The sequence below is a fragment of the Mobula birostris genome, chromosome 2 (genome assembly GCF_030028105.1).
Source record: "Mobula birostris isolate sMobBir1 chromosome 2, sMobBir1.hap1, whole genome shotgun sequence".
In the NCBI taxonomy this organism is placed as follows: Eukaryota; Metazoa; Chordata; class Chondrichthyes; order Myliobatiformes; family Myliobatidae; genus Mobula; species Mobula birostris.
The window spans coordinates 65,586,131-65,716,939 of record NC_092371.1 but is presented as its reverse complement, the minus strand read 5'-3'; the positions used below and the strand labels follow the sequence as shown (position 1 = coordinate 65,716,939).

Genomic DNA, 130,809 nt, shown 5'->3' with positions numbered 1-130,809 from the left:
CCAGCATCTGCAGAACCTCATGTAATTATCAGTACTTTATGGTATGCTGAACATGTCATGACCATTGAATATCCTAGAACACTAGGCTGCCAATTAGATTGCTTTTGAAGAGAAATACAACAACTGATTGGTCACAACAGGATCCTCCAGACATTATGAGATAAATTACTAAACAATTTATTTCTGATTATGTTAGTGAGCACATATGTTGGATAAGGCACTGGGAGATATACTTGCTCCCAGAATAAATCAATAGAATTTTTTTGATTTCTATCTTGAGTTGAATGTTTCATCCATCAGATGGTTCTTCAAGTAGTGCAGCAATGTACTGAAGCACATATTCAAGTATCCTGCCCATAACAATCGTGATCCCTTAACCACACTTACACCATCCTGGAGTAGATGAAAGCTTTCTGGTGCATTTATCAACTAAATTGATCCAAAGTATTCTTTCTGTAATTGTCAGTTGAAAGATGAAACCATTCTCTCAGACGCCCAACAGGGTATGTAGCTCCTATGTATTATAAATTCAAAACACGAGCCATGATTTTGCAGTGAAATATCTAGTGACAAAGGTTCAGCGGCAATTCTGTGAACTACATTGTGCATTGGTGTATGGAAACTGACAAGACAGGAAATGAGAGCCTACTGCTCAATAGGTTGAGGTTCATGAAGAGCCTGAAGGCAGAGTGCTTTTTTCACAAATGAACACCAGTGCATTAAACTGTGAGCTTACATAATCCAAACCGATGGCATGAATATCAATTTCTCCTTCTGGTTAAAAAAATCCCTCCCCCTCTCCTTTTCATCTATTCCCCACTCTAGCCTCCTATCTCTTCTCACCTCCCTGTCACCTCCCCTTGGGTCCCCTCCTCCTTCCCTTCCTCCTATAATCCACTCTCCTCTGATATCAGATTCCTTCTTCCCCAGCCCTTTACCTTTACCACACACCCGGCTTCACCTATCATCTTCTAGCTAGTTTTCCTTTTCCCCCCCCCGCCATCTTATTCTGGCATCTTCCCCCTTCCTTTCCAGCCCTGAAGAAGGGTCTGGTTCCGAAACGCCAACAGTTTATTCATTTCCATAGATGCTGCCTGACCTGCTGGGTTCGTCCAGCGTTTTGTGTGTGCAGCTTAATTAGTTATTTAGATATCTGAATTCAACAGATAGAATATTTGGAAGGTAGCTGGTGTCAAAGAAGGTGAAGACTCCAATTATCCTAACCATTACAGGCATTTATTGCCCGTTTCATGGAATTGTGGTGCTTGTCTTAATTCCTTAATGATATCAGTCTAATTTTGATGCTGTAATAAAATAGTTTACAAAAAAAGGAATGACTATAGATTCATTGTTCAACAGAACCCATGGGAACAATGAAAGTTACTTCAATTAAATTTTAACTGAGCTTAATATGGCCGTGAATCACTTATATCTATAGTTTGCTGTCAAGCAGAAATTTAGGTACATTAAAAGATGAACTAATGCAAGTGGATTCAGTTCCAAGAAAGCTATTACTGAAAATTTGTTTTGGTGAGAAAAGACCACGTATTAATAAGCAAGTAATAACAGTTTAGCTACAACAAAAAATATATCACAGACCCTCCCTGAGTTACAAACACCCAAGTTATGGACACACTCTACATACAGATGAATATTTGGGATGGGTAGGAAGGGATTTGCAGACATTTGTAGGGTTGCTGGCATCTTCTGCCAGATGAAAACAGCCCATTTCTATGTGCATTTTCTCCTCAGCTCCTTTCTGTTGAGCTGCAAATTGAGTGGCTAGGTTGAGTTGAGCCAGAGAGGTCGGCTGGCAGCCACATCTATTTATTTACTTATTTACTGGGTTACAGCATGCATACGCCACCCAATTTAATCCTACCCCAATCACAGAACAATTTACAATGACCAATTAACCTCCCACCTGTACGTCTTTGGACTATGGGTGGAAACCAGAGCACCCGGAGGAAACCCATGCGGTCACAGGGAGAACATACAAACTCCTTACAGGTAGCAACAGGAATCCCCACCCCAGCTCAATCTCCCATCATTGCTCTTCCTATTATCTTCTCGCATGCATTGTGTTTGTTTATTTCCAATTTACGGGCAGTGTGGGTCACACACTATTTCCAGGAATGGAACCCTGTCATGGCCAAGGGGGCTGCCTGTAAAATCTGTTCTCCAAAAATGATCAATATCAAGTCAATTCAAGATTAGATTACGAAGACGCGCAGTCCTCTTTTATTGTCATTTAGTAATGCATGCATTAAGAAATGATACAATATTTCCTCTGGTGTGATATCACAAAACACAGGACAGACCGAGACAGAAAAAACTGACAAAACCACATAATTATAACATATAGTTACAACAGTGCAACAATACTATAACTTGATGAAGAAGTCCATGAGCACAGTAAAAGTTCAAAGTCTCTCAAATGTCCCACATTTCACGCAGACGGGAGAAGGAAGAAAAACTCTCCCTGCCATACCTGACCACAATCCATCTCGGAGTCATCTGAAAATTTTGATCCACAGAATCAGCTCTCCAACACCGAGTACTGAGCGCCATCTCTGTCCGAACAATTCGACCTCAATCTCGGTCGCCAACAGCAGGCAAAGCTGGGGATTTTGAGGCCTACCCTCCGGAAGATTCCCGACCACGCAATAACGACAGCAGCGAACGAGCATTTCAGAAATCTCTCCAGATGTTCCTTTGTGCTTTTACGTCCCTCTCCATCAAATCAGAATTGTCCACGGCCCCTATTTAATGGATATGATATCATTTTCACCAGAGGGCTGCGCATGCGCGGTGCACTGCTCTCTCTCCTCCCGCCTGATGAGTTTGTTGTCACAAATACCTTGAGGTACATTACAATGAGAAACTGGCAGCAGCATCTCAAACATGTAGGTACAGACAGCACACAGAATATAAATTATACATAAACCTACATAAAAATTTATACCATATAGTGAAAAGGTATGTAAATATGAAAACTCTGCTGAAGGAGCTAAAGGAGTATGCATATTTATTTGCTAAATAGTATATTGGTGGTTACTTAAACATAACAAATAAACAGGCTTCAAAATATTTGCCACATTTATGAATACTGCAGCAGAGCGTCAGTGTCAAACAAAAGCTAGTAACAAAGAAAGAGATGGCTTTAACTAATGACCACCAGTTAATGGGTGGGATTAATGAACAGTCAAGACTCAATGAACACAAATCATGTTTTTGATTCAACATGATCTAAACCAGTGTAATGTGATCAAATGAAAAATTGAAAAGCAACATACACACAAAATCCTGCAGAAACTCAGCAGATCAGGCAGCATCTACGGCGGGAAATAAACTGTCGATGTTTTGGGCCGAGCATGTTCGCTGGTCCTGATGCTGCCTGACCTGCTGAGTTCCTACAACAGTTTGTGTGTGTGGCTCTGAATTTCCAGCGTGATCTGTGGAATCACTTGTGTTGATGAGGAGTTGAAAGTACTGGTTAGAGCTGTTTGGTCACAGCAGGGAATCCGACCATTGATCGTAGATAGCCTCAAGAGTAAACTCAAATGAAAGATATTGCCTCAGAGACAAACTACAATGCTACTTCTAAGATAGCTCTTCCCTTGTGGATGGAGGGAAATGTATTCGGCCACATGCCGTAATTTCTAGCTCCATACAATTGAAAATGAAATTGCCTGAGCTTTTGGGTTTTCTCAAATTTATTTATTTATTTATTGAGCTACAGCACGGAATAGACCCTTCTGGCCCTTCGTGCCACGCCACCCAACAACTCCCTAATTTAACCCTAGCCTAACCACGGGACAATTTACAATGACCAATTAGCCTACCAACTGGTACGTGTTTGGACTGTGGGAGGAACTCCTGTGGTCTCGGAGAGAATGCACAAATACCTTATGGACAGCAGCAGGAATTGAACTGGGGTTGCTGGTACTGTAAGGCAATGTACTGTAAACCACTGCACTACTGTGCTGCCCCATGACAGAATGTGAAATGGTTCCAACCAATATAATCACTCATGGCCTTATTGTCTCTACATAAAGCTATAGAGACATACACCTTGGAAATAGGTCCTTCAAGCCCAGTTTGTCTGTGTTGACCATCAACCACCCATTTATGGTAATCCTATTTTGTATTCTGCCAAACTCTACTACTCTCCTGCCAAACATACATCTTTGCGTTGTGGAACGAAGCCAATGGAAATCCACATAGTCACCCGGGGAACATGCTGACTCCACTCAGACAGCGCCAGAGGTCAGCGTTGAACCCAATTCAATGGGACTGAGACAGCAGCTGTAGCCACCGCACTGGCAAGCTGCCTGGTTAGTTTTGACTATCATCTAGCATCCAACATCAGGCAGAAATTGATTCACATTGCACCCAGTTTGATTTTACATCGAGTGCATGTGATCATATCTAGATGAAGTCATGTGGAATTGGTCTGGCTACGTCACGTTATGAAACTAACATTTCCCTGGCATCATGTTCACAGCTAATGATGTTACTAGGCAGACATTGCTCATTTCCACACAACCCCATATAAACCACAACTCAGATTTCACACTATGGTTGACAAGGGTTCGGTACAGATGCTAATTTTCTTGGCTTTTTCTTGATTTCAAGAGGCACCTGGAGATCCCCCTGGGGCATTTCCCTTTTGTACTTTGTCCAGCACTTACTATCTCAGATACTCATTCCACAGATGCCTCTGCAGTGAACATGCTGGCAGAGTTCCATTACTGGCAGCTTGGTTATAACCATGATTTGACGCACTGAAGAACTCGGGGCCAGAGGAAAAGACATTCCTGTCAGCAATGAACATACTCCCAGAAAGTCTTTACAGACATCACACTTTATATAGTTCTTCCAGAGGAATAAAATATTTGCAGGGGCTTTCTCAGGAGTCATTAGAGTCAGAATCAGGTTTAATATCACTGGCATATGTTCTGAAATTTGTTGATTGGTGACAGTAGTAAAATGCTGTTCATAATAATAAGAACAAGAAATTACAATAATAAGTATATATATATATATATATATATATATATAAAAAAGACAAAAAGCAAAAGAAGCACTGGGTAACATTCATCATGCCTGGACTGTTCTCAACATGGACAGAGATATCATTGGTTCTTAACTTTCTCACTGTAGAATCTCTTAAGTAGCCACAGCAGACCTCTTCAGTTCCTTACAATTGACTCACTGCAGTTTAAGACACTCTGTTCACAAATAAATGGTTTCTATCTGCTTTGAACTCAAAGACCTGACCCTGACAGACTCATAGAGCTTTGACCAGTGGCCAGTCCAGACACCAGAAGTGTTGAGAGGAGTGGACTTCAATCAGGTCCACTGCCTGAGGATAAAAAGCAGCAGTGGGTCACTTGAGAGTGAAAAAGTGCTTTGGCCAGCGACCCGGTAGGTGTTTGGGATTGGGTAGCAAGAGCAAGTTAAAGAAGGGCAGGGGCAAGCGCAGCAGCCATCGTCTGAGTGGACACAGGGTGGCGATCTTGAAGGTTTAACTCTTTGTGGCTTCAGCGAAGAAAGGCTTCAGTCAGAAAAAACAAAGGAAAGAAAAGTACAAGTTTTTTCGTTCTCTTCTTTACATCTGCTCAGCGAGGACAGTAAAGATGCCAGGCAGGATAGTGGAAAGCTCTTCTTTCAGAATGTGGAAAGGCAGGGAGACCTCCAGTGTCCCTGACGACTACAATGTGAAAAGTGCAACCAGCTGCAGCTTCTAATAAACCGTGCTAAGGACTTGGAGCTGGAACTGGATGAACTTCGGACTGTTCGGGAGGCTGAGGCGGTGATAGATAGAACATATAGAGAGGTAGTTACACCCAAAGTGCAGGACACAGGAAACTGGGTGACAGTCAGGAAGGGGAAATGGGTTAAGGAGCCAGTGCAGAGTACCCCTGTCCATCCCCCTCAACAAAAGGTATATCACTTTGGATACTGTCAGGGGGTGGGGGGGGCCAGGGGAAGGATGATCTAATGGAGGAAAGTCACAGTGGTCGGCTCTCTAGCACTGAGTCTGCCTCTGTGACTCAGAAGAGAAATGTTGTGATAGGAGATTCGTCAGATAGGGGAATGGACAGGAGGTTCCGTGGGTGAGAACGAGATTCCCGGATGGTACGTTGCCTCCTGGGTGCCAGGGTCCGGGATATCTCGGATTGAGTCCTCAACCTTCTCAAGTGGGAGGGTGAACAGCCAGAAGCCGTGGTCCATGTAGGTATGGGTAGGACGAGTGACAAGGTTCTGTATAAGGAGTTCAGGGAGTTAGGTGCTAAGCTAAAGGGCAGGAACCCCAAGGTTGTGATCTCAGGATTGCTAGCCGTACCACATGCTAGTGAGGCCAGAATTAGAAAGATTATCCAGTTTAATACATGGCTAAGGTGTTGGTGTAAGAGGGAGGACATGAGATTTTTGGATCATTTGGCTCTCTTCCAGGGAAGGTGGGACCTGTACAGAAAGGACAGTTTGCACCTGAACTGGAGGGAGACTAATATCCTAGTGGGAAGATTTGTTAAAGCTGCATGGTGGGATAAGACTGCTGAACGGATCTGGGCCGTACCCTCCAAATATCCGGACCTGCATCTCGGTTTTTTTGCACTACATTACTTCCCATTTTTCTATTTTCTATTTATGATTTATAATTTAAATTTTTACTATTTACTAATTTTAACTATTTTTAATATTTATAATATTTAATATTTGTAATCCAGGGAGTGTGAAGCACAGAATCAAATATCGCTGTGATGATTGTACCTTCTAGTACCAATTGTTGGCGACAATAAAGTATAAATTAGAGTTGCAGGGGGATGGGAACCAGAGTGCCAGAACAGTTAGTGAAGAGGTTGTGGAGGCAAGTGCTGGTAAGACCTCAGACAAAGTTAGGAATCGAAAGGTTGAGCATGGTGTTACTAGTGCCCTGAGCTTCCTGAATTTCAATGCAAGAAGTATTGTAGGAAGGGCGGAGAATAGTGCTGAAGATGGGGTAGCTGGTTTACAAACAGAGTCAGAAAGGACGGTTGGTAGGGCGAAATTGCAGTCAACAGGATGAGTGGCAATATAGAAGGCAGACAAAATCAGGACTGAGGGTATTGTGTTTGAATGCATGCTGTATACAGGTTAGGGTAGATGAACTTGCAGCACAGTTGCAGATTGGCAAGTATGATGTTGTAGGCATCACAGAATCATGGCCGAAGAAGATTACAGCGGGGAGGTTAATGTCCAAGGATACACATTGTATCGAAAGGACAGGTAGGAAGGCAGAGGGGGTAGCATTGCTCTCTTAGTAAAAAATAAAATCAAATTATTAGAAGGAGCTGACATATGGACAGAAGGTAGTTGTCATTGTGGATAGAGCTGAGGAAATGCAAGGGTAAAAAGACCCCGATGGGAATAAACTCACTTCAGGCTTCCAGCCAGGTACAGGTATTGATTATAACTAACTTTTCAATGATAACTCTTCCATCTTCTTCAGGGATGATACCTGGGCATGTCTAGTCCGGTGGTATTTATACCCCCATAGTCCATCCTTCCTGATTGGCTAGTTCTCATCCAATCAGGTTTCTGTTTTCCCACCCTGTTTACAATTGAATTCCAGTTCTTACTTAGAGTGAGTCTTTGTTAAAATTCTTTTCCTCTAGTTTTATTTCAATGGCTTCCTTTACTGGGCAGTCCCAAAAGCCATTGGCATAGCACAGTAGTTTTGTGTCATCAAAGTCATTGCAGATGCAGGGTTCTGCTACCACTGATTACTCTGGATAACCCAAGTAGATACACCTCCTGTGCTCCTTGGTGCGAGTTTCCACCGTGCGTCCGTCTGGCCAATATATGCTGCTCTGCATTCACAGGGTATCTGAAAAACACCGGCCAACCTGAGTCCCATGTCATCTTTGACCCGCATAAGCTGTGACTTTAGCTTCCTTGTGAATGGTATTAATCTGGTATTTCTTCAGGATCCTGGCAATCCTTCCAGAAACCGTGGAAATATAGGGGAGACGGGTGGTGGTGACAAGTTAATCCTCATTGTTAGGTTTCCTGGTTTTTCTGTCAGCCCTTTTAAGGACCCGATTGAGCACAGGAGATGTATCCATTTAGGTTACCTGAAGAAATCGATGGTAGCAGAACAATGCATTTGCAAAGGCCATGGGATTGACCTTGACAACAGAAAACTACAGCGTCACACCAATAGTTTTAGGACTGCCTGGTAAAGGAAGCCATTTAAATAAAACTCAAGGAAAAGGGTTTTAACAAAGATGAAGGTCTTGCTCCAAGTGAGAACTGGAATTTGATTGTAAACAAGGTGGGAGAACAGAAACCTGACTGAATGAGGACTAACCAACCAGGAGGGACGGACACAACAGGAATTCTGCAGATGCTGGAAATTCAAGCAACACACATCAAAGTTGCTGGTGAACGCAGCAGGCCAGGTAGCATCTCTAGGAAGAGGTACAGTTGACGTTCCAGGCCGAGACCCTTCGTCAGGACTATGGGGTTATAAATACCATTGGACGAGACATGCCCAGGCATCATCCCAGAAGAAGATGTCAGAGCTTGTCATCAAAGCATCGGTTATAATCAATACCTGTACCTGGCTGGAAGCCCGCGGTGAGTTTATTCGTCATTTATGCTGGGAAAGCACTAGATCCTTTTTCAGACCCTGATGGGAGTTGTTTGGGATGTGGCCTACAAATTACAACAGGAGACAGAAAATGTATACCAAAAGTACAATGTTACAATAGTCATGGGGGTCTTCAATATGCAGGTAGATTGGGAAAATCAGGTTGGCGCTAGATTCCAGGAGAGATTCTACGAGATAGCTTTTTAGTGTAGTTCATGATCGAGCGCACTGGAAGATCAGCTATTCTGGATTGGTTCTTATGCAATGAACCAGAATTGATTAGAAGAGACCTTAAGGTTAAAGAACTCTTAGAGGGTAAATGATCATAATATGATTGAATTCATCCTGAAATTTGACAAGGAGAAGCTGAAGTCAGATGCATCAGTATTACAGCAGAGTAAAGGAAATTACAGAGACATCTGAGAGCAGTTGGCCAGAATTGATTGGAAAAGAACATTGGCAGAGATTATGACAGGGCAGCAATGGCTGGAAATTTTGGGGGCACAGGATATACACAAACCAAAGAGGAAGAAGAATTCTAAAGAAAAAATGGCACAACCGTTGGTAACAAGAGAAGTCAAAGCCAACATAAAAGCTAAAGAGGGGGCATATATAGCAGAGAAAAAAATAGTGGAAAGTTAGAAGATTGGGAAGTATTTAAAAACCAATAGAATGCACCCAAAAAAGTAATTAAGGTAACGATGGAATACAAAAAGTAAGCTAGCCAATAATACTAAAGAGGATACCAAAAGCTTCTTCAGATACATAAAAGTGTAAAAGAGAGGTGAGAGTGGATATCGGACAGCTGGGAAACAATGCTGGAGAGATAGTAATGGAGGACAACGAAATGGCGAATGAACTGAACAAGTATTTTGCATCAGTCTTCACTGTGGAAGACATCAGCAGTATGGTGGAAGTTCCAGGTGTCAGGGGTCTTGAAGTGTGTGGAGGTACTATAAACAGAGAAAAGGTTCTTGGGAAACTGAGAGGTCTGAAGCTAGATAAGTCAGCAGGACCAGATGGTATACACCCCAGAATTCTGAAAGAAGTGGCTGAAGAGATCTTGGAGGCATTAGTAATGATCTTTAAAGAATCACTAGATTCTGGAATTGTTCCACTCTTTAAAAAGGGGGGAGGCAGAAAGAGGGAAGCTATAGGAGTCAATAGTTAGGGAAACGGACAGGAGATTCTGTGGGCGTGACCAGGACACCTGGATGGTATGTTGTCTCTCAGGTGCCAGGGTCAGTGATGTCTCAGATCGTGTCCACATCATTTTGGAGAGGGAGGGACAGCAGCCAGATGTCTTAAGTGCCACCAATGATGTAGGAAGGAAAAGCAAAGAGGCCCTGAAAAGAGAATTTAAGAAGCTTGGTAGAAAGCTGAGAAGCAGGATCTCCAGGGTAGTAATTTCTGGATTGTTGTCTGTGCCACGTGCCGATGAGGGTAGAAACAGAAAGATTTGGCAAATTAATGCGTGGTTGAGAAGCTGGTGCAGGGGGCAGGGCTTCAGGTTCTTGAATCATTGGGATCTCTACTGGGGGAGGTATGATCTATTCAAAAGTGATGGGTTGGACCTGAACATAAGGGGAACCAATATTCTTGCAGGCAGGTTTGTTAAACTGTTGGGGAGTGTTTAATCTAATTTGGCAGAGTGGTGGGAACCAGTGTGAAGGGACTCAGAATAGGACAGATGGTAAAAAACCAAAGATAGCATGCAGTCAGACTGTTAGGAAGGGCAGGCAGATGATAGGACGTAATTGCAGCCAGCAGGGTGAGTATCAGTGTATTAGGTATGCAGAATCAAAAAGGGTAGCAAATACAGTACTCACACTGTTATATCTCAATGCATGGAGTATAAGAAATAAGGGGGACGATCTTGTTGCACGATTACAGATTGTCAGGTATGATGTTATGGCCATCACTGAATCATGGGTGAAGGATGGTTGTAGTTGGGAACTGAAAGTCCAATTTCACACATTGTATTGGAGGGATAGGAAGGTAGGCAGAGTGGGTGGCATGGCTCTACTGGTAAAGAAAGGCATCAAATCAGTGGACAGATGTGACATAGGATCAGAAGAGGTTGAATCCTTGTGGGTTGAGTTAAGAAACTGCAAGGGTAAAAGAACCCTTATGGAAGTTATATACAGGCCTCCCAACAGTAGCTCGATGTGGACCACTGATTACAACAGGAGATAGAAAAGGCGTGTCAATAGGGCAATGTTATGATAGTCATGGGAGATTTCACCATGCAAGTCGATTTGCAAAAATCAGGTTGGAAATGGATCTCAAGAGAGTGAGTTTGTTTAATGCCTACAAGATTGCTTTTTAGAGCAGTTTGTCATTAAGCCTACTAGGGGATCAGCTATGCTGGATTGGGTGTTATGTAATGAACCAAAGATGATTAGGGAGCTTAAGGTAAAAGAACCTTTAGGAACCAGTGATCATAATATGATTGAGTTCAACTTGAAAATTGATATGGAGAACCTAAAGTCTGATGTAACAGTATTTCAGTGGAGTAAAGGAAATTACAGTGGTATGAGAGATGAGTTGGCTAAAGTAAATTGGAAGGAGATGCTGGCAGGGATGACAGCAGAGCAGCAATGGCATGAGTATTTAAAAAACAATAAGGAAGGTGCAGGACAGATATATTCCAAAAACAAAGAAATACTCAAATGGCAAAATGGTATAACTGTGGCTGACGAGGGAAATCAAAGCTAATGTAAAAAACAAAAGAGAGGGCATACAACAGAGCAAACATTAGTTGGAAGACAGCGGGTTGGGAAACTTTTAAAACCCTACAAAGAGCAACTAAAAGAATCATTAGGAGGGAAAAGATAAAATATGAAAGCAAGCTAGCAAACAATATCAAAGAGGATAGTAAAAGCTTTTTCAAGATAGATAGATTGACATGCTTCATTGATCCCGAGGGAAACTGGGTTTTGTTACAGTTGCAACAACCAAGAACAGAGTGCAAACATAGCAATACAAAACCACAAACAATCAAATAATATGTAAACCATGCCAGATGGAAGTAAGTCCAGGACCAGCCCATTGGCCCAGGGTGTCCAACCCTCCATGGGAGGAGCTGCAAAGTTTGATGGCCACAGGCAGGAATAACTTCCCATGACGCTCAGTGCTGTATCCCGGTGGAATGAGTCTCTGGCTGAATGTACTCCTGTGCCCAACGGTGTAAATGATGTTACACGCCGACATCGGGTTGGCAGAGGGAGGGATGTACACAACAACCACAATTGCATGTGAGATTTCCCTTGGCAAATAATATGGCCGGAGTCCAACAGCAAAAAGTTCAATATCCGGGCTACAAACACGTTCCTTGATTGTAATATGACCAGGATTGAACCATCCGTTGCTACCCAGAACAGCAAGCCCCCCTCCTTTACGCTTACCGCTCTCAGTGCACTTCCGGTCAGCCCGAACAGTCTGGAAGCCCTTTATGGAAACGTTTTGGTCGGGTATGTCCTTGCACAGCCACGTTTCCATAAAACACATAACACTGCACTCCTGAAATGTTCTCTGACTCCTGGCTAGCGCCATCAACTCGTCTATTTTATTACCCAACGATCTCACATTGCCCATAATGAGAGAGTGAAGACACGGCTTATAACTCCTCTTCTCCATAAGTCTCTGTTGTCTCGACCCAGTCCTCTTCCCTCACCTTTTTGATCCCTGTCTGTATTTACAAGTATTGTAAAAAATAAAAGAGAAATGAGAGTTGATATATGACCACTAGAAAATGAGGCCAGAGAAATAATAATGGGGGACAAGAAGATGGCAGATGAACCAAATGAGTATTTTGTGTCAGTCTTCACTGTGGAAGGCATGAGCAGTGTGCCAGATGTTGAAGTGTGTGAGAGAAAAGAGGTGAGTGCAGTTACTATTACAAGCGAGAGGGTGTTCAAAAAGCTGAAAGACCTAAGGGTAGATAAGTCACCTGGACCAGATGAAGTACACCCTGGGATTCTGAAAGAGGTAGCGGTAGAGATTGTGGAGGCATTAGGAATGATCTTTCAAAAATCATTGGACTCTGGCATGTTGCCAGAGGTGTAGAAAATTGCAAATGTTACTGCACTCTTTAAGAAAGGAGGAAGACAGCAGAAAGGAAATTATAGACCAGTTAGCCTGACCTCAGTGGTTGGGAAGATGTTGGGGTCAATTGTTATGGAGTATTTAGTGACTCAGGACAAGATAGGACAAAGACGGCATGGTTTCCTGAGGGGAAAAGCCACTCATAAGGCTACTTACCAAGTGAGGAGCCCATGATATTACAGGAAAGTTACTGGCATGGTTAAAGCATTGCTGATTGGCAGGAGGCAGCAAGTAAGAAAAAAAGGGTCCTTTACTGGTTGGCTGCCAGTGTATAGTGGTGTTCTGCAGGATCAGTGTTGGGACCGTTTCCTTTTGTTGTCGTATATTAATGATTTAGATGATGGAATACATAGCTTTGTTGCCAAGTTTGCAACTGATACAAAGATTGGTGGAGGGGCAGGTAGTGCTGAGAAAACAGGTAGTCTGTAGAAGGACTTTGACAGATTAAGAGAATAGGCAAGAGTGTGGCAAATGAAATACAATGATAGAAAATGCATGGTCATGCACATTAGTAGTAGAAATAAATGTACAGACTATTTTCTAAATGGGGAGAAAATCCAAAAATCTGAGATGCAAAGGGACTAAAGGTTAATTTGCAGGTAGAGTCAGTGACGAGGAAGGTAAATGCAAATGTTAGCCTTTATTTCAAGAGGCCTAGATTACAAGAGCAGAGATGTGATGCTGAGGCTTTATAAGGCACTGGTGTGGCCTCACCTTGAGTATTGTGAACAGTTTTGGTCTCTTCATCTAAGAAAAATAGTGCTGGCATTGGCAAGGCTTCAGAGGAGGTTCACAAGGATGATTCCAGGAATGAAAGGGTTATCACATGAGAAACGTTTGATAGCTCTGGGTCTGTACTCACTGGAATTTAGAAGGTTGCAGGGGGAATCTCATTGAACCTTTTGAATGTTGAAAGGCCTAGATAGAGTAGATGTGGAAAGGATGTTGCCCATAGTGCAGTAGTCTTGGACAAGAGAGCACTCCCTCAGGATAGATGGGTGTCCATTTAAAACAGATGTGGAGAAATTTCTTTTACCAAAGTGTGGTAAATCTGTGGAATTTATTACCACAGGTAGCTGTGGAGGCCAGGTCATTGGATGTACTTAAGGCAGAGGTTGATAGGTTTTTGATTGGGCACAGCATCAAAAGTTATGGGGAGAAGGCTGGGGAGTGGGGCTGAGGAGGGGAAAAAGGATCAGCCATATTTAAATGGCCAAGCAGACTTGACTGGCCAAATGGCCTAATTCTGCTCCTATGCCTTATGTTTACTTTTCTGGAGGAGGCAGACAGGGGTCTTGGACAGGAGGAGCATGCGAGAACACGGGAGGGTGGGGTGGAAGATGCCGTCACAGAATGTTGATGGATGCTCTGGGACAGCTGGAGCGACCGAGTCTGGGCCCCAAGATCAGCAGAAAGTGACTCCGCTATCCTGAACGCAGACTCCAGCTGGTTCTGGAATCTCATCAGCTTCACTCCCTGTTGCTCCAGAATAGCTCTCAGACAACCGGGGTCTGCTGGATCCCTTCTAGCCAGATTGTACTGTCAGGACGCTGAAGCAGGGACCCAATTGCAGACCAAGTACTGTGAACACTGTTATATTTACTGAGTAGCAAATCCAGGGGGCAACAAAGTCAGCGTCAAAGTTCAGGCAGAGATCAAAACATCCAGATAAATCCAAAAACCAGAATTGGGAAATAGGCAGAGTCAATATTCACGCGGACAGAGTACAATCCTAAGGTGCAAACAAAGTTGGTGTCAAAGTTCAGGCAGAGATCAGAAGATCCAGAAAAATCCAAAAACCAGAATCAGGAAACAGGCAGAGTCAATATTCAGATAGATAGATAGAGTACAGATACAGATGCTGGAAAGGCTCAGGAAAATTCACTAACACAATCTGCAAACAAACAGGTAAAAACACAGGACTGAAATACACTGAGCAATAAACAGAGAGGCAGATGATAGGTGGAGCACAATGAAACACAGGTGGCAGCAATACAAGTAATAATAAGAAACAGGTGAGAGACAGAGTACTCAGTAATACAGGGTCTGGGTAGAGCAGGAGTGGGGACAGGAGCACATGGCAATACAAAATTATAGACTGACAGCTAGGGGGAAACACACAAAAAGACAGAGTTCAACTGGAGGTACTGACACATATGGTCTTATAGTTAGTCTGATCTCGGTGGTTGGGAAGATGTTGGAGTCGATTATTAAAGATGAGGTTTCTGGGTACTTGGAGGAACATAGTAAAATAGGTCGTAGTCAGCAGGGTTTCTGCAAAGGAAAATCATGCCGGAAACATCTGTTGAAATTCTTTGAAGAAATAACAAGCAGGATGGACAAAGGAGAATCGGTTGATGTTGTGTACTTGGATTTTCAGAAGCCCTTTGATAAGGTACCATACATGAAGCTACTTAACAAGCTATACTATTACAGGGAAGTAATATTACAGGATATTACAGGAAAGATTCTAGAATGGATAAAGCAGTGGCTGATCAGCAGGAGGCAATGAGTAGGAATAAAGGGAGCATTTGCTGGCTGGCTGCTGGTGACTAGTGGGCTCTGTGTTGGGCCTGATTCTTTTTACGTTCTATGTCAATGATTTAGATGATAGAATTAATGGCTTTGTTGCAAATTTGCAGACGATATGAAGATAGGTGGAGGGGCCGGTAGTTTTGAGGAAGTAAAGAGGCTACAGAAGGATTTAGACAGATTAGGAGAATGGGCAAAGAGATGGCAGATGGTATATAGTGTCAGGAGTGTGGAGTCATATACTTTGGTAGAAGAAATGAAAGGGTTGATTATTTTCTAAATGGAGAGAAAATACAAAAAAAATTGCGGTGCAAAGGATCTCGGGAGTCCTTCTGTAGGATAAAGGTTAATTTGCAGGATGAGTCTGTGTTGAGGAAGGCAAATGTAATATTAGCATTCATTTCAAGAGGACCGGAATATAAAAGCAAGGATGTAATGTTAAGACTTTATAAAGGACCGGTGTTGCCCCACTTGGAGTATTGTGAGCAGTTTTGAGACCCTTATTTTAGAAAGGACATGCTGAAACTGGAGAGGGTTCAAAGGAGGTTCACCAAAATGATTCCAGGATTGACTAGCTTGTCATAGGAAGTGCATTTGATTGTTCTGGGCCTGTATTCACTGGAATTCAGAAGAATGAAGGGTGATCTCATTTAAATGGTGAAAGGTTTTGATAGAGTGGATGTGGGGAGGATGTATCCTATGTTGGGAGAATCTAACAGAGCCTCAGAATAGAGGGGCATCTTTTTAGAATGGAAATGTGGAGGAATCTCTTTATCCAGAGAGAGGTGAATCTGTGGAATTCTTTGCCACAGACTGCTGTGGGGATTGAGTCTTTACGTATATTTACGACCAGAGATTGATAAATTCTTGGTTGATCAAGGCATGAAGGGATGCAGGGAGAAACTAGGAGACTGGGGCTGAGAGGAAATTTGGAGCAGCATATTGAAATGGGGGAGCAGACTCGAAAGGCTAAATGGCTTAAATCTGCTCCTATATTATGGACTTCTAGGCCTCACCCGGAAGGACTATTTGGAGCTCAGAATGTTGGTGAAGGAGAAGGTGTAGGGGCAGCTGTAGCAGTTGTCATGGTTGCAGGGATGTGTCAAAAGGGAGATAAGTGGGGAGGGATGAGTGGACAAGGGAATGAAGTAGAGTGATCCCTGTGGAAAGCAGGGGGCAGGGGTGAGTGAAAGATAGGCCTGGTGATGGGATCGGATCCCATTGGAGATGGTGGAAGTTATGGAGAATGATGTGCTGGATATGAAGGTTTATGAGGTGGTAGGTGAGAAGGGAACCTTATCCCTGTTATGTTAGGGGGTGTGGGAAGTGGTAAATATAGACATCTGGGAAATAGAGGAAATGCAGGTGAAGGCTACACCGATAGTAGTGGAAGGGAAACCACATCTTCAGGAGGAAAAGAGGGCATCTCAGATGTTCTAGGGAAAGCTTCATCCTGAGGACAGACATGGTGGAGGTGGAGGAACTGAGAGAAGAGAATATCAGTTTTACAAGTGACAAGATAGGAAGAGGCGTATTCAACGTAACTGTGAAAGTCAGCGCATTTGTAAAATATGTCCATAGATAATCTAGAGATGGAGATAGAGAGATCAAGAAAGTGGAGAGAGGTGTCCGAGATGGACCAAGTGAAACTGGCGGCAGAGTGTAAGTTGGAGGCAAAATTGATGAGCTCAGCATGGGTGTAGGAAATAGCAACATTGCAGTCATCAATGCAGTAGAGAAAGAATTACGGAGCATTACTAGTGTATAAGTTTGGAACATGGACTGTTCCAACATATCCAACGAAAATGTAGACACAGCTGTGTATAGCTGCTGACACACCACTGTTGAACGTCACTGAAATCAGTGCAGTCCGTCATGAACCATATTGTCCCTGTTTTGGTACACCCACCAGAGAATATTTGCAGAAAGTCCCACTAATCCAAGAATAACAACCATCTAGCTTTCTTTTTAAAAGGGAGGTTTGCACAAATAACGATAACAATAACATCAGGGGATGCAGAAACACTTCTACCCTTTGATGAGATGATATTCAATATTTAATCATATATTGCAAAGGTCAGTGCAGGCAAAGATGTACTATGGTACACTACAACAATAATCGAGGGGCTTCCTCTCCCAACCCAGTCTCCCCCTCTCGAGTAGTGTAAAAAGCCTATACCATGCTCTTTCAACACGGAAACATTTTGGTGGCTGCACCAGGCTTTAGTGGGTCCCTCAGCAGGTACTCCTGCAGCCTGGAACATGCCAGTCGGCAGCATTTCTCTCTGGACATCTCAACGTGTTTGCAGACCATCTGCCAGCAGCACTTGATGATTGTGTCCATGTGTGTCCTTAGGAACAGCCATAAATCAGAGTCCTCTGCCATACAGGGGCTCAGGATGAACCGTGCCACAGACTCTTTAATCTTTCTCCACACCCTCTTCACAAACCTACAGCCCATGAAGAGGTGAGCTACCATCTCTTCCCATTACAGTTGTCCCACAGGCAGCACTTGCTGAGAGTATGCTCTGGACATGCAGGAAAGATCTGACTGGGAGGGCCCCTTTCACCAACAGCGGACTGCTGATGAGGCCGCGATGCCTGTTGGTGAGGCATTCTGCCTGATGCCCTGGACAGTCTGCTCAGGGAACCTCCCCACTGTATCCATCAAGTTCTTCTCCTACACAGACACATGAATCATATCATCCTCTTGCTCTTCCTTTAGTGGCCAAGATCAATTTGGCCTTTAGCTCAGTGTTATGAGTATTGCCACTGTCACCTTCAAAGTACCATCTTCAAAATCCATTCAGGTCATTCTGAAAAATCACAGGGTTCAGCAGCTGGTCAAAACTCTCATCTGACAGATCGATGACGAACACCATCATAATCATGGGTGGAGCAGACTTATGCTGTTGTCACAGAAATTCTATAAGACTCTGGTCTCTTCTACAGTCTCTATGCAAGCAAATGCAGCACGCTACATAATACAAGCTTTTTACTGAACCCTCCTGAGTGTACCTCTTAACAGCTTCAATTCTTTTTCTGAGCGAGCAGGCTCTAATTCAGAAGCTCCATTGACCACTGCAATTTATTGATCTGGATTTTATTATTCATTTTATTAACAGCTGCCTCATAAGATTACACGATAATGTCTTACAGCAGAGCTTCACATCGGCAGAGACAGAGAAGTCAGGGCCAACAATACCAGTATGTGCTACAGCTTTCTTGCAAGATGATAGACTATAGACAAAAAGTCCAGCTTTGAATCTCATCTGTTGGTAGCCTGCTAATTTATATTAGCTACCCAAATTGAATGTTACAAAAGAATGCTTTGCCATTCAATGTCACTCATTCCAACAGTTTATTTTATTTAAATAAGAGCATAAGTATGTGGAAAGCAAAAATATAGAATGAAATAATTACTCAATTTTCATTCATTGTCTGGTCATATTTAATTTCAGCAAAACCTGCCTTCATCTTTAACTGAATGAGGTAAAACAAATTAAAAATTCCAAAAGGATATTTTAAAATTTAATTTGGTTACTAATGGTGGACTTGATTAGTTTTGATAAATTGGAGTCTCCTAAAAAGCCCCAGATTCAATCCTTACTCATCTCTAGCAAGCCTGCTGCAATTCAGAAATGCAATACACATATTTCATGCAGATTCGTGAATCAATTTACTTACAATGAAACCTGAAAAGGAGAAAGCTATTTAATGTAATAATGCTTCAAAATTAAAAAATCTGCAGTGTATATATTTTCATAAATACACAGAGCAGATTTATTACTACTTTTATAAAATTATGAAAGTCTGAAAGTTTGTCAATGCAAAAATGGAAGCATGCTATGAGTGTCAGATTAGGACTTAGCCATAACGTATACTAAAGAATAATGGTTGAGACCCTTATAACACTAAGCTTCAATATGTACCACAAGTTTATAAAATGCAGCAAAAATAATTTTAATTCTAGCTTAACTTATACATAAAGACAACTGGTTTTCTGATTTCATCCAATCTGTGCTTGGAGCTTCGAATCCAAGGTGACTCACAGTTTGTATTTTTACACAGGTTAATGTGCATTACAGTCCACAGTTATCAATTTAAGACTGCTGGCTGCAATGTAATTGCTACTTCAAGCACCAGATCCAAATGTTCCAACTAATTGGTTTTAATTTTTATCCATAGCTATATTTGACCATTGTTGGTCATGATAAGGTACCTTTCTAGTTCTGACGAAGGGTCTCGGCCTGAAACGTCGACTGCACCTCTTCCTAGAGGTGCTGCCTGGCCTGCTACGTTCACCAGCAACTTTTATTTGTGTTGCTTTCTAGTTCTCTATTTGTATTGTGCCATTTTGTGTGCTCTATTCTGATAAATACAAAGCAAAACATCTGATTTTAACATGAAGGAAATTCCAATCATACTTAATAAAAGCAACTACTGTTGGGAAAAAAGAAGTCTCTACACTTCAAAAACATAAAAAGCATCAAGGAACTCAACCAGGTAGCAACAATATCAATAAAAGTAAAATATGTTTGACTACAATGAACACACCATTTGAGTAGAATAGGAAATAAAGTAAATCAGAAAAGAGAATAAATGTTAATGAAGACAAATTCATCATTTTATTAATTTTATTTTGAAAATGTAGAGGAAAACTTTCATGTCATTTTAAATGCATGACATCTGAATAGTTCCACGCATTTGGATATAATTTATAATTCTAATATGAACAATTGTGTTAACAACTTGTGTTGCAAAATTAATGGAAAATCTCAAATTGATTATCAATGAAAATTAAATGCACCAAGAGACAAAATAACGAGTTTATATTTTTAAATCAGCAGACAAGGGGATTTTTAAGGGGTAAAGAGGGTAAGAAATACATTTCAATCTGTTTTACTGTATATATCAAGCCAAGGTGCTCTTTCATCTAAACACATTGCTGGGCTGCTTCAGTTACATTTGGAAATTAATTTTAATACGCTTGATAATATTCATTACTGATGTGCAAGTTATAGCCAGCCAAGCAGAATATCAAGTGAGAATTTTCAATTCTCTAAGTAACAGAATCCCTTTTATTAAAAAAAAACAAACGGATCTTCCAAAGCAGAATCATACATTTATTACAGGAGACCTAGTGAGCTCTCATGTAAATGTAAGGTCTCAATGCTTTAAAGTTTCCTACCGAATAAAAATGTTAAGTCATATCTAGTGTGTCACTCCCCACAGTGACTTGATGGATGATTTAACCCTGATCACTGCAAAAGATGTAGTGTTGCTGCCCAGTGTTAAATTTATGCACTGTTTCTATTCGGCGACTATTTAAAATAAAGAATATTTTCCGTGTAGTATACAAGAATGGGGTTATGTTGAACTGCAATATAGAAGAACGTGGAGTAGTGATTCATATATTTCTAATGCAGTGACTAGCTTAAGGAGGCTGGTTACAAGCTAGTAGCTCTTTAATTCTCTAGAGGCTGCAAGAGAGACAGCATATGAAAATTACATTTTTAGGTTCAAACACTTGTGAAACTCAACAACTGTAAATAAAATGTATAAATAGTAGAGAATTAAAAAAAAACATTTCCAGGAACAATGAATACAAAATGAGAACGAAGACAGAAACAGTGTTGTTATTCCATTTCTGGTGGACTTCCTGTGATTTATCTCTTTTTCTTGCTTTCTTTCTTTGCTTTCTTTCCTGATGAAGGAGTAGTAAGCTTCTGCTTTTTATTGTTATCTGAAGGCTTCAGCTCAGATTGCTCCCACTCCTGATGAGGATAAGATAAAAAACAAAAATATTTAATTTGGTTTCGACTTCCTCATATTAGGCATGCTCTAATAAAGTATCAGCATAAACACTACTGAACAAATGAAATGACCATTTATGCAAATGCGTAGTTATTGAAAATATGAAAAATCAGATCTAAACTTTAAACTTCTAATTACATTACTAAATGATTGCTTACAACTTTAATGGCAACCACAAGGTTTGAACTGTCATCAGGTCACTAACAGAAATCAAACCTACCATTGGCCCTCCAAGCAGCAAACGTAATGAAATTGAATATGTACTTTATACACTCAGTGGCCACTTTATTAGGTGCCTCCTGTACCTAATAAAGTGGCCACTGAGTTTATTTCAATCTGCTCATGGTCTTCTTCTGCTGTAGCCCATCTACTTCAAGATTTGATGTGTTGTGTGTTCAGAGGCTCTTCTACACACCACCATTGTAACATACAATTATTTGAGTTACAATCGCCTTCCTGTCAAGCTTGAACCACTCTGGCCATTCTCCTCTGACCTCTCCCCTTAACAAGGCATTTTCGCCCACAGAACCGTCACTTACTGGATGTGTTTTTTTTTTGTTTTTTCCACCATTCTTTGTAAACTCTAGAGAATGTGGTGTGCGAAAATCCCAGGCGATCAGCAGTTTGAGATACTCAAACCATAGCCTCCGACACCAACAATCATTCCACAATCGAAGATAGTAAAGTCACATTTCTTCCCTACCCTGGTGTTTGTTCTGAACAACAACCAAACTTCTTGATCATGTCTGGATACTTTTATGCATTGAGTGGCTGTCACATGATTGGCTGATTGGATATTTGCATTAATGAGCAGATGTATCAAATAAAAGTGGCTACTGTTATACCGTATATGCTGCAACTAAGGTCTTACCAAAGTGCTATGAAGGTGCAGTATTTATATATCTTATGTAATTTATTAAACTAGCTTTAATATTAAGTTACTTTCTATAATCTTCTATGTAGTTGAACGCATCAAGTAATATTTCAGAGGATGTCAGTGGCAGCATGAACTGGAACAAGTGCAATACTCATGGTCACTGCATTTTGAACACATTGATTGATTTTGTGCTTACAAAACCTCCTGAGGAATGACTAAAAATGGTAAATATTGATTGAAAGGTTTCTCGATTACAGAAATATACAAGGAACCACTCTGGGGTTCAGTGTTATTAATAGGAAAAGCTAAAAGATAATTTTGAAATCATCACAAAAACATGTTAATTCTGGACTATAAATCATATTAGCTTTGAATCGGGGGGGGGGAATATTTCTGGTAAAATGATCGAAGTTCTATGAATGGTAATGTATTGATGCACAATTGAAATATTGACAGCATGACACCAGTACTTGGAAACCCTGATTTAGTGGTTGACCTATGTTAAATTAAGCAGTTCAAAATGAGACACTGACAAATTGCAGCAACTAACTTAAAAATCCCCAGTTACAGAGAAAGAGCTCATGCGCAGAACCTGGGCATGAAATTCATGCCTGCAAGAAAATGAAACTCAGGGTTGTACATTGTGACACATAACTGTTATGTGCTTTGATAATTAACTTACTTTGAACTTTGAAAAGGAATAGTCGGAGACAGAGTGCCAGGAGAGGGCTTTTTGTGATCGGAAGCCTGTGACTAGTGATATTCCGCAAGAACCAGTACTGGGACCCTTGAAGCTTGCAATACACGTGAGTGATTTGCATGTGACTACGGGAGGCGAGATTAGTAAATCTGTGGGTGACACGAAGATTGGCAGAGTGGTTGAAACCAGTCTCAGAGCAGGAGTTCCCACCCTGAGCTTCATGGACCCCTTGCTTAATGGTATTGGTCCATGGAATCCCTACTGTGGAGAGATATCAATGTAATGGTGAAATGAGACGAAATTTAGCAGTTGGAGTTTAATCTAGATAAATGTGCAGTGATGCATTCTGGGAGCACTAATAAGGTTAAGATATATACTACAGCAGGGATGGTCATAAGGATTATTAAAAGAACAGAGAGAACTTATCTATAGATCCTTGAAGATGGCGGTACAAGTCGATAACATGGTTAGGAAGGCATATGGGAAATTAGTCTGCATTAGTCAGGGCATCAAATACAGAAGTAGACATCTTATGCTCTAACTTTATAAACCTTCATGACACATGCCAGTGATAATAAAGCTGATTCTGATTCTGAACATTGGTCAGACCTTATGTAGAATGCTGTTCTAGTCAGTAATGTATCGGATGGTGCTGGAGAGGGTGCAGAGGAGATTCATCTGGGATGTAGTAGCTCATTTACAAGGAGAAACACCAGGAGCTATGTCTGCTCCCCCCTGGAGTGCAAGAGATTAAGTTTGGACATAACCAAGGAACATAAAGTTACGTGTGTATAGATAGGGAAGATTGCAGGGAATCTCTCCCCGTAGCAGTGATAGATAAAACCAGTGGACATAGATTTAGGGGGAAGAGGTGTAGAGGGGACATGACGGGACTCTTTTCATACGGATAGTGGTAAGCAGCCGGAATGAACTGCTTAAGACTGTGGTTGAAGCTGGGCCACTGGTTTCCAGATGAGCACTTGAGTTGCTTAGGCATAGAGACCAACCAAGTGCTGGTGAAGGAATTAATAAAATATAAAGATTAACTTTATTTATCACATATACATTGAAACATACAGTGAAGTGTGTTGTTGGCATCAATGACCAACACAGTCCAAGGAAGATCTGGGGGCAGCCCGCAAATGTCGCCAACATAGTATGGCCATTTACTTACTAATCCTTACGACTTTTGGAGTGTGGGAGGAAACCAGAGCACCCAGAGGAAACCCACACAGTTGCAGGGGGAATGTACAAATTCCTTACTGACAGTGGCAGGAATTGAACCCCTATTGCTGGCGCTAAGGAATTACACTAGCAGCTATGTTGCCGTGCATGCGTGAGTTGGGCCAGATGACATGTTTTCTAGCTGTTTAATCTTATGACACTGGGGAAAAAAGTTCCCTTTGACTTGGGAACGAAAGAGCCTGCAGACACTGGGATCTGGAGCTACACACAAAACTCAGCGGATCAGACAGCACCCATTCAGGGAAATGGACAGTTAACATTTCAGGTCGAAAGCTTCATCTGGACTCATGGGTGAGAGTGTGGTCAAGGAGCAGGAAAGCAGAAGTCAGAGGCTCCAGACGAAGGGTCTTGACCTTCAAACTCGACTCTCCGTTTCCCTCCATTGATACTGCCATTGTTTTGCCAGTATCTGACAGAACATCATTCCCCTTCACTATCACATTCTCATTTTGTAACTTGTTAGACAAGAAACAAAGCAATTTAGTTTGTCTACAATTCCAACATACCAGCAATGGTAAACACAAAATAATCTGCAGATGCTGGGGTCAAAGCAACACTCACAACACGCTGGAGGAACTCAGCAGGTCGGGCAGCATCCGTGGAAAAGATCGGTCGACATTTTGGGCCAGAACCCTTCGTCAGGACTGAAGAGGGAAGGGGCAGAGGCCCCATAAAGAAGGTGGGGGGAGGGTGGGAAGGAGAAGGCTGGTAGGTTTCAGGTGAAAAACAGTAAGGGGAAAGATAAAGGGATGGGGGAGGGGAGGCAGGAAAGGTGAAGAAAGAATAGGGGAAAACACAACAGGTAGTAGCAGGAGGCGGGGCCATGAGGGAGATGATAGGCAGCTGGGGGAGGGGGCAGAGTGACATAGGGATAGAGGAAGGGAATTACCGGAAGTTGGAGAATTCTATGTTCATACCAAGGGGCTGGAGACTACCTAGACGGTATATGAAGTGTTGCTCCTCCAACCTGAGTCTAGCCTCATCATGGCAGTAGAGGAGGCCATGTATGGACATACCTGAATGGGAGTGGGAAGCAGATTTGAAGTGGGTGGCTACTGGGAGATCCTGACTGTTTTGGCGGACGGAGCGAAGGTGCTCGACGAAGCGTTCCCCCAATCTGAGTCGGGTTTCACCGATGTAGAGGAGGCCGCACTGGGAGTACCGGATGCAATAGATGACCCCAACAGACTCACAAGTGAAGTGTTGCGTCACTTGGAAGGGCTGTTTGGGGCCCTGAATGGTGGCAAGAGAGGAGGTGTAGGGACAGGTGTAGCACTTGCGCTTACAGGGATAAGTGCCAGCAATGGACATGTTCAGTAAGCACTGGTATTAATCCATTAGTCTCCAACAAACCTTGCCAGCAGGTGAGAAAAATGCTCAACGACTTTTTTCCCGCTTCCATTCATGATACATCAACTCAGATTATACACATTGCCGAATATTTTCAGGTGTGGATCCAATTTGCAACTGAATGACTCAGTAGCATCTGCTTTCATTACACCCTCCAGGAGCCTGATCGTTACCCTTATCCCTTAATCACCGAAGATTAATTTGGAATTTCCTGCTCCCATCCCTTTTCAAGCAGAGGACGTGCCCAGTCACTTGACTGTTCTGCAGAGGAGAATTTTTTTTTAATTTAGTGATATAGCACGGTAGCAGGCCCTTATGATTAATCTCTCCCTCTCCCAGTGTAAAGTGCCCTCCTGCTTCAAAACATCTGTCGTTGTTCCTGTACCTAATAAGACCAAGGTAACATGTCTGACCAACTGCTGTCCTGTGGCACTCACCTCAATACTAAGCAAATGTTTTGAGAGGCTGATCAAGGACTACATCTGTAGCATGCTATCACCCACATTGGACCCCCTACAATTCGCCCACCAACGCAACCAACGGACAGACAACGCAATAGCCACAGGTCTAAACACTGTCCTTAAACGTCTGGAGAAGAGGGATACTTAAGTGAGAATGCAGTTCTTGGACTATAGTTCAGCATTCAACACCATAATTTCCTTCAGGCTCGACTAGATGCTCAATGACTTCGGCCTTCACCCTGCCTTGTGCAGCTGGATCCTAGACTTCCTGTCACATCACCAGCAAATGGTAAGAGTGGGCTCCCTCACCTCTGCCCCTCTGACCTTCAACACAGGTGCCCCTCAGGGCTGTATGTACTAAGCCCCCTCCTTTACTCTCTGTATACCCATGACTGTGTCCCCACCCACAGCTCTAATCTGCTAAGTAAATTTGCTGACAACACTACACTGATTGGCTTAATCTCAAATAATAATGAGGCAACATACAGAGAAGAAATCATCATCCTGACACAGTGGTGTCAAGAGAACTACCTCTCCATCAATGTCGCAAAAACAAAGGAGCTAGTTGTGGATTACAGGAGGAATGGAGAGAGGCTAACCTCTATAGACATCAATGGATTTTGGTTTGAGAGGGTGAACTGCTTTAAATTCCTTAGCATAAACATCACCAAGGACCTCAAGTAGTCTGTACATACCGGCTATGTGGTGAAAAAGGCACAGCAACGCTTCTTTCACCTCAGACTGTTGAAGAAGTTTGGGCCACACACATCAAAGTTGCTGGTGAACGCAGCAGGCCAGGCAGCATCTCTAGGAAGAGGTACAGTCGACATTTCGGGCCGAGACCTTTTGTCAGGACTCAAGAAGTTTGGTGTGGGCCCCCAAGTCCTAAGAACTTTTTACAGGGGCACAATTAAGAACATCCTGATTGGCTGCGTCACTGCCTGGTATGGGAACTGTACTTCCCTCAATCGCAGGACTCTGCAGAGAGTGGTGCGGACAGCCCAGTGCATCTGTACACGTGAACTTGCCACAATTCAGGACATTTACAAAGACAGGTGGGTAAAAAGAGCCCGAAGGACCATTAGGGACCGGAGTCACTCCAATCACAAACTGTTCCAGCTGCTACCATCCAGGAAACAGTACCGCAGCATAAAAGCCAGGACCAACAAGCTCCGGGACAGCTTCTTCCACCAGGCCATCAAACTGCTTAACTCATGCTGACACAACTGTATTTCTATATTATATTGACTATCCTGTTTTACATACTATTTATTATAAATTACTATAATTGCACATTTAGACAGAGGCGTAAAGATTTTTACTCTTTATGTATATGAAGGATGCAAGTAATAAAGTCAATTCAATTCAATTTATATAGCTTCAATCACAAAAACAAACATGTCTCCTACTACCAACCCACTCATCTGACTATTCCCCTCCAAAGATGCTTCCTGATCCACTTGACATCCACTGGAAGTTTTTTTTGCTCCAGATTCCAGCACCTGTAGTATTTTCCGTCTCCTCTATCAGATCTTAATTGCCAATGTGCCCTGGATCCCAGAGGCTCTAAACTTTTGGACCAATCCCCAATGTTTCATCCTTAAAAAGGCCTTACCAAAATCCACGTCGACTACTTTAATCACTCTCATGAATACATTTTGTTACCTTTTCAGTAAATACAATTTCCTTCTAACGAACCTATGCTTATTTGATTAATCCCTGCATTTCAAAGTGCAGATTGTGGTGTCAAAGAAAATACAACACAGAAACAGGCCCTTCAGCCCGTCTAATCCTTGCCGAACTATTTAAACTGCCTACTCCCATTGACCCACACCAGGACCAAAGCCCTTCATACTCCAACCATCCATACTGTACCTATCCAAACGTCTCTTAAATGTTGAAATCAAGTTCACATGCACCATTTGTGCTGGCAGCTGATTCTGTACTCTCACGGCCCTCTGAATGAAGTTGTTTCCACTCATATTCCCCTTAAACTTTTTACCTTTCACCCTTAAACTATGGCCTCTTGTTGAAATCCCACCCAACCTCAGCGGAAAAAAGCCTGCTTGCATTTACCCTAGCTATGCCCCTCATAATTTTGTATACCTCTATCAAATCTCCCCTCCATTTTCTATGTTCTAAGGAATACAGTCCTAACTTATTCAATCTTTCCTTATAACTTAGGTCCTCCAGAGCCAGCAACATCATTGTAAATTTTCTACATATTCTTTCAACCTGATTTACATCCTTCCTGCAGATAGATGACCAAAACTGCACCAATTTTGTTTTCAGAAATTTTTCCCTACCACTAAAGTGCATGTAAGTCCTTGTGTAATTTATCTTACTTCATGTTGAACACTACCCACCATCACTTGTTTTGCATTATCTTCATATCTTTACAACTCCCAGCTCAAGAGCACTTACAGGGTTAGAGGACTTATTTATGTGTACATGCGTAGGTGTGAGGAAAGGGGCTTGTTCTGCTGGTTTTCTATTGTCGTTGCTTGCTGTTCTGAATATCGTAAACATGCTACGTTGGTGCCTGAATGTGTAACGACACTTGCGGGCTTCACCCAGCATATCCTCACACTGTGTTGGTTGTTAATGCAAAGATGCAGCTCACTGTATACTTTGATGTACATCTGATAAATAAAGGAATGAATGAATTCATTAATTATGAAGCCATTAAGCATGAAGACTCTTAAGAGACTTCACTGTTAACAGTTTCATCAAACATTCCCGCAAATTGCACCACAAAGAATACACCCGCCAATCATAATGCCATTAATTTCAAAGTAATTATGCAAAAGGAGAGGTCTGATCCACGGGATGAGATTCTAAACTGGAGAAAGGCCAATTTTGACAGTATCAGAAAGAATCTGGCAGGTGTAGTTTAGAACAGGCTGTTTTCTGGCAAAGGTGTACTTGGTAAAAGGGAGGCCTTCAAAGGTGAAATGTTGAGAGTGCAAAGCGTGTATGTGCCTGTCAGAATAAAAGGTACAGTTAACAGTTTTGGGGAACACACATCAAAGTTGCTGGTGAACACAGCAGGCCAGGCAGCATCTCTAGGAAGAGGTACAGTCGACGTTTCGGGCCGAGACCAAAGAAATTCCAGCATCTGCAGATTTCCTCATGTTTGCGTTTTGGGGAACCTTGGTTTTCAAGAGATTGAGCCCCTGATTAAGAAAAAAAATGGAGGTGCATAGCAGGTACAGGCAGGTAGCAATAAATGAGGTATTCATGCAGTACAAGAAATGCAAGGGAACACATAAGAAAGAAATCAGCAGGGCTAAAAGGCATGAGGCTGCCCTAGCAGCAAAGTGAAGGAGAATCCTAAGGGATTCTACAGATATGTTAAGAGCAGACAGATTGCAAAGGACAAAATTGATCGCCTGGAAGATCAGAATGGTAATCCATGGGAGGAGACAAAACAGATGGGAAGACCTTAAATGGATTTTATTTTTGCATCTGTATTTATTCGGGGGGCAAGCCGGTGTAGTGGCATCAGCACTGGAACTTGAGGTGGATAGTTCTGAGTTCGAACCCAGCCAGGTCCCAATCCTGGGCTACAGCAGTATCTGCGTGGAAGAAAGGCTTGGTAATCTACTTCTGTACCTTGCCACAAAAACCCTATGGACAACTACACTATCCATAGGGTCACCATGAATCAATGATGACTCAAAAGCACTCAACAACAATAATTTATTCAGGAGACAGACACAGAGTCTATAGAAGTGAAGGTAAGCAGTGGCGAGATCTTGGACTCTATACAGATTACAGAGGAGGAAGAGTTTGCTGTCTTGAGGTAAATTAGGGTGGATAATTTCCCAGGGCCTGGTAAGAGATTCCCTTGGACCCTGTGGGAGGAAAGTGCAGAAATTGCAGGACCCTAGCAGAGATATTTAAATCATACTTCACAACAGGTGAGGTATCGGAGGATTGGAAGATAGCTAATGTTGTTCCGCTCTTTAAGAAAGGCTCTAAAAATAAACCTAGTAATTATAGGCCAGTGAGTCTGATATCAACAGTGGGAAAGTTATTGGAAGGTATTCTAAGGGACTGGATAAATGAGTATTCAGTTAGACATGAACTGATTAGGGAAAGTCAGCATGTCTCTGTGCATGGTAAGTCATATCTAATCAATATTATGGAATTTTTCAAGGAAGTTACCAGGAAAATTGATGAAGAGAGGGCAGTGGGTGTTGTCTTCATGGACCTTAGCAAGGCATTTGACAAGGTAACACATGGGAGGTTGGTCAAGTAGGTTCAGACATTCGGCATTCAAGATGAAGTAGTAAATTGGATTAGATATTTGCTTTGTGGGAGAAGCCAAAGAGTAGTAGATGGTTGCCTCTCTGAGACTAGTAGAGTGCTGCTTGGTCCATTGTTGTTTGTCATCTATTTCAATGTTCTGGATGATAACGTGGTTAACTGGATCAACAAATTTATAGAGGATACCAAGATTGGGGGTGTAGTGGAGAGTGAGGAAGACTATCAGACCTTGCAGTGGGATCTGGACCATCTGGAAAAATGGGCTGAAAGAAATGCAGATGGAATCCAATGCAGACAAGTGCAAGGTGTTGTACTTTGGTAGGACCAGCCAGGGTACATCTTACACAGGGACGGGCAGAGCAATGAGGAGTGCTGTAGAACAAAGGGATCTGGGAATACAAGTCCATCAGTCATTGCAAGTGGTGTCACAGGTAGATAGGGCTGTAAAGAAAGCTTTGGGCACATTGGCCTTCATAAATCAAAGTATTGAGTACAGGAGATGGGATGTTATGTTGATGTTGTACAATGTATTGGTGAGCCTAATTTGGAGTATTTTGTGTAGTTTTGGTCACCTACATACAGGAAAGATGTAAATAAAATTGAAAGAGTACCTGGATGACCTGAGTTATAAGGAAAGATTGAACAGGTTCCTTGGAACACTGAAGACTGAGCAGAGATTTGATAGAGGTATACAAAATTATGAGGGATATAGATAGGGCAAATGCAAGCAGGCTTTTTCCACTGCGGTTGAGTGGGACCATAACTAGACCTCATGGTTAAGGGTGAAAAGTTTAAGGGGAACAAGGGGAACCTTCTTCACTTAGAGGGGTGTGAGAGTGTGGAACGAGCTGCCAACGCAAGCGATGCACACAAGCTCAGCTTCAACATTTAAGAGAAGTCTGGATAGGTACACAGATGGTAAGGGTATGGAGGGCTATGGTCCTGGTACAGGTCGATGGGAGTAGGCAGTTTAAATAAGTTGGCATGGGATGAAGGGCATGTTTGTATGCTGTACTTTTCTATGACTCTATGATTCTAATCAATTACATATCCTTTGCAAAACTTTTACCTTTCTTCATGGGAATTGTAATCAAGATCTTTCCAAAACCTAAAGCATGCCATGCCCTGTATCTTCAAGTATTCTAAATACATTGAAAAGTCTTTCCTTTGATTTTATTTCCATACGCATAGCATATTATCTTTTATAAAAGCATTCATAAGTTGAACCATAACTGATGCCTGTCTCACTGGTCTGAAATTTCCTGCATCTCTTTTGAGTGAAAAATAATTAAGAATCAATTGCCAATTTTAAAAGTTTTTGCACATATCTTTCCAGTAGCTAAGTTAGATGTGCTGGGGTTCCTACTATTTTCTGCATTTGTTCCTTGGAGACCATCAGGTCACCTTGTTTACTGATCAATAAAAATGCACAGCTGTTCAACAGGAAGGTTGGCAAACAGATGATCAATGTGATGACTCACTTCCACAACTTCATGTCAGCTCTAGATCAAACAAGTTACCAATGTCTACTTGTTAAAAAGTGGCTAATCATCCAACAATCAACTTTCCACTCTCACAAATATTAAGCAATTAGCAGCCAACATAATCAAAGACCACACCCACCTGGACATTCCCTCTCCTATCCCTCTCATCAGGAAGAAGATACAAAACCTGAAAACATGCACCACTGTTTCTGTTGTTTCAAGACTTTTTGTACAATGAAATGGATTCCTGATCCATTATCTACCTTGTTATGTCCTTGCAGTTTAATGTCTGCTGCATTGCACTTTCTCTGTAACTGTAACACTACATTCTCATTCAGTTACTGCTTTTTCCTTTTGTTAACTGAATATACTGCTGTGATGAAATTATCTGTATGGATGGCATGCAAAACAAAGTTTTTTTTAAAACTGTACCTCACTACATGTGACGATAATAAACCAATTACCTCAACTCCAATTTATTTAGCACTTTTTCAATCTCTAATCGATAAACGTTACTTGATAGTCCTCTTTAATCCCATGTTCAATTATGATTGCTTATATTCTTTCACGACGAAGAAACCTTGAGATGGGACGTGAGCAGATGATCAACTCAATTATTCACCGATTAAGGCAATGAGGAAGAATGAAATTTCAAAGTGAATGCGGAAGGCGAGCGAGGGTTCAGAGCTGACTACATGCCATTCGATAACTCTGCTGCCGGACAAGGAGTCTGTGTGGCCTAGCGCTGTGTCCGAAGGGTAGGCCTCTGCACTCGAGCCACGTTTCTCTCTTTCCATAATATTACCGAGGTTCTGTGTTTATGGATTTGGACTATGGCTATGGACTTTTTCTGCCTTATGGTTTTAATATTCTGTGTTGTTACCCTTCTTTCTCGGTTTTCTTGTGTGGGGGAGGAGGGTTTGGGGGTCGATGCTCTTATTGCGCTTTTGCACGGGGAGAGGGGATTTGGAGGCTGATGTTCTTGTGTTTTGTGCAGAGGGGGTGTTGATAATTATGTTGCCATTCTTTTTTTTTGGGGGGGGGGTTTCCTGTTTGTTTTTGAACTGACTTCCATGGTTTTCTTTGTTTCGTGGCTATCTGGACAAGAAGAATCTCAGAGCTGTATACTGCATGCATACTTTGATAATAAGTGAACCTTTGAAACTTTGAAGTTAAATGCTGCTTATATTATTCACATCTCTTGCAATATTCAAACCTGAATGACAAATCATACTGATTTATTTCTTCTTCAGGCCTGAAACGCTGACCATTTGTTCATTTCCATGGACGCCGTCTGACCAGCTGAGTCACTCCATCATTTTGCATGCATTGCTTTGGATTTCCAGCATCTGCAGAATTTCTCATGTTTTTGACTTATTTCTTGCTGTGTTTTCCTGACATTCACTCTGTATTTCTGTGTCATTTTCCTTCAGGGCTTTCATGCCTTTTTAAAAAAACGAGTTGCTTGATATTTCAGAACCAGCGAGCTTTGAAGCACGGTATCTTTGTTATTCATTAAACAACCGTCCTTTAAAATCACTTTCTTGCGGGGAGAATACCACAGTTTCTGCAACACATTCAAACTGACTAATCTCAATCTGACCAAGAGCTCCATTACTTTATTTGCCTAAGGTCCTGACCGCTCTGTGGGTCAAGTTTAAAAAGGTTTCTAGGTTCTATGTTGTGCTTCGAATAAAATGGGCAAAATTGGAGAAAACTAACCTCAGTGCTTTTAATTAGTCATCTGCAAACATCACTCAATTAGCTTGGCTCATGGGGTATATTGCAATAGCATCTTGGTCTGGGGGGTTCTGACAGATCACAAGCCTTGGAAATGGTCGAGAGGGAGGGTCAGAGACCGCAGGGGAGTTGTGCAGAGAACCTTCTGAAATTAGGATTGGATAATCCAACTCATTGTGGAATTGGCCTAATTTTGTAGGATATTCACATTCACCATGTGCATCAGCTACAATCTACATAGAAATGTTTCAATAAAGTGCACACAAGGTCCCTTATGGTACACAGATTTTGAAGATCAAGGAATATGGGATCTACAGAGAAATTGGCTTTGCCATGGAAGACAGAGGAGAGTGGTGGAGATGGAGAGGTGTTACTCTTGACTGTTTAGACCAGTGGTGTTCCACAGGTATTAGTTCTAAAAGCTCTGCTGTTTGTGATACATGTAAGTTATTTGGGTGAAAATGTAGGTGGGCTGATCAAGTTTGAAGATGTGGGTGCTGATGAAGGTTGACAAAGCAGGGGCAGATCTGTTGGAAATATGGACAAAAGATGGCAGATGGAGCTTCAACTGGACAAGTGTGAGTTTTGCACTTCTGGAGTCAAATGCAACGGGAGTGTACAAGGCCCTTCAGTAAGGATCTTGGGATGCAAGTACAAAGCTCCCTGAATATGGCAAAACATATGGATATGGTGGTAAAGGTGACATACAGCATCCTTGCCTTCACTGAACATAAAAATTGGCAAGTTATGTTACAGAATCAGTGTACACTAGAGAGGTCTCGACAAACTAAACAGATCGATAGTTCTCAGTTTTCTGCAAATGAGGTCCAGGAAGTCATCAAGCAGAAGCTCTGGATCAATAATGTGTAAAATTTATGGGCACTTTATTAAAGATATATTCGCATGGGATCTACATATTTAAAACCTCCACACAAGGTCTTGGAGACATGGTCATAAAGTCAGGATCATAGAGTACAGAAACAGGCCCTTCAGCCCAATTAGTCCATACCAACTATCTAACCTCGTCCCACTGCCTCTGTTTGGCCTAAATCCTTCTAAACCTTTATCATCCATGTACCTTTTAAATGGTGTTAATCTATTTGCCTCAGCCACTTCCTCTGGCAGCTCATTATAGAAAATGACCATCCTCTGGGTGTTGTCCCTCAGGTTCCTGTTCATTCTCTCTCTTCTCATCTTAAACCTACGCTCTCCAGTTCTTGATTCCCCATTCCTGAAAAAAGTCTTTGCACACGATTCAACTTCATTTCCCATAATGCAACCTGCCAGCAATTAGAAACCGTTGCCCTATGGCTGGTACTTTACTAGCAGCTGTATCCTGGGAAGACATCACCAGATGGACAACAGAAGAATCAGACAACACACACAAAATGCTGGCCGATCTCAGCAGGCCAGGCAGCATCTGTGGAAAGGAGCAAGGCCCTTCATCAGGACTGGAGAAAAAAAAAAGACGAGGGGTCAAAGTTAGAAGGTAGGAGGAAGAAAGAAAGAAACACAAGGTGATAGGTGGAACCGGGCTGGAGAAGGGGGAAATCTGATAAGAGAGGACAGAAGGCTCCAGAGGGAGGTGATGGGTAGGTAAGGAGATAAGGTGAGAGAGGGAAAAGGGAATGAGGAATAGTGAAAGGGGACGGCATTATCAAAAGTTCGAGAAATCGACGTTCATTCCAAGGCGTTGACAATCCCTTGGGGCTGTGCAGCAATGGTACACAACATTTTGCAATGGGTGAACAGACTGACAGTCTAAATCACCTTTCAGTGATACAGATTTGTGGGCTTGCTATGTTGGCGCTGGAATGTGTGGTGACACTTGTTAGGTTGTTAATGCAAATGACAGTTCACCGTATGAGGCTACCCAGACGGAATACAAGGTGTTGCTCCTCCAAACTGAGTGTGGCCTCATCGCGACAGTAGAGGAGGCCATGGACTGACACATTGGAACTGAGATGGGTAGTGGAATTAAAAAGAGTGGCCACTGGGGGATCCCATTTTTTCCTGGTAGATGGAGCGTAGGTGTTTGGCGAAGCGCTCTCACAAACTATGTCCAGTGGCGGCGCCGGAGATTTTTTCTTGCTGGTGCTACGGAGGGGCTGAATGATTCAGTGATTCACTGTATGGTAAAATGTATTCGCAAGGCCAGATGCGTGGCGTTAAAAAGTCAGTTTCAAGCATTATGTGCCTACTATAAATGCCTCTGTTGATTCACAAGCAACGGCAATTGACAGATCAAATATAGAAGTGAACTGTGACAGTGTCAACAGAATCGGAGACAACCTGAGCTACACGGAGCATAAACAAAAAAAAACAAACAGAGCATCCGAGCAACAGCAGACAACGTGAATCACACACCAATCCCGCAACCAGCGTCAAATGCGTGCTTTTCAACTGAAAAACACAACACGAACCCACTGCTATTCGCATTACATAGACAGCAATGCCAAAAGATACACCGTTATTAAAGTCAAATAAGGCAAACAACAGATGCAAGGCTTTACCAGGAGTTGGACGAATCGTACTCTGACCACGCAATACCTCAATTAATTGAATTTAAAACAAAAATCAACAGAATCACCACTTGGAAGTCTAAGCAAAACCAGTAGGCTTAATAGCAGTAAATGTAATATTTTAGGATTTGCAGGAAACATAAGGACTATGGGGTATCCACCGCAAAATAATAGTAACAATAATCAGCATTAGTCTTGGCCCAAATTTTTAAAAAATCAACTGCACTCAGCATTAATGTTTTCAGAAAAGCACAATCCCTCTGTTGTTGTGATTGGTGGCGAAAGAATCAATGATATTCTGGATGTCAAGTGCCTTGGTCCTCCGGCTGTTTATGGCCAACAGGGCCAAGATGCTGTTCCGAGCATTGCCACTGCTATTCCTTAAGTAGTTTTTGACGCGTCTGAAGCAAGAGAAACTCCGTTCGCATGAGGACCTATACTGACCTATACACGCGTTCTTACCAATAACACACTGGGCGAGTGTCTGTTCAATGCTTTTTAGAAGGGACTCTGCGTCCAACCATTCTGCTGGAGTGAAGTGCAAAAATTCTTCAAGCATTGTCTCGTTATTCAATTACCGCACCACCACTGATATTTGCTCCTTTTTACTCAAGTCTTTACTTTCATCCACCATGATGGCAAAATATCCAGCCTCCTTGATTTCTGCACTTATTTGACGTCTGACCATATCTGCCAAAACACCCATAATTTCATTTTGGATATCATGATGGGTGTTTTTTTTGCATTTCCAGGATTGTCCTCTATTTTTTTTTAACTACAGTCTTATCAAACTTCCCAATTACACTGAGCAACTCAACAAAGTTTCCCCTATTGCCAGATCCATGATTCTCCCGGTGTCCTCGCTGGGCAATGCCTTGACGTGCAGTATAGCATAGAGACTCAACCACTGCTCTTATATACTCACAATTGTCTTGGACAATCTTTGCATGTCCTTTGACAAGCATATTTCCCAATCTTGAACTGTCTTGTCTTCTCAATCTGAATTCGGCCCATGCCTCCATCGCAAATTTATGAGCTGCACTTACATGGTGGATTATGAAAGCTGTTGTAGCTTTCCACCAGTTGCGGTAACCGGTGACAGTGAAGGTAGACTCAGAATGGAACCCATGTCCTCCACACAGGAAATGCCTACATGCGAAGCAGAATGTAGCATCTTTTGTGACTGACTATTCCAGCCAGGAGTACAGGTCAAACCAGTCATGAATAAAACTCCTTTGCTGATTGCCAAACTGTTGCGAAGGGTACTTTTTCAATGCTGGCTGACGGGGTCCTTCCTCAGGCTGCTGGCTAACATCGCTAACAGTATTCCCACTCGCAGTGGGAGTGGCTTCATCCACGTTCTCTTCCGAATCCCGCTCCATTTCTTGTTCCTCTACTTCGCCCTCACACACCTTCGATGAACTGCTGTCGTCCTCATCCCCACTTACTCCCTTCTGCATGTCACTTTCAATTAAGACAGGCCCAGGCTGAGACACCACTGATTCCCCTGGATGAGGTCGTTTTCTGACTAAAAATTGATCCATTTTTCAAGCCCGCCAAAATAATGCATGTGCCAGGTCGACGCTCGCTTGTAAAAGTACAATGTGCGCGTGTGGCATCCGTTAGTCTCGCGAGACCATGGATCTGCGCCTGGATGTATACTATCAATCTCTCACGTGAGTGAGAGTGAGTGACATTACCACCTTAAGTGATCTTAGATCAGCTTAACAGATCTGAGGACAGCAATGGCAAGACATTGACAATGAACGAATAAGCAGAAGTGTAGAGTGGATCTGACAGCGTTTATAACTTTATTGCATTCGTGGGTGCTATGGTAATTGGGGGCGCTGTTTCACTAGATCAACTGGAGAAACAAGCTGTATTCAAAACTATATAGAAAAAGCAAAGCAGCTGCAGTTAATTTCTTGGTGGTGCTATGGTGGGGCTATTGCAATTTCTGCTGGGGCTATAGCCCCAGCTAGCACCACCTTAGTGCCGCCCCTGACTACGTCAGATCTCACTGATATACAGGAGGCCACACTGGGAGCACTAGATACAGCAGATGACCCCAACAGACTCACAGGTGGAGTGTTGCCATGAATGGTAGTGAGGAAAGAGGTGTAGGGGCAGGTGTTGAACTTGTTCCGCTTGCCAGGAGGGAGATCAGTGGGGAGGGACGAATGGACAAGGCATTTGTGTAGAGAGCAATCCCTGCAGAAAGCAGAAAGTGGAGAGGAGGGAAAGATGTGCTTGGTGGTATTAACTCATCAGGGGTGATTGATAAGTTTGTGGCCTAAGGTAGAAGATGAGTTATTAACTTCAAACTTTCTGCATAATCACTCACAGAGTTGAACTGCACATGCACGTAACGAGAGCTGTATAACTCATCTCCTTCTACCCTGGGCCACAAACTTTTCAATCACCCATCTGTGGACACTTTCTGGAGGTCCAAGATCCGTATGCTCCACAACCGCTGGACTAAGTGTGTAAATGTAGGAGGGGACTATGTTGAAAAATAAGTGTGCTATGTTTTCTAAAATTGACTCTTTCTACCTTAGGCCACGAACTTATCAATTACCCCTTGTATGTTGGCGCCGGAATGCACGGTGACACTTGCTTGGTTGTTAATGCAAATAACGCAGTTCATTGTACGTTTTGATAAACATATGACAAATAAATCTGAATATGGAATCAGGAATATAAATATGCATGTTCTAGGATTTATAGATAACTGATTTTCTATATAGACTGCCACCAAACAAACTAATTTAAAACAGTGTTTCTTGAAATTATTTTTCAAGCTAATACTGGATATTCAACACCTGCCTATCCTCCTTTTAATGACCCAACATATCTTGTCTTTGAATTTAAGATATTCAGTGTGCTACAAATTAACTTAAGTTTTAATTATTAAAACAATTCAAACTTACTAGTGGAAGCTTTCTCAAGACTAATGGTGTATGTTGCCATGGTCCAGGTGAGTCATTTTGGAAATGTTAGGGTTTATTAAACATTGCCAGATGCATCAGTAATTATTGCCTGTGAACTATGTGCACTGTTTGGATAAGTTAAAGAGTTGCTACAAAAGGAAACATCACAGGTCTCTGTTGTAATGTGTTTTCTAAATCAAACTACTCCACAGACAAGACAGCGAAACTTGGTGTGCATCCACAGTTGAGCAAGCTGCAACTATCCTTGACTCCTGGTCTAAATTCCTCTTGTCTGTGACCACTGCAGCCAGCTACATCAGACTCTACTATCCTGAGCTGATTTTCAAACACTTCATAACAAACACAATATATTCTGCAGATGCTGGGAATCTTCAGCAACATACACAAACAGCTAGAGGAACTCAGCAGGTCAGGCAGCATCTACAGAGGGAAATAAGCAGTCGCCATTTTGGTCCAAAATGTCAACTGTTTATTCCTTTCCATAGATACTGCCTGATCTACTGAGTTCCTCCAATATTCTGTGTGTGTTACTTCATAACAAAAAGCTCCCTAGTAACAGAAGAAATGTGGTATGTCTTCAGTGTCATAGACATGTTCTATCCTACAATTGTACTTTGGTAAGAAGAAAGTGTCAACTAAACACCAGTGACATTAACATTAAAGTGAAAAATGTTTTACTTGCTTCTATATAGAACTTCCTGGAAAATAAGAGCAGAAACCTTTGCAAAGAGAAATATTTTCATACATTTTCCAGCAATAGTTCAGTATGTGCAACAAAAATTAACATTATCACGAGTTAAGCAACAATATAACAAGTACCAATACGGCAAGTCGAGCATCTGTGCTCCGTCTGCCATAAGAGCGAGGATCTCCTGGTGGACAGCCGTTTTAATTTCACTTCCCATTCCCACATTGACATGTCCATCCACACCTCCTCCACTGCCAAGTTGGGGCCAGATGTAGGTTGGAGGGGCAGTAGCTCATATTCCTTTTTGGAAATCTCCTGAAAACATCAACATTGATTTTTCCAACTACGATACACAGTACCCTGTCTGCACCCTCCCCTTTGTTTTCCCTTACCTTTCTGGTGGCTTTGCCCCATCTCTTTCCCCTACCCCACTCTCACAACCTACCCATAATCTTCCTTGCTGTGGTTTCTCACCTCCTTCCCTATATTCCATGAACTACTGTCCTCCTTTTTCAATCCTTTGCCTTTTCCACCTATCGCTCCCCAGCTTCTTGCACCCTTCCCACTTCTCCCCACTCCCACCTTTGCAGTTCGTTTCTCTCACCAGGATTTACTTATGACCCGCCAGCCTGTGCTCCTTCCACTCCACCTACTCTTTTATTCTGGCTTCTGCCCTCTTTCTTTCCAGTCCCGATGAAAGATCATTGCTCAAAATATGAACTTCATTTCCCTCCATAGATGCTGAATTTCTCCAGTATTTTGTGTGTTGCTCCGGATTCCTAGCATCTGCAGAATCCTGTGTGTACGATCAATTATATTCCAGACAACAGGAGGCGTGTGTTGAAACTTTATACTAAAATCTGAATTTGGTGTATGAATCGTGAAACAAAAAACTCATTTTGTCATCCGTTCATTAACGGTAATGGAAACAATAACCTCTCTGAAGTACCGGCATTGTAACAGATGAACATACAAGTATTATGCATTCATCCATTAATATTGTCAGAAACTATTTCTGTTATGCACATTTATCATCTTAATGCTTAAAAAGTGATTTAGAATCAATTTGGAAAAGCAAATCTCTGCCAGTAGATAAGACCTCACACAACAGCTTCAATGATACATCAATGCATCAGCCTTCTTGTTGCCTCAGTAAAACTGTCTGCAGACGGGCCCCACCCAATTCCAGACATTCTCACTTCTCCCTCCTGCCATTGGGCAGAAGGTATAAGAGCCTGAAAACTCCTAACAAGTTCAAAGGCAGCTTCTACCCAGCTGTTATCAGACTATTGAATAGTGCCCGAATATGGTAAAATGGACTCTTGACCTCACAATCTACCCTGTATTGCACCTTATTGTCTACCTGCACTGTACTTTCTCTGTGGCTGTTCTGTATTCTGTTATTATTTTACCCTGTACTACCTCAATGTGCTGTGTAATAAATTGATCTGTTCCAGTTCAAATTCAGTGTATTGTCACACACAAAGTAATATTATTTGTTAATTTACTAGTGGTAATAAGGTGCATTTATGACACCACTTAAAAAATAAACAATAGAACAACACTGGGCCAGCCGGTGGTGTAGTGGCACCGGCATTGAACTTCAAGGCAGATGGTCCTGAGTTCAAATCCGGCCGGGTCCCAACCTGGGCAGCAGCAGTATCTGCTCAGAAGAAAAGCCTGGCAATCTACTTCCTTGATCTACTATCTTGCCATGAAACTCCTATGGACAATCTACTTCCTTGATCTACTATCTTGCCACGAAACTCCTATGGACAACTACACTATCAATAGGGTTGCCATGAGTTGGCGACGACTTGACGGCACTCAACAACAACATAACAATACTGGCGCTTGATGCGTGATGAGGCCTGGGTGGTGGCAGGGAGTTCAGCAGCCTTCCGGCCAGGGGGAAGAAGCTGTTTCCCATCTTAACAGTTCTTGAGCAAATGCTACAATACCTTCTGCTTGATGATAGGAAGTGTCAAAGAAATTGTTGGATGGACGGGAGGGATCATTGACAATACTAAAGGACCGGTACAGAGCACTCCTGATGGGTGGAAGAGAGACCCCTATGATCCTCTCAGCAGTCCTTGCAATCCTTTGTAGGGATTTGCAGTCAGGTGCCCTGCCATTCCCATCGCAGACAATGATGTAACTTGTCAGTACACCTTCCATGGTGCTCTTGTAAAAATAGCTTAGAATTGGTGGGGGAGGGATGGGGTTGAGGAGCCTCACTCACCCGAATCTCCTCAGGAAGTGGAGGTGCTGCTGTGCTTTCTTGACCAAAGAAATGGTGTTGCGGGACCAAGTGAGTTCGTTGCTATGTGCACTCCCAGAAACCTGGTGCTCCTCGCTCTCTCTGCAGAGCCATGTACGTGCAGTGAGAAGTGGTCAGCCTGCACCTTCCTAAAGCTCATAACCATCACTTTAGTCTTGTCCACGTTGAGGCTCAAGTGGCTGTGCTCTCACCATTTTACTAGCAGCTCTACTTCCTCTCTGTACACCATCTTGTCATTGTTGTTGGTGAGGCCCGCCACTGTTGAATCATCAGCAAACGTGAATATTTTGTTTGAAGTATTAAACCTTCCCACTGATAGATCTAGCAGTGCAATCGTGCGTCAGCAGTGTGAACAGCGTGGGCTAAGCATGCAGCCCTGAGGAGTGCCGGTGTTCAGTACGATGGAGCTACGGACATTTCTGCCAACGTGGACTGACTGCGGATTTTCTGTCAAAAAGTCCAGCATCTAGTTACAGAGAGAGGTGTTGAGACCCAGCAAGGAGAGTTTACCCACTGGCTTCAGAAGGATGATCATTTTAAATGCCAAGCTGAAGTCGATAAGCAGCATCTTGGATTATGAGGAACAATTGTCCAGGAGGGGCAGGGCGGAGTGGGGAGCAGAGGAGGTGGCATCATGAGTGGACCAATTTGAACGATACACTAACTGGAAAGGTCCAGTGTAGCAAGAAGGTGGGATTTAATGGAATCCATAGCCAGCCACTCTAAGCACTTCTTTATCATCGAGTTCATTGCCACTGGATGGTAGTCGTTGAGGCAGGTTATTGTCACCCTCTTGGGCACTGGGATGATGGCGGCTGCCTTGAAGCCTTCCAGAGAGAAGTTGAAGATGTCAGTTAGAACCCTTGTCAAGTACAGTCCCTCAGCGCCCAATCAGGTACCTTATCAGGCCCCACAGGGTTGACCCTCGCGTCACCTGCGGCCAGACAGAGTGTCGGCTCCCCGGGGGAGGGGGGCCTGTCTCACCAGTACATCATTCCGTGCATCAAACAAAGCGTGTCAGACATTCAGCCTATCAGGAAGAGATGCGTCCCTGTTGCCGATACACAGGGTGGACTTGTAGACCGTTATGCCCTGCCACGTACATCTCATGTCTCTGGTGTCATAGAAGTGGCTATCTACTCTCTGTGAATAATGCCCCTTTGCTTTCCTGGTGGCATGGGAATGCGCAGCTCTTGCTGACCAGAGAGCTGTCTTATCACCCAACACAAGGGGAGCATCCCGATCTCTCAGCCAAGCCCGGATGTCTGCTCTTAGGCATGGCTGCTGTTGCCCTCACCTAGATTTGGTTAATAACGATGACATCCTCAGTGAACTTCTCTCTGTAGACATTCACAGATCTCACATATTCATTGATGTCCATAGGTATCTGTCTTCCTGAGCATGCTCCAGTCCGTGCTTTCAAAACAGTCCTGCAACGCTCCTTGTGGCCAGGTCTGCATCTCCTTTTGAACCAATTTAACTCCTTTAATCAGTGGTCGGTAGGCAGGAACTAACATAACAGATAAGTGGTCAGAGAATCTGGGGAGAGGATGGGAAGCAGCTTTGTATGCACCAGGGAAGTTGGTATAGACTAGGTCTAATATCTTCTCATCTCTGGTAGCAAAGTCAACATGCTGATTAAATTTAGGCCGGACTGTCTGTAAGTTAGCATGGTTGAAGTCACCAGCAACAATAGAGAAACTATTGTGGTGTCTGGTTTGCAAGTCACTGATGAGCCTTCGCAGTGCTTCCCCAGCATTACCACAGAGGGCATGTATACAGCCACCATCACAATAGCAGTGAACTCCCTCAGTAAACAGAATGGCCTGCACTTCAACATTAAGAACTCTACCATATGCAAACAGTGAGTTATCACTACTAAAGCACTTACAGCCCAGTTCTTATTAATGTAATCATACACCTCCACTGCGCCTCTTACCAGAGGAATTCTGTTGTCCCGAAAAGGGATGAAACCCTCTAGCTGGATGGCTGTTTCAGAGGTGGTATCCAGAAACCACGTTTCCGTCAGATTTCACATTGATTCAGTCTTAAACGCAGGTAATCTAGTTTATTATTTAGTGATTCAGTTTTGAAAGCAGAAAGGAGCTGACCTGCAGAGTTTCCCCTCTACTCTCGTATGAATACCAGCTCGCTTTGCTCACTTCCGTTTCGGTGCGCACCACCTACGATGTGTCTTCTCTGGGTGGCTGTTGCAGGCGGTGCGCAGTAAGCCCACTGTGCAGAGCTCATCTGCTGTTCAACAACTCGCTAGTCAGGTAGACCAGCAGTACTTGGTGATCTTAATATCCAGCAGTGCCTTGTGATCATAAGAAAAGTGTAAAGGATGAACAGTTACAACATTAGTTGGAGCCAGAGTGGGCTGCTGTTACTGGATGCGCCGCCATCTTGTCACCTCATGGAGGGAAAACAAGACAAGCTTTTCAATGTACCAACTGCAAATCTAATTCCAATTCTGGAAACAAGATCAGTTTGGGTTGGTATTACTGCCTAATAAGCTTTCCTCATTTACTTTGTGCCGTGAGATGATTATTAGTCAACTGGTTTGAAAACAAAAAAAAATTTTAAATCTTCCTACTTCCATTAAATGCACAAGGTCAAGGACATAGGTATGAAGAGAATAGAGCATAAAGCACAGCTTTCCATAAAATTAAAGTGGAGGTCAAAAGAGTCTAAGAGCATATTTAATTCTTAAATATACTATGCATATTTAATATTTAAATTCAGTGGATTCTGATGAATTGGGCCATTGGTTAATCGGGGCAGCTGATTATTTGGACCAACAATTAGAGAACAAAAGCTAAATTGACAAAATAGCTGGGATTCCCTTCGCTTATTTGGGACACCATGCCGCTTAAGTTGGGCAGTAGACTGTCGATGAATAGTTTTTAACTAGCATCAGGCTGTGCACTTGAGTGAATAGTTTTTAAATAGCATTAGTTGTGTGCGCTTCTGTTCAAAAAGTAGTGTCACTGGTAATTGCCAGGAAAAAAGCAGTAAGACAATTCAGAACTGTTTTGCACTCTGCGGTTTCAAGCAATCAGGCTTGGAGAAGCCAGGAATGGCTGGGAGTGAAAAGAAATGATTTCCCTACCTTAGCAAGTTAGGATCTATGAAGAATCTGAAGGTATCAACAATAGTCTTGAATGTTACAATGAAAATGAAGATTTGGAGAATGGAATCGTCAGTAGCATTGTATGGTGTCTGCACTGATTTTGTTCATTTACAGTCTATCAAAAGAATGCAGCAATGCACGTTGAATTCCGCTGTTGATAACTATTAGGAACCGATGCAGTTTTATAGTACTGTAGTAGTATTGGTAGTGTTCTAATTTGTTCTGTACTTCATTTAAATACACAATTTGTTACTCAGTTAAATAGCAGTTTGTCTTTTTTTTCCCCTTTTTAACTATTTCCATGAAACATTGGCTAATTGGGGCAGCTACTTAATTGGGCCAAAAACATATCGGTCCCAATGTGTCCCATTTACCCAGAATCCACTGCATATAATATTTTAATACATTATGATTAATATATAAATATACTATACTTAAGTACTATTAGTACTGTTATATTCATAGATACTCAAGCCTATGTTTAATGCTTAAACATCAATAGCTATCAAGAAGGTATAAAATGATTCACAACCCCAAGAAACCTCTGCAGTAAGTATCTCGCCCCCTTATAGAAACATAGAAACATAGAAAATAGGTGCAGGAGTAGGCCATTCGGCCCTTCGAGCCTGCACCGCCATTTATTATGATCATGGCTGATCATCCAACTCAGAACACTGCCCCAGCCTTCCCTCCATACCCCCTGACCCCCGTAGCCACAAGGGCCATATCTAACTCCCTCTTAAATATAGCCAATGAACTGGCCTCAACTGTTTCCTGTGGCAGAGAATTCCACAGATTCACCACTCTCTGTGTGAAGAAGTTTTTCCTAATCTCAGTCCTAAAAGGCTTCCCCTCTATCCTCAAACTGTAACCCCTCGTTCTGGACTTCCCCAACATCGGGAACAATCTTCCTGCATCTAGCCTGTCCAATCCCTTTAGGATCTTATACGTTTCAATCAGATCCCCCCTCAATCTTCTAAATTCCAACGAGTACAAACCCAGTTCATCCATTCTTTCTTCATATGAAAGTCCTGCCATCCCAGGAATCAATCTGGTGAACCTTCTCTGTACTCCCTCTATGGCAAGGATGTCTTTCCTCAGATTAGGGGACCAAAACTGCACACAATACTCCAGGTGCGGTCTCACCAAGGCCTTGTACAACTGCAGTAGTACCTCCCTGCTCCTGTACTCAAATCCTCTCGCTATAAATGCCAGCATACCATTCACCTTTTTCACCGCCTGCTGTACCTGCATGCCCACTTTCAATGACTGGTGTATAATGACACCCAGGTCACGTTGCACCTCCCCTTTTCCTAATCGGCCACCATTCAGATAATAATCTGTTTTCCTATTTTTGCCACCAAAGTGGATAACTTCACATTTATCCACATTAAATTGCATCTGCCATGAATTTGCCCACTCACCCAACCTATCCAAGTCACCCTGCATCCTCTTAGCATCCTCCTCACAGCTAACACTGCCACCCAGCTTCATGTCATCCGCAAACTTGGAGATGCTGCATTTAATTCCCTCATCCAAGTCATTAATATATATTATAAACAACTGGGGTCCCAGCACTGAGCCTTGCGGTACCCCACTAGTCACCGCCTGCCATTCTGAAAAGGTCCCGTTTATTCCCACCCTTTGCTTCCTCTCTGCTAACCAACTCTCCACCCACACCAATACCTTACCCCCAATACCGTGTGCTTTAAGTTTGCACACTAATCTCCTGTGTGGTACCTTGTCAAAAGCCTTCTGAAAATCCAAATATACCACATCCACTGGTTCTCCCCTATCCAGTTTACTAGTTACATCCTCAAAAAATTCTATGAGATTCGTCAGACATGATTTTCCTTTCACAAAACCATGCTGACTTTGTCCGATCATTTCACCACTTTCCAAATGTGCTGTTATCACATCCTTGATAACTGACTCCAGCAGTTTCCCCACCACCGACGTTAGGCTAACCGGTCTATAATTTCCCGGTTTCTCTCTCCCTCCTTTTTTAAAAAGTGGAGTTACATTAGCCACCCTCCAATCCTCAGGAACTAGTCCAGAATCTAACGAGTTTTGAAAAATTATCACTAATGCATCCACTATTTCTTGGGCTACTTCCTTAAGCACCCTGGGATGCAGACCATCTGGCCCTGGGGATTTATCCGCCTTCAATCCCTTCAATTTACCTAACACCACTTCCCTACTAACATGTATTTCGCTCAGTTCCTCCATCTCACTGGACCCTCTGTCCCCTACTATTTCTGGAAGATTATTTATGTCCTCCTTAGTGAAGACAGAACCAAAGTAATTATTCAATTGGTCTGCCATGTCCTTGCTCCCCATAATCAACTCACCTGTTTCTGCCTGCAGGGGACCTACATTTGTCTTTACCAGTCTTTTCCTTTTTACATATCTATAAAAGCTTTTACAGTCCGTTTTTATGTTGCCTGCCAGTTTTCTCTCATAATCTTTTTTCCCCTTCCTAATTAAGCCCTTTGTCCTCCTCTGCTGAACTCTGAATTTCTCCCAGTCCTCAGGTGAGCCACTTTCTCTGGCTAATTTGTATGCTGCTTCTTTGGAATTGATACTATCCCTAATTTCTCTTGTCAGCCACGGGTGCACTACCTTCCTTGATTTATTCTTTTGCCAAACAGGGATGAACATTTGTTGCAGTTCATCCATGCAACCTTTAAATGCTTGCCATTGCATATCCACCGTCAATCCTTTAAGTGTCATTTGCCAGTCTATCTTAGCTAATTCATGTCTCATACCTTCAAAGTTACTCCTCTTTAAGTTCAGAACCTTTGTTCCTGAATTAACTATGTCACTCTCCATCTTAATGAAGAATTCCACCATATTATGGTCACTCTTACCCAAGGGGCCTCTCACAACAAGATTGCTAATTAACCCTTCCTCATTGCTCAAAACCCAGTCCAGAATAGCCTGCTCTCTAGTCGGTTCCTCGACATGTTGGTTCAAAAAACCATCCCGCATACATTCCAAGAAATCCTCTTCCTCAGCACCTTTACCAATTTGGTTCACCCAATCTACATGTAGATTGAAGTCACCCATTATAACTGCTGTTCCTTTATTGCACACATTTCTAATTTCCTGTTTAATACCATCTCCGACCTCACTACTACTGTTAGGAGGCCTGTACACAACTCCCACCAGCGTCTTCTGCCCCTTAGTATTACGCAGCTCTACCCATATCGATTCCACATCCTCCCGGCTTATGTCCTTCCTTTCTATTGCATTAATCTCTTCTTTAACCAGCAATGCCACCCCACCTCCCCTTCCTTCATGTCTATCCCTCCTGAATATTGAATATCCCTGAACGTTGAGCTCCCATCCCTGGTCACCCTGGAGCCATGTCTCTGTGATCCCAACTATATCATAATCATTAATAACAATCTGCACTTTCAATTCATCCACCTTATTACGAATGCTCCTCGCATTGACACACAAAGCCTTCAGGCGCTCTTTTACAACTCTCTTAGCCCTTATACAATTATGCTGAAAAGTGGCCCTTTTTAATGCTTGCCCTGGATTTGTCCGCCTGCCACTTTTACTTTTCTCCATAGTACTTTTTGTTTATGCTGAGACTAGCTAAAAGAAAACACTCCTTTGGAATAAATTAGATCACCACTTAGCCTTCCAAATTCCAAAGAGCACAGGACCATTATGCCAAATCATTTTGAACAGAACTGCCCTTCATCCCATCAATCAGTCCTGTAAATCTTGGTTGTCCTGCCTCCATTTGGTAGGGTGCCCATATCATCTATAGCACATAACTGCAGGTGTGGTTTCACCTTAGCTCTGCAGATGGTGGCTTCATTAACCCTTGTACTTTAAACTTCTTGAAATGAAGAGATACAGAACCACCCCGACAAAATATACTGTATTTCATCCAAGAAATGGCAGTGTAACAAATAATGGAGAGAAGCTGATGTGGATACTCTAAATCTGAGGTTCCCAACCTGGGGTTCACAGGCTCCTTGCTTAATGGTATTGGTCCACAGCATGAAAAGGGTTGGGAAACCATGCTCCAAATGAAAAAAAAAGCCACATTTGACACCTTTTCATAAAAGACATTTTTATTTACTAGACACACACAAAATACTGGAGGAACTCAGCAGGTCAGGCAGCATCTATGGAGTGGAATTTTGGGCTGAGACCATTCATCTGTGGCCAGATCAAGAGTCTCAAGCCTAAAGTTCAACTATTTGTCCCCCTCCATTGATGCTGCCTGACCTGCTGAGTTCCTGGAGCATTTTTTGTGTGTTGCACTAGATTTCCAGCATCTGCACAATCTCTTGTGTTTTTATTTACCTGATACCAGCATGCGATTTTGACACTGTATGTTTCCTTGAACTGCGTAACATTTTTGTGGCTTACCTAATGGGCAGGGAGGAATTTTTTTTTCTTTTAGTTCTTCATGACATTTCTGCAAAGTGAGGTTGAGCTGACAAAACATCAACTTCATTTCTGGGCTGGCTTCCAGGATACCAATCAGTGCCGATGTCAAGTTGTTTGGTTACACTTGGACATATTAGTTTGGAGACAATGAAGTTCATTAATATCTGCACAGAGGGAGGGAAGGGCAGGAGGCATTGCAATTCAAGTTGGCTATTTTCATTGGAATCTTGGCACACATAGTACAGGGAGGGTCAAAGCAACAGCTTTACTTCTCTTTCACCCTTCACCTCCACCAATGCCTTAACATCAACGGCATGCGAAGTCAAACTGTTTCTACTCAGAATGTTTATGCACTGCGGGCTGGATAAAAACTTGAACTGCCCATCTGAGAAAAAGTTAGTTTCAGTTAGCTTAAGGAGCACTAACTAGTACGGAGACAGAATTTCTGCAATTATTTTTGACAGGGCTTGATAATGAATTAAAAACTCATCTTCAAAGTTGTATTCTGTTATCTTACTGATATAGATTTATTGACCTTTCTTCCCCCTCGAGCTTCCAGTCAGCCTCACCTCAAAAACACCACCTTCAGCCAGCTGAGCGGCTTCGTAACAACTAGCTCGTGCTCGACATCAGCAAAGCCAAGGAGCTGATTGTGGACTTTACAAAGGGGAAGTCAGATGAATGAACACCAGTCTGCAGTGGAAAGAGTGAGAAGGCCCAGGTTACAGGGCACCAAAATCACAGAGGACTTATCTTGGGCCCAGGACATGTTTGTAACCATGAAGAAGGTGCAACCAGTATCTACAGCATACTTTCTTAGACATTTAAGGCCATTTGGCATGTCATCAAAGACTGTAACACACCTCTGCAGATGTATAGTGGAAAGCATTGTATAAATGAGGCAAGACAGGGGCTATATTTCATTAGGAATTTGAGATTTGGTTTGTCACCTAACACACTTGAAAACGTCTACCGCTGTACCGTGGAGAGCACTCTGACTGGCAGCACCACCACCTGGTATGGGGGAGGGGGGCCACAACCACACAAGATCGAAGTAAGTTGCAGAAAGTTGTAAAATTAGTCAGCTCCATTATTAGCCTCCGTAGTTTCCAAGACATCTTCAAAGAGTGGTGCCCCAGGAAGGCAGCGTCCATCATTAATGATCCTCATCACCCAGGACATGTCCCCTTTCTATTGTTAACATCAGGAAGGAGGTACAGAAGCCTGAAGGCACACACTCAGCAATTCTGGAACAGCTTCTTCCCCTCTGCCATCTGATTCCTAAATAGACATTGAACCCGTGAACACTACCCCATTTTTTTTTCTGTTTTTGCACTACTTACTTAATTTAGTGCATATATATTTACTGTAATTCAGTTTTCCCCCATATTTATCATGTATTGCATTGTACTTCTGCTGCAAAGTTAACAAGTTTCGTGCCATATGCCGGTGATATTAAACCTGATTCTGATTGATTACCTCATGGTCTGGTATGGAAACTCCAATGCATAGGAACACAAGAGGCTGTGACAGAGATGCAAGTTGTAAATAGATACAAACTTCTTCTACCTTGCCCATTATTCATTATTTCACAGGAGGGACTAATAAAGAGTTTATATCAAGTGCATCTGATGACATACTGGAGAGAATTTAATTTGTAACAGCAGATCAAAAAAAAAGCTAATACCTTCCAGAGATGAGAAGAGGAATGTTACATCAGAAAACTGGCAAAGGTAACAGACCATGCATCCAAATGGCCAAATTTCAAAGTTTTAAGGAAGGTTTGCATCATGATTTATGGAATGAAACAATGTCTCTTTTATACAGAGAGCAAAACATATTAGGCTGATCTCCTCATACTGAAGCCTCAAGCTACTAAATGGCAAATGTGTTTTCAATTGCAACTCTTTCATTAAAAAAAGTACATCAATTACCAGATTCAATATTTAGAGATAAATATAAACAACAGCTGAATAAATTGTTACCTCTGATAAGGAAGTCTGATTGCCTGGTAAGGCACAAGAAGACAGTCAACCATATTATGAGAGTTTGGAACATAGTAGTGGAGGGAAAACAAAGAATTTAAAAAATGTGTAAGTGAATAATACAGACTTCTGAGGGGACCACAACCTTGCTAGGGTTTGGAGGCTTGCGTGTCTCAATGACCCAGAGAGCTATGTTGGCTGGAGTCAGGGCCCTGTGCTTTGGCTCGTGGTAGAGTCACCCCTGCCAAACAGGTCAATGGGTAGAGGCCAGACTAAGAGTGGTCCACTGGTCCTCCAGGTTCGGGGGTTCAGCTCAGGGCTAACAACCCTGACTGGTCAAAAACAGTTGTTACGGAAACAACAATGCTTTTAGTTATTTCAGTATCTTGGTTAAATTGCCCCATAACCTTCTAAACCTTTTGAATGCACATCCCTATCCAAGTGTCTTTAAAAAGTTTTAATGTACCTGCCTCAACTCCTTCCTCCAGCAGCCGATTCCACACGGATACTATCCTTTGTGCAAAGAAAATTTGCCCTTTAAATTAAGCTTAAACCTTTCTCCTCTCACCTTAAACCTATAGTCTCTAGTTCTTGATGCCCCCCAGTGGAAAAAAAAGATGGAATGCATTCACCCTATGTCCCTCATGATTTTATCCGCCTCTCCAACCCATGCTCTTAAGCTAATCAACGTTCAGCAACACAAGAGGTTCTGCAGATGATGGAAATTTTGAGCCACTCACACAAAATGTTGGAGAAACTCAGCAGGTGAGGCAGCGTCTAAGGGGGGAAATAAACAGTTGCTATTTTGGGTCAAGACCCTTTATTAGGACTAGAAAGGAAGTGGTTAAAATCCAGAATAAGAAGGTGGGGGGGGGGAGTGGCAAGAGTACACATTGGCAGGTGAAAGGCAACACCAGGTGAAGAGGAAAGGTAGCTGGGTGGAGGAGGGAGGAGGGAGGAGGGAGGATGAAGAGCTGGGAGGGGATAGATGAAAGAGATGAGGGGTCGAAGAAGAAGTTTAATAGGAGAGGATAGTAGGAGAAGGGGAAAGAGGAGGGACCTAGAGGGAGATGAAGGGGAGGTGAGGAGAAGAGAAAAGGAGAAAAGTAAGTAGAATGGAGAATGGAAAAAGAGGGAAGCAGAGAGGGAGGAGAAATTACTGTAAGTTAGAGACATAAGAAATTTAGGAAGGAATTGGACAGTCACGTCATTCAATTCCAGATCAGCCAAGACCACCAGAAGCACTCAACATTTCACAGGGGTCTAACTTCTCCAGAGCGTCATTAGAAGGAAAAGAACAGCAAATATGCAAAGTCAACAAGCATTCAATTAATGTCAAACTAATATTCTCCGACTGCACACAGAAGCTTTCTGTTGGAACATACTTTACTAAAAAGTGCCAGGACATAGAAATAAATCTCTTTTTACTCAAGCACATCAAAGTTGTAACAGCATTGGAATGAGAAGCAGCCGGAGAACTACATGTTGGTTTCCACTCCTCCACCATAGTCATAACTGTAGAGTCTACCAGCACACTGATTAATTTTTATTCGCAAGTCAGCTAAAACTGTAAACGGCTTCTCAGCTGGACGCACTGTACTTCAGTTCCTGCAATCACAGGGTGTCACAATACAGAAAGAAAAATAAACACTTAACGTAACCTAACCTCTATTATTGCAACTGTTTTGATAAAGTAATCACTGCTTTGTATGTAATCATCAGTTGTAACTTGTACTTAATGCAGAAATTAATCCTAAATGTAAATTTTGGTGTTTTTTTTTCATTTACAGTCTAAGAGCAAATGAACAGGAATAATTTTGTTTTATTAGGGGACATAATAATGGGTTGCTATTGGAGATAACTGATGAAGGCAAGTATTTCCAGAAATTGACTGCCTTGATTGCACACCACAGGGAATATTGTATAAATGGTCCTTGGGGGACAAAAAGGCAGCAGATTTTGCATAAAATCCAAATAATGTTCTTTCCTGGAGTGAAGGTTAACTCTTTTTATTCTTGCAGACACAGCTAAGGAATTAAAAGAATTTCTATTAAGGAGACACACTGCTGCATGAATGTTTTGTCAGTTTACCTAATGCCTTGGCTAAAGTGCTAAATTCTGCTTCAAAAGTCTCACTCCTCATCCTCTGCTTTACTAGGAGGGCTGATTTCAGCATGGCTTACGTACATTTCAAGAGGTGTACAGAAATGAGTGAGTGAGTGGTATTGCAACACTAACCCCATTCTTGATGTCAGGAAGACCAAGGAACTGATTATGGACTCCAGGACACTCACCAGTTCTCACTGAGGATCGGTGGTGGAAAGGGTGAGCTGTTCTACAGATACAAGGTGGACAGCATTCTAAATGGTTGTATGCAGGTATGGAACCTCCAATGCACAGGACTGCAGATAGTTGTAGATTCTGTTAGTTCCATCATGGACACAACCCTTCTTGCCTTTGAGGATCTATTCTGTGCCTCAAGAAGGCAGCATCCATATTAAAATCCCCACCATCCAGGACATGCCCTCTTCACGTTATGATCATCAGGGAGGTGGTTGTTACAAGAGCCTGAAGACTAACACACAACATTTTAAGAACAGCTTCCTCCCCTCTACCATCAACTATCTGAACAGTCCATGAACCCATGAACACTACCTCGTTTTTCACCCTTTGCACTATTTATTATCTTTGTAACTCATAGTTAACTTTTGCCTTGGACTATACCTCTGCCGCAAAGGACATAGGAGAGTGATAACAAACCTGATTCTAATTTAATCTGACTTTCTTTAGAATGGATACCCCAGGAGCAACAAATATACTTTTCTCAAATGCACCAGGGAAATTTTATATTTATGTTAATTTTTTGCTGACATTGAAAGGTAAATCTCAGCTTTAGTAAAGATTTGCACCTCCTAGTGGCTTGTGCGGTTGGCTTTACCTTTCATAGGTCTGGTGCATTCTAGCAAGCTATGCACAACTGAAGAGAATGTTATACAGTTACACTGGACTGTTGGATTGCTCTGTTAATGGATTTGGTGCAGATTTTGTGGGCTGAATGGTACACTGTACAAGCTGCACACTGGAGTGTATTTTATGTCTTAGACACATATGATTATGATTATGAGGGCACACAGTCCCCTTTTATTGTCATTTAGTAATGCATGCATTAAGAAATGATACAATGCTTTTCCAGAATGATATCATGAAAACACATGACAAACCGACTTAAAAAAACCACATAATTATAACATATAGCTACAACAGTGCAAAGCAATACAGTAATTTGATAAGAACAGACACAGTAAAAGTCTCAAAGTCCCTTGAAAGTCCCATCATCTCACGCAGATGGTAAACCTCCAGCGTCGCCAACTTGCCGATGCAGCATCCCGGAAGCATCCGACCACAGTCCAACTCCGAGTCCGTCCGAAAACTCCAAGCCACCGACCACCTCTTTGACACCGAGCACCGAGCACCATCTCTGCCGAGCACTTCAACCCCAGCCCCGGCAACAGGCGATAGGCAAGGCCGAGGATTTGAGGCCTTCATCTCCCAAGATTCTCGACCGCACAGTAGCAGCGGCAACGAAGCAGGCATTTCAGAAGTTACTCCAGATGTTCCTCTGCGCTTCTCACGGCTGTCTCCATCAAACCCGGATTGGGCACGGCCCCCTAGTTACACATAATCGATATTCATTCCGAATGGCTGCACACGCTGTGTCGCGCCGCCATCTTCTCCTCCCTTATGTAACATATATGATACATAAGACTTTTGCACTGTACTGCAAGAGGTTATTATATTATTTCCTGCGTGGGTTAATTTTGATTTGATTTGATTTGAAGCACACAGTGGAAAGGCTTCCATCACCACCTTTCACCTTTATTTGCCCTTGGAATCTCTAGTTTTTGTTAATATTGGTGACCATTTAGTTGATACAGTACTGTGCAAAAGTCTCAGTCTCTCTTTCTCTCACACACACACACAAACACACACACACAGTACTGTATTTAGACAAATGGGAACGACCCATTCCAGGCCCAGATCCCATTTAGCTCATTTGCCCAATCACACTACGTAGACTCTCAATATATGCATGAACTCTAAGTCTTTGTCAAGTCAATCCCTGAAATGTACAAAAGGATTGGAATCCCACTAAACATCGGTAATTTAAAGATTCTCAACAAAGCTGCTGTTTGCTGCACAACACTGCCCCCTTACTATCAAGGTTGCCTTCCACATCTTGGGAGTAATGTCGCGGCTAAGGCAGACATCAGTGTTAAAATTAATTGTTGCTTCCACTGCACCAATGCAGGCTTCAGCTAACTGAAGTAATGAGTGCTTGAGCACTACGATTTCAAAAATTCTGAACTCAGGTGTTTTGCACGGTGAGGCACAAGTGATACTAACCGTGCCACTCTGTGCTTCCCATGGTTTGGTCAGCTTGGCAGAAAACTGGGAAATAGCCTTTCATCCTGAGAGGTGAAAGGTAATGCATTTTGGAAAGTGCAACATCACTCTGGAAGTATGCAGCACGTGGAGGATATTGAGTGGTGTGAAGTGTTAAGAGGCAGCGAAAAGGCCAGAGACCTATAAAACTTGGACAGATTGACTAGGCAGTTAAAGAAAATTAAGGGCCACTTTCCTTTATTAGCTGAAGTTTAGAATATAGAAGCAAGCTGGTTAAACTAAAAATGTATAAAACACCATCTTAGGCCACAGTTCGAGTACCACATGCAGTCTGGTCACCACTGGAAATATAGGACTGCTCTTGGAAGTTACACTAGAGTTTTATGAGGATGTAACCAAGACTGGAAAATTGTGGCTATAAGGAAAGATTGAAAAAGATCGGGTTTGGATCAGGGAGCAGAGAAGAGATTAATTTATTAAAATTATGAGGAGCCTAAGCATCACATGCCTTTGGAAGTTGAGGCAAAAACTGGGGATATGTAATCAGTGGAAGGATTAAAGGGAGGCAATTCCCACCTTCCCCAACCCCACACCCCAGTGTGTGGTAGGAACCTACCTACGAGAGTGACAGATGCACAAGACCATCATCTCTGTTGGGCAGTACTTGAGTTATGAAATAGAGCATTACATATCTAGTGCTGGAAGGTAGATTGGATAGTGCTTTCCTGGCCACCACTGACATGATGGGCTGAATGGCCTACTCTTGTACCATGAACTTTCCATGATTGATTGTTACTCTGTCCAGCTGGAGCACACGGACATTAGGCGCAAACAATGCTCAAACTATCCCGATGAAGCAAAGCCCGGCCTACCTGCGGCACAGTTTGTGGATCCATAGCTGGCCCCTCAGCCACCTCAGAATCGAGTCAGCCTCAGTCCAGAGGGTCTCGCAACCAAATATCTAGTCTGTAACTGGATTGCCCTTCCAAAGGGGTCAGCAGAGACCAGCACAGTCACCTCTCATGCTCTACTATGAACTGTGGAGGTGGGTGGATATTTAAATCAGTCCAAAGTTATTGCAATATTCTGCCCTGGGGTAATACAAGATTATAAAAAGAGATGGAGCTGGATTGTCCATAATCCATCCAATCTGCTCAGAGTACTCACTGTTCCCATGGCGACACTTACTTGTCTCTCCACTCAGCCTTGGATCACCTGCATAATAGTAATATCTACGTCGTTGGCTACAGCTCGGTGTTCAACAAAATCATACCCTCAATTCTAATCAACAGGCTCCAAATCATGTGCTTCTGTACCTCGCTCTGCAACTAGGTCCTTGACTTCCTCACCAATCTGTGTGGATTGGAAGTAACACCTCTTCCTCACTGACAAAAAGGCATCCATCACTGAGGACCCCCATCACATTGGATATGGCCTCATCTCATTGCTACCATCAGGGAGGTGGTACAGGAGCCCAAAGGCACACACTCAGCGATTCAGGAATAGCTTCTTCCCCTCTGCCATCAGATCACTGAATGCTTCATGAACCCATGAATGTCACCTCACTATTTCTCTCTCTTTGTGAATTATTCACCTTTTTTATTGTAAGTTACACTTAGTGGCCACTTTATTAGGTATAGGCATGGAACCCGATGTGGTCTTCTGCTGCTGTAGCCCATCCACTTCAAGGTTCAATGTGTTGTGCATTTACAGGTGATTTTCTACACACCACTGTTGTAATGTGTGGTTATTTAATTTACTGACATCTTCCTGTCAGCTTGAACCAGTCTGGCTATTCTCCTCTGAACTCTCTCACTAATAAGGCAATTTCACCTCCAGAACTGGTGTGCACTGGATGCTTTTGATTTTAGTTTTCGCACCACTCTCTTTAGACTGGTGTGCTCGGAAATCACAGGAGATCAGCAATTTGAGATACTCAACCCATCCCATCTGGCACCAGCAACCATTCCATGGCCAGTCACTTAGATCACATTTCTTCCCATTCTGATGTTTAGTCCGAACAATAACTGAACCTCTTGACCATGTCTGCATGCTTTTATGCATTGAGTTGCTGCCACATGATTGGTTGATTAGATATTTGCATTAACGAACAGGTGTACCAAATAAAGTGGCTGCTGACTGTATAGCAATTTTGTATATATTGCACTGTACTGTTGCCAATAAAAAAAAACAACTTTTATGACATACATCAGTGATGCTGAGCCTGATTCTGAATGGCAGAGCACACCGGGAGCCAAATTCTCCTATGTCTTCTGGAGTTATACTGTGGGCCACAGATCATCTGGAGATATCAGAATAAGGACATTCTTTCTCTGTATAAGTAAGAGACTGGATTAATTTGCAGCATATTAAACTGAGAAAGAAGTGGACTTCTCTCAGCTGACACCAGCAGGAATAGCAACTGATATTAACATGAAGTATTCAAACTTGCCTCTTTTACCATGAGGTTTAGCAGTACTTCTCTGAAGCAAGTATCCAAGAAAGAAGGCAGAGAAAATTAAAAATACGATTTACACCATAGTCATGACCGTACTGGAGCTGGGAAGGCAGTGGGTGATCTTACTGTGAGTCTGTTAACCCAGACTCAGCAGAAGTGTGTTCTGGATCTTAAATTTCTCCTCACCTGCCTATCATCTCCCTCAGGTTCCTCTCCAACTTCCCTTTCTCCCATGGTCCACCCTTCTCTCCCATCAGATTCTTTTTTCTTCAGCCTTTTACCTTTTCCACCCATCACCTCCCAAGTTCTCACCAGTCCCCTCCCTTCCCCACCTGGTCTCACCTATCACCTTCCACCTTGTACTCCTTCACCTTCTCCTACCTTCTTAGTTTGGCTTCTTCCCTCTTCCTTTCCAGTCCTGGTGAAAGTCCTTGGCCTGAAATGTCGACTCTTTATTCCTTTCCACAGATGCTGTCTGACCTGCTGAATTTCTCCAGCATTTTGTCTGCATTGCCCTGGATTCCCAGCACCTACAGAATCTCTATTTTATTCAGCAATACTGCAGAGAATAAGCCCTTTTGGCCCTTAGAGCCATGGCACCCCAGCATGGAACCCCCCCCCCCCCCCGCCCGACAACCCTGATTAACCTTAGCCAAATCACAAGACAACTTACAATGACCAATTAACCAACTCGGTATGTCTTTGCACTGTGGGAGGAAACTGGAGCACCTGGACATACAGAGACTCTTTAGCGACGGCGCCGGAATTGAACTCTGAACTCCGGCACCCTGAGCTGTAATAGCGTCGCGCTAACAGCTACGCTGCTGTGGCACCCATGTGTTTAGGAATTGAAATTTGTCAGCTTTTGGAGGAAACCTGACTCTTTACTAACAGATGCTAATCCTTAAAGTTAAGCGTGGAATATGTTCACATGTCCGTTACCTCAGAACCACACAGTTTTTTGTGAAAAGATTATTGTTAGGGGTGAGAAGGAGTGTCCTTTCTTGCACTTCCTTACAAGGCTAAAAGAAGCTACCGAGATTACAAACCTCAACACTGATTGCAACTACACAAATCAAATCATATGAGGTTGAATGTTCAATGTATTAATGAGCCTGACAGGGAACAAGGAATACAATGATGCGATTGATTTCTTTTATTGGAAATGAAATGAAATAAATGAAAAGAAAATCTTTGAATCTGAAAGGCAAAGCACCAATGAATCAGAATCAAGTTTAATATCACCTGCATATGTCACGAAATTTGTTGTCTTTGCAGCAGCAGTACAATGCAATACATGGTAAATATAGAAAAAATACTGAATCACATTAAGTATATATGTATATTAAACAGTTAAATTTAAAAAAGTAGTGCAAAAACAGAAATAAATAAAAAGGTAGTGAGGTAGTGTTCAATGTCCATTTTGAAATTGAACGGCAGAGGGGAAGAAGCTGTTCCTGAATCGCTGAGTGTGCCTCTTCAGGCTTCAGTGTCTCCTTCCTGATGGTAGCAATGAGAAGAGGGCAGGCCCTGGATGGTGGGGGTCCTTAATGATGGACGCCACCTTTCTGAGGATGCCTTAGATACTATGGAGGCTAGGGCCCATGAAGGAGCTGACTAATTTTACAACTACTCCAATGACGATTAATTGCAACAGCACCTCAGCCATGACAAAAAGGAAACACTTGGGGGATAATCAAGCAATACTCCAGTACTTAATGGACCCATTATCCCTGCAGGAAGACTCCCGTGGCGATACAATACAGATGGAACTGCAATGTTCCTTATGGTTGAATAGTCTAATGATTGCTATATCCATCATTTGGAAAATAGGTGTAGGAAGACAAAGTGTATCCACTGAACAATTTATTTAGAGATACTGCATGGAATAGACCCTTCTGGCCCTTCAAGCCATGCTATCCCAGCAACCCTCAATTCAACCCTTAGTCTGGTCACGGGGCAATTTACAATGAGCAACATGAGAATGTCTGCAGATGCTGGAAATCCAAAACAACACCCCCAAAATGTTGGAGGAACTCAGCAGGCCAGGCAGCATCTATGGAAATGAATAGACTGTCGACGTTTCGAGCAGAAACCTTTCTTCAGGACTGAGAAGGAAGAAGAAAGATGCCAGAATAAAAAGGTTGACTCATTCATTTCCGCTGTTGCTGCCTGACCTGCTGAGTTCCTCCAGCATTTTGAATGATCAGCCAAGCTACCCAGTACATGTTTGGACTGTGGGAGGAAGCCGGAGCACCCGGAAGAAACCCATGGATTCAACGGGAAGGACATACAACCGATACAGGAATTAAACTCCAATATCCCAAGCAATTGTAATTGGCATATAATTTTTATAATTTTATAATATAATCTTATGTCCAGGTAGAGAAAAGGAGAAATTAGATGGAACAACATTTCAAAAATTAAATTGGGATCAAGCCAGAAATTAACTAGACAGAGAAATGTAAGGTTGCTGCCACCTAGAGGAAAACTACAAATACAACAACAGTCTTTCCACACACTGATATTTATTTATGCATGACGTTCAGCAAGTTATTTATATAATGGCAATGGTTAGACGTGCATCTATCTTCAAAGGTACTCATAAATGATGCCCATTTTCCTTATTACCTTATGGCCTGTTATTAATTTAACTCTTTCAGAACTCCAGTAGTATCACTGCCAGTTAAGAAAATATTTTTTTAAATCTTACTCCAGTTCAGTGAATGATTATATAAGTTGATACACAATTAGACACATGGCTAAATCATTAAGGCAAGAGGGTGCATGTCAAATAATTCTCCACTGTGGAAATATTCACACACTGACAAAAGTCTATATACTTGAAATGCCCGACAATTTTGTAAATAGTTATGTCCATGACTTCTGGTTTATCCTTCAGCATAATTCCACTGTGATCAAACTGTTGAAAAGTATCATAACTTAACAGGCAGACTCCATTACACCTTAGTGTCCCAGTACAAAAATGAAGATGTAAGACACTGACATTCATGATAGATGTTCAGATGGGCCTGAACCTGCAATCTCTTTCTGAAATGTAATAACGCGAATAAAAGGAAATCAAGTTGAAGTGCAATATGCCAATGGCTATTAACCTACGAAAGCACACTGCTTTCGATTACAGCAGCTCACAAATTAGTAATTTCCAATGGCAAGAAGAACAGTAGGGTTCATCCAGCACAATGCAGCTTTGTATCATCTGCACTGGTAAGAAGTTCTCAGTAACAACCACACAAATGTTTCCCTCCAATACAAAGTAATAAACTTAACAGCCTGCACTACCCTAACCCCCTCCTCAGCAATGAAACACTAGGGAACACCTCTTGCAATACCATGAACACATTTCTGATGTGTCTTTTTTCTTGCACTGTCTTGCATTTCAGTCTTTTTTCTCTCTCTCTTCACTGTCTTATATGGCTGTGTTTTCTGTACCCACATGTCTGTAACTGGACATTGTGCTGGAATTGGGTTTTCGTTGTACTTGTCCCTAACTGTACCTGTGTACATGCCAATAAAATCAACTTGACTTGATAAAGGTGGAATGAATTTGGAGGCAAAAAGCAAAAACGGTAGATGCTGGAAACCTATAATGACTATGGAAAAAATGTTCAAAATACTCAGGTCGGGCAGTCTGTGTGACTATCTTTTACTGATATACTATATGTGTTTGCTATCTTACATGTCCTCCAAGAGGACCACAATCTTGTCGTAGGGTTTGGAGGCTTGAGTGCCTCAATGACCCAGAGAGCTATGTTGGCTGGAGTCAGGGCCTTGTGCTTGGACTCTTGATAGGGTCACCCATGCCAAACAGGTTAAAGGGCAGGAGCCACACTAAGAGTGGTCCACCGGTCCTCCAGGTTCAGGGGCTCAGCTCAGGGCTAACAACCCTGACTGGTCAAAACTAATGTGACAGAAACAGCAATGAAGTATCCTAGATCTGTGCATGACAGTATTCCTGAGTCTCAACTCACAATTTGCATGGCCATAGAGAAAACCAAGAGGAAGCTACTGGCACAATGAATGAAGCCCTGAACACCAAACAGAGGCCAACTCCATCATCAAGACAGCACTGCATTGGACCCCTCAGGGGCAGAGAAAACATGGGAGACCAAAGAACTTGGTACCATACTGTAGAAGCAGAAATGAAGATCCTGATCCACACCTGGGTCACAATAGGGAAGATGGCCACGGTCAGAGAGAAATAGAGGGCCTTCATTGCTGCTCTAAACACCAGCGGCGTAACAATCAGTAACTATCTGATATGTGCTCTGTGCTGTGTGTTCTGCATATTGACCCTGGAGTAATGCTCTTCATTTGGCTGTATTCATGTGTGGTTGAATAACAATTAAACTTGAACTTTGAAGATAAAAACTAAATTAACTGTTCAGGTTGAGAGACATTATTCAGCATTTCATTCATTAAGGGTTAAAAATGTGCAATTCTGCTTTGATACAGCTTGATCTTATCTTAGTAAGGTCTGTGTTCTTAAGAGATAGCATTTGCAAACCCACGAATTGCACACATTCTCTTGTATTTAATCTTAAGGGAAAAGAAGACACTCGTCTACATTGCTGAAGGATAAAAATGGGGTTTAAAATACTTTTGCTGGGGAACAACTATAATATGATTTGTTAGGAAATGGGAAGACAAAATCCAGGATTAGTTCTGTGGTTTAGTCAATGCATCACACCACTGAATAGAGAATTTTCATGTCTTTAACGAGAATAAGAAACAACTCCCTTGAGAGCCGGTGCAAATTTTGACTGAATTCATTAGAATTCTGTAATGTTAAAAGCACACCACAGTGCCAATCAGAAAAGCACAGTGGAACAACTGCAGTATGTAGGGCTCTTCACTACAACTGCTAATATCACACGCGGTCCATGTATAATCATGATGGTGAGAAAGTAAACCCGAGACACTACCTTCAGATCTGCCAAGAGAGCAGAGCAAGTTCAAGGCTATGGAAGGAAAAATTTAGGGCAGCAGTCAGACTAGTTTTCTACATTTAAAATAATTGCCATGGACATAGTAACAGCTTGTTAGCGTAATAAGTAAAACAGAAGGATTGGTATTCTGGGTAAAATACAATGCGCTCAAAGCCTTTCTCAAAATGCCAAATCGTTACCATTAATGGCTTTTAAACAGATGCTAGCTCAACAAAATGAGGGTTCATGAAGAGCCCTGAACAAAATGGATCAATTTAACACAGTAAATAATGGTAATACTCAGCGGTTATGGTAGCAGCAAGGGAGAAATGGAGTTGGTGTTTCAGGTTGATAACATTACATCAGAATACTTAAACGGCAGGATAAACTAATACAGAGACAAATGTTGGATAATGTCAGTCAATTCCTGTCACTTCAATAATAACATGCGGAGATGCAAACAGGAAGATATGTTCTCTCTCTCTCTCTCTCTCTCCCCCCCCCCCACAGATGCTGCATGGCCTGTGAATTATCGTCAGCATTTTTTGCTTTCTATTTCAGTTCCCATTTCTTTTCATGTATTTCCCACAACAGGAAGCAGGGGCAGGAGTAGGCTACCTGACTCCCCAACATGGCCATGGGTGAACTTTGTTGGTCTTAATTCTTCCTTCGTTTTTGTTTACTGAAGAAATTGCTTTTTCTACCCGCTTGCTGACAACGTCCTTTCCATGCCATTTTCCTCCTGTTCACTTCAGCGTTCTGTTTTGCTAACATTCAGAACTCTTCAGAGCTTCCCGTTTTGATAAACAATTTGAGTGCCTTCATGCTGGAAAAGAGAAGGCCAAGGAATGCCGGAATGCCACAGGAGTGGAGTGCAGAATAGTGTTCCGGTAAATAGTTGTAGACAGTGTTTCCTGTGTTGTGTATTCAAACCAATTCCAGACACTGCTGGTCATGAGAGGTGAGAGAAACGAATCTGATTACTGAGTTAATAGGAAACCCGGAGACTGCTCCATCCTTCACACCTACAGTAGCCGTCAAACAGCCAGTTATTTAATCCCACTAATCTGCTCTTTTCCCATGTAGTTTAAAGAAATTACCCAGAAGCAATTATGAATGCTGCTAACTCCAATGACTCCAGGAGACCTGATACTTCTCTGTTTAAAAAAAATCACCTGTCTTAGGTGATGGTAAATTTATGTCCTATAGGAACCAGAGGTTTAACATTCTAACATTATCAAACATCTCCGTCAGCACTCGAATTTTTGTCCTGCAATACTTACATCTTAAAGCTTTTCAATATGGGGAACATTCCAGGAAACCTTTTCCATCTTCCCTTATTGTCATTAACCAGCACCAATCCTAAGGCTCAATGATTGCAGGGGCACAATGTTCCAACTGGGATCCTGTACTTGCCGATATTTTGCACTTAATTTTTGTACTCTAACCTTTTATTATAAAATCCAAGATATTATGTGATGTATTTAATCCTCAAAAGGCCAATAAAATGAACTGCAAGATGATTTTTAAAATAGAACTCAGACAGCGTGCATTTTTATATGGCAAGCAACTAATTTGAATCAAGCTTTAATTTACTGGTAAGATGATTCCTTGCACAATCATCCCAGTCAGTTACGTGCAATATGTCAAAAAAAAACTGAAAAGAAATTTGTATCTTATCTTCTAGAATCTTCTCACAGAGACAATTCAGAAAGACATAACAGAAGGTATATTGGGTTAGATTAGATTCAGTTCTATTGTCATTGTGCGGAGTACAGATACAAAGCCAATGAAATGCAATTAGCATCTGACCAGAAGAGCAAAAGAATAGTATTATTTACAAAGTGACTGCGAATAAAAAGTAAGTGCTATAGCACACAAATATAAAAGTACTGAGACAGTCCAATATGGGTGCAATACTGCTATATATACCAAAACAAAATAAATTTCATCTGTTGTTGACTAACTGGAAACCAATTATATCTTCTGGAAATTACATACCATCATAACCTTTCATAGGTACATAATAAACTGCTCATCACTGTGTGTTCATTAAGAAAGATGGTTCAGTAAGTTTACACAGTACCTCCCCCCTCGCTTTATTACTTCTGACGGTGTGGCTAATCACACTTCCAATGTCATATTTAAGGTTACTGACAACATCACTGTTATTGGCAAATCCAAAGGTGGTGATGAATCAGCAGGTGGGACAGAGATTGAAAATCTGGCTGAGTGGTGCCACAACACCCTAACAACCTCTTACTCAATGTCAGCAAGACCTAGGGCCTGATTATTGACTTGAGAAGGAGGAAACTAAAGGTTAATGAGCAAGTCCTCATAAGGAGATCAAGGATGGAGAGGGTCAGCAACTTTAAGTTCCTCAGTCTTGCCTTGGGCTCAGCACACACATGCAGTTGCGAAGAAAGCATGGCAGCACCTCTACATCTATAGAAGTTTGCGAAGGTTCACCATGACATCTAATACTTTGACAAACTTCTAAAGATGTAGTGTTCCTTTCCTTACGGCACATTGGGTGGCAACCCTGGTGTTCCTTTAGCAATTTTGCCTGTTTTTTTCCGAGGCCAAGATCTAACTCGACACTCAACCCAGCACAGATGGAAAGCGGGCAAGGAGCTGGCCGGATTCGAACCCAGGACCACTCACCTAGAAGTCTGGTGCAGGTGCCACTACACCACCAGCTGGCTTTATAGATGTGTAGTGAAGCGTATATTGGCTAGTTGCACCACAGCCTGGTATGGAAACACCAGTGCCTTTTAACAGAAGATCCCACAAAAAGTAGTTTATATGGCCCAGTCCATCACAGGTAAAGTGTTCCCCAACATTGAGCACATTTACACGGAGTCTTGTCGCAAGAAAGCAGTATCCATCATCAGGGACCACCCCACCCCCACGAAGGTCATGTTCACTTCTTGCTGCTGCCACTGGGTAGAAGGTGATACAGGAGCCTCAGGATTCACACCACCAGGTTCAAGATCATTTATTACCCCTCAACCATCAGGCTTTTGAAAAAATGGGGATAACTTCTTTCAACTTGACTCGCCCCATCACTGAGCTCTTCCTACAGCCTTTGGAGCCACCTTAAAGGACTCTTCCTCTCATATTCTCGATATTTATGGCTTTTTTTTCCTCTTTTGTGTTTGCGCAGTAAGTTGTCTTCTGCATTGGTTGTTTGTCCATCCTGTTGGATGCGGTCTTTCATTGATTCTATTATGGTTCTTGGATTTACTGAGTACGTTTGCAAGAAAATGAATTTCGGGGTTGTATATGGTGACAAATGTATACTTCGATAAGTCTACTTTAAATGTTTCCTAAATATCCTATCATCACTCCTAGGAAGCATTAAAACAGGATTTTAATTTCCTGATTTTATTTTTAAACTTAACTCAATTTCTTGATTTTTATCAGTTCACTATTACTTATTACTAAGTGGTTGAAAATAAGTTGCCTCTCAATCTTGACAAAAGTGTCCATTGATAGATACATGTTGTCATAACATTCAGTACAGTCACTTGAAAAAAATTTATCCTCCCAGATTGCTACGTGCTGTAACTCCCAGTGCCAGCACTTATTTTGTGGCTAAAGTTTCCATTTACTTTGGGTGATCACCCGAGAGGTACCAGCTGAGACAGCTTGTTCCATCCCTCAGTAGAGTGTACGATGCAAAGATGCAGCTTTCTGTGACGAATGAAGTTAGGGTACAACTCAATGATACTTCTGCAACGTAATGGCATGGCCCTGGGGGAAGGGAATGGACAGGAAGTGCCCCACTCACATAAGTAATTTGACAACACCAAGGCAAGTCTCCTTCTAAGCCAGATATTAAGAATATGAACTGTTTAGACCCCTAAGAGCAGTCAAAATATTAAAATAAGAAAAAAAAGCAATAAAGCACATAATTAAACTAAATAAATCAGAACTAAACAACAGGAATTCTGTAGATGCTGGAAATTCAAGCAATACACATCAAAGTTGCTGGTGAATGCAGCAGGCCAGGCAGCATCTCTAGGAAGAGGTACAGTCGACGTTTCAGGCCGAGACCCTGGGGAAGTGTCTCGGCCTGAAATGTCGACTATACCTCTTCCTAGAGATGCTGCCTGGCCTGCTGCATTCACCAGCAAATCAGAACTAAAAGCACTAATATTGTTTTAACTACATTCTTCCAATGCAACAGCAGGGCACTGTCTATGCCACCCCGAGCTACCTGCCAGCCTAGTCATCACATGGGAGCCCAAGCATGGGAGGATGAACCCTGGGCGCCCTCCCAAGACTATGGTCAACGCACTCCTAGAAGACAGCGGCACGGCTAACGTAGATGAACTGAACACACTGATGAGAGAGAGGGAGAAGTGGAGAGTCCGTCATCGTGCCCAATGCCGGCCTCCTAGGCTTGAGTCGACGTAGTAGTAGTAATAGTAGTCCAATGGAATAAATGTTGCTAGTCCAACATTGCAAAGGTTACTTAAACAGATTACACTCCAAGAATGGAGGAGAATTAATGCAACTTTCCTAATGGCTTCCAACGTCACTGGTAAAATTTTATCAACTGATGCTCACAGTTTTTATTTGTGCAGAAATACCAGACAATTATATTCAGGGAATTGTAGCAGATACAAAAAAAAAACTTTTGATATTTCTAAGCAAAGTTTGGGACAAGAATTCTCCCCTGACAGGATTCACCCCAGGAGTGGGCCTTACAATCATGCTGCTAACCGTCGTGCTTACTTTGTTGCTGTTGTTCAGTCGTTAAGTGGAGTCCACCTCAGCGTGAGTTCATAGACCATAGGGTCCGCAGGATACGGAATCAGATTGCCAGGCCTTTCTTCCATGCAGATACCGCTGCTACCCAGACATCCCAACGTCTATCTCTGTGACATTAGCAGTATTGTTATTAACATTTGCGTTTTCAGAGGGATTTAAATAAACACTTAAAAAAGGAAGGCATAGGATTTGATTTGAACATGGTGGGATGGAGGGCCCGTTTCTGTACTGTTCAACTTAACGATAATGAGACTTCATTTTGATTTTTTCTAATTGATCAACATTGATCTCTGACATTCATTACTATCAAGCATAAAAATAAAAGTACCCCTTTCTACGATAAATTGAGCTAATTCAAGCATTTAATCCAACAACACAGTAAGATAAAATGGCAGCATTTTGTGCTTTTCCTCTATCTCCTTAGAAAACTCTATGAGCAAACACTGAGAATTATACTGCATGAAAGTAAATTCCCTTTTCTTAAACTTGTAAAAGAAAAATGATAAGGAAACTAAATGCTCCCATTGGTGTCTAACAGAGAACAGGTTTCATGAGGGGAAATTAAGAGAGGGAGATATTTCTTTCAAGAAGCACTCATTTTACTCAGGCTTTCAGATAAACCACCAACCTTCAAACACACATACACTCAGAGCCACTTTATTATGTACACCTACACATTAAGGCAAATATCTAACCAATCAACCATAAGGCAACAACTCAATAAATAAAAGCATGCAGGCATGGTCAAGAGATTTCAATAATGGAACAAATGGTTATGGCAAAGGTTTCCTATTTGGTGGAAAATTAGCTGTATACCAATGTGGATTTTGTAAAGGGAGAATGACCATAGACTTGGTGTTAAATTTGGAATCTGATACTCATAAGGCCCAAGTTGATAAAAACACAAGAATTTCTACAGATGCTGGAAATCTAAAACAACACACACAAAATGCTGGATGAACTCAGCAGGTCTGGCAGCATCGAGGGAAAAGAATAAACAGTCCAAGTTTCAGGCTGATAACCTTCATCAGGTAGTGATAGGAAGAGGGGAAGTGATAAGGTTTCTCTTATCCTCACCAACCACCTCAACCATGAGCCTCCACATCCAACACATCATCCTCTGCAACTTCCACCAAACTCCAAAGGGATCATACCACCAAACACATCTTTTCCTCCTCCCCACCCCACTATCCCACTTTCTGATGTTATTGCTCCCTATGGGATTCCTTTGTCCATTCGTCTCTCCTCAATAATATCCCACACGGTACTTAACCCTGCAAGCAACGCCAAAGTGCTAACCTGCCCATCCCCCCTCTTCCCTCAGCTCCACTCAGATTCCCAAAACAGCCCTTCGAAGTGAGGCAACACTTCACCAGCAAATCTGTTGGGGTCATCTACTGTAACCGGTGCTCCCGATGCAGCTTCCTCTATATTGATGAGACCCATCATTAATTGGGTGACCACTTTGTCGAGTACCTCAGCTCCATCCACCAAAAGTGGAAATTCCTAGCGGCCAACCATTTTAATTCCTATTCCTGTTGCCATGTGTTGGATCTGTCAGTCCATGGCCCCCTCCTGTGCCATGATGAGCCCACTATCATGGTGGAGGAGCAACATTCTATATTTTGTTGGGGTGGCCTCCAACCTGAAGGCATGACCATCAATTTCTTCCGGTAAAAAAAAATCCTCCTTCACTTTTCTTCTCTTCCCCACTCTTGCCTCTTACCCCCTTTCACTTGCCGATCACCTTCCCCTGTGTCCCTTCTCCTTTCCTTTCTCCCATAGTCCACTCTCCTCTCCTATCAGATTCCTTCTTCTCCAGCCCTTTACCTTTCCCACCCACCTGGCTTCACCCATCACCTTCCAGCTAGCCTTCTTCCCCTCCCTCCCCCTTTTTATTCTGGCACCTTCCCTACCTTGCTCTCTAGTCCTGAAGGAAGGTCTTGGCCCAGAACATCGACTGTTTGTTCATCTTCATAGATGCTGTCTGACCTGTTGAGTTCCTCCAGCATTTTGAGTGTGTTAACAAGTTAATAAAGAACCAGTGGTAGCATTTTTATTTGATGTAGAGAAAGCTTACGATACGTTATGGATAGGAGGGCTGCTGCTTAACCTTGCAAAAATGGGAATAGGTGGTAGAATGTTCAACTGGATTCAAGATTTACGTAAACAACAGGAATTCTGCAGATGCTGGAAATTCAAGCAACACACATCAAAGTTGCTGGTGAACGCAGCAGGCCAGGCAGCATCTGTAGGAAGAGGTGCAGTCGACGTTTCAGGCCGAGACCCTTCGTCAGGACTAAGGGTCTCAGCCTGAAACGTCGACTGCACCTCTTCCTACAGATGCTGCCTGGCCTGCTGCGTTCACCAGAAACTTTGATGTGTGTTGCTTCAAGATTTACGTGACAGGAAGATACAAGTTAGGGTGGGAATATCATCCCTAAGAAGTATAAGATAGAGAATGGGACTCCACGGAGGAATGTGTATAGGCCCACTCCTTTTTCATACTATGATTAATGATAGTTCCTTAAATGTTGGCTCAGACATTTCCAAATCATTATATGCTGATGATAGTGCATTGTGAAAGAGAAACAGGATTATCAATTATAAGGTTAGGAAAATACAGGCAGCTACAGTCTGCAAGGCAGATATTATGGCTTCTTACTTATCTATACAAATGGGTCAAAAGATCGAGTGACAGGTCGTTCAGGTGTTTCTGTTTATGTTCCTAAGTTTCAGGTGACTATCAAAGTTATAAGTATTCATGTCTGAGATGGTTGCTATCTCTTTAGCCTTGGAAATAGTCACTTATGCACTTCTGTGCTCTGATTTAGAAACCATAGAAAAACTACAGCGCAGAAACAGGCCTTTTGGCCCTTCTTGGCTGTGCCAAACCATTGTTCTTGGTTTTGACATCTATTAAAATAGGTATTCCAAATTGTAGGCCAGACATTCTTCTTGAGATTGGACAACATCTGTTGAGGCAACAGACACACGGGTGAAGTGTCACCTCACCTGGAAGGACTGTCTGGGGCTCTGAATGGCATCAGGCCTTGTGTATCCAGTTTTTATGGGTCCCAACCCACACTGGGGTTGAAGGATACGAGGTGGCAGATATTCTTGCCAAGCAATTACTTAAAGATCTAAATGTACTGGTGCCTTTGCATAAAGGGGAGGAGAAAGCTGTACTTAAAAAGTGTATTCAATCCCTTGGCAACAAAGGTGGCATAAGGAAAAGAGAAGACAGCATTTATATAAAACTCAGAGGACGGTGGGAACTCAACTCGGAGGGAAGAAGTCACACTTGCATGGTTACGCATTGGACATAATCCTTTGTTCATAATTAACATGCATGATATGGGCATTTGTGGTGAATGCATTTGTCAAGAAATGATGCAATACATATTAAGAAACTAAAGAAAATCTGCAGGTGCTGGAAATCCAAGCAACACATACAAAATGCTGGACGAATTCAGCAGACCAGGCAGCATCTATGGAAAAGAGTGGGGGGGGCGGGGGGGAGGGAAAAACACAAGGTGATAGGTGAAACCGGGAGGGGGAGGGATGAAGTAAAGAGCTGGGAAGTTAATTGGTGAAAGAGATACAGGGTTGAGGAAATGGGAATTTAATAGGAGAGGACAGAAGACCATGGAGGAAAGAAAACGGGGAGGTGGGGGGAAAGCACCAGAGGGAGGCGATGGGTGGTCAAGGAGATAGGAGGAGAGAGGGAAAAGGGGATGGGGAATGGTGAAGGGGGGGTGGGGGGCCATTACCAGATCAAGAAATCGATGTTCATGCCAGGTAGGAGGCTACCCAAAAAGAATATAAGGTGTTGCTCCTCCAACCTGAGTGTGGCTCCATTGCAACAGTAGAGGAGCCATGGATAGACATGTAGGAGTAGGAGTAGGAATGGGAATGGGAAGTGGAATTAAAATGGATGACCACCAGGAGATCCCACTTTTCCTGGCGGTCAGAGCGTAGGTGCTCGACAAAGCAGTCTCCCAATCTACGTCAGGTCTCATCAATATACAAGAGGCCACATCAGGAGCACCAGATATAGTAGATGACCCCAACAGACACGCAGGTGAAGTTTCGCCTCACCTAAAAGGACCGTTTGGGGCCCTGAACGGCATCGAGGGAGGAGGTGTAGGGGCAGGTATAGTAACACTTGTTCCACCTGCAAGGATAAGTACCAGGAGTGAGATTAGTGGGGAGGGACAGAGGGATGAATGGACAAGGGGACATATAGGGAGTGATCCCTGCGGAAAGCAGAAAGTGATGGGGGGGGGAAAGATGTGCTTGGTGGTGGGATTGCCTTGGAAATAGCAGAAGTAATGGAGAATTATGCACTGGATGCAGAGGCTGGTGGGGTGGTAGGTGAGGACAAGAGGAACCCTATCCCCGGTCGGGTGGTGGGAGGATGGAGTGAGTACAGACATGCGTGAAATGGAAGAGATGTAGTTGAGGGTAGCGTTGATGGTGGAAGAAGGGAAGCCCCTTTCTTTGAAGAAGAAGGACATCTTCATTCTGCAATGAAAAGCCTCATTCTGAGAGCAGGTGCGGTAGAGACAGAGGAATTGAGAGAAGGGAGTGTTATTTTTACAAGGGATAGGGTAAGAAGAGGTATAATCCAGCGAGCCAATGGGTTTGTAATAGACATCAGTGGATAAGCTGTCTCTGGAGATAGAGACAGAGAGATTGAGGAGGAAGGTGTTGGAGATGGAGGGCAGGGTGGAAGCTGGAGGCAAAGTTGATAAAGTCACTGAGCTCGGCATAGATGCAGGAAGCAGCTCCAATACAATTGTTGATGTAGCATAGGAAAAGAGGGGGAGTGACACCAGTGTAGGCTTGGAGCATCGACTGTTCCACGTAGCTGACAAAAAGGCAGGCATAGCTGGGACCCATGCAAGTATCCATGGCTACACCTTTGGTTTGAATGAAATGCGAGGAGCCAAAGGAGAAATTATTGAGAGTGAAGACAATTTCCGCTAGATGGAAGAGAGTGGTGGTGAAGGCCAACTGGTTGGGTCTGGTGTCCAAAAAGAAAATGAGAGCTTTGAGGCCTTCCTGATGGGGGACGGAGAAGTACAGGGACTGGACATCCATGGTGAATACAAGATGCTCGGGGCTAAGGAACTTGAAATCATATAGTGTTGAAATACAGTTCCTATGAGGTGCAAAGCGAACATCTATTTATTAAATTGAGACCTTTAGGATAGACACAGTTTAACATGGGAAGTTTGTTAGGATATTTCTGCCATTGTAATGTACATATATAATTGCACATTTGACTTTCTGAAAAGCACATGACATTTTGATATTATTTGAGCTTTTTTTTGTTTGGGGGAGAATTTAATGAGTATACTTCCTGTCTCTTTGCTCCACACTCCAACTCAATAGGTGGTGGCAATGCCCTTACATTGGTCGTCAACTGCCATTAAGTTTCACAAGAAGTAACTGTTCAATTGTTTTTCAAAACAAGCGTCAGAATGGGGAAGAAATGTGATCTAAGTGACTTTAATTGTTAGTGCCAGACAGGCTGTTTTGAGCATCTTAGAAACTGCTGATCTCCTGGGATTTCACACACAACAGTCCCACGAATTTACAGAGAAACATAAAACATCCAGTGAGCAGCAATTCTGTATGTAAAAAAGCCTTGTTAATGAGAGAGGTCATTGACAATGGTTCAGGCTGACAGGAAGGAGGACAGTAACTCAAATAACTGCACATTACAAGAGCGTCTCTGAATGCACAACACGTCAATCTTTGAAGTAGATGGGATACAGCAGCAGAAGGCCATGAACATACACCCAGTAGCCATTTTATTAGGAGGTTCCAAATAAAGTAGCCTCTGAGTGTAAATGGAAAGCAAACTGCAGGACCAGCAGTAATCAGACAAGAGGTGGTACTGCAAACTGTAAGACTTATTTTACACTTCATACCAGCAGTTCATCCCAATAATTGATCATACATTTTTCCTAATTTCTCACATTGACTAACCCAAGATAGTACAAAGAGTGAAAGAGAAATGATAGAGAAATGCTATTTATAAAGATTCGGAGATAAGCCCTTGGGATCGACTCCCCAAATGGACACCAGAGGGAAGGAAAGGCGTTGTCTAGTTCAGGAGGAGGTGAGAGCAGTAGTGGAGGAGACGAGAGCCTGCAAGGCGGTGGGAATGAAGCAACAGGGAGCTTGGACAAGATGGGAGAATGCGGTTGACAGGAAAGTGACCTGGGCTGATCTTTGGAAAGCCGAACCACACCGCATCCAATTTCTCATCCAGGCAGTGTACAATGTGCTTCCAAGCCCATCAAACCTGCACACATGGGGCAAGGCAGAGTCATCTGCGTGCCCACTGTGCTCCAAGAGAGGAACCCTGGAGCACATCCTCAGCGGCTGTGCAAGGGCACTTGGTGAGGGACGATACAGGTGGAGGCATGATCAGGTCCTGAAGACCATCGCTGAAGCCGTCAGCGCAGGAGTTGAGTGGGCGAAGCGGTCCCGACCCTCCAAGCAGACCATTGCCTTTGTCAGAGCTGGGGAGCAGCCAATACCTGCCAAAAGAACATCTGCAGGCATTCTGACCTCTGCAAGGGACTGGCAGCTGTTGGTGGACCTCAAACGGCAGCTGAAGTTCCCCAACCATATCCCAGCCACCACCCTGCGACCAGACATTGTTCTAGTGTCTGATCCTACTAAGCAAGTGGTGCTGCTGGAGCTGACAGTCCCATGGGAAGATAGCTTGGAAGAGGTCTTTGAAAGGAAGCTCTCCAAGTATGCAGGACTGGTCAGCACCTGTCAGCAGGCTGGATGGAGAGCGAGGTGTCTCCCAGTGGAGGTTGGTTGTAGGGGATTCATAGCCCGTTCTTCAGTTAGAGCCTTCAGCAACTTGGGCATCGAGGGAGAGAGGAAGAGGAGAGCCATCTGCAGTACCACCGATGCGGCAGAGAGGGCCTCAAGATGGCTGTGGCTCAAAAGAGGGGAGCCATGGAGTCATAAGTAGCTAGCCATCTGGACACAAGCTGGGGTCTGATCAGACCCGGCTGGGTCACCTGGAGGAGGTTGTATGTTGTTGAAAGACCCGAAAAATCCGATGATTCCAGGAATATCACTGAAGATGTGTCCAGAGGCATCAGTAGATGTATGTACACAGCGGATCTATAAGGCACTCGACAAAGACAAATAAAAACAGAAGCAAGGTGTATGTGGAGTGGCCATTGTTGGAGCAGCCATTGCGTGAATGGGCAGTGGTAGAGTTGTTGGGCTTTGGCTCAACAAGCTTAGGAAAGAAGAGTCTGGGGCTCTAAGTTTCTGGTAAGCTTTTTCTCCCCCCTCTTTCTCTGTTAGTAAATGGCTAGTATGATGAAAATGGGTCCAGAGTTAATGGTATGTCCTTTGTATGAGATAGGTGAATTCTCAGGGACCTCCAGTCTCCCTGATAACAGTATCTGCACCAAGTGCATCAAGCTGCAGTGCGATGGATGACCTTCAGCCCATACAGGAGAATGAGGAAGTGATAGATAGGAGCTACAGGGAAGTAGTCAGCCCCAACTTACAAGAGCTTGGTAGCTGGGTGACTCTCAGAAGAGGAAACAGCAACGGGCAGCAAGTGCAGAGTACCCAATGACCGTTTCATCAATAATAAGTATACCTCTTCGGATAGGGGAAATGACCTACCAGGGCAAGCTGCAGTAATCGTGCCTCTGGTATGGAGTCTGGTTCAGTGGCTCAGAGGGACAAGGGACAGAGTGCAGTAGTGATAGGGGATCCATAGTTAGAGCGGTAGAACTGAGATTCTGGGGTTGTGAGAGAGACACACAGATGGTCTGTTACCTCCCAGGTGCCGGGGTCAGGGATGTCTCAGAATGGGTCCACAGCACTCTAAAGGGGGAGAGTGAACAGCGTGAATTTGTGATATATATTGGTACCAATGACATAGGTAGGAAAAGGTCCTGAAGGAACAATATAGGGAGTTAGTTAGAAAGCTGAAAAGCAGGCCCTCTAGGGTAGTAATCTCAGGATTGCTGCATGTGCCCTGCATCGATGAGGATATGAATAGGATAATTTGGCAGAGGAATGCGTAGCTGAAGGGGCAGGGTTTCAGATTTCTGGATCACTGGGATCCCTTCTTGTGAAGGTATGACCTGTACAAAAAGGAATGGTTACACCTGAACCCAAGGAAACCAATATCCTTGTGGGCAGGTTGGCTAGAGCTGTTGGGGAGGGTTTAAACTAATTTGGCAGGAGGATGGGCCAAGTAGATGCACTGTGTAGTGAGACTGTCAGGAAGGACAAGTAGATGACATGGTTAAATTGCAGTCAGTGGGTTGAGTTGAAGTGTAACATTGGGGCAAATTCAAAAAGGGTGATGAATGCAGGACTGAAGGTGTTATATTTGAATGCAGACAGTATATGGAATAAGGTAGATGATCTTGTAGCGCAGTTAGAGATAGGCAGGTGTGCGTCACTGAGTTGTGGCTGAAAGAAGATCATAGTTGGGAGCTAACGTTAAGGATACATCTTGTATCAAAGGACAGGTAGCGTAGTTCTGTGGTAAAAATGAAATCAAATGCTTCAAAAGAGGTGACATAGGATCAGAAGATGTGGAATGCTTGTGAGTAAAGTTAAGAAACCTCAAGGGCAAAAATACCCTGATGAGCATTATATACAGGCCCCCGAACTGTAGCCAAAATGTAGAGTACAAATTACAACAGGAAATGGAAAAGACACATCAAAAGGGCAGTGTTACTATGGTCGTGGGGGATTTAAAGACCAACAGAAAGCAACTAAGAAAAGCCAGAAGGAAAGATGAACTATGAAGGTAAACTAACCAATAATATGAAAAAGAGTATCAAACATTTTCTCTGATATATAGAATAAAAGAGAGGTGAGAGTGCATATCGAACCACTGGAAAATGATGCTGGAGATGCAGTGAATCTGCAGAATTCATTGCCAGAGATGGCTGTGGCAGCCAAGTCATTAGGTATATTTAATGCACAGATAGATAAGTTCTTAATTAGACAGGGCCTCAAAGGTTATGGGGAGAAAGCAGGACAATGGGGCTGTGAGGGATCAAAAAAAACCAACCATGATGGAATGACGGAACAGACTTGATGGGTCAAATGGCCTAATTCTATTCCTATGTCCGATCACTTATGTGAGAAATACAGGGCTTTCTGTCATGTAAAGCAATAGAGGGAAACAAAAGTGAATTAACACTATCCAAAATACAAACTTAAATACTGAACTCATGAAAACTGGAATATCTTTAAACTTCAATCTCTCTGGCACAAATGACAGCATCTTTATGGCAAGTATTTCTTTGGCAAATATTTCAAAACATACATCAATCACAAACAAGCAAATATTAAATTCAGATTACATATTCATAAAACATAATGCAATGTCTTTTTGTCAATATTAAATTTCCTTTTCTTACAATCTCAGGAGCAGAGGAAATGCTTATATGACAGCACTAAATTGAAAAATTTCAAATTGGATGCCCGAAATATACTCACAGTTGCTCAATATTGTCATTCAAATCTTGAGGCTCCTGGATTTGATCATTTTCATTGTGTTGATCTAGTTAATTATAGCCAGTCCTTAGAATAGCTGCTACAATTAACTTCAGCATTCAGGAACATACAAAAAGATAAATAGGAAATGAACTGCTCCTGATCGCCACCTAGTGGTCATTGTTGGAACTGTACCCATGCCACATTAAGAGAGAATTCGAGCAGACTAAATTCTAACAGCTGCAAAGGTTTGACATCTGCAAACCTGTGAGAAAATCCCGACCAGCGACGCCACACTGGGCAGTAGCCATGAGGAAAAATGACACTGAAGTAAAGAGGTAAATATAAAGTGAAGGAAAGATTTCTGAGTATATTAACAATAAAATACAGCATTTTATAAAATCAGAACAGTTCACTAATGCCTTGATTTTATTTTACAATACACTGTATTTGTTTTTAAACATCTTATACGCAACAGTTGCCCTAATCCTGGCTGCCCTTAACTGAGCAAATGGTACAAACTAACCACAAAGCCAATTAGATATTTTTGACTTCACCCCTATTTACAGAAAAGATGTATAAACTTGTTTACTTTTCAGTTTTAAAACTTTTTTTTTGGCTCTGGGTGTCTGTAGAAAGGCCAGCATTTATTCCCCATCCCTAATTTCTCCAGAGAACACGGGATGAACCACCTACAACTGAGTGACTCTCCAGGCCACTTCAGGTCAATTTTGAAGACGCAACCACGTGGGTGGGTCTGGTGTCACATTAGATCATATAGGTCAGCTATGATTGAATGTCAGTGCAGACTCGATGGACTGAATAATCTAATTTTGCTCCAACATCTTATGGTATGGGCCAGCTGTAAGGAAAGAGACTTGCATTTTAATTACCACAGCTCAGCTTTCGTTCCAAAGGTGTTTTATTCCTGAAAACTCAATGCCAACACTTGGCTGTGCATTCAATAATTCAGCCTTTGAAAGAACACTTCATTTTCTTTCATATACCTAATTTCCACAGGCCGATCAATGACTTGGGTCAATTATCCATTGTTTTCCTTTGTGTTTGAATCGCAGCATGAACACATTAAAAATCCAACAGCACTTCTCTGCACCTTTCCTTTGTGCTGATTAAATGGGCTTGAATATCATTGCAGGTAATAAAACTGATGCATTTGACATAGGAATTTATTTTACTCTCATTGCAGAAATACATCCTACCTCAGGCTTCACAGAAAATTGTTTTTTTGTATAGTTATAATTTCAATTTACTAATTGAAAGCTTCAATGACTATGCAGATCCTTTATATTTATGTGCAATGCTTTAAAATCTGAAGTTGGCTGCCTGCAAAATGTAATAATTAACTTCTATCTTCAACTTTTCTTAAGACCGTAAGGTCATAAGATATAGGAGCAGAAGTAGGACATTTGGCCCATCGAGTCTGCTCCGCCATTCAATCATGGGCTGATCCAATTCTTCTAGTCATCCCCACTCCCCTGCTTTCACCCGATACCCTTTGATGCCCTGGCTAATCAAGAACCTATCTATCTCTGCCTTAAATACACCCAATGACTTAGCCTCCACAGCCGCTCGTGGCAACAAATTCCACAGATTTCCCACCCCCTGACTAAAGTCTTTTCTCCGCATCTCAGTTCTAAAAGGACGTCCTTCAACCCTGAAGTTGTGTCCTTTTGTCCTAGACTCCCCTACCATGGGAAATAACATTGCCATATCTAATCTGTTCAGGCCTTTTAACATTCGGAATGTTTCTATGAGATCCCCCCTCATTCTCCTGAACTTCAGGGAATACAGCCCAAGAGCTGCCAGACATTCCTCATATGGTAACTCTTTCATTGCTGGAATAATTCTTGTGAACCTTCTCTGAACCCTCTCCAATGTCAGTATATCCTTTCTAAAATAAGGAGCCCAAAACTGCACACAATACTGCAAGTGTGGTCTCAAAAGTGCCTAACTGACTAGAAACTCAAATTCTTTGCATCCTGCCAAGCATAAGGAACTTAAAATCTTCTTCAATAAGCTGAAAATCAAACTTCTGATTAGTATGAGCCAATTTCCAAGGAAATAGCTGGAATGTTTGAATAGTTCAGATGAGGAAGTCCATGACTCAAGAATCCTTGAATTGCCAGATTCCTACGGAAACACTAATTCAGAAGGTGTCCCCATTGCTTTATTTCTCTGCATTCTGTCTCACTGAAGCAGGAAATGGAATAAAATTTAATCATCCCATTTTGCTTTCAATGAACAATTCAGGCACAACCACCCATCCTAGGCCACTGACCACTGGTATATGATTGAACACTAAACATAAAAACAGACCACTGAGACTCTCCCTCATCATTAGGTGACACAAAGAGAGCACTTCTCTTTTTATTACTCAATAGCAGGTGATCCTGAAGTTAAAAATCAAAGAAAAAGTGAAATGCCCCTACACCCAAAGATCAACCAAGTTCCCCTGTCCCCATTATTGCCTGAAAAATAAGTCCAGGATTTGAGCAGGAGATTCCCCATTCTCATTGTAATTCCCCAGTTAAGATTTCTACTGCAATGCTGTGAGGCTTTTTTTATTTTAGCAATTTTCTGCAAAAGCAATACTCTTTCTGCTGGTAAGAGTATTTTGGCTTCAGTAAAGATAAGGAGCAATGTTGTCCAAATTTAGAATGTTGTGTCAGCCAGTCAGGATTGTCTGGGCACGTGTTGTAACTCAGATTTCTGGAGGACAGTAGTCTGGTTTGATTTTTTTGGTGGGAGGTGCAGGGAGAAGAGCACCAGGGAAGATAGCTGGAGGATCCCATCTGAAGAGGAGCCCCTTAAACAAGGAGTGCTTTGCAAGACAAAGGATTTCAAGAAGGGAAGTTCTACTCGTGACTGGTGTCTTTCATGCAGAACATTTTCCACTGAGGCAAGGGGAGAAAAAAACCAGAGGACATGGGTCAAGGGTGAAGGGGGAAAAGTTTAAAGGGAACATTGTGGAGGGGGCTTCTTCACACAGAGGGTGGTGGGAGTGTGGAATGAGCTGCCAGACGAGGTGGTAAATGCAGGTTCTTTTTTAACATTTAAGAATAAATTGGACAGATACATGGATGGGAGGTGTATGGAGGGATATGGTCCGTGTGCAGGTCAGTGGGACTAGGCAGAAAATGGTTTGGCACGGCCAAGAAGGGCCAAAAGGCCTGTTTCTGTGCTGTAGTTTTTCTATGGTTTCTAACTTGGGTTCAACTTGTCAGTACAGCGACACACCCGACTACTCCAGAAATGAGCTCCAACATTTATTTGCACACTGGACTGGCTTAACTGTAAAGAGCCCTTTTATTTTTTTTTCTTTTTTCTGTAATTGTTTATTAAAGTTGAAAATTTGGTTAACGTATTTCCTTTGTACTTTTATGCTGATGTACGATCTGTTATTTTTCTGGCAATTATTAACTTTACACATGGCAGTACTTACACAGCATTCTCTACAATCAATGTTCTTGAATCGGAACATCCCAACTTTCCCGTTTGGTTGAACCCTGAATCATGCTGACCCTAGACATATATGAAAGGTGGCCTTCTCACCGATGAGTCACGTGGCTGTTAGCAGAGTTAACTAATGAGCCAAGTTTGTACACGAGCCCAGTGAGAGGGTTAAATCCCCCGTCCATTGCTGCTGAAGGAAGAACAAGGCAGAAAACTCCATCTCCCCAACACCCAGGTTGTCTCAAACACAAGAGATTCTGCAGATGGTGGAAACCCAAAGCAACAAATACAAAATGCTAAAGGAAGTTCCTCTCCATCTTTGGAGAGGAATAAACAGTCAACATTTTGGGCCAAGATCCTTCATCTGGACTGGCAAGGAAGGGGAGAGGAAGCCAGAACATCCACTGATGATGCCTGACTTGCTGAGTTCCTCCATCATTTTGTGTGTTTTACTTGGGTTTCGTGGCTCACTTTGGGCAAGTTATGAACCTCAGCCAATAAAGAATTTCTGCCCTGCTTACTCAGGACAGTAGTGCAGCTCAACACCGTCCCACAGTAGCAGTGGATTCTCAATGAAAATCTCGTTTGCAGCTGGGAATTCATCTGGTATTTCCAGGAAAATAGATCATGATCGTGAATATCTGACATAGCCCTAGTAGTTTCTCATCCTTAAGGAAAATTTGCACCCTCCCCTTGCCTTAGTCATCTGCTTACAATGACAATCTACTTCAACGAGCAACCTGACTGGAGGTACTCACCGGATCAAGCAGCATCTGTGGGAGGAAAGGTATAATCAACATTTTCGGTCCAAACCTACAGGGTTTTGGCCCAAAATGTCAAAAATTCCTTTCCTCCCACAGATGCTTCTCAACCCACTAAGTTCTCCAGCAAATTATTTTGGGCTCCATCACACACAGATTTGTGCCTTTGTGACAACCTTCTTGATTGTCAAATGTTAAATCGGTAGGCACAAGGAACAAAAGCAATATGGATATTGGTTTTGAGTTAAACAATATACTTGAAGCTATGTAACCTTCATGCAAAACCATTGGTTGGAGTTCGATTTACAATCCCAACTAGGAGCAGAAGACAATGGTGCTGCCCCTATCCACATTCAGAGATCAGAAGAAAAATGTAATTAGAGGCAATTCTTACCGGTTCTGGTGATTTAGAAGGCAGCAAGATTGATAATATGCAGATGATTTGGAAAATTGCCCCTAGGAACAGGCCGTATCGCAGAATGTTGTCAAAGAATGTGGGCTCAGGTACTTCTGGAGGTGTCAAATCAAACTCTGTAGCCATTCTGTTTCTTCCTGTCGTCTGGAGGTCCTTTGCAAAGTTTTACAATATCTTGGTCTTTTTCTGTCACTGTTTTTATCTATACAGAGAGAAAAGGCAAGGATGTAATGGCTGAGGCTTTAATCAGGCTTTGGTCAGATCATATTTGAAGTATTGTGAGCTGTTTTCGACCCCATATATAAGGAAGGGTGTGCTGGCATTGGAGAGGTCCCAGAGGAGGTTTACATGAACTATCTCAGAAATTAAAGGGTTAACATAAGGAGTTAATTTGATAGCTCTGGGCTGGTACTCACTGGAGTTTAGAAGAATGGGGGGGGGGGAGCGGTGGGAGATATCTCATTGAAATCGACAAAATATTGAAAGGCCTGGACAGAGTGTACATGGAGAAGATGTTTCCAATATTGGAGAGGCTCGGACCAGAAAGCACAGCCCCAAAGTAAAATGTCCCTTAGAAGGGAGAGGAGGAGGAGGTATTTTGTTAGACAGAGTATCATGCCTTTGTGGAATTTATTTCCACAGACACCCAGAGGCCAAGTCACTGGGTATACTTAAAGCAGAGGGTGACAGGTTCTCGATTAGTAGAGGCGTCAAAGGATACAGGGAGAAGGCAGGAGAATAGGCTTAAGAGGGAAAATAAATGGTCTATGATCTAAAAATGGAGAATAATTGGCTGAAGTGTAGTTGCAAGTGATATTGATGGCATCTAAAGTAAACCATTCATTTTAAAACCGCTGATAGTGACAAGTCTAAAGCACTACTCTGAAGTGCTGTACACAACATCTTCTTAAGTTTCCACTACAATATGTCGCTGTGTGAATAGGGCTGTAACTCACGACTGTCAAGTTTTTCAGGAATGCCTGTATGGAGGCATGAGCAAATAAAGTGAAGTATTTATTTAAAAACCTTCACTTGTCCCCTCTTCTAAGGGAATACAAATGACACAGAGAGGCTGCAAAATGTTTAGGAGAGTGGCTCCAGGGATATTAGGGGAAAACGTTGAATAACTTGGAATTTGTGACAGAAGTGTTGAAAGTAATGAGAGATCCAGAGAGAACTACTGTAACTCATCATCATGTGCCTTGTCGTTTGACTTTGGCAATCATGGTCAACCACGATTGTTACCATGATTGTTCTTAATAAATTTTTCTACAGAACTAGTTTGCATTGCCTTCTTCTGGCCAGTGTCTTTACAAGATGGGTGACCCCAGCCATTATCAATACTATTCAGAGCTTGTGGGCCTGGCGTAAGAGGCCACATAACCAGGACTTGTGATATGCACCAACTACTCATACGGCCATCCACCACCACATGGCCTCATGGGGCCCTGATCGTTGAACCTAAGCCGGTGCTACACCTTACCTAAGGGTGGCCTGCAGGCTAGTGGTGGCAAGGGGCACCTCACGCTTCCTTTATTGTTGTGGTTGTTGTTCCTCTCCGTGCCTTATGACGCATTCAGTGGCAACCTTGCCATTTCATTAACATCTTTGTCTCTTTTTTTTAAAATGAGGCTCAGTTGCTAGCCCAACGCTCACCCAGCATGGGTGGAAAGTGGGCAAGGAGCTGGCCGGATTTGAACCTGGGATCACTCGCCTTGAAGTCCGGTGTGAATGCCACTACATCATCAGCCTGCTCAGTTCCTTTGGTAAAGACATATCACCCCCAACCATCACCCCACCGCCACCCTACTGTCATTATCCATGGAATTGTTGGAGATGTAAAATTTAAAGACACGGGCAAAAAATGAGGAAAAAGCTCTCTTCAGCAAAGTTGTTAGTATCTGGAATGGATGATAGGGCCCTCCCACCCCAGATATTCTTTCCTCTCCTCCATGCAACTGGGCAGAAAATACAAAAGCCTGAAAGCACCCTACTCTCCCCACGATCTTCCATTCACGCTTCCATGGTAAGGGCAGCATGGTAGTGCAGCAGCTAGCGTAACGCTTTGCAGTGACAGCCGCTGTGGTTCAATTTCCACCACCATACCCAGCACATGTTAGATTGCGTTGGTCGCTGATCCAAATTACACATGTCCCTTATGTTTCCATAAGACCATAACACATAGGAGCAGAATTAGGCCATTTGGCCCATCAAGTTCGCTCCATCATTTCATCACAGTCGATCCATTTTCCCTCTCAGTCCAATCTCCTGCCTTCTCCTCATATCCCTTCATGACTAATCAAGAATCTATCAACCTCTGCTTTAAATATACCCAATGATTTGACCTCCACAGCTGTCTGGAGCAACAAATTCCACCGATATGTAAGTGACAAACAAAGCTAATCTTCATTACTCATCAATTACACCCAATCTTCACATCTCCTTCATTCTGATTGCTCCATTGGTAAAGTTACTTCTGAATTCCCCATTTTATATCTTATTGAACATTCTTTATTGATCATTTTTGCTCCCCCCAAATCTGAAGAATATCCTCCCTACTCTTATTTCATCATTCACTCTTAACCTTCTCTTTTCAAAAGAAGACAACCTGTTCATTTGTCCTTTGCTGGAAGCAATAACCTGGCAGTTCTGCTAGTATCTTCATGGAGATTAGAATCATGGCAAAGCACTCAAAGGAAGATCTAACCAAGATTCAATGTAGTTTTTTCACAACTTATCTTCATTTTAAGACAATTCTCTGGAAATAAACTGTAGAGCAGGAACTCCCAACCCAGAATCCATGGACCCCTCAGTTAATGGTAAGGCTCCATGGCATAAAAAATACCCCATGCTCTAGAGCTTGATTTTCTTTTTATGTATTCCCTTTTAGTCCATATTTCTTCCTAGTCCCCCGTTCTCCTGAGGGGAGTATTTGCTAAAATAAATGCAAACTCATTTCTCACTAATCTTTGGAATCCTCTATTCAGAGGCCTGTAGATTTTCTGTCATGAAGGGTATTCAGGGCTGAGATTAAGAATTATCAGCAAGCAGTGTAAAAAAAAGTAGTGAGGTAGTGTTGATGGGTTCAATGTCTATTCAGAAATCTGCTGGCAAAGGGGAAGAAGCTGTTCCTGAATCATTGAGTGGGTGGACCTCTGGACCTCCTTCCTGAAGGTAGCAATGAGAAGAGGTCATGACCTGGGTGATGGAAATACTTTATAGGGTTAAGGCCATAAGATGGTTCTGAGTGGATAATCTTCCATGACCTCATGCAGCCATTTTATTGCTTGCTGTTATGAAATATCTCAGCCACTGAAACTCATACAATGACATGCCAAATTTTAAACTTCATTATAGTATCTTTATAGTTGTCCTTTGATGCTACCAAACATAGGAGATAACTGCAATTTGTGACATTCACCGAATACTGGAAGAACTCAGCAAGTCAGGTGTCATCTATGGAGGGAAATAAACAGTAAACATTTCGGGCAGGTATAGGTTTATTGGCTCATTTGCCTCCATAAGTGCTGTCAAATTTGATGAGCTCTCCCACCATTTCATGTGTGTTGCTCAAGATTTCCAGCATATGCAGAATCTCGTGTCTCTGCAAACTGTCTCGGAAAAAAAGTGACGTAACAGACTTTTAACATCGTAAACCAGCGAGTTGTTTGTTATGTCTCCCCGCTTGCTGGGAATATGGAGACACTTCTTTCTCCCTCATTAGGGAGAGATAGAACACTGGGTGAAATGCAAAGTCTTTGGGGTACATAGATAGATAGATAGATATACTTCATTGATCCTGAGGGAAATTGGGTTTTGTTACAGCCACACCAACCAAGAATAGAGCGTAAATATAGCAATACAAAAACCACAAACAATCAAACAACAAAATGCAAACTATGCCAGATGGAAATAAGTCCAGGACCAGCCTATTGGCTCAGGGTGTCTGACCCTCCACGGGATTGCAAGTCTGTGTCTTTGCTATTGCTTTGCTCACACTTGAGTGCTTGGTGGCGGTGCCTATGCTTGCTTTGCTTTTGCCAATGGAGGGAGGATTGTTGCTTGCTGCCGCTTACGTTGGGGGGGGGGCAGCTGGGGGTGCTTCGGGGTTCTAACATTTAACTGTCATTCATTCTTTGGGGCATTCCTCTGTTTTCATGGATGCTTGCGAAGAAAAAGCATTTCAGGATGTATATTGTGGACATTCCTCTGACATTAAATGTACCTTTGAAACCTTGAATCTCTGAAATTGTAACACTGTGTTTTTGACTCTAAATTCTAAAATATTAAATTAGAAATATAAAGTGTAGGCAACAGCCTGAGCAGAGATAATTTCTGGGTCCATCTAATACCACTGCAAGTACCTACTCTACCTCTCCCTCTTGCATGCGGATAGCTACCAACTTCACAATTTGTTCCCTGGAATCACTCCAATAACTTTCTGTGCCACTTTATCCACCTTGGTTACACAAATATCTTTGCTCTTTCTTCTGTTCCCATTGTCAGGGCCAATAAAACGAATTTGCCTCTCCAATCTTCGAGTGCTGCTCATCAAGCTTAATGGGTCCACTACACGAGAAACCCGTGGACCCAGAATAATTAAACACGCATATTCATATTCCTTGACTTTGACATACTCTAGGTCAGACAGCTGTGATGACCTTAAGACCATAAGACATAGCAGCAGAATAAGGCCAGTTGGCCTATCGAGTCTGCTCCACCACTGCATCATGGTCGATTTATTATCCTTCTCAACCCCATTCTCCTCATAACCTTTGACACCCTTATTAATCAAGAAGCTATCAAACTCTACTTTAAATATACTCTATCTAATCCTCCACAGCCATCTAAGACAATGAATTCCACAGATTCACCAGCCTCCAGCTAAAGAAATTCCTCTTCATCTCAGTTCTAAAGGAACATCGTTCTATTGTGAGGCTGAGCCCTCTGGTCCTAGACTCACCCATTTTTGGAAGCATCCTCTCCATGTCCACTCTATCTAGGCCTTTCAATATTCGGTAGGTTTCAATAAGATTACCCTTCATTCTTCTAAACTCTAGCAAGTACAGGCCGAGAGGCATCAAACACTCCTCATATGTTAACTCTTTCATGCCCAGGATCATCCTTGATAACCTTCTCTGGACCCTCTCCTTTTTGACTTTGTCACATATTTTATTGAATAGCAATTTACCGTTGGTTCATTATATTAAATGATGAGGGTATACCCACATATAAATCCTGGAGCTTGTATAAATTGTTGAGATAAAAATTTGCTGTCTGACATTCTTTGATTATATACTAAAGTGTAGACAGTCAGATGTGAAATAAGACTGTATCTCTGATGTCTAGGTTTTAAATCGACTTGTTTCACAAACTTACCAAGAGAAAATACTTTCCCAAGTATCAATTTGTACTTCATTTAATGGAATGAGCAAAGATTTAGCAACACCATTAATTTCGGATCTACAAAGCATTAATATCTGATCTAGTAGGAAGCCATGTCTACATAAAATAGTGACCTAAGAAATCATAATCAGGTCACTGACGAAGGTCATGAAATGTGTTGCTTTGAGGCAGCGCCGTACATAATAAACACCATAAATTACAATAAGAAATATGCAGTAGATTCTGGTTAGATAGAACACATTGAGACTGGTACATTCTGGCCCAATTAAGTGGCTGTCCCAGGTAGCCAAATTTTCATATAAATAGTTTAAAAGTTATATAAAAAAAGACAAATGACTTTTTAACTGAGTAACTATTCATGTATTTAAATGAAATACAGAACGAATAAGAACATTGACAATATCTTGACAGTACAATAAAACTGTGTATCAGTTCCTAACAGTTAACATCAGAGGGATTCATCTGCTGTGTTCTTTTGATTGTAAATGAACAAAAGTCAGCGCAGACACCTAGTGCAAAAAGTGGACCGCTTTCATACAATGCTTCAGGCAATTGCATCCTCCAAATCTTCACTTCCATGTAACATCAAGATGATTGTCGATACCTTCAAATACTTTGTACTTCCTAACTTGCCAGAGCAGTGAAGTCATTCATTTTCACTCCTGGCCCATTTCTGGCATCCCCAAGCCTGAATGCTTGAAACCAGAGTGAGCAATACAGCTCTGAATTGTCTTACTGCTTATTTCTCACCTGTGATTACTGACAAAAATCACTGCTTTTTCCAGCACAAACACATGAATTGACACTACTTAAAAACTGATCACTCTAAGTACAGTATCTAATCACCATGAAAGTGCACGAGACTGATGCTAGTTAGAAACTGTTCAGCATTAATCTCCTACCCAAATTAGGCAGCATAGTATCCCAAATGAAAAAATGGAATCCCGGCTATTTTCTTGATTTCATTTTTGTTCTTTATGAGTTCTAACTAAATGGCTGCACCGATTAACCAACAGCCCAATTAACCGGAATCCACGGAATAAAAAAAATTTAAAAGGTCGTGCAAGAAGAGAGCAAAATTAGTGAGGGAGCATTCAGGGGTTGGTTTATTATTCGTTCAGAAATCTGACGGTGGAGGGGGAGAAAGCTGATCCTAAAACATTGAGTGTATGTCTTCAGGTTCCTGTACCTCCTCTCTCCTGTAACAAGGACAGAGAGCACACCTTGGGTGACATGGGACCTCAATGATGAATGCCACCTTTCTGAGGCATTGCCTTCTGCAAAAGTCCTCAATGCATGGGGCGGAGGGTCTCATGTCCCAGAAAAGGCTTGGACATATTTGAAGCCCTTCATTCCCTGAGAACTCTCCAGTGAGCTTTGCAGCCTCATCAAGTACTTTGGAGCTGTTACAACATAATGGAAAAATGAGAGTCCAGTTGAGCATGCTCATCATCCCATTCAAGCTATTTTTACCTACTTCCATACACTCTCCAGATTTGCACTGGAGTCTTGGCAGGAAGTGGAACAATTCAAGAAGGGGGAAATCTGGCTGATTTTTCCTGGTCTTAGGTGGCAGAATTGAAACATTGTAACAATGCCCCCATTCAATACCCACCAAGGATTTGTGTGCAGCAGTCCACAGACTTACATCAGCACTGCTCTCAACAATCACATCCACACATTTTCTGTGGTTTAATGCAGGGGTCCCCAACCTTTTTTGCACTGCGGGCCGGTTTCATGTTGACAATATTTTGCGGACTGGCCAACCCGGGGTTCGGGGGGGGGGTGCGGGGGTAGGGTTGACAACGGACAAGAGTAGAGCCAAATACGTTGTTTGCACAGAGAGACTACAATGACCATGAAGCCGTGCGCGGGCACCAGTGCGCATGCGTGCTTTGCGCATGCATGTATGTGCCCATTTTTTCTACAAATCGCTTTTGGCGATACTGGTTGTGGGGGGGGGGGGTTTGGGGGATGTTAATCACGACCGGAATATAGGTGATAAATGGCTAATACACTCAATTTCGTTTCTAAAAGGGTCTATCTAACGAATTTAATATTAAACATACAGCGCATATTTTCCTCGCATGAATATAGCGATAAGTCAATTATCAGGGGAGGACAGGGGAGCTTGAAGTAAGTGTTGAACGAACTTCCAGTAGAAGTGGTAGAGGCAGGTTCGATATTATTTAAAGAAAAATTGGATAGGTATATGGACAGGAAAGGAATGGAGGGTTATGGGCTGAGTGCAGGTCGGTGGGACGAGGTGAGAGGAGCGTCCAGCACGGACTAGAAGGGCAGAGATGGCCTGTTTCCGTGCTGTAATTGTTATATGGTTATATAAGTAAGTCAATAGCATCATAACATTTTAAGTAACATTTGAATATTAAAGACACAGCACATATTTTCTCCGTATGAACATATAAAATCATTGCAACACACCAATATCACTGAATCAGTGGGAGCCCCGGGCTTGTTTTCCCTCAACAAGACGGTCCCATCGAGGGGTGATGGGAGACAGCGATACTCCAAGGAGGTTCCTTATGTCCAGTCTATTCCGCAAGTTAGTTTTCGTTGCATTCATTGCAGAGATATGTTGGAAATGGAAGCAACATTTTCAGTGCTTTCGTGGCTATCTCAGGATATTCAGCCTTGACTTTGATCCGGAATGCCGGCAGAGATGTTATGTCAAACATACTTTTCAGCCCGCCGTCATTTGCAAGCACGAGGAGTTGATCTTCTTCCCGCGCTGACATGGATGGCGCACGGGTAATGACCTTGCATGCTTAATTGCTCAACAGAGGCTGTGACAGGGAATGAGGAAAGGTGCAGCTGACTCATATCGCCAAATCATATCGTTTCCTCACGGCCCGGTAGCGCATGCTCTGCAGCCCGGTGGTTGGGGACCACTGGTTTAATGGACTCTACCTTCGCAAAGTTTACCATGTATCAAGAGTTGGCAACAATGTCAAGACAGCTGTGCCTCATAACCATCCAGAATTTAATTGTCTATTCTAGTGAAACAGTACAGCAGAGTGCTGGTCCTTCAGCTCACAATGTTGTGCTGACTCTTTAACCTATTCAAACATCAATCTACCCTTTCCCTCCCACATAGCCCTCCATTTTTCTTTCATCTGCATGTCTACCCTAAAGTCTCTGAAATGTCCCTAATATATCTGCCTCTATCACCACCACCCCTGGGAGTACGTTCCATGCACCCATCACTCTATGTAAAAAAAACTGCCTCTTACACCTGCCCTCACCCCCCCGTCCATATTTACCTCCAACCACTTTAAAGTTATGCCCCTCGTATTAGCCATTTCTGCCCTGGGAAAATGTCTCTGCCTATCCCCTCGATTTATGCCTCTTATCTTGTGCACCTCTATCAACACACCTCTCAACCTCCTCTCCAAGAAGGGAAGACCTGGTACACTCAATCTACCTCATAAGACATCTCTGTAATCCTGGCGGCATCCTGGTACACCTCCTCTGCACCCTCTCTAAAGACTATAGAAAATCAAAAAATATATTCTGGAACTCTAAAATAACAAAGTGCTGGATATATTCAGTAGTATGCAAAATACAGGAAGAAACACAATTCAGAATTTCAGAAATCATAATGTTTCATATTCTGATTGAGGATCTCCACCATAAACCATCAGCTCCATTTCTGTTCTCACATATGTGCCTGACCTGCTGAATATTTCCAGCATTTCTTGTTTTTGTAAACATTAGAGTCCAATAACAAAGGCCGCCCAGAATAACTAAGGCGTGCAGTAAAGTAAATTATCAGAGTACATATGTGTCACCATATTACCACCCTGAGTATCCACAGTTTCCAAGATATCTTCCAGGAGCGGTGCCTGAGAAAGGTGTTGTCCACTATTAAGGACCCCCATCACTCAGGACATGCCCTCTTTTCACTGGTAGGAAGTACAGAGGCCTGAAGCCACACACTCAATGATTCAGGAACAGCTTCTTCCCATCTGCCATCCAATTTCTAAATGGACATTGAAAACCCATGAATACTACCTCACCTTTTTTAAGAAATTATTTTTGTTTTTGCTCTACTATTTTTAATTTAACTGTGTATATATATTATATAACAAATGAATAAATTACTATATGTGTGTGTGTGTGTATATATATATATATATATATATATACACACACACACAAATACACACAAACCCCATTTCCAGAAAAGTTGGGATATTTTCCAAAATGCAATAAAAACAAAAATCTGTGATATGTTAATTCATGTGAACCTTTATTTAACTGACAAAAGTACAAAGGAAAGGTTTTCAATAGTTTTACTTACCAACTTAATTGTATTTTGTAAACATACACAAATTTAGAATTTGATGGCTGCAACACACTCAACAAAAGTTGGGACAGAGGCATGTTTACCATTGTGTTACATCACCTTTGCTTTTAATAACACTTCTTAATCGTTTTGGAACTGAGGATACTCATTGTAGTAGATTTGCAATTGGAAATTTTGTCCATTCTTGCTTGATATAAGACTTCAGCTGCTCAACAGTCCGTGGTCTCCGTTGTCTGATTCTCCTCTTCATGATGCACCATACATTTTCAATAGGAGATAGATCTGGACTGGCAGCAGGCCAGTCAAGCACATGCACTCTGTGTCTACAAAGCCACGCTGTTGTAGCCCGTGCAGAATGTGGTCTGGCATTGTCCTGCTGAAATAAGCATGGACGTCCCGGGAAGAGACGTCGCCTTGATGGCAACATACGTCTCTCTAAAATCCTAATATACGCCTCAGAGTCAATGGTACCTTCACATACATGCAACTCACCCATGCCGTGGGCACTGATGCACCCCCATACCATCACAGATGCTGGCTTTTGCACCTTTTGCTGATAACGATCTGGGTGGTCGTTTTCATCTTCAGCACAGAGAACTCGACGCCTTTTTTCCGAAAACTAGCTGAAATGTGGACTCATCTGACCACAGCACACGGTTCCACAGTCTTTAGGTCCATCTGAGATGAGCTCGGGCCCAGAGAACTCGCCGGCGTTTCTGCATAGAGTTGATGTATGGCTTCCTCCTTGCGTAATACAGTTTCAAGTTGCATTTCTGGATGCAGCCAAGGACTGTGTTGAGTGACAATGGTTTCCCGAAGTACTCCCGAGCCCAGGTGGCTATAATTGTCACAGTAGCATGATGGTTTCTTAGGCAGTGCCGTCTGAGGGCTCGAAGATCACGTGCATTCAACAGTGGTATCCGACCTTGCCCTTTACGCACTGAGATGTCTCTGAATTCTCTGAAACTTTTCACAATATTATGTACTGCAGATGTTGAAAGACCTAAATTCTCTGCAATCTTGCATTGAGAAATGTTCCTTCTGAACTGACTAACAATTCTCTCATGAATTTTGGCACAAAGGGGTGAGCCACGACCCATCCTTGCTTGCAAAGACTGAGCCTTTGATGGACGCTACTTTTATACCCAGTCACGATACCTCACCTGCCACCAATTAGCCTGCTTAATGTAGAGTCTTCCAAACCGGTGTTACTTGAATATTCTGTGCACTTTTCAATCTTATTTTAACTCTGTCCCAACTTTTGTTGAGAGTGTTGCAGCCATCAAATTCTAAATTTGTGTATATTCACAAAATACAATTAAGTTGGCCAGTAAAACTATTGAAAATCTTTTCTTTGTACTTTTGTCAGTTAAATAAAGGTTCACATGAATTAACATATCACAGATTTTTGTTTTTATTGCATTTTGGAAAATATCCCAATTTTTCTGGAAATGGGGTTTGTATGTTTGTATGTGTGTGTACACACACACACACACACACACACATATATATAGTAATTTATTCATTCTTTCTATAATGATCATGTATTGCATTGTACTGCTACTGCTAAGTTAACAAATTTCATGACACATACTGGTGATATTAAATCTGATTCTGATTTTCTTGCAGGCATTCATAGAAAATACAGAGAAAAACCTTAGAATCGATGAAAAACTGCACACAAATATGGAGAAACAACCAATCTGCAAAAGACAACAAATTGTGCAAGTACAAAAGAGGAACAAAATAATTATAAATAAATAAATATTGAGAACATGATCTGTAGAGTCCTTGAACGTGAGTCCACAGGTTGTAGAATCAGTTCTGTGTTGGAGGTGAGTGACGTTTTCTGCTCTGGTTTACAAGCAGGGTATTGTGAGGTAATAATGTCCTGAACAGATGGTGTGGGACCCAAGGCTCCTGGAACTTGGAAGATTTGGATTAAAGTCACAAAGCCTATATGTAGCAGAGCATTTCTCCAAAATTAAAATTGCCACACTAAGGGCTTGCATGTTCTGCAGATCCATTCTTTATTTAAAATTGTATCGCTGTATGAATGTCAAGATCCATCTCAACATCTCCAACCAGCTAAATTCATTAAATTCCCAATTTACCTTTACAATTTCAGGACACTGATTGGACAAGGATTAGTCTTTTTTATCAGTAATTCTGCAAGCAAATCTGAGTAATACTGTGCAAACAACTCATAAGCCTCTCATCTTTTTGTTGCCTTAAGTCAAGCATTTCACCATAGTAGATGAGCTTTTCCCTTAAGCAATGTTTCAGATTCGCAACTTCACAATGAAATTAATATGAAAGTTTTAAAAGGTAATTGCAGTTGCACTTTAATACAGGTTATGATTAAATTGAGCTTTAGGGAATTGTGGCCATCACAGCACAGAGCTAAGTAAATGAACAGATTTGCCTGCCAGGGCGTTGTAAAAGACAATTAATCAAAGAAAAATTAAAAGGAACAACTAAACGATGTGTTCCTTTTAAGCGTGATCCACATGTGACACCACTTTACGTTTCTTAAATGTGATTACCTGCAGGTCTACAGACCCACGAACAGGATGACAAAAACTCAGTAGGAACAGTTCCCATCTAAGTATCACATCATGTCCCCTGAAACATAAATATCTGAAATAATCTGAAGTGACATAGGAACGAGAACATTTTGTATCAAAAGTGGAACTAGTTTTATAATGAACAGGTGGCTTGTTCAAATGGACTTTAACCAAAATCATCCAATAAAGGAAGAGCATTTTGCGTCATTGCGCCAAATTGGTTGATTTGGACAAAAGAACTTATAACACTGGAAAAAAGTGAAAACTTCTCCAACAGATTTTAAAAAGTGTACGTTATCTTGAATGGGAGTTAAAAGCCAAGATTTTTTTAAAAAAAACATTTAATCCTTTACTGCCAGTAACATTATTCTATCTTACATAAGCATACACCTCACAATTCATGTTACCAACCTTCAGGTCATGCCATTCAGGATTTCGTGAATATTACTTTGTGAATGTACATGCTGAATCACAACCATATGTGCTGTATACATACGGTATTTCGCACTGGGTTCCAGAGGAACAATGTTTCATTAGAGGTATACATATGATTTGTTGATTGACAATGAATTTGAATGATTGTTTTCCTCCCATATGGTCGATTTGTACTCTTATTGATTATTTGTGTACTTTTTAGAGACAAAAAAAGGCAAAATAAACTTCAAAGGAAAAAGGCTAAATGTCAAGAAGGGCCAAGGCTGGAAAAACAAACCAAGAGACAGATTAACAGACCGTTCCTCAAAACAATCTGTGTTGGCCTACAGCTCCTCATTCATTACATTTATTACTAGCCTGGACAAATGGTTAAGGCGTCGGTCTAGTGATCTGAAGGTCACTAGTTCGAGCCTTGGCTGAGGCAGTGAGTTGTGTCCTTGAGCAAGGCACTTAACCACACATTGCTCTGCAATGACACCAGTGCCAAGCTGTATGGGTCCTAACGCCCTTCCCTTGGACAACATTGGTGGCGTGGAGAGGGGAGACTTGCAGCATGGGCAACTGCCGGTCTTCCATACAACCTTGCCCAGGCCTGTATTTTGGAAATCTTCCAAGGCGTAAATCTATGGTCTCATGAGACTAACAGATGTGTATATATACACACACATTATTTATATACATGCACACACATTATATATATATAGCCTAATATAGAACTACATATCTAATTTATCAATGATGTAAAGAATGAGGAAGCATTACTTATAGAGACGTACTGCCCCACCCCACCCCCTCACTGTACAGAACTTCATATAGACCATATTTAAAGTACAACTTCCATTTTGGGCACTACATCATCTCAGAGTTCAATGTAGGGTTTCTTAAAATGCTAACCAGTCAGAAATTATATAAACTAGTCTTGCCTTCTTTCTAATTTAGAATGTTCAGCAGTGATTTAATCATTTTCTTTTTTTTAGGGGGATAGGGTGAAGAGAGAACGTCTTTCTGCTGAAGAGTCTGAGGGCAAGGGTGGAGATGTGAGCAGGTAAGAACAAGTGGGAAGCAACCTTTGAAATTGAAATCAGGTCCCTGAGGATAGGTGAGAAAACATTATATAGTTAAATGTGCAATCCTCTCTTAAGGGCTCAATCATTTTAAAACCTGCCAAAGACAGAATTCAGGACAGCTATTACAATGGCATGAAGACATGGGTGGTCAAGCGAATGGGGATGGTGGTGGGGGAAATGTTCAAGACAAATTAACCCTAACCAATTAATACACATAGCCACTGTACCCCATCATGTACAGACTGCTCCATCAACACTTAGTAGCCCGCATTCCATTTTGAAATTGCCATACGTGCACATTCATCTTCCATGGGTGATCAGCCTTTCCTTAATAAACCAAATGACTTCTATTATTTCCTCCAACCACAAATATCACTGTGCAAAGGAACGTATCCAAACTGTTCCACTTATTTCTAACAACAATCCAATCACAGGGCCCCCATTCCACTAAAGCAAAAGAAATTATTGTCTTTCATAGTGTTGTGTAACTAAAAACTGAAAATGTTTGAAATACTAAGCAGGTTAAGCAGAGTAACAAAATTGGCATTTCAGAGCAGAATTTTCAGTTGAATTCCATTTCATGAAAGATTATGGACAGGAAATATTAACTGTTTCTGTCTCCAAAGACAAAGCCTGGTCTACTGACTATTACTGGATATGTTTCTATTTCAAACTTCCAGATATTTCCAAACTAGAGTTGCCATTCACAATATTATAAGACTTACGTTAATCAAAGTTCAAAGCAAATTTATTATCAAAGAACATATATGTCACCATATGTTACCCATGATTAATTTTCTTGCAGGCATTCACAATAAAAACAAAGAAATATGATAGAGTCAATGAAAAACTACACACAAAAACTGACAACCTAAGTGCAAGATAAACTTTGCAAATACAAACTACTACTAAAAATAATAATAAGTAAATAAATAATATTGAGAACATGATTTGTAGAGCCCTTGAAAGCGAGTTCATTGGTTGTGGAATCGGTTCAGTGTTGTGGTGACTGAGGTTCCCCACGCTAGCTCAGGAGCCTTATGGTTCCTAAACTTGGTGAGGGCCCTAAAGCACCTGTACCTGCTTCCCGATAGTAGCAGCGAGAAAAGAGCATGGCCTGGACGGTGGATGATAATCTCAATTTATGTTAATTTAAATTTAGCGTCATCTGCTAATGTGCTGTGCTGCTGTTATAAAAAAACTGATTTTCCTGGCATTTTATCACTTGTGCATGTGCGCCTATCTCAGTCATGAACTTCAACTTGTATCACCGCAATGAATGGCAGCATCCTCTGCAATTTACACCCCCTCCTCTCCATGCACCCGGTAAAGCCACCCACCGCCCTCTCTCTTGTCCCGCATTCACCCCAGGATTCGTACTGTGAGGGAGCCCGGCCACGGCTCCACTCACTCCTGATTAGTGCGAACGGTAACAAAGTAGGAACATCAGCAACAATGTAACAGCGCAAGGCCCGTTCCGGGACGGGGCTTCGGCCTGCCGGGCAAACACAGCGGCTTTTGCAGTCTAAATGTAGCGGGGACCAGCAACAAAGCCCGGGGCCGAGTGGCGAACGGCGGAACACTGCGCTTGCACGGGGACAGTTGCGGTGTTGCGGTTTTACCTTCACTCGGCTCGCCCACACCGCATCTCCGTTCCACGTTATTCAGGAAGCCGCGGCTCATTCAGCCTGACGGCAGGAAGTACCTCCCACCCTCCTCCCAGAGCTCCCGCATTCTGAAGGTTTATCCTCTTGTATCCCACGGCTGTGAGGAGGAAACGAACCAGCAAATCATTGTGGTCTGGGATACACGACCTTGTCGAATATTGAATGCACGTTCAGTTACCACGTTCATTAGGGGGTTCAAAACATACTTAGGAGGGGTAGAAGCGGGGATGTGGAGGAGATTGGGGAAATAGGGCTTGAAAAACACACAGAAAGTGGACCGACTGTATAACTCTATACAGTAAAAATCTATACCACACCGTTCTTGATTATGTGTAAAATTATGCAACAGATTGGCTCCAAGATCAAACACCAATTTAGCCAGAGGGTAGTGAATCTATGTATTTCATTGCCACAGGCGGCTGTGGATACCAACTCACTGCGTATATTTAAAGCGGAGGTTGATAAGTTTTTGATCAGTCATGGAGTCAATGATTACGGGGCGAACGCGGGAGAATGGGTCTGAGTGGGACAGCAAATCAGCCATGGTGGACCAGACTCGATGGACCGAATGGCCTAATTCTGCTCCTATGCCACATATAGCCTAATTTGAGAGGTACTGGAAATCGCAAGTTATTTGGAGTTTGAAAGTTAGTGACCGTGTCTCACACTTTCCGATCAACTTTAGACTAGTAACATCGCAGGACTGATCTTTCGCTCTGCTTGGAAAGATCCGATTAAGCTTTCTTTTCAAGTCCATGAAACTCATTTATCGTTCAGGCCGGCATTTAGACTTCTTTTGAGAAACCCATTATTCGCCTGTCGTCAAGCGCTGCCCCTACACCTCATGAGTCCTATTAGCATTAATGTTTCTGGCGCAAAAAAACCATGATGATGCCAAGAGACTGAGAAGAAATGAATGAAGTAGCTCAGAATTATTACGGCAACCACACTGGTCTTTGGTGTTTGGGATACATATAAAGGCTTATTGCAATTTATTCATTCCTTAAGCACGAGTAAAAACAATGCTAAAATATTTACCCCGTCCATTGCTTTGATTACTTTTATAAAATTAAGACGCACTTTTGCAATCTGTACAGCCGAGACAAGGTAAATATAATTTTACTATCTACGTCCGAATATTCCACGTAAGCAGTCGCAACGACCTGCTAAACTCAGTATGCCGACATGAGTGGGAGATTGGGCGATTAAACATCGTTAAATCAACAGAGGTAACTCTGAGATAAGTAAGAACAAATGAAATCACACTGGACTCAGAAATTGCGGATATTGTAGTTGTTTTCTATTAGTGGAAGAACATAATCGTGTTGGAATTTAATGTTTAACATTTACATAGGATTATGGAAACATCCCAGAGAGCAGATTGGATCCAGATACGGCAGCGTTGAACAAAGGATGCGTAACGGAAGGACGACTCAGGCAGTAAAACTGAGAGAATTTGTAAATGTTCTTAACTGAAGGAAGAGTGAGTAAGATCCACAAACCTGCCTGTCCTGGCCGACCTATTGTCTCAGCTTGCTCCTGCCCCACCGAACTCGTTTCTGCATACCTCGACACGGTTTTATCCCCCCTTGTTCAATCCCTTCTGACCTATGTTCGTGACACTTCTCACGCTCTTAAACTTTTCGATGATTTTAAGTTCCCTGGCCCCCACCGCTTTACTTTCACCATGGATGTCCAGTCCCTATATACTTCCATACCCCATCAGGAGGTCTCAAAGCTCTACGCTTCTTTTTGGATTCCAGACCTAATCAGTTCCCCTCTATCACCACTCTGCTCCGTCCAGCGGAATTAGTCCTTACTCTTAATAATTTCTCCTTTGGCTTCTCCCACTTCCTCCAAACTAAAGGTGTAGCTATGGGCACCCGTATGGGTCCTAGCTATGCCTGCCTTTTGTTGGCTTTGTGGAACAATCTATGTTCCGTGCCTATTCTGGTATCTGTCCCCCACTTTTCCTTCGCTACATCGACGACTGCATTGGCGCTGCTTCCTGCACGCATGCAGAACTCGTTGACTTTATTAACTTTGCCTCCAACTTTCACCCTGCCCTCAAGTTTACCTGGTCCATTTCCGACACCTCCCTCCCCTTTCTAGATCTTTCTGTCTCTGTCTCTGGAGACAGCTTATCCACTGATGTCTACTATAAGCCTACTGACTCTCACAGTTATCTGGACTATTCCTCTTCTCACCCTGTCTCTTGCAAAAACGCCACCCCCTTCTCACAACTCCTCTGTCTCCGCCGCATCTGCTCTCAGGATGAGGCTTTTCATTCTAGGACGAGGGAGATATCTTCCTTTTTTAAAGAAAGGGGCTTCCCTTCCTCCACTATCAACTCTGCTCTTAAACGCATCTCCCCCATTTCACGTACATCTGCTCTCACTCCATCCTCCCGCCACCCAACTAGGAATAGGGTTCCCCTGGTCCTCACCTACCACCCCACCAGCCTCCGGGTCCAACATATTATTCTCCGTAACTTCCGCCACCTCCAACGGGATCCCACCACTAATCACATCTTTCCCTCTCCCACTCTCTCTGCATTCCGCAGGGATCGCTCCCTACGCAACTCCCTTGTTCATTCGTCCCCCCCATCCCTCCCCACTGATCTCCCTCCTGGCACTTATCCGTGTAAGCGGAACAAGTGCTACACATGCCCTTACACTTCCTCCCTTACCATCATTCAGGGCCCCAAACAGTCCTTCCAGGTGAGGCAACACTTCACCTGTGAGTCGGCTGGGGTGATATACTGTGTCCGGTGCTCCTGATGTGGCCTTTTATATACTGGCGAGACCCGACGCAGACTGGGAGACAGCTTTGCTAAACATCTACACTCTGTCCGCCAGAGAAAGCAGGATCTCCCAGTGGCCACACATTTTAATTCCACATCCCATTCCCATTCTGACATGTCTATCCACGGCCTCCTCTACTGTAAAGATGAAGCCATACTCAGGTTGGAGGAACAACACCTTATATTCCGTCTGGGTAGCCTCCAACCTGACGGCATGAACATTGACTTCTCTAACTTCCGCTAATGCCCCATCCCCTCGTACCCCAACTGTTACTTATTTTTATACACACATTCTTTCTCTCACTCTCCTTTTTCTCCCTCTGTCCCTCTGAATATACCCCTTGCCCATCCTCTGGGTCCCCCGTCTTTCTTCCCAGACCTCCTGTCCCATGATCCTCTCGTATCCCTTTTGCCTATCACCTGTCCAGCTCTTGGCTCCATCCCTCCCCCTCCTGTCTTCTCCTATCATTTTGGATCTCCCCCTCCCCCTCCAACTTTCAAAATCCCTTACTCACTCTTCCTTCAGTTAGTCCTGACGAAGGGTCTCGGCCTGAAACGTCGACTGTACCTCTTCCTAGAGATGCTGCCTGGCCTGCTGCGTTCACCAGCAACTTTTATGTGTGTTGCTTGAATTTCCAGCATCTGCAGAATTCCTGATGTTTGCTTGTAAATGTTCTTCCACGGTGGTGCTTTTCTGCGCCTACTTATCATAAAGGCAAATGTGGCTTTTGCGTTCTCTTACTCTCATGTAAATCCAAAGTCTGGGGCGAATCAATTCTTCAGACAAATCAGGCGAAGCTGCCCGGTGAGTGTGTTTCAGTCCATGAAGTGCAAGTTCAAAGCCCGTACACCGAGTAACAGTGAATCAAAAGGTTTATTTCAGTACACTTCATGTTAACAGTTGAAAGGCTCGATTCCGGCAAGAGATCAGTCCCTTCTCTTCGACTTTGTACTGGTTTAGAACCGAATGAGGATGAGCTCTGAAAGTTTCTCAGCAACTCCTTGAATCTGCTCACTGAACCTTGTCTGAAAGTATATTTTAAATTGTGTGAGGGTGGAGGAAAGTCAAAGTTCAATGTAAATAAGTACATATATGTCACCATATAGAACCCTGAGATTCATTTTCATGTAGGCACTCAATAAATCTACAGAATAATAACCATAACAGAATCAATGAAAGACCACCTAACTTGGGCGTTTAACCAGAGTGCAGAAGACAACAAACTGTGCAAATGCAAAAACAAGTAATAATAATAAACAACTAAACAATAGATATTGAGACCATGAGATGAAGTGTCCTTGAAAGTGAGTCCACATGTTGTGGGGACATTTCAATGATGGGGCAAGCTGAGTGAAGTTATCCCCTTTGGTTAAGAGCTTGATGGCTGAGGGATAATAATTGTTCCTGAACCTGGTGGTGTGAGTCCTGAGGCTCTTGTACCTTCATTGAGAAAGAGATCATGTGTTGGGTGGTGGGGCGCCCTGATGTTGGAATCTGCTTTGCTGCAACTGCATTTCATGTAGACATGCTCAATGGTGGGGAGGGCTTTACCCGTGATGGACTGGGCTGTATCCACTTCTTTTTGTAGTATTTTCCATTCAAGGGCTTGGTGTTTCCATACCAGGCTGTGATGCAGCCAGTCGATATACTCTTACTATACATTCATAAAAGTTTCTGCAAAGTTTTAGGTGTCATGCCGAATCTCCACAAACTACTAAGAAAGTGGAGGCACTGTTATGCTTTCTTCTCATATGCACTTACGGGCTGGGGCCAGGACAGTTCATCCGAAATAATAACACTGAGTGGTTTAAAGCTGCTGATCCTCCTATGAGTCAAACCTCATCACTCTCTGGTGGAGCAGAGGTTTGTAATATCGCAGAGATTATCTTATAGTATCTACAATATAGAAGAAGTCATTCCACCCTTCAAGGCTACGAGGCTCTTAGAACAATCTCTGCATCCCCATTCCTCTGTTTATCTCCTAGTAATCTATTCTCTCTATTACCATCAACTCGAACATGGTGCCCCTGCCATACCCCTACACTGGGAGTAATTCACAGCAGCTAATTATCCTAACAAAGTGCATCTGGGGAAAAACCAAAGTACCTGGAGGAAGGACACATGGTCAGAGGAAGAACTTGCAAACTTGCAAACTCCACACAGAAAGCACCAGATGAGAGGACCCGAGTTGTTGGGACCTTTGAGGCAGCCACACTACCTGCAGCTCCATTGTGCTACCCTTACACTTTTGGGTGAAATTTTTGAAAATTTGCAGCACTGGAGACTATTTGGTCAAGTCCATCCCCCTGGAAACAAACAACTGAACCTGATCCTACCTATACTTGGTGCCAGGGTGGCAAAGCTATAATCAGTGTGCAACAGTATGCCTAAGACTGGAAGCTCTTAGTGCAATACTGAAACAATCAGCCCTTGTCATGCTACAGGACAGTCAGACTGACACCTTGGGGTAGAGGCATTAGAACTTCCTATAAACATTTTGATGGAAATTGGTCACATTCCCTTCACTAGTAATCCTTACTGTTAGCAAAGAGGGTGGCATGATAGTCTAGTGCTTGGTAAGTAAGTTTGGGGTCTGATTTCCATCACTGTCTGTAAGGAGTTTCTATGTTCTCCCTATAACTATGTGGGTTTCCTCCCATATTCCAAAAGTGTACAGTTAGGTTTGGTAAGTTATAGGGGCAGCTACATTGTCACTATTGACATTATGCCAGAAGCCTGGTGACTTAGGGTACTGCTCAGTGAAACCCTCACTGATTTGATCTGATGCAAAGGATGCTCTTCACTGTATGTTTCGATGTACATGTGACAAACTAAGCTAATCTTTATCTTACCATAAAAGATGTATGGGAATAGATGTTGCTTTATTTCGATGTTGAATAACCTTGATACTACTGGCAGGTCTTGTAGATTGTCATTTAGAGTAGTGAAATTTAATGCTGTGTGCCGAAATGCCTTTGAGTAACCCCTCAGGAGGCTTCTAGCAGCCTTCGGACATTGATTAATCAAATTCACTGTCTTCATCATTTAAAGATTCCTCTGACCGCTTCATGCTCTTCCTTCCTCTGTTTTATCTTTGGTGGGAGAGTTTTCTTGTTCTTTACTCAGACTGGGACAATTTCTTCTTCTCATTCCCCTATTCCCTACAAAGCTTTCATTTCTTTCCCAGATATTATCCAAAATGATATATTTAACTGTCATCACTCCAGATCTCTTTTTCCATGTTTGCTTCTCCTCTGTGAAATACAAAGATGCCTTATTACGCACTTATGGCAATAAATGCATGTTAATTCTTGTGCTGCTCTCACTGTCAGGTGGGAAGCACAGAATCAAAAAATGTCAATACCATAAATTGTTGACCTATATGGAGAATTTTGGCAGACTGGGTTGGGTAAACACTTTTACAAGATCGCAAGATCACGAGACAAAGGAGCAGAAGTAGGCCATTTGGCCCATCTAGTCTGCTCTGCCACTCCACCATGAGCTAAACTAATCTCCCATCTAGTTCCAGTTTCCGGCTTTTTCCCCATATCCCTTGATACCCTGACTAATTAGATACCTATCAATCTCCTCCTTAAACACCCTCAATGACTGGGCCTCCACAACTGTATGTGGCCACGAATTCCATAAATTCACGAGCCTCTGGCTGAAAAAATGTCTCCTCATCTCTGTTTTAAATGGGTATCCTCTAATTCTAAGACTGTGGCCTCTTGTCCTGGACTCACCCACGAAGGGAAACAGCCTTTCCACATCTACTCTGTCCAAGCCTTTCAACATTCGAAATGTTTCTATGAGATCCCCTCTCATTCTCCTATACTCTAATGAATACAGTCCAAAAGCCGACAAACGCTGCTTATATGTTAGCCGCTGCATTCCAGGAATCATCCTCATAAATCTTCTCTGAACTCTCTCCAACATCAGAATATCCCTTCTAAGGTAGAGGGCCCAAAACTGCACACAGTATTCCAAATGAGGTCTCACCAGTGCCCCATAGAGCCTCATCAACACCTCCTTACTCTTATACACTATTCCTCTTGAAACGAATGCCAACATAGCATTCGCTTTCCTTACTGCCGATCCAACCTGGTGGTTAACCTTTAGGGAATCCTGCACGAGGACCCCAAAGTCCCTTTGCACTTCCGATTTTTGAATTTTCTCCCCATCTAAATAATAATCTGCCCGATTATTTCTTCTTTCAAAATGTACAACTGTACATTTCTCAACATTGTATCTCATCTGCCATTTCTTTGCCCACTCTCCTAAACTGACCAAGTCTCTCTGCAGCTTTTCCATTTCTTCAACACTTCCTGATCCTCTACCTATGTTGGCGTCATCCGCAAACTTAGCCATAAAGCCATTTAATCCATAATCAAAATTATCGATATACATTGTAAAACGAAGCGGCCCCAACACCGACCCCTGTGGAACACCACTAGTAACTGGCAACCAATCCGAATAGGATCCCTTTATTCCTACCCTTTGCTTTCTGCCTGTCAGTCAATGCTCCACCCATTCCAATATCTTTCCTGTAACTCCATGGGTTCTCATCTTATTAAGCAGCCTCTTATGCGGCACCTTATCGAGGGCCTTTTCAAAATCCAAATACACAACATCCACAGCCTCTCCCTTGTCAATCTTATTCGAGATTACCTCAAAAAATTCCAATAGGTTGGTGAGGCAGGATCTTCCCTTCATGAAACCATGCTGGCTTGGGCCTATCTTGTCATGCACCTCAAGGTATTTCATAACCTTGTCCTTGAGGATCAACTCCAATAACTTTCCAGCTACTGATATCAGACTAATAGGTCTGTAATTTTCTTCTTGCTGCCTCCCTCCTTTCTTAAACAGCAGAACTACATTTGTGACACCGGACTGGAAGGCTGTAGAATTGCATGTCTGTATTGCTTAATGCCTTTAGTCTACTGCTGTACACAGCGAGGCTACCTCACGTGCTGCCCTTTAGCCTACTGCTGTAAACACAAGACTATGTGGCACTGCCATCCTGCCTATGGCTGTACACTACGAGGCTACTTGACTGAAGTGTTTTTCCCTCCAGCTTGCTTAGAACACTACCAAATATGGAGATGTTGAACAAACCATACCTGTTAGAATCAACTATAAAGAGAATGCGTGTACTGATTGTAAGCAGAGTCGTTGCTCTCCAGAGGGACAGCTCTCCGTGTCATGCAAATAAAGAGTGTCCTAAAGAATACCTGGGTCTGAGTCTTGTGTGGAAAAGGAAATTTCCTAACAACCTAAAGTATCAACTCTTTTTCCTTTCCCCAGATGCTGTCACACCTGATGAAAGTCTCCAGCTTTTTCTTTTATTACAGAAACAAAAGGAACCCATTTATCTCTTGCTCCTGTCCTACCGTTCAGTGATATAATGGCTAATATGTATCCAAGCTTCATGTCCCCATATCCTTTTATTACATATGATCTCATGAAAATATTAATTAATTTATTACAATTATTTCAAATTAAAAATCTGTTAATTTCAGATATTAAAATCTACAAGTGCCATTCGTGTTGGAGTATCATTGTCACAAGTTCTGAGATACAGTGGAAAACTATTAGTCTGAGTGCCACCCAGGCAGATCATGCTTTTACATAATTATATCAAAACAGTAAAAAGTAAACAGAATGTAGAATATACTGTAGTGTTATAATTACAGAGAAAGTGCTGCATAGATAGACAAACCAAGTGACAAATTAAACATAGACAAGTCAAGGGCTAAATGGGCTGAAGGGCCTATGGTGTATAAGTTCAATGATCATGATGAGATTCGTTGGGAAATTATGTTCAAAGGTTCATCCTTGCATTCAATTGACCTTGCACTAATTGAATTGGTGTAATAGAGCTGCAAATAATGTTCAAAGTCAATTTATTATCACATCTTTTTCGCACAGATATGGTGCTTATATGGTAAACACAAAATAATCTGCAGATGCTGTAAAAGATCAAAGCAACACTATGGTGCTTATATGGAACAAGCTGCCCATTTAAAAGATGCTTGGACAGATACTGTACATGGAAAGCAAAGTCATAAACATGATCAATGGCGTCAGCTCAGATGAGCATCTTGGTCAGTACGATAAATCGGGCTGAATGCCCTGTTTTGTGCTGTATTACCGTATCAATCTATAATATTTAGGTGGAGCGGAATCAGGACTTTGAATGTTTGTAGTGGAGCAATTATCCCCTTTTATTTTAATCTTCAAATATCCATGGCTAAATAAAATCCATCCAAAATAACATTACCAAATGAACCAACATCTACTGCATCCTGTGAGAGGGGGTTTCCCTTAAAACCTTAACATAGAATAGTACAGCATGGTATGGGCCTGTTGGTCCATGCTGCTGTGCTGACCTTTTAAACTACTCCAAGATCAATCAAACTCTTCCCTCCTACGCAACCCATAACCCTGTATTTTTCTTTCATCCATATACCTATCTTTCTTAAATGTCCCTAATACATCAATCTCTACCAATACTACCACAGTGTATTCCAGGCACCCAGCATCTCTATATAAAAGATCTATCTTTGACATCTTCCCTAAACCTCCCTCCATTCACTTTGAAAGGATGTTCTCTGGTATTAGCCATTGTCAACCTGGGAAAAAGTCTCTGGCTGTTCATTCTACCTATGCCTCTTATCATCTTGTACACCTCTGTCTAGTCTCTTCTCATCCACCTTCAGTCCAAAGAGAAAAGCTCTAGCTTGTTCAGCCTTTTCTCATAAGACATGTTCTCTGATTGAGGCAGTGTCCAAGAAAATGTCCTCTGTACTGTCTCTAATGTTTCCAAATCCTTTCTATAATGAAGTGACCAGAACTGAACACAATACTCCAAATGCGGTCTAACCAGAGTTTTATAGAGTTGCAACATTACCTCAGAGCTCTTGAACTCAGTCCTATGACTAATGAAGGCCAAAGAACTACAATCCATCTTAACCACCCTACCAACTTGCATGGCAACCTTAAGGGACCTATGGACTACATTTTTGTTTGTGAAGAAGTGATTTTTTTAACTTGAGAAAAACTTGAACTTGAACTTTTCTAACTTCTCTACTAACTAGCCACATTTCAGTTTTGCTAAGATTTCTTAATCCTGAACTTCCCAATTAAATGACAAAGTCAGTTTTCCAAGATCAATGTATCCCTCATAAGATGTAATGTAAAGTATAAAGTATAAAGTATAAAGTAATTTTTCTGGGCAAGACTGGTGGATTTTTGAATGCACAAATTACATCAAAATGAACTGGGTGAATTAACATTGTAACCAACTCACATTTTTTGATGGTCAGTCAACGTATATGGATTCCCATATCACATATAAAACTAAATATTTCATTTCAATGGGAACTTAAATTTGGCCTTTCTGAAAGATATGTGAGAGAGCTGCATAGATGGGGGAGCAATCAGACCCACTGAGAATGGAGAATACAAAAAGACAAGCGAGACTGAGAATAGCTGAGCTCTAAAGGGAGGAAACCAAGTTAACATTTCTGTGCTGAAAGTAGGATCATATGGATGAAAAATGGAAACAATTACATTTATATTTTATATGTCCTTTCAAGTCCTGATGAAGGGTCTTGGCCCAAAATATCAACTCTTTATTCCTCTCCATAGATGCTGCCTGATCTGTTGAGTTCTTCCAGTATTTGTTGTTTGTTGCTCTGGATTTCCAGCATCTGCAGAATCTCTGGTGTTTACATTTTGCTTTATTGAACTGTACTGGACTATTTCTAATGGCAGACCCCTAACTTCAGGACACATGCAAGAGGTTTCAAAGATTCGTTTCACTCATAATGTCTTTAGGGTTTTTCCAAACATTTTGTTTTGTGAGTCTTAGGAGAATTTGCTGGAGTTTATGTAATTAATACCTATAGTTAATTCAAGTACAGCAGATCTGTTTTCACTGCACAAGTTGGGACACTTATACAGTACTGTGCAAGAGTCTTATGCACATGTAAAAATTCTGTAAAGTGAAGATGCTTTCAAAAATAATGAAATGAAATGTTTCTACATATCAAAATGCTGTAAAGAGCAGTAAAATGTGAAAAAAATCAAATCAATATTTGGTGTGACCACTTTAAAACTATATCACATCTCTTAGGCACACTGTTGTGCAGTTTTATAAGAACATAAGCTAGTAGGCTGTTCTGAGCATCTTGGAGACCTTGCCACAGTTCTTTTGCAGACTTTGGCTGCATCTGTCTCTCCAGGTAATCCCAGACAGCCTCAAAGGTGTTGAGTTTAGGGCCATACCATCTGAAGCCATTTAAAAAATCTAGGATGCCTACGACTTTTACACAATACTCTATATGCTATAATCTGGGTTTGAACAACCAGATTTAATCTTAAATGCAAAAGAAGTTAAAACTACTTTTGGTAAGTCTGAATGGAAGATCATTTGCTTGAAGTGTTGACTAGTTTCTTGCTTCACAGATTCTGCCAGATGTTCTATTCGGCATTTTCTGCTTTATTGGAAACACTTCCACTCAAAATATTTTGAGGTGCAAACACTGTGAGTGTGAGAAATACCACTAGTTTCAACACCCTAATAGTTATACAATGGACAGACATAATGAGTTAAAACAGAAAATGATGAAGATATTTAGCAGATCCAGCAATATTTTAAAGAGAGAGAACTAGAATAATGTTACATTCATGGACAGCTGCTATCCTTATCAAAACTATCAAATGATGGAAGGTGTCAATAGCGTGGATTTGGGGAGGATGTCTCCAATGGTGGGGGAGCCTAAAACCAGATGATACTGCCTCAAAATAGAGGGATGTCTTTTAGAACGGAGGTGAGGAGGAATTTCTTTAGCCAGAAAGTGGTGAATCTGTGGAATTCGTTGCCACAGGCAGCTGTGAAAGCCAAGTTATTGGGTATAGTTAAGGAAGAGGTTGATTAGTCAGGATGCGTGTTAGGATACAGGGAGAAGGGAGGAGATGGGAGCTGAGAGGGAAAAAGTATCAGCCATGATGAAATGGCAGAGCAGACTCGATGGGCCAAATAGACTGATTCTTCTCCTATATCTTATGGTCTTATGTTTTTTTTTCAGTTCATAGAATTATTGACAATGTCATCAGCATTACTGAAAGAAGGATGCTTTGCAATTACAGAAAAAAAATGCGAATAGTAAAAAATAAAACATTTCAATTTTGTGCATTCTGGTTGCGTGATTTTCTTCCGGAAAATTCTACATTCATATTTAAAAGTCAAAGCAATATTCCACTCATATTCAAGTCGTAGCTGTTTTCCTGCATACAGTCAATCTGTTGATAAAATGTTAGTTTTACTCTCATTTTCATAATGATGCCGAATATGTAAAAAAAAACTTTTTTGACGTAGGACACGTTGGAAGTTTTTGATATTGAGTTCAGATTTCCAGCGTTCATCGTTTCTCTGTAAGTCTACTTATCAGCTTTAATGTTCTAACTGTAGATTTTTACTATAAAGGAGCTAGTCTCCAACTTTCAGAAAATTGCTGAGGCGCTAAGATAACGAAAACGAGCCACACTATCGGCAACAAATGATAAATGATGTTTTGAAATCATACCAACAGACAAATAATTTGTGGAATTCTTCCATGTTTTAATGAAACACATTAAAAGACAGGTATACATCAGTGTTCTCGACCGTTTGCCACAGAGGGAGAGAAAAACATTCATAAAACTCTCGAGAAGTTTTCTGAATTCGAAATTCTAGCTATCTCGTGTGGAAATTCTGCGTGTCGCTGGTAGGATGTCTCATCTCACACCTGATGTAACCGATGGGCGTAGCCTCCTCCCTCACGATTCGACAAGAACATCTCATTGCAGAAAATTGCGAGGCTTACAGATCACTATAAATACCGCCGAGAACCCGCTTTAAAGCATCGAGCTCTTCAACGTGACGAACTTGCCGCGACCAACAGTCTCCCTGACAGCGTAAGTTACATCGGACCAGCATTCTCTACCTTAGACTTAAAATCAAATGTTTAAGAAAGGTTTTGATAACTGAATGTTGCTTCAAACATTTTCCTATCTCTAAACTATATTTCTTCCATTGTACAGAAAATGCTGGACAAAGCATCTCTCCTGCTGTTCTACTGCCTTGTCGTGCACACGCTGTGTTCGCCTTTGTATCCAGCTTTACGGTGAGTTTAGTTAGAGAGTTATTGTACTATAGATTGTATTCATTAATATAATATGTATGACGTTTACTATTATGTCGTGTAATGCAGAACCGATTACAAAACACTGAGGTGTTTTTACCTTTACGAAGTATTAGATTGGTGTTGACATCCTAAAACTAGCAAAAGCCTAAATGTTGAAAAGACAAACGGCATATGTGTGTGTTTGTGTGTGTGTGTGGGGGGGGGGCGGGAGGGGGAGTTATCATTTTAGGTCGAACACCCTGCATCAGAATCTTTGCACCCTCCGTTCTGTTGAAGGGTTTTTGACGTCAAAAGTGGACTGATTTCTCTTTCCACAGGTGCAGCCTATCTGAGTTTCTCCCGCATTTCGGTTACCGTTACAGATTCCAGCATCAACGGTTTTATTTGTTTTCCCCGTCCTCGGTTAACCCTGACTACATTTGTTTGGATCTAATTTATCCGAAAAGTTTGATAACTTAAACCTGTTCGCTGTTCGCATTTAAAACACCGCCCCTTCATTTAAAATCCAGTCACGATACAGAATAAAGAATTACCGCTCCGCATGCTCCAGTGTTCTCTGCCCTGGAAAAGGCCGGCTTTTAGTTGTCAGATCTGAATCGGTAAAAGAGTCTGCCCTTAACAAAGGTCTTTAGACGACCTCGGAGTTGTAAGCAAGACACAAGGTATAAGCATGTCTGGATAGAGAAGTTCTAAATACAACATAGAGAAACTTCTGTCTTTTGCTCAGAAGCAACTTACAATTCTTATTGATATGAATAGATGGGTCTTTACTGTATAAACCAACAAGTTGATTCGATTAAACTGTAGACAGGTGTTCTCCAGCTTGGATGGGTTGAAGTTGTGCTCAGAAGTTTTCCAACTTAAACCCTTTTGCTAGTGGACTTTAAATTATTATCTTTCATTTTAAACCACGCTATGACACAGAATATCATGTCCCCCACCCCCGCGTGATCTGTCATTGTCAGGTTCCTGGACAAAGCGAATTTAAATGTATATTTTTAGCTGATTAGTTACAGCTTTCTACTCGTAGACTTCTTGTAGTCAATCGATACAATGTTGTGTCTGGTTATAGATCTGAAGATGGGTCGGCCCTGCGGAGATTGCTCAATATTTCACCAGAGGAGACCGACGGGGTCCAGAACGGAGAGCACTATGAAGACGCCGAGTCCCTTATGGACTCCACTGGGAAACGGTGAGTCCGAACAACGGCAGAGTAAGGTGCAGTGCATTTTGATTCTGACTCACACCTTTTTAACAGCTACATTAACTAGTGTCCCATTCATCCTTTCATTATCCATTCAGTTCTTGCACTGTTCCAGCCCTATTTCCCGTTTTTTGGATAACCAGAGCCGAAAAAAAAACATTTATGAAGGGGTTCATCAATTCACTATTCAAAAGATATATCTTCTGTCCCAGCACTTTGTGATATATACTCTGACTTTTATCAGTTAGCAGATAAACCAACACTGAGACTGAAAAGCTTTCCCTAATTCCTGCAGCATAATTTGTATCCCAGTTTGATTAAATAGCTAGTTTCAATGAGGAGAGGCAAAGTACCAGTTAAGTAATTTGGATGTAAAGATGGCAGATATTGAGATTTGTGAAATATCAACTTTGGTAGATGTCAGATGTCCTCATGGCCAAAGAGAAAGTTGACATAGGTACAGCAAGCTGTAAAGAAAACAAATAATGTATCAACATTTACTATATGGGAAATGTGTAAGACAGTCTTGGTGCAATTATGTAAAGTTTTGGTGGACTGGGTGACACTTTGGTGGATGGGGTGGTGATGGGAACAGGGGAAGGTAGTGTAGTCTGATAAAGATCATTTACTCCTGGTAAAGGTTGTTCCATCTGAATGAATTGAGTAGATTGGATCGCTCGTTGGGAATTAAAGGATAGAATACATTGAAGCAAATAAGCTTCCATGGAGGCCTTGACAGGATGGATACTGAGAGGCTGATCTTCATGACTGAGAGCTTCTAGTTCCTTGGTGTAAATCACCAACGATTTTACTTGTATCTGCCTGGATGGCATGGATACAAAAGCTTTATACTATATCTCAGTACATCTGACAATAATAAACCAGTTAGCATCTTCTCATCTTTCATTCCATGATGGGACTCCCATTAACCAAGGTTGCTCTCTGTTAAATACTTTTCACCTTTTTTGAAACATATTCAACATTTATAAATATGTAGAATACATTTACATATTATTGTTCTTGGTACAGCAAATCCATTTCAGCAGGACATCAGATTCCTTTACATTCAAAGCAGCACATACAAAATGTTGGAGAAACTCAGCAGGTCAGGCAGCATCTATGGAGGTGACCCTTCATTTTGGCCTGAAGCATTGACTGTTTAATCCCTTCTATAAGTACTGCCTGATTTACTGAGTTCCATTAGCATTTTGTGTGTGTTGCTCTGGATTTCAGCATCTGTAGAAACTCCTGTGTTTATACATTCATTTCTTGAACAAACAGTGCAAGGTTTTCTTTTGAGCTGGGTACCAGCACCTCAATATGCAATGATGGGTGGACTGCAGACTGTGGCTTCTCCACAGAGAAACATAGCATATAGCTGCACTGACCTTCCATGCATCTGTCAGCTTGTATTCTTGGACAACAAAGGGTGGTGGTCTGCAGCATTCAGCTGTGGATAACTCCTTTCACTGGAAGCCCAGCATGTTTTGAGCAGACCAGGAGGTACCATTCACCAAGCTAGTGATCTTTCAGCAGCAACTGGTGTTCATCTCAGTGTAAGATGGTGAGATCGTCTGCTGAGCAGAATCCTGTGTTACAACGTTGGTCAGAATGAAGTTCACAAAGACTACTTGTACCTCTTTCCAGACATTCTTGTCAGATGAGGCAGATTAATTACAGTCTCGACCTGAACCCAATTGTTTCAAGTACAGCCTGCAATGATGCTGTGATTCTAGCCATGGGAGAGATCTGCTATGGAGTGCCTTAGCAACCTTGACTGTCCATTCAGGATTCCACTATCTCCTTTTCTTACAAGAACTTGCAGGCCACATTGTACCATCTGGGCAGCCAACCTGAAAGTTGGGTTCTCTAACTTCTGCCAATTTCTCACTCCTCCTTTCTCTTTTTCCATTCCCCATTCTGGCTCCCCTCTTACCCGTTCACTCTCTTCACCTGCCTATTCCATCCCTCTGGTGCCTGTCCTCCATCCCTTTCTCCCATGATCCATTTGCTTCTTCTATCAGATTCCTTCTTCTTCAGCCCTTTAGTTTTTCCACCAATCACCTCAGCTTCTCACTAATCTCCCCTCACCTGGTTTCACTTACCACCTTTAAGCTTATACTCTGTCTCTTCCCCCCACCTTCTTATTCTGGCTACTTCCCCCTCCTTTCCAGTCTGGATGAAGAGGTCTCAGTGTGAAATGTGACTGCTCATTTCTTTCCATAGGTTCTACCTGATCTCTTGAGTTCCTCCAGCACTTTGACTGATTTCTGGTCAAAGGTGTTTTCTGCAGCAACTTTTTCAGTTTTTCCTGACTGTATCTGCATGAGCATAACCACATTTAGTGCTAGATGATATAGGATTTAGTTACAGTGCTGACATATGAGTTCCATGTTGAAATTTTATATAAAAAAAGAGCTTCTCAGATTGTGATTCCTTTATTGTGAGGAGTTTAGTGTTGAAAGAAAAATGAAACCATTTTATGAATACTTTTATGCAACGTAAATGAAGCCATTTATGTTATTTTGTTGGAAATAACAGAAAATATTAAAGTCTGTGTTATTTGTTAATCAGGATTGAAAGGCATGCAGATGCAGTATTCACCAACAGCTACAGGAAGTTGCTAGGAAAAATTTCTGCAAGAAAGCTTTTGCAGAGCATAGTGGACAAAAGACTGGGGTGAGTTAACACTTCCTTTCATTCAATTTATATTGTAGCCAATCACATCAGACCATTTATTCAGTTTAGTTATTTGCCTCAAACAATAGCCTAAGGAAAAAAAATCAATTTTAAGTTAATTATGTCTACTACTTTCACTTTGAATATGTATTACTACATTCACATATATATTGATTTATCAAAAGAAGGAAATGTAAGACAGCCAGATCATCACAGTTAGCTAAAGTGCCTTGGAATCCTTAGCATCTCACTACGAATGTTGATGAGAAAATAAAGAAACTTTAGGAAAGAAAACAAATCTCAAAGTTGTATAATTTATACATTATTTGATAATACAAGGGGTGATTGATAAGTTTGTAGCCTAAGGTAGAAGGAGTCAATTTTAAAAAACCTAGCACATTTATTTTTTAACATAGTCCCCTCCTACATTTACACACTTAGTCCAGTGGTCGTGGAGCATATGGATCTTGGACCTCCAGAAAGTGTCCACAGCAAGGGTGATTGATAAGTTCGTGACCTAAGGTAGAAGGAGATGAGTTATATGGCTCTTGTTACATGCATGTGTAGTTCAACTCTTTGAGTGATTATGCAGAAAGTTTGAGGTTCATAACTCATCAGGGATTGATAAGTTTGTGGCCTAAGGTAGAAGGAGATGAGTTATTAACCTCAAACTTTCTGCATAATCACTCAAAGAGTTGAACTACACGTGCATGTAACGAGAGCCATATAACTCATCTCCTTCTACCTTAGACCACGAACTTATCAATCACCCCTCTGTGGACACTTTCTGGAGGTCCAAGATCCGTATGCTCCACAACCGCTGGACTAAGTGTGTAAATATAGGAGGGGACCATGTTGAAAATTAAATGTGCTATGTTTTCTAAAATTGACTCTTTCTACCTTAGGCCACAAATTATCAATCACCCCTTGTAGATGTACTTTGAAATTTGAACCAAAGCAAATGGGAAGATGAAGGTAAATCTTAAATCAAAAGTATCAAATAGAAAAAGAAATACTCATATATTCAAAGCAAAACTTAATTTTGATCTTTTCTAGGAATAAAGTGGATGTGGTGATAAAAGATCTTCAAGAATGTTAACACATTTAACATAATTGGTATATTGGAGCAATTTATAGACAATAAAATCACACTGTGGGGTGAATTTCATGTTTTATCCCCCAAGAAGCCAGGAGTAGATAAAAGAAGGGCAGTACTGGCACGTACTTAAGCTATTCGTGTTGCAAAATAGATCTATAGGACTATGAAGATAGATTTGGAACACTTACTTGGATGTAACATTTTGCATCTAAAACCTGAAAAATACAAAAAGGACATTGTGGATGTAATCTAAATGGACTTTTGGAAACCCTTTCATAATGTATTATATAAAACCTTGATTGGAATGTAAAACAGAGAGAGTGTAGCACAATGTATTGCAAGCTGGCTACAAAACAAAAATAAACAGTAGTCAAAGGTAATTGCAGACTGCTGAATGCTGGAACATGGTCTCTTGCAGGGACCAGTGCTGAGTTTATCACTATTTACATAAATAATGGACTCAGGAAACAAAAGTAAAATATCAGTATGTGCAGATAATTTTTCAAAAGTCTGCAAAATACTTGGACAGTGGTTGTGCAATGGCAAATCAGTGTCACTGCACATAACTGTGTGGTAGTACCTTTTGGGAGGACTAACATGCATTTCTTGAAAATGATAAATATTTGTCCTAACTCCTCATATGCCGTCATTAAAGTAGTCTACAAGTCTGTGATTCTAGGCCAGGACTGGAGGTTGGAGGCCCACTATCTGAGGGTTTGACAGTTTAGGGCCAAGGACTGAAGCCTGGAGGCGGCCTGTCCTGGGATTGGAGGCTTGTGTGTGTGTGATTATGTTGGAGGTGAGTGGGTGGGTGGGAGTGTGGAAAGGGGTTTGTTTTGTTCTATTGTTATTACTGTTGCTGTTTGTGTTGTTCTGATGAACATTGTGCGCATGCTATGTTGGCGTTGGAATGTGTGACGACACTTGCGGGCTGCCCCCCAGCACATCCTTGGGTTTGTTGGTTGTTAATGCAAATGATACATGTTTTGTGGGCACGTGGCCAAGTGATTAAGGCATTCGACTAGCGACCTGAAGGTCGTGAGTTCGAGTCCCAGCTGAGGCAGCATGTTGTGTCCCTGAGCAAGGCACTTAACCACACAGTGCTCTGCGATGACACTGGTGCCAAGCTGTAACGGCCCTTGGCCTTCCCTTGGACAACATTGGTGTCTTGGAGAGGGGAGACTTGCAGCATGGGCAACTGCCGGTCTTCCATACAACCTTGCCCAGGCCTGCGCCCTGGAGAGTGAAGACTTTCCAGGCGCAGATCCATGGTCTCACAAGACTAACGGATGCCTTAAATATGTTTCAATGTACATGTGATAAATAAATCTGAATCTGATCTAAATCTGCTCTATTGAGGAAAAAAGGTCTAAGTGCCATCACCCATGTAATGCTAAATCATCTTACGTAGCTATATATAATTATATTTTCAGTTGAGATTTTGAACAAAGGTTACAATGTTTGTTATATAATGTAGCTTAGGCAGCATGATTTATGTACTTCAATGCAGACTGATTAGGTTATTCAACATCATCAATTTATTTCAGTGCAGGAGATGGTATGGGGTGTTAATTTCAGTCTGTGGATGCAGACATTTTATAGGAAGGCATAGCAGTTAGCTGCTGCCTTACAGTTCCAGGAACCCAGATGTAATCCTGAACTAATGTGCTGTCTGAGTGGAGTTTTACTGAGTGTGTTTTCTCCAGGTTCTTTGACACACCCAATCCCAAAGCCCGTACCTCAAATATGTGCTGGTAGTTTAACTACCTTCTATAAATTGCCCTGAGTGTATATTAATGGGGAAAAAGAATGGGAGTTATGGGAGATAGATTTATAGAGATGAAAAGGAGCAGTGAATACTGGGAAGATTCCCCTGGTAACTGGTATGGGTCCAGTGTGCTGAGTAGCTTCTTTCAATGTTGTATAACCATGAAATGAGATCGAAAGCGATATTTGTCCAGGTCTCTTCTGTTAGGTTGGTGAAGAATATTAAATGTAAGACGTGCCTTGAACAACATGGCATGAAATCACTAAGCCAGACCACATGTAATTTTGGTGTTGCTTTATTTTTTAATAGTGACAGCGGCCTCGAGGGAGATCTTGAACCCATAGCCAAGAGACATTCTGACAACATCTTTACAGACAGCTATGCTCGATATCAGAGGCAGATGGCAATTAGAAAATACTTGGCTGCAATTCTGGGCAATCTAAGGTATAATTCAAACTCAAACCAGTTAGCATTGTAAGTTTTAAGTTTCATATGGAATGCATTAACTTATTTGAAGATCATTGATTTTGATTTCCCCAAAAGCCACAAAGAAATAAATTATTACTAATGTAAGACAAAGGAAATTATACTTCATGATCAAGTAGCAAAGGAACTAAACAATGCAGAACTAAGCTGCAACCGAATAGGAAAGTATAGGTTAATTTTGATGATTAAGGTGAATTTTCAGCCATTCAACGCTTAGTTTTAGAAAAGATGAGCTGGCTCCTGCTCTGGAGTGACACTCATAACAACATAAGACCATAAGACATAGGAGCAGAATTAGGCTTTTGGCCTGTGTAGCCTGCTCTGCCACTTGATCGTGGCTGATTTATCATCCCTCTCAAACCCCTTCTCTTGCCTTCTCCCTGTAATTATTTACTTATAAAAAAACCTATCAACCTTTGCTTTAAGTATGCCCAGTATCTTGGCCTCCGCAGGTGTCTGTGCTAATGAATTCCACAGATTCAACATGCTCTGGCTAAAGAAATTCATTGAATCTTTCTGCAAAACTGTACTTGTATGGTCATCAAGTGAGAACAGAATTAGAATCAGGAGGGAGGGAGACCTCAGGTGGCATAAGAGTAGAAAATGTGGGGAACACTCAGCACTCCAGACAATATCTGTGGAAAGAGAAGCAATTTGAGTTTTAGATCAGGACTGTTCATCAGAAATGGGAAAGTGAGAAAGTGCTATCTATTAGGAAAATCTCTGAAGAAAGCAATATCGTATAGGTCAATTGGAGAAGTATCATCCAATATTAAATTGGATATTTTATAATGAAAACAAGGAACTCCTTTCTATAGAATAATTTCAAATGTGCTAAAATGATAAATTATTTTGTTGAAAATAGGTGCTATTCTCTGCAATATGGCTGCAGATTTAGCCAAAATGGGAGACCAATTTTTACTAACCAAGGTAGAAGTGTAAACAGTCATTCAAAAACGTAAGCACAAGAGATCCTACAGATGCTGGAAATTCAAGCAACTCACACAAAATACTGAAGGAAGTTAGCAGGTCAGGTAGCATCTATGACGAGGAATAAACAATTGATGAATCCAAGACCCTTCATCAGTTCTGGAAAGGAAGTGCGAAGAAGCTAGAACAAGAAGGCGGGGGGAGGGAGAAGCGTACCAGCTGGCAGATGATAGGTGAAATGGCTGTGTGGGGTGGGGGGGAGGAAGATGAATGAAGTAAGAAGCTGGGAGGTGCTAGAAGAAGTAATCTGATAGGGGAGGCCAGTGGACCTTAAGAGAAAGGGAAGGAGGAGGGAAAGCAGAGGGGAGGTGATGGGCAGGTGAGAAGAAGAGAAGAGATAAGAGGGGAGCCAGAATGGGGAATGGAAAAGAGAGAAGGGGAAAGAGGGAGAAATTACTGGAAGTTAGAGAAATCAACATACATGCCATCAGATTTGAGGCTGCCCTGGTGGAATATGAGGTGTTGCTTCTCCAACCTGAGTGTGGTCTCATCTTGGCAGTTGAGGAGGCCATAGACTGACATGTTGGAATGGGAATGGGAAGTTGAATTGAAGTAAGTATCACAGGGTAATTCTGCCATGGTGTCCCATTTGCTTTGCATCTCACCAACTTAGAGGAGGTCACACCAGGAGCACTAGATATAATAGAGAACCCTGACAGATTCATGGGTGAAGTGTCTCCTTACCTGGCAAAGCTGACTGATGAAGGACAGTCATTCAAAAGATTTTAATGACAATAATCCATTGCCACACACACACCCTCTGCATTATGAGATAAGATGCCAATGATTATTTGATAGAGAACTGATATATTAACAATCGACAATTGGGCAGATTTTACCAAAAGCAGTGTGTTAGAAGTCATAGGGTCATAGCAAAATAGAGCACAGAATCAGGCCCTTTGGCCCATCTAGTCCCATTGACCTACAATGGGACCATAGCCCTCCATACCCCTACCATCTATGTACCTATCCAAACTTCACTTGAAAGTTGAAATCAAGCTCATGTGCACCAGTTGTGCTGGCAGCTCGTTCCACACTCTCATGACCCTCTAAGTGAAGAAGTTTCTCCTCATGTACCCCTTATTTGAGTTGTGCTCAAATATTGAATTAAACCAAACATACAGTACAAATAGGGAGCTGGAACAATTGTCTTCAGTGTTCCTGGAACTGGAAGGAGGAACGTGAATCCTATTGGAAGAGAATGTTTGTGCGTATGCCTCAGGCAAGGAAAGTACATGTCCCAGCTGTACTAGTCTGCTACCCTGCATGGTAACTAGTATTACCACCAGGAAAAGAAATGCCAAGTGATAATGGAGGGAGGGGACAAGGGGTGGCTTTAGATTGGGCAGGCACATTCAGGAGAGGAGATGAGAAAGGAAGAGTGAAAAAGGGGGATAAAAATAAGGAAGAACATGATAAATGGAAAAGCCCAGCAGGTCAGGAAGCACCGTTCTGTAAAGAGTGTCTGTACGTCCTCCCCATGGAATGCTTGGGGATTCCCCAGTGCTTCGGTTTCCTCCCACAGTCCAAGGGTGTACCAGGCAGGTTAATTGGTCATTGTAAATTGTCCCGTGGTTAAGCTAGGGTTAATTTGGGTTGTAAGGTTGCTGGGGCAGTGTGGATTGAAGGACCTGAAGGCCCTACTCTGCACTGGATCGCTAAACAAATAAAATAGTCTGTGGAAAGAGAAATAGGCAACATGATGGGTCTTCAATCCTTTCTCAGACCAGCTGTATTAACTGTTTCTGTTTCCACAGATACTGTCTGATCTGTTGTGTTTTCCCAACATTACTTGCTTTTATTTCAGATTTTGAGCACCTGGTTTTTTTCAGCTACCTGCTGTGCACAACTAACTGTTCTTAGAAATCATTACAGAAGCATGTCATATTAAAAAAAAAACAAATTTAGGATGAGAGAATTTAAATTTTGGACTGGAATTTATGGGTTTTTTGCGATTTAACACAGACTTGGAAATGTAAATACTCGGCAGCTACCTGACAGCTTCTCTTCATTGCTGGAAGCAGATTACAGCACCAATCCCACTTACGGTAAATTTTCTATTACTGAACTTCACTTCAGTTTCCTTTTCTGAAGAAACAATTCCTTTCTTCAAATTTTTCCACTTGTGGTAGGTGACTTAAGACAGTTTAGTGATGGTGGGTAGTTTAAAAATGAAGCTGACTGCATTATGATCTGTGATCAGAAACAAAGAGTCATTCTCACAATGGATCTGGTTCTTTGAATTTTTTAGATAACAACTCCATCAACACCAACTGAGCATACAGTGAGAAAGACTGTGGTGATAGACAACATCATTTGTGATGAGCTAATGTCCTTTAACTTTGATGAATGCCTGTCCACTTAGCAGTGCTGAGAAATGGAAAGCCATGTGCCCTGGAACATGAGCAATACTGCAGATGCTGGAATTCTAGAGCAACACACATAACGGGGGCCCTCCGCAGATCGGGGTTGACCATGGATGTTGCGTTCTAGCTGTCTACGTATACGCAAGCCAGGGCAGCATCTATCAAGTCAATGTTCTGGGCAGAGACCCTTCATCAGGACTGGAAAGGAAAGGGGCAGAAGCCAGAATAAGGAGGAGAGGGGAGGAAAAGGAGTACATAGTAGCAGGAGATAGGTGAGACCAGGTGAGGGGTAAGTTGGATGGGTGGGGGATAGCGGGATGAAATAAGAAGCTGGGAGGGGATAGGAGGGAGCTAAAGGGCCAAAGAAGAATGAATCTAATAGGAAAGGCCAGTGAGCCATGAAAGGACGGGAGGTTGGAGGGAAACCAGAGGGAGGTGATGGACAGGTAATCAGAAGGAAGGGTGAGAGGGTAACCAGAATGGAAGATGGGCAAAGAGAGAAGGAGGGAGGGCAGAAGTTATCAGAAGCTGGAGAAATCGATGTTCATGCCACCAGGTTGGATTTCTGCATTGTAACAGCCTCAATTATCCAGGATGCAATGTCTTCTAGGTTGACTTGTAGAGAGTCAAGCTCCTGCACCAGGGTTTCCAACTGGAGGCACAATTCTTTGATGGGGTATTATATGCTTCAATGCTATGGATAATAGTAATTTATTCACACATATTAAAGCAGTTAATGCTGGTGTAACACATGATCCTACTCACTGCCTACTGCCCATCCAGTGAGGGATCATTAGATGTTTGACTATCAGTTGTCAAACATCTAATATCTCATGGGTAATATTACCAGAAGACCCTACCTAGCTTAAAGTTGGCTCCGGCAACATTGGAAGATAGACCCAAAGCCTTTCTTCTGCAGTAGGTACATCAGCTATCGGTGATCCCTTTGATTTTAGATTAATCAACTTGCTTAATTGATTGAGTCTGTAATGAAATAAATCCACTAATTTCTCCCAATTAGCTCCAAATGACTCTGAAAGTCTAGCAGTGCGTATCATCAAAGTTCAAAGTAAATTTATTATTAATATGTGTATACTGTATGTCACCATATAGTACCTTGAGATTCATAATGGTCTTAGTTGAACAAAATACAGAAACTTTGCCATAATCTTGAATGGTTAAGTGTTCAGTCTTAGTTACATCACCCACATTAGTACTTTTGGGTAATCTTGTGAGATCTGAGAGTTTTGGTTTTGCAAACTTGGACATAAGGATTTGGAAATAGGCAGTGAGTTGTTTTCCTTTAGTGAAAAGATATAACATTCTCTCAAATCCACACAGCACCTACCCCTGCCCATCCCCAAATTAGCTCGTCATAATTTTGTCTTTAGTACAAATACTGAATGCAAATTAATATATTTCTCTTTTCCTCACAGATAACTGATGAGCTGATAGAAGAAGTGACAATCTCTGCTCTGATAATTCATGTATTTTACTTCAGAGAGAAATCTTTCATTAAATTATTTTTGATGTACCTTATTATGCACTAAATTTATTGTTAGAATTGGCAGGAAATGTTAATTTGGTGTAGACATTTGTCCTCTGCTATCATGTTAAAGTTGTACGTGCATGATTGTTAAAGCCAAATTCCTTTTCACTCACACTTGTAATTAGTAAAATCCTGGCACTTACATTCATACATAACTTACTACCATCATTTCAACATTATTCTTCATGGCTTTCATCAAAACTTTCTAATTTTGTGGTAAATGTTGGCAGTCTAATTTGTGATTGAAATGGGGTGTTCTCAAACTTAGAAATCCTGCACAACAATACTGATTCTGATTTAATAATTTTGAACACCAAATATTGAGGGAGACTAACTCTCTCAGAGTGATGTTTTTAAGATAATATCACTATTGAGAACTTAAAGTCCATAACATTGCGGAAGATTCTACCACATTTAAAATGGTGATGACTTCTTTGCTAACTGAACTCGAAAAACTTAATATGGTGAGCAAGTCCGACAAAAATCTGATGAAATCCAAGCATCCTAATACTTGAATAATAGTGCATGAGTTATTATCAGCTTCCTACTCCAGTGGGCAGTTTTCCTGTACAACAAATTGGATATTATGTTTACCCGGTGGTTAACTCATTTTAATAATAGTGCAAATATGTTCACACTTAAAAGTAATTCTCACAATGCTACTTACAATTCTATTCAGAAATAGAACTTATTTTATTTGCTGCAGTTTTATTTGTAATTAATCACATCCTGCCTGAAGGAAAATCTATATGATTGTGTGATGAAATATGTGTTTGAAATTATATAGTCACTAGCATTGACTAGCATGAATCTTAATTTGTGAATACAAAGCATCTATTTGCTATTTGATATGTTCTGGTCTGCTTATTTTTCAATGGTTCAATTTAATATCAGAGAATGCGTATAATCTGAAATTCTTACTCTTCATAGACATCCACGAAACAGAAAAAAAACAAAGAATGAATGATAGAAAACTTTAGAACCTCAAAGCACCCCTCCCTTTTTGCACAAACAGCAGCAAAAACATCAACTCTCCCCACTCCCCTTCCCCCACTTGCTCCAGCAAAAGCATCGTGCAAACCATGCAAACAATAGCAAGGCCCCCAGGGACCATGATATGGTGTCCATCAAAAACTACTATTCATCCCAACACTTCAACATCACAGACAGGCTCTCTCTCACTAGCGAGGGAGAGAGAGATATCGCTACTGCAACAGCGAGAAGGAAGTCCCACAGCCTACTGCTTCAATGTTACAATCAGTTGCGCCGTTTGACTGAGAGTAGAGAGGGGGGTGGGAGAGAGAGAGAGAGAGAGAGAGAGAGAGACATCGCTTGAGTCTCTCTCTCTCTCTCTCTCTCTCTCTTTAAACACATCTTTCAAACAAAATACTGCTCTGCCTCTTATACAATTGAACATCATGCACAACAAGTTATGACAGAATTTTAAACTAAGAATGTAGAACAATCAACAATGACTTAAAAATTAATAACTTCCAATGAAGCAGATATACTCACTTTATTAGGTACACCAGTACACCTGCTTGTTAATGTAAATACCTAATCAGCCAATCATGTGGCAATAACTCTGCATAAAAGCATGCAGACATGGTCAAGAGGTTCAGTTGTTCATCAGAATGGGGAAGAAATGTGATCTAAGTGACTCTGACCGTGGAATGATTGCTGGTGACAGATGGGGTGGTTTGAGTATCTCAGAAACTGCTGATCTCCCGGGACTTTCACACACAACCGTCTCTTGAGTTTACAGAAAATGATGCGAGAAGCAACAGCGGCAATTTTATGTGTGAAAATGCCTTGTTAATGGGAGAGGTCAGAGGACAATGTCCAGATTAGTTCAAGCTGACAGGAAGGTGACATTAATTCAAATAACCACACGTTACAACAGTGGTGTGTAGAAGAGCATCTCTGAATGCACAACACATCAAACCTTGAAGTGAATGGCCTACAGCAGTAGAAGACCACACTGGGTTCCACTCCTGTACCTAATACAATGGCCACTGGGTGTATGTTTATATATGAAAAATACTGTAAGGATATTTTGAATCCATTTGATGATTAGCACTGTTATCTAAGCAGTGGATTTCTCCAAGTTTGCTAAATAATTAGATAATGAAATGATGATACATCTCAAGTCACCAGTGATAAATTCTAACGTGTCCCATTGGTCAGAAGAATGAACACTAATAATACACGGTCTAGAAGAGCATGTGCCACTTCTGAAATCAATATAAGCCTCTATAAGTAAAAATCTATTTGCATTTTACATATGTAGCTAACAAAAGCTTTTGAACTCAGCCCAACAGAGCTCATGTGGGTCATTAAAATATTTATTCCTGATACACTATCAAATCCACCCATGTTGGTAGTATAACATAGAGCTCAGTCTGATTAGGTTCCTTAAGGCTGTTTTAGCCAGGGAAGTAGTGGGAATAAGCTCCCTCTACCTAGTAAGTGCCCCTAACGGCATGCATCAGAAATAGCCTCTGACAACTAAAATCCAGCTCCTGGCCTTCACGTTTCTACTGACAGGAGAAGGGGCAAGGTCAGGTTACTGGCACCTTGAAACTAGTCGTTTTGGGCAGATGGGGCTTGTCAGCTGTGGTTGGCAACTCTTCTAGGAGAAAGTAAACTCTGATCTCAAACTCTTGCTGACTTGCAGTTATACCCACTTATATGGAAGGCTTCTGGAGTAAACCTCGAGGAAAAATCCAGAGTTAGAGATCCTAAGGTAGTTGAGTTCAACGCTGACTGAAAACTCCTGTGACCCTCTTGGTGCCAAATTGTGTTGGCCTCTGATATTCCTTTGGATTCTTCAGCTGTGTGGAGAGAGGGAATCTGCTGCATGGGCTATAGCTTACTCTCCATATCATACTGCCCTGGCTTGCGAATCATGTAGACAGCTAGGACACAACATCCATGATTGATCCTGACCAACAGAGGGTCATTGTCTGATTATCCCATAGTAGTACTTTGAAGCAAATTGTAGATCAAATAGAAACTTTGATCAAACAGCTAAGAAGAGGTCTGTAGTGGTTACTTGAAAACAAACCAAAACCGCTCAGAGACTAAGCATGAAGGTTCACACTGTATGACGCGGTCCAAGATAATGAAGTTCCAAAGTTTAAAAGAGTACATTCAAAGCTTTATTAAAAAACCAGCAAAGATGAACAATCTTGTAACGATAAAAAACTAATGAAACAAAAACTAGCAATATAATGAAATAAGCAGCTTAAACAGCAGAGTTAACAATCTTAGCACATTTAAGTGGTCAACAAAAAATATCGACCCCTGCCTTCTCCCTGGCTCTAACCAAACTAAAATGAACTTAGATAAAGTGCCAAAAAGATAACTATGCTCATTCGCTTCTATCACCCCCAACCCTCGTGACTAATTACCCATAATAAACATGCAACACAAAATACAATACAGACAGACACACAGAAAATAGATATATGGGTCTACAGAGGTCTTTTGCAAAAATATACATAAAAGCAGTACATCACATTTGTTTAGACAGTATGTGAGCTCCGTAAGGTTCTGAAGAGTTTCTGAACCAACACTGTTAAGAGAACAAAAAGTCAATAATAATTTATAATTACCTAATGGAAAGGTAAGTGCAGCCATTAATTCAAGTTGTTGAAAGTAGATCTGTAAAATCTTGGATGGGAATTCTAATGAATAGATCTAATAACATTATAATTGGACAGGAGCTGCTTTAGTCACTCTCTCTCTCCATCATGCCACATAAAATGATGTTTAATATAATGTTAGTGGCCCCTGTGCATCTGACCTACAGCCTCCAATTACAATAAAAGACAAAGACCCGTGTTCAATGAGTTGCAGTCCTGTGGCATTGGATGGAATATAATAGAGTAAAACAGCATAGAAACAGACACCTCGTCTCAGCTCATCCATGCCGAATATATTGCCCGATGAGAGTGTCCCATCTGTTCACATTTGGCCCATGCCCAAGTAATTGGTCCTTTGATGGAGAACCAGTTTGTATTGTTGCTAGGCACATAGTTATTATTGATGGAACTGTCAGTCCATGCAAGCTTTCCTCCAGGACATACATCATCTTGCATATAAGATCATAAGATATAGGAGCAAAATCAGGCCATTTGGCCCATCGTGTCCGCTCCATCATCTCAACATGGCTGATCCATTTTTCCCCTCGGCCCCAGTTTCCTGCCTTCTCACCTTCATGCCTTGACTAATCAAGAATTCTTCAGCCTCTGCCATAAATATACCGAATGACTTGGCCTCCACAGCCCCCATGCTAATGAATTCCACAGATTCACTACTCTCTTGGTCGGCTGGTGGCGCAGTGACATCAGCGCTGGACTTCGGAACGGAGGTTCCCGGGTTTGAATCCAGGTCAGGCTGCTCCCGAGTACTGTGCTGGGTTGAGTGTCGAGCTCGCAACTCGACCCCATAAAATAAAGAAAAACACAGCGAAATGTCTGTGTGAGGAGTGGTGCCCCACACAGCCTTCCGATCTGTGCCTTGTAAGGCATGAAAATGCCTTAGGCCTGAGTTGATGTCATCATCATCACTACTCTCTGCCTAAAGAAATTCATCCTCACCTCCGTTCTAAAAGGATGTCCCTCTATTTTGAGGCTGTGTCCTCTGATCTTAGCCTGTCCCACCAGAGGAAACATCCTCTCCACATCCACTCTACTGAGGACTTTCGACATTTGAAGGGTTTCAATGAGGTCACCATTCATTCTTCTGAATTTCAGCGAGTAGAGGCCCAGATCCATCAAACGTTCTTCATATGATAAGACTTTAAATCTCAGAATCATTTTTGTGAACCATTTTGAACCCACTCCAATGTCAGCACATCCTTTCTTAGATAAGAGACCCAAAATTTCTCAAAATACTCCAAATGAAACCTCACCAGTGCTCACCTCAACATTACATCCTTGTTCTTATATTCTAGTCCTCTCAAAATTAATGCTAACATCACAATTGCTTTCCTCACTACTGACTCAGCCTGCAAATTGAACTTCAGAGAATCCTCCATGAGGACTCACTTTTTGCATCTGTCTAAGTTCTTCTGTAACCTCTTTACTTTCTCAAAACTACCTGCCCCTCCACCTATTTTTATATCATCTGTAAATTTTGCAATAAAGCCATCAATTCCATCATCCAAGTCACTGACATATAATGTAAAAGAAGCAGTTCCCACATAGCCCCCTGTGGAAGACCACCCCAGCCACTGACAGCCAACCAGAAAATGCTCCCTTTGTTCCTGCTCTTTGCCTGCAGCCAATCAGCTCTGTCCATGCTAGCATCTTTCCTGCATTACACCTTGTCAAAGGCCTTCTGAAACAACATCCACCAATTATCCTTATTTTTATTGTTATTCTTTCAAAGAGTTCCAACAGATTTGTCAAGCAATATTTTCCCTGAAGGATACCATGCTGACGACAGTCTATATAATTATGTGTCTCCAAGTACCCCAAAACCACATTCTTAACAATTGACTCCATCATCTTCCCAACCACGGAAGTCAATTTAACTGGGCTTTAAATTCCTTTCTTCGGTCTCCCTCCCTTCTTAAAGAGTGAAGTGGCATTTGCAATTTTCCAGTTCTCTAGAATCCATTGATTCCTGAAAGATCATTACCAATACCTTTGCAATCTCTTCAGGCACCTCTTTTAGAATGCTGGGTGTAGACTATCTCATCCAGGTGACTTATCTACCTTTCAGTTTCCCAAGAACCTTCTCTCCAGTTTGTCCACTATTTCCTTGTTCCCATTACTACCTCTCCAGCATCATTTTCCAGCAGTTCAATATCTACTCTTGCCTCTCTTTTACACTTTAAATATCTGAAGAAACTTTTGGTATTCTCTTTAACATTATTGGCTAACTTCCTTCATAACCCATCTTATCCTTCTTTATGACTTTTTTTAGTTGCGTTCTGTTGGTTTTTAAAAGGTTTTGAATCCTCTAACTTCCCACTAAGTTTTGCTCTATTATATATCTCTATTGTTCTATTATATATGTCTCTCTTTCTTCCTTGCTGTGGGAACTACCTTTTCAACACAGTGGGAACATCTTCAGCAGGGGTTCAAGAAAATGGCTCGCCATTTCATTACTAAGGAAACCAGAAATGGACAATATATTCTGTCCATGCCAACAATGTTATTGATAGGCCGATAATAAAGACAGATCCAGTTAAGAAAGGCTATAGAAAAAGCAAACTATTTTGTTCACAATACACAATTATGTCCTTGTGAGTAAGCCACCATAAAAGCAAAAGAGAGGGCATACAATAGAGCAAATATTAGTGGGAAGCTAGGGGACTGGAAAGCTTTTAAAAACCAACAGAAGGCAACTAAAAAGCAATAAGAAATGATGAAGTATGAAGGTAAGCTTGCCAATAACATAAAAGAGGATACTCAAAGTTTTTTCAGATATATAAACAGTAAAAAGCAAGAGTGGACATCAGATCATGGGACAGTGAAGCGGGAGAGGTAGAAATGGGGAACAAAGAAATGGCAGATGAACTGAATAAGTATTTTGTTTAAGACCTTCCTTGTGAAGACACCAGCGGCATGCCAGAAATTTGAGGGAGTCATGGAACAGGAGAGAGTGGAATTGCTATTAATTAGGAGAAGGTGCTTGGGAAACTGAAATGTCTGAAGATAGGTAAGTCACCTGGATCAGATGGACTACACCCCAAGGTTCTGAAATAGGTAGCTGAAGAGATCATGGAGGCCTTAGTAGTAATCTTTCAGGAATCAGTAGATTCTGTAATAGTTCCGAAGGACTGGAAAATTGCAATTGTCACTCCATTTTTTAAGAGAGGAGAGAGGGAAAAGACAGGAAATTATCGGCCAGTTAAATTAACTTTAGCGGTTGGCAAGATGTTACAGTCTATTATTAGGGATAAGTTTTGGAGTACTTGGTGGCACATGATAAAATAGTCCGAAGTCAGAATAGTTTCCTTGAGGGAGAATCTTGTTTGACAAGTCTATTGGAATTATTTGAGGAAATAACAGGCAGGATAGACAAAGGAACGTCAATGGATGTTGTTTACTTGGATTTTCAGAAGGCATTGACAACGTGCCAAACATGACACAGTTAAATGAGATGCGAGCCCATGGTATTGCGGGGAAAATACTCACATGCACAGAAGATTGGCTGACTGGCAGAAGACAAAGAGCAGAAATAAAGGGGACCATTTCTGGTTGTCTGCCGTTGACCTGCAGTGTTCTGCAGAGGTTGATGTTGGGTCTGTTATTTTCCATGTCATCTGTTAATGATCTGGATGACGGCATTGATGGCTTTGTGCTTAAGTTTGTAGATGATGCAAAGGTAGGTGAAGAGGCGGGTAGTTTTGAGGAAGCAGGGAGTCTGCAGAAGGATTTAGACAGATTAAGAGAATGGGCAAACAAGTGGCAGATGGAATACAGTGTAGGGATATATATGGTCATGCACTTCGGTAAAAGGAATAAAGGTGTAGATTATTTTCTAAACAGGGAGCAAATTCAGAAATTGGTTTTGCAATTGGACTTGGAAGTCCTTATGTAGGATTCCCTAAAGGTTAGCTTGCAAGTTGGGTCTGTGGTAAGGAAGGCAAATGCAATGTTAGCATTCATTTCAAGAGGACTAGAATCTAATATCAAGGATGTAATGCTAAGCCTTTATATGGTGTTGGTCAGACCACATTTAAAGTATTCTAAGCAGTTTTGGCCTCCATATCTATGAAAGGATGCTCTGGCAATGGAGAAGATCCAGAAGAGCTTTACCAGAATGATCCCTGGAATGAAAGAGTTAACATATGAGGAGTGTTTCGTAGCTGTCAGTCTAGAGTGAGGGAGAATCTCACTGAAACCTATTGAATATTGAAAGGCCTTGATGGAATGGACATGGATAGGATATTTTCAATAGCGGGAGAGTCTAGGAGCAAAAAGCACAGCCTCTGAATAGAAGAACATCCATTTAGAACAGAGATGAATTGGAATTTCTTTAGACAGAGGGGGTGAATCTCAGCTGTTGGCTGTGGAGGCCAAGTCATTGGGTATATTTAAGGCAGAGGTTGAAAGGTTGTTGGTTAGTAGGGCATCAAATGTTACGGGAAGAAGGCAGAAGAACAGGGTTGAAAGGGAAAAACATATAAATCCGTCATAATCAAATAGTGAGGACTGGATGGGCTAAATGGCCGAATTCCTCTTCTAGGTCTTATGGTAACAAGTTATTAGTGCTCCTTTGAAT

At 42.0% G+C, this 130,809-nt stretch overlaps 2 protein-coding genes across 2 annotated transcripts; one reads left to right on the top strand and one right to left on the bottom strand.

Moving 5' to 3' along the window:
* Positions 1 to 19,879: 19,879 nt before the first annotated feature.
* On the bottom strand, positions 19,880 to 97,471 carry manbal (mannosidase beta like). The gene is made up of 3 exons (XM_072277154.1): positions 97,386 to 97,471; positions 81,941 to 82,163; positions 19,880 to 21,057 (listed from the first exon to the last, which is right to left on the bottom strand). The coding sequence occupies exons 2-3, from the start codon at positions 82,085 to 82,087 to the stop codon at positions 20,950 to 20,952; spliced, it is 255 nt and encodes an 84-aa protein (XP_072133255.1). The 5' UTR covers positions 82,088 to 82,163; positions 97,386 to 97,471; the 3' UTR covers positions 19,880 to 20,949.
* Positions 97,472 to 105,330: 7,859 nt separating this feature from the next.
* Positions 105,331 to 122,481, top strand: LOC140210592 (glucagon family neuropeptides-like). Its single transcript, XM_072279708.1, has 6 exons — positions 105,331 to 105,393; positions 110,321 to 110,403; positions 111,497 to 111,616; positions 114,203 to 114,307; positions 117,484 to 117,618; positions 122,453 to 122,481. Exons 1-6 carry the CDS (start codon positions 105,331 to 105,333, stop codon positions 122,454 to 122,456), a joined length of 510 nt encoding a protein of 169 aa, XP_072135809.1. The 3' UTR covers positions 122,457 to 122,481.
* Positions 122,482 to 130,809: the final 8,328 nt, after the last annotated feature.

What these genes read in the sequence shown, in the direction of transcription:
- manbal (XM_072277154.1), bottom strand. Translation starts at nt 82,087, where the DNA reads ATGGCTACAGAGTTTGATTTGACACCTCCAGAAGTACCTGAGCCCACA. An exon ending in CTTCTAAATCACCAGAACCG is followed by an intron (nt 21,058 to 81,940) that starts GTAAGAATTGCC and finishes TATCCTCATCAG; the next exon opens with GAGTGGGAGCAATCTGAGCT.
- LOC140210592 (XM_072279708.1), top strand. Translation starts at nt 105,331, where the DNA reads ATGGAGATGTTGAACAAACCATACCTGTTAGAATCAACTATAAAGAGA. An exon ending in CCTTTGTATCCAGCTTTACG is followed by an intron (nt 110,404 to 111,496) that starts GTGAGTTTAGTT and finishes GTCTGGTTATAG; the next exon opens with ATCTGAAGATGGGTCGGCCC. An exon ending in ATGGACTCCACTGGGAAACG is followed by an intron (nt 111,617 to 114,202) that starts GTGAGTCCGAAC and finishes TTTGTTAATCAG; the next exon opens with GATTGAAAGGCATGCAGATG.